This window comes from Sardina pilchardus, chromosome 14 (genome assembly GCF_963854185.1).
Source record: "Sardina pilchardus chromosome 14, fSarPil1.1, whole genome shotgun sequence".
NCBI classification, from domain to species: domain Eukaryota; kingdom Metazoa; phylum Chordata; class Actinopteri; order Clupeiformes; family Clupeidae; genus Sardina; species Sardina pilchardus.
The window spans coordinates 15,458,719-15,601,218 of NC_085007.1; the positions used below are offsets into that span (position 1 = coordinate 15,458,719).

A 142,500-nucleotide genomic window follows, 5' to 3' on the forward strand; every position below is an offset into this window, starting at 1 on the left:
AGCCCGCACCGTCGCCCGTCGCTTTCCGCAGAGCCTCGAAGTAGTCGGAGATGGTCCCAAACTGGGCCTGTGGGGGCAGACAGAGAGGGTCAGATGGATTATTGGAATGACAGGATTATTTTATGAATTGTACTAATGCTATTGTACTACTTTCAGTTCTGACTGCTTTGCAATATGAATACCCTTTGTCATGCCAATAAAGCACCTTGAATTTGAATCTGAATCTGGATGGAAAATGGCAGCCCTTCAGTGGAATAAAATAATAATTTAAAAAAGAGTTGCTTCCACCAAAATGTGGGGCGAAAAAACCCTTCTCATGATTCAGTGAATAAATGGGAGTATGTTTTGTTGTTTGTTTGTTAACTTTTGGCTCTAAAAAGTGTGACAAATTGAGAGATTACCTGACAGGGGGATGGAATGGCAGGAGAAATGATTCAGTTAATTAAGAATAAATGAAACTCCAGAAGGAAAAGGTAAAATGACAACTGAATTTCACATGGCAGACTTTCTTCTGCTGCGAGACGTGTTTAGCAGCCAACAGTACACTGCCATGAAGTGCTTTTGTGTTGGCTTTACTTTTATCAGCAAAAAAATGCTGCGCACCTAAAATGAAAGCTTTAAGTCTGAAAAGGTAATACACATTGAAAATGGATTTCTCACACCCAGTGTCCATTTTTTTAATGGGCTTAAGAGTCTTAACATGAAAATCCTGTCTCAAAGAAATAGAAGCAACCCTAAGAAGTGAGACATAGAAGCTAAGATAATCACAAACAATCTGTCTGATTCACAATGTCGCAATGATGAATTTGCAGACTTGAAAAGTGGTACAGTGATGTCTTAAATGTGATCATCTAGCAATTAAAAACACACAGAAAACTAAAGTGAATTTCTTCTCTGGCATGTCATGGGTCTTGTGAGTGACCCTTGACCTCTGGGAGAGAGTCATCCTCTGTGCTCATAATACTCCTGATCACAGACAGGGTTTTCATTGGCTGGCCCCAAAAATAGCTGGGCATATGGTCTCATGTGGCCTCATCAAAAGCCTGACCTCAAGTTTGTGAGGAATCTGTGGTCAGGCTTGGAAACTAGTGTGTCCATGCAGACGGCCAAACAAATACAGTGAATACCAGCACGGAACTGCTATTAAAAAATATAAACATCTCAATAAACAAGTCTGGTAGAAAATGCCACAGGAGGTTAATTAAAGAGGTTGAAAGTTGAAACACATGGTTGAGGTCAATGAAGTTAATTAAATAATGGATGCAGTCCTGACAATAATACACAATGTTGCTTCACAGCTGATTTTCAGGAGAGCCATTCTGTATTCATATCCCAATCATCAACAAATGTATGTTTTATATGTGTTCTAATATACAGTATGTGTTCTGAGTGATAAGTCACACAGATGTATGGAGAAGCGTGTCAGACCTTGACGTTAAGTTCAGGGTGAGAGTTCATGTAGTCAAAGAGCTTCTGGTAGTTCTGGAACTGCTGGTCCCACTCCAGAGCCTCTGTATAACGGAAGTCATCACCCAAAGGAGCCAGAACCACCTTGGACCGGAACAGCTTGGACTTCTTTCGGTACTGATCCAGCAACATTCGGGCTCTATGACACACACACACACACAGAAGGACATTTTACTTCCCGTTTAAATTCACTTAATTACACTCTCTCATTCATTCTCTCTTTCTCTCTCTCATTCATTCTCTCTCTCTCTCTCTCTCTATATATATATAGATCTATTGCCCATGTACATGTATGTGTGTGGGATTATATGTACACTGCATATTGAAAAATTCCAATAAGTCTTCAGCTCAGCGATTTAGTAGAAGACTCTAAAATAGCAATCCTATCTTTCTCATGATGCATATTTAATGTCTTTTAAACCTACAGAGGGAGGCCAAATCTATACAACCACAGAATCATTTTGAGAGTTACACAAGCATTTCACAGCGTTCTACAACAGGACAAGACGTAGCAGAATATAATGTTTCATGACCTAGATGTCAAACAACACTTACAAAAGCCTAAACAAAACTAAAGTACCAGTGGGACTGTAAGGGTACACGGTGGATTGTCCCTTTAGCCTTAAGTGCCTCGTTGCAGTCACACGATACAATTTATTGTGACTCTATCTGACCACCTCAGGCTCCACCTCTAGGCATCTCAGAGCAGAACTGCAGCTTCGTAACGCCGTTTTATCATGAGCTTTGATGATAGAAAAGTTGAAAAAAAAGAAAGACAAGTCTGCCTTTTTTTCTCTTTTTTTTCGCCGCTAGAGTCATTCAAATCCATTCTTCTTGTGCTGTTGTTCACTTCATCGGGTATTTCTTTTTATAACCGCTTGTGATGACGACGAGTCATTATCATCCTTTTCAAAATGCTTTGTTATGGAAACAACAGCACAGGGAAGACATAGGCAGTTATCAGACGAAAATTATACAAAGAGACAGTTCATCGTTACCTTCCACCCCCCACCCACCTAGCACCCACCCACCCTCCCCTTTCCCCACCATCTTAAAGTGCTGAATCTTCTTTCTCTGAAAAGAACTCTAAATGATATCTCCCATCAGCGTGAACTCTCTCTTGAGTTGTTATCTCCCTGCACAAACAATCCCATAAGTGGGAGCAATCATTATGTCTGCAATACACAATACAGTACACAGGCAATAAAACAGACTGCACTTCTGCAATGCTCTGGAGCAGAAAGAATCGATGACGATGAAGATGAGGACGATGAAGTTTTCATCAAAACTGTCCTCCGTAGAGGAAGATTGGGGCGGTGAGGGGCAGAGAGAAAAGGAAAGAAAATGAGACTGTGGAAAGCAAGAGAAAGAGATAAAGACGAGGGACAAAGAGGCACCAGTGTACCTCATGTTTTTAACACACATTCTGTCTGGTGTATTAAGAACGCACACACACACATTTGCATGGGCACCTGAGCATACGGGCATATGCAAATGTGTGTGTGTGAGTGTTTTTGCATGAATCTGCAGGCGTTAATGTGACTGCATGTCTGAGTGTATATGGACGTGTGCAAGGCAAGCGTACAGTACGTGTCTGCTTTCCTCCTTTATACTGCATACATTACACAATATACTTCTGATCCTTACCCAACACACAGCATACAAGGACGCCCCTGTATATCCACTATACTGTATACTGTATGTACAGATATGTATTAATGTATAAGTTATTATATGTATATATAGAACATATGCATATGTACATACACACACACACACGCCATACTATACACACATTGGCCGGGTTTCCCAGATTCGTTAAGAAGCTCTTAAAGGGATAGTTCGGGTTTTAAGACACGAAGTTATATGGGTTCCCTGTCAGCAACGTTGTGCATCAGCACTGACTTACCCCCCGACAGCGTCCTGTGAGCCGAGATCCAGCCGGTTTTTGATCGTTTTTGATGCTGAAGAAAGTAGTCCGGCAAGTTTCTGGGGTCACGAAAGTAAAGTGTTTTTCTTCTCAAAACCATATGCGTTGAAAAGAGTGATATATTTGCACCACAAAAACGTTGTCCAGCTGTCAGTAGCGCGCAGTGATAGGAATCGAGAAAAATAGTGCCAAGATAACGAGGTTTGAATTTTTCCTGGACAACGTTTTTGTGGTGCAAATATATCACTCTTTTGAACACGTATGGTTTTGAGAAGAAAAACACTATACTTTCGTGACCCCAGAAACTTGCCGGACTAGTTTCTTCAGCATCAAAAACCGGCTGGATCTCGGCTCACAGGACGCTGTCGGGGGGTAAGTCATTGCTGATGCACAACGTTGCTGACAGGGAACCCATATAACTTTGTGTCTTAAAACCCGAACTATCCCTTTAAGTGCTAACGTTCTTAGAACGTTCTTAGAGCGCTCCCAAGAAGTTCTTAGCACTTAAGGGCTTCTGAACGAATCTGGAAAACCCCGCCATTAACGGTATGCACTGTATATCTATCGGACATGATCACCTGTCGTGGACGTTGCTGTCAGTGATGGCCTGGGGAGGGACTCTCCAGGGGCAGCTGACGCGGCCGCCCGGGAGCCTCTTGAAGTCGAACTGGCAGCAGGTCTTGGGGTCGGGGCCGCAGGTGTGGGGCACGTCGTAGCTGTAGAAGGGCATCATGTGGCACAGGATATCCGTGCTGGCATCGTGGTCTACAAACAGACGGACACCCAGACGGTCATTTTAGTGACGCTCGCTAGCTAGCATCGGAAGCAGAAAAAAAAGGATTTAGAAGTGGAGTTCATCAATTCTGGCAGAATGTTAAGAGTCGGGAGTCGGGAGTCAAGAGTCAGGAGTCAGGAGAGAGGTAATAGCATGTACCTACAGTGAATGATTTCAATGAAATCTCAAATTTGGTGGTCGCTAGCTCATTGCCTGAAAAAAAAAAAAATACCCTAATGTGGGCCAACGTAATGTTCCCAATTAACTTTTGAAATGACCAGGAACCTAGCGAAGTTCACTTGCAAGGTTAATTTTGACTCATTTTCACAAACCAAGAGAGCAGATCGGATAAAGAGGCTTTCCTTTAGCGCCTGAAGGTCAGCCAGAAGAGAGTTGGAGGGGGGGGGGGGGTAAGAAAAAAAGAGAAGCAGGCGGGGGAAAAAAAAGACGCCCAAACCCGAGTGAAAGCGGTCCAATTTGATCGACGACAAATCATTTCAACTCAAGGTCACCTTCCCTGCTCTTGCAAACGAATATCGACACATGCGAGACGTGGCGTCGCCGACACCGGCTGGCCCAACAAACTAAACGAGAAAGAGAGAGAGAGAGAGAGAGAGAGAGAGAGAGAGAGAGCGAACACACAGAAGAACAGCAGCAGTAGCAGCAGTGACAGCAGCAGCAGCAGCAGCAGCAGCCGCAGCAGCCTCCCTCCTGAGTTAGTGTTTGTGCATTCCCAATGGCTCACGCCGGCACAATGGACAGCAGCGGCGCTAGTTTGTCACCTTAAGTGTCTCGGAGCACTCAGGGGGGACTAGCTCAAGAGCCGAGTTTGGAAACAGAGGTACAGGCCAGGCAGTCGGCCGCTCAGCCTATTTTCGGGGGGCTGATGTATGTGCCCGCATCCCGGCGGGACCATAATTAGGTCTGGAACTGGCCAGAGCGCGAGCCGGCCCAAGGCAAGCCAAATGAGCGGTAATCACTTTTTTAACGGAGCGATGGAAAAGGGGTCCACGTCCGGTGTCCAGGGTGCATTTTTGTCATTTTTTTTTTCCGGGGTGTTTGTCAGCGAGACAGACACACTGGGCGCAAGGCTATACCGGCGTGCTTCATTACGGCCGACTCGGGGGAACGGGGGAACGGGGGGGTGGGGGAACGGGGTGGGGGGCACAGGCAAGGCGAAGCGGACGTTTCCCGCTGCTTTGTTTGTTGCCTTAAGATAAGCTGGCTGGCTTCCCAAGCCGAGAGGAATGCTTGTGTTTTTTCCCACCAAATAGTCCATTTGTTAAACCACTTCTTCTCAGTCTTTCTAGCTCCACATCCTCCTCTTCCACAGACACATGGGAGAGGAAATACATTCATCTTCAGCTTCATTACGCACACACATACACGCACAGACACACACAGACACACACACACACACACAGACAGACACACAGACACACACACAGAGAGGCAGGCTGGCACATGAATGCATAGATTTGGAAGAAGGATCTGGATTATACCATTCAAAACCAAATAGAATGGAACAGTTCTTACAAAACGGACAAATCAGCTCTGATGAGGCCTGATGGAACGGCACGGCACTCAAACGGCAAATCCATCCAAATCACCAAACAAGCTCGATGCTCACACACTGGCACCGCACCGCAGCTGAATGGACCAAAAAAGGGTGCTATTTTCCCCCCAACATCAAATCAGTATTACACTGCCATAAATTAGCCATGCTGAGCACATTGCGAACAACTGGCCGCTGATTGAGAAAATTGCCGAAACAGAGAGAGAAACGGAGGTCTGGCCAGCGCTCATCTGTCCGCGTGCGAGTTTCACCTTTTGTCCGAGGCAGCAGCAGGTTCTCTCGGCTGTCTCGTTAGCGAGACCAATCCCTGTGGCCTCGGTGAAGAATGGGCCCCGGTGGCAAAGGCCCAAATACATATCTGCCGTGCCCACTGCCCAGGGCCAGGGCTCCGCTTGTGCTCTTCGTGCCAGAGACAGAGAAGATGGAGAGAGAAAAAAAAGAAAAAAAAAGCCAGACAGAGACCAGGCTGTGGCACTGCCATCCGCATTTGTGCCATCCGCTGGTTCACCGACTGGGGCAAAAGTTCTGCCCACAATCGTCTACCAGCGAACAAGGACAAGTGAGCAACAACCCCTCAAGCTGCTGGCAGCGGCAGAAGGGCACGGGGCCATTAACTAATGACAATCTATCCGATTACGAGACGCTAAAAAATTATCCAGCCACACATGGGTCACTGTGGTGCCTGGCGTGGAAATCAATGAGCGCTGTGCCAGTTTGGGGAGTCGGTATGACAGTGGGGGATGGGGGGGGGTTGCACATCTGTGGGGGGATGGGGATGAGGGTGGGGGATTCACGAACCAGAGGGACCATGGATGAGAAAAGACCTCTACCCCCCCCCCCCACACACACACACTTCTTCCCTTCTGTACCGATCCTCGTGACAGACCTTGGTCTGTTGGCTGAAAAAGAAATTCAGAGCTTTATCACAAACACACATGCACGCTCACACTCACACCACAGATGGGATGGAGACGGGACGGGGGGAGGGGGGTGGGGAGCGGACAGAGGGGTTATCCTCGCCTGACCCCTAAACTCAGTTTTCCCTTCGCCTCAGTGCGGCCGCGTGTTTGGAAATCGATTGCTATAAAAGAAGAAGGGGGGAGAAAACTGGACGGGGCCAGTCAGTGGTGACTGAGCACAGGCGGTGGAGGGCCAGCAGAATAGAGCAGGCATGGAGCAGCCCTTTGAAGTCTCGCCGCAGTGGAAGAGACATTTCGGTGTTTTTCAGGAACGCTGTTGTGCAATGCCCCGAGGCACTGAGATAGTGTTTGCATTTGAGTCTAGACGGAATATACATATGTTTTTTTTTCACCAAACGAAGTAGACATTTACAAAAGGAATCCCTTTCAACAGCTAATTGCTAATGCTTGTCAAATACAAAGCTGTAAAAAGGCAAATAAATCTAACAAATCTGGATTTTCAGTGTACTACAAAGAAATAAAGAGATATCAGAGACGAAGGAATAGAAAAGAGAGAGAAAGAAAGAGAGGGAAAGAGAAAAAGAAAAAAGAAAGAAAGAAAGAAAGAAAGAAAGAAAGAAAGTCCTCAGAGGTCAGCCTCACCCCAATTTTGCCTCCAGAAGAACTCCAGGGTCTTGTGGCTGGCGAAGTGCTTCTTGACCGAGTAGTGGACCCTCTGGATGAGCATGTTGGAGAACCCTGCCTGCTTCAGCAGGTAGGCCTGGGTGGGAGAGTGGCCGAACGGGTCTATGGCCCAGCCCGTCTTGGGCTTCACACCTGTTGGTTCCAAAGAGAAGGCAGACAATGAATCAATCGTTTATACGTCTGCATTTTAAAGATGCAAATTACTCCCAAACAGTTTATTGCAAATTGAAAATTGACGGCATACAAAATGAGCATTCATTTATGCTATACAGATAAACAAAAACTCCTATAAAGTTGAACTGAAATAGCACTCTAGCCTAAGATACGAGGTTTTGCCCAACGTTGACTTGTTTTCGAGATTTTTGTGGGTTTTGACACTCTTGAAGTTGCAGTGTCACCTCTGTCATTCAGTCCTGTCAAACTCCGGCAATGTATTATTCAGATACGGCCAGAGACAGAAACCAGAAAAGGTCTGGCTCCTCACACCACACCGTCTTCTCGTACCTCATACTGGAGAGGTTGACATTCAGCCGGGCCTCAGCATTAGACACAATCTGCATTCCGCATCCACTGACATATAGACACGCATGTCCTTGGGCTGTCCTTTGGGGCGTCCGCGACACTGACACACGGCTACACAGCAGAATGCCACGGCGCCCAAAAGGCTTCGCTGAAGTAAAGCACTCGCAGGGACAAAAGACTGCCGGGCGCCAAGTCCCTTTTCATCCACCACGCTCCCCAATTTATTACTGGCAAATACTCGCAGTCCTCCCTCCTGGAACTGGTCCAGGGTCAGCGTCGCCAAAACCACCGGGACCTCGGGGAGGAGAAAACTGAGCCGGCGCTGCATGGTGCACGAGGAGTCTCTCCTCTTCATTCGCTCATTTTGCCTCATCCACCCCCCAGTGGACTCCAAGAGGTCGTTAGAGCTTTAACGGACCAGTCAGTCAGGTCACACGACTCTTGAGGAGAGCCAGACAGGGAGATAGACAAGTGAGATCGAGAGAAAGAAGGGAGAGAGAAACAGAGAGATAGAGAGAAACAGAGAGAGAGAGAGCGCAAGAGAGAGGAAGAGGAAGAAGAAGAAGAAGAGAGACAAGTCAGGTCAATCAAATGGATAGTCTGGTTACGGAGAGGGTCAAATGAATGAGAAGAGAGAGAGAGAGAGAGAGAGAGAGAGAGAGAGAGAGGTGGAGACAGAAGCCCTTTGCATCTGTACCTCGTGGCCTCATTATTACCACTGTATCCCAGCTCTATTAATAACACAAGAGCAGGAAGCTCCACAGCCCAACAGCCTCAGGTGTAACTAAAGAATCCCCATTTACAGACATTACACCGATGAGCTCTAATCCTATTGTGGATTCAGTTTTATTACACTGTGAAATGAACCTGGGATTTGAACTTGGCAATGGGCTCTTCCGCATTATATTAGCCATCGGGCAGTTGAGTTGGAGATGCACACAAAATGGCCCCCGGTAATGGCTCTCCGGGCCAAAACGATGCAGGCTAACCCATTGGGGGGGGGGGGGGGGGGGGGAGAGAAATTGCTTAACCATATTGCCTCTACAAAACACTAATGTGGAGCTATGCAATATTAATTCAGTTCCATGCTGATGGATGATGGCGCAGGTGGAATCTGTGCCTACAGTACAGGCTCCGATGGCCTCCGATGGGGTTCACCGTGTGGTTAAGACTGGAGTCGAGTGCAACTGCAGAGGGGGAATACGCAGTCTCCTCCGAGGCACTATTCCATGCATCTTACTGAAGTCATGGAAGCAGGCAGAGGTACGTGTGCCTTAAGAGTAACTTAAAGGGACACTTCACCGATTAACATTAAGCTTTGTATCTTTAGAAAACCAGTCATGTTTTTGAATGGTCGTGCATCATTCCCTCAGTTTGCCTGGAGATGGGAGAAATACGGATTTCAATGTTGGACTTCCTGCTTTCAATGATGTAAAAATCATCATTTTACATCATTGAAAGCAGGAAGTCCTATTCATGGGTTTCATTGAAATCCGTATTTCTCCCATCTCAAGGCAAACTGAGGGAATGATGCACGACCATTCAAAAACATGACTGGTTTTCTAAAGATACAAAGCTTAATGCTACTCAGTAAAGTGTCCCTTTAACAACATCTGTTATTGGTTTAGAGAGAGAGAGAGAGAGAGAAGGGTCAGGGAATAGTTCACCATTTCACCCAAGCCGATTGATTATTGCCACAATAAAGTCCAGTCGTGCTGTGCTGTAGAAGATAAACCTGTTTGTTCACGGTGCGTTTCCTGAAGACTGGTTGCGGCACAACAGTTTTCACCATTTCATTACGATTCACATGATCTGTCCATCTCTAGAATCTTTCAACAGGCAACGCCATTTTTTTTCTTCACTATTATCATGCAAACAACGGTGCCAGGCACCTGCGATTAGAAACCAGTGCCCATGTTTATGAGTCATTCCACAACTTCCACTTCTTTTGCCAGGGTTAGCTGGCACGCCACAGGCTGAGGGAGGGCAGCAAAATCTGCTGTTGGCTCAGCTGTCGGGAAATCGAACTCCATTTGGCTTCGGTCTGGGGGGGGGGGGAGGGAGGGGGGGTTAGGGTGGGGGGGGGTTAGGGTGGGGGTGGGGTAGAGGATGGAGGGGAGATATTTGCCTACCCAAATGCCTCTCCAGCCACTGATGTCCCTCCAGGAGCTGGTCGATCAGGGCGAAGTAGTGCGTGTTGGCCTCGTCGGGCATCACCCAGCCCCCGCTGGCAATCTCCAGTTGGCCGCGCTCAATCAACCTGTGAACAGCAAGCGCCCACACACACACACACACACACACACAGACAAATTTGTAAGCACACACTTACACAAGCACAAATTTATAAACACACACACATGCACACACACACACAAACACACACACACACACACACACACATTTATAAACACACACACACACACACACACAGACACACACGAACAGATGCTCAATCACAAACCAACAATACATACACAGAAAGCCACAAACACACACAGAAACAGACACACAAACATATACAAACATCCTGAATGTTTGCATCAAGTTATTGACATTTTGGTTGCAATTGTTATGTAAACAATCCACATCTCCCACAATTTGCCACTGACCCTCATATATACGGTCACATACAAACATGCATTACTTGGGTCTGGAAGAGGAAAAAAGGAACCAAAAATAGGCACTGGCATGAAAAGTACAGACCGAAAAAGCATGTGCTTTCACTGAAACAGACAAAGAATGTGCCATCTTTGAAGCCTGAGGCAATAATATGCTCACCCGATCCACTTCAACTGTCCCAATTAAAAACACATAACTATTTTGTCAAACACTGATCGACTGGAGAACTGTTTTTCTCCTCCAATCCTCCAACACATTCAAACCAGTTTCCGAAAGACACTTAACCGGAAGGTATGAGTTAATTTAACAGCGGACGGAAGGCCTGTCGGTTTCCGCTGCGAGGCCCACTAAACACATTACCGTCCAGCAGGGTCTAAATCAAACACCTGTGGTCGGAGGAAGGCCCATCTCTTATTAGGACAGGAAAGCTGCTGGTGCTGCTGCTGCTGTTGCTGTGGGCGATGACTCAGCAGTTTTCCTTTCCGACATCGGGGCATTTTTCAATGGAGGCCTTCCAGGATGAAAACCTCTGGAGGACTTGTGATTGGAGAGGTGGGGTGAGGTGGGAAAAGGTAGAGCCAGCGCGCAGGAAACGGAGCGCGTCGACGCAGCAGTTTCTCCTCGATCGAGACACGGAATCGCTCTTTTATTTCCCGGCTGGGGAACGTAACATTTACCCCCCCACCCAATAAAAATCAATCAGGGAGTTAGCTCATAATTCGATTAGAGGAGTAGTGTCCACCACTGCTCTCCAGAGTATGCGCATATTAAAATGTGATGTTCGCTTATCCTCTCAATATAACAATTAAACCTTGAACTGTTCTAAAAGGAATTGCTTGAAGTATATTGCATATTGTAGGCCATTAGCGTTTTGCTTGTTGAACCTTGAAAGACTCCACAAGAAGCACCCATACAGGAGTCATGCCATACATTTCAGTAATGTTATAACATCCCCAGGTACTTTTGTAAAGTCTGCAAAGTTTTTAAGTGGAAAACACTTAGCTTTAGCTAATTTTTCTAGCGTTCTCTGATAACCCTACAAGAATTGCTATTGGCGGCCCAATGGGTTTTTTTTTTTAACACACACACACACACACACACACACACACACACACACACACACACACACACACACACACACACACACACACACACACACACATATATATATTAGGGGAGGAGGGGGGCTTTTAATGTCTTTAATCAGATAGAATTCAGGAAAAAGAGTGACAGAAAACAAGCGGGAGAGAGAGATGGGACTGGGAAATGATACTGGATGGATTCGACCCCGTGATCATGTGGACCCAAATATGGAATGGGTGCTGTAACCAGTTGTGCCCCAGTGCCCCACTGGGCGGCCCAATGTTAACAGAGGAAGGATCCTAATAAATAAGAGCAGATACCATGCACTTTTCTACTGCCCACGGTGCCTTTACACGGAAGGAATGGAACAGTCCTGGTAGTCCCACAACTGGCATATCCTATTTCAAAACCAGCCAGAAAAACTGGCTTATGACTGTAGACTGTTGACTTCATAGAGTGAAGAAAAAACCTGTCACATCATCTCTTGACTCATTTATGATCCTCACTTCACTTTCAGTGTTATCCATGCATTCACTAATCAGCGGCTCACAATTCATTAGTTGACTCACGATAGTATATTGTTAGGTATTATACAAGGGTCAGTAATAATTCAACAGGCCTACTTGAGGACTCTGCCAACACACAGTATAGCATATTCATGTTGCTGGGTTCCTGACTATTGCTGTTTGGACATCTTCCCTTTGATATTGAGCAAAAATCCTGTGGTTGTCCCACAACATTGTTTAAAACACTGTCACCTGTATCATTGCGCAACAATTTTTCTTGAGAGCTTCGATGACCATCTATCTATCCATCTATCATCACACACACACACACACACACACACACACACACACACACACACACACACACACACACACACACACACACACACACACACACACACACACACACACACACACACACACACACACACACACACACACACACACACACACACACACACACACACACACACACACACACACACACTGTTCTGCAACAGTTCAGGTAGGGCGGGCGGGGTGGCAAATCTCCAATTCTCTCAACAGAGTACGCAGGGAGATGTTATCGCACCAGTCGGACTGAGTCACATACAGTATTGTTAAGAGACGAGACAAAACAGGCCCGAGAGAAGGATAGATCAGGAGAGAACGAGAGAAATCAAGCACAAGCACATCGATATTGGCAATCAAATGAAATAGCCGCATCTTCGGCACATTTGCATGTTTACCCCCTTTACAAATCCATCACTTGAAAGCCTCATCTGATTCTGAGGAGAAGAGAGAGTTCCGTCTAATTTTCAACTGGCACTATCTGCGATACAGATGCATAAAAAGGATGGCATAAGGTGGCGAGGTGACTGTGCAAATTTCAATTTTCCCCGAGATGTGCCGCGTGGATATTCAAGCATAAACAATTTAATTTATTTCCAAGCTTCAGCACCATAGATGGCAGTGAGAAATTGAATCATTATCCTAGACCTTGGATTTGCTGATATAAAATAAAACTGCTTATAAAAAAAAAAACTCTTAGAAGATTGGGGGGTGGGGGGGGAGAGAATATTCAATTCAAGCCACCTTGGCAAATACAACACAGAGAATAGCCTGAGAAAGAATGGAACCAGAGCTGGCTTTGAACTCTCTTTACCCATCAAATCAATAGTGACTAAATATTGTTCTCACATCTTGTGCTCCCCCCCCCCCCCCCCCCCACACACACACACACACACTCCCATGGCTGCTTAGCAGAGCTCCTAATTGAAATTCTAACCTGCAGCAGAAATGTTTATTGCATTTCATATGCTGTGTGTGTGTGTGTGTGTGTGTGTGTGTGTGTGTGTGTGTGTGTGTGTGTGTGTGTGTGTTTTCCCAAGGCTGGCACAGTGGCTCATCCAAGCAAACATAGCCAAAGCGGAACATTTGTGACACTCCCTCCACACACATACACACACACACACAGGCAAATGCCCTGCACCATCCTCTCTTCCTTGCTTTAACGCCTCAGCCCCAATTCAAAAGCAAATAAAACCGCTCAGAGGTCCAAGCAGTGAGCAAGCCCCAGGCCGGGGAGGGGGGGGCTACATCACTGATGATATGAATCTCGTGACCCCTTCCATATGGGTCACATATAACTTGCTAAAGCAGTCTGAATCAATTAACTCCCTCTCAGGACAAGGAATCAATGTTTGTTTTCTGCTGCAAAGCCTCACACCATGACGGAGGCATTCCTTTTCAGGCTACAGTTAGCATTCAGTGGCGTAATGTTGGGTTAATTAAACCCAAGAAGGACTCCACTTCTAATTTCGCTGCATTCTAATTTTTTTGGGATAATCCTACATAAACTGGTCCCCTGGAGCAGTATGGGAGGAGTGTGCGTTGGCTGGGGGGATTGGGGTTGCCTAGTTATTTGGGGGGGTTTGGGGAGGTCTTGGGCTTTAATTAAACTGGGAATGAACGTGCTGTGGAGATCTTTAGCACATCCACGCCGTAGCAGCATACTCATCCTGCTTTACTCCAAAAAAAAGGCCCACGTCAACAACGGCATTAATGAATCCATAAATTATGGTGATTAATTTGGCTACCAATGAAATACCACTGAACACAACCCCCCCAGCCCACCCCCCAAAAGCCCCCCTGCTGGCTCCTGAAGCAAAGATAAAAAATAAAACAAACAAACAAAAGAAAAAAGAAAAAAAGAAGACACACTTTTTCACGGCATCCCGTTTCTGGTCGTCGATGTTGTCCCACCACTTGGAGAAGTAGGAGATCTCGGACCAGAAGAACTTCCTGCGGGCGTCCTCATAGAGCTTCACCACCATGTTGTTGAGGATGTGCTGTGTCTGGTCGCGATAGTAATCATCAAAGGTCTTCAGCCAGCCTGAAATAAATATACACAACAACAACAACATCAGAAGTGCGCTTGGGGATTTCACCGTATTAATTAACGTGTATGTGTGCGTGTGCGTGTGTGTGTGCGCGTGCGTGTCTGTATGTGTGTACATGTGTGTGTTTGTGTTTCTGTATGTGTGTGTGTGTGTGTGTGTGTGTGTGTGTGTGTGTACCAAATGAATGGAATGGAAAGTGAGTGAATGGAGCTTTTCTGTATAGCAGCACATTCATACATCGTTTCATTTTTTTTATCCAAACAGTGATGGCTTTGCTCTGGACTTATTTCAGATATGTCACTCTCAGATGTAGTCCAATTTCAACTTGTAAGTCAGACCATTACAAACATAAAGGATTGCATTAGCATAATTGCTAAGACCAGTTTGAATGAATGAATGAATGAATGAATAAGCCACCCAGTGAGTGAGTCAGTGAAGATACTGGTTTCATTGTAACTCCGACCAATGGCTCTTCAAGGCCAGTGTCTCATCAGTAAAGTGATGGAGATCACTGGGGACAATAGTCTGGCTATCACCATACTAAGCCCAATCTTTTATGATTGAACATTAGTCTGGGGAGTCTGTGCTTCATTTCTACTGCATAAGAAGCATGATCAATGGGCATAGTTCAAATGACTCTGTACGCTTTTGGATAGTCCTTCAACAAATCAGACCAACGATCCGGGTGTGCCTTTTGGATAAGCTAGTTTGTGATTGGACCCAGAAGATGTAGACAAGAAGCAGGAGAGATTGATGCGCAGGTTTCCAGCCTGAGCTGCAGGGCGAAATCGGAATCGCCGGCAGATCAGGCAGTGTTTACCCAGCCTATGGGGACAGCATAGTGAGGGTCTGTTCCGTGGTTCTCTGTAAAGGGTTTTTCAAACCATCGTCTAGGGGAAAGTGTCACACAACACTGCCTCTTTTACAACCAAACTTGGGTAATTTTGTTTTCGTCATTTATCTGTTTGTCTTACGAAACACAGGAAAGACACAAACCACAAAGTCTAAAACTACCTTTCCTTTATACGTCAGACAAAACCTGTTAAATCCTGGGTTTCTCACAGTGTCCACGCCAAACACTATCAATGTACTACCAAGTGCTCAAGCCTGTAAATGAATGCCTCCATTGTGGTGTGAGGAACAGATGCCCCAAACCACTCCTGGATAGCTGAATCAACGTGGACGAGTCGACAAACCCAGTTCTACACAAAGCACCTACAGCAGTGCAGTGTTACAACAACTTAAATCCTCGAGATTTAAAACAAACACAGACTCGGAGTCCCTACATTTCCTTCCAACCCCTGAGAAACAGCGTGTCCCACTACCTCTTCTTCAAAGCAAAACAGCAATAGACAGAACACTGTGTGACAGCACATTCTGGGCCCTAATTTAAAAAGGCTGGTAGAGTGCAAAGTCTGTCAACAAGCAAAGAGCACGAACTAAAATGATCCGTTTTGCATGTGGGGGCCTTGAGCCGACTCAACCGTGTTTGCTCTTAAGGTCTTGCCAATGGTGTTCAATTAGAAATGTAATTTTGCCTAGTTATTAAAATAGCTTAAGTTGGACATTCCATTTTGCTCATCAATTAAACCGGCGGCGCCCATGTAAAATGTACATTCACTTAGGGACATTATGAGGAAGTCTCCATGGGTGGTTCTCTCTGAAGACCTTAACAAGAGTGCAGAAGGGGTTATAAATAGCATAAGAGGGTGTGGCGGGTGAAGACGAGCTAACGGCACAAAATAAATCTGTCTTGACGATCTAGAACACGAACCTCCCGAGGCAGCGAGGCAGGGGGGCTGTGGCTGGGGCCTTTATCCATATCTGAAAGGGTAGATTGACCTCGCCTTCACAGAATGAGCGATCGAGTGTCAACTCTACACAGACAGACAGACAGACAGACCCACGCCCAGACAATGAAGTCACTGAGCCACGTACGCTACGAGGTGGAGGACAGTGTGATGTGAGGTGGCGTCATTTCGGGTGGTTTACCATGACTGCACTGCAATCGCAAAAGGCGAGTGCATCAACTCAAAATTGAATTAAGAGGAAATTCAAAAAGGAACTTTGGCTACAAATGAGTCAAGCCACATGCTTTGGCAGCGGGCAGGGATAGCTTAATGCATCCCCTGTTCAGCCACACAGAAACCGTTTTAGATGTATGACCTGGACTTGATACCGAATGTGTACACACAGGGTATATTTAATGCTCGTTTATGCCCTTATATTGCCACTGAAATTCAATCTCCTGCAGCTAATGGCTTTGCTTTCTAGGAGGCAGTTAGCGGCAGGATGCTCAGGTTACAGCAGGCCTGTCCAGTGGCCTCTCCAACCTCCAGAACAATAGGGGACGGGTCGTGTCTGTCTGTGTCTGTGTGTGTGTCTATCAGCGTGTGAGTATCTGTCTGTGTCTATCAGTGATGTGTGTCTATCAGTGTGTGTGTGTATCTGTGTCCATCAGTGTGTGTGTATTTTGTGTGTGTACATTGTGCATTTACATAGGCCGATAAGAGCATTTACATTGATGACAGGTCTACCGGTAAGAGGCCACACTGACCGTTTAGGGTTGACCGCCCACCTGTTTCGGCTCTTTTTTTTTTTTTCGGGAAAGATGACGCTCAAATGCTGCTCATTTGCTAAGGGAAGGACAGACACAACTGACCACGACAGAGAAAAGAACAATAGCGAAGGAAAACAGGCCTAGCCTGCCAGCTTACTTCATCAAAATTTTAGCGCTGCTGATAAAATTCAATGAACTGGAAAATACTGTAGGCTTTCAGTGCCAGCATGTAAACACAAAGTGCTGCTCTGTGACAGAGCACAGATGATGGGATGAGCAGGAAAACCAGCAACGGGCTTGTTAATACTTTATTAATCCTTGTTTAATATTGCATAACTATTAAACTAATACCCGGGCGACAGATTAGTGCAACATTAATAGAGCTTCATTATAATTCCGCAACACAAAAGCAGCATTTAGTCGCATGGCAAAGACTATCAATATTGCCAGACGTAAAAAGTCTTCTGGGATTCATCTACAAAGAAATAGGGTGCGCTTGTCGTAACAAAGCAGTTGTCGAGCAAAAATAAATGCAATACTGGTCAGGAAAATGGCTCAAAAGAAACCCCCTCCACCCCCCCCCCCCCCTCCATTTCGGAGCCGCGGTTTGCTTAGCCAACTACCTCTTTGTTGGATGGTAGGGGGAATGAACACACGCATCCACCACCAGCACTGTGGGAGGTTAATAAAGAGCAATGACCTAAAAGGTCTGTGAACAGCTTTCCTGTGTGTGTGTGTGTGTGTGTGTGTGTGTGTGTGTGTGTGTGTGTGTGAAAATGTGTGTGTTGTTTTTCCAGCCTCCACCAGCTCACTGTTTGAGCTAAAGAGTTTTACAGCGAAGGGATAATGCGCGCTTGCGCTTTAATCATCCCATTTTCTAGAAATGCAACTAAGAAAGGACTGTCGCTCAGCAAAGCCAATCTCATCCAAAACACACACACACACACACACACACACACACACACACACACACACACACACACACACACACACACACACACACACACACACACACACAGACACACACACACACTTGGTGGATGAACAATAAGAGGGACAGGAAGTCTACTGGAAAATGTTGAAAACATCCACTATGCTGCCGATGCAGAAATTTGAAGCATCGCCCAACAAACTGCCCGTTCCTAAGAGTGTCTAGGAAATGACCACCTCTCCCCTTCAGCCCCCCCCCCCCCACACACACACACACACAGCGGCCCCCAGCAGAACCAAACTGGGCTAATTGTGTTTGTGCTGACACTCTGATGCACATTAGCGGTGGGCCAGGGAGAGTGGAGCGTGTCCACTGTTTATCCTAAAATTCTCCACTGTATTAGAGAGAGCTCAATTAGGTCTCCTACCAGGCAGCCCGGTCGTCCAGGGACTGGCCACGGTAGAGTGCTGACACGACAGAATGGGTGCAGGTCCTTTTCTTTCTTTCTCTCTCTCTCTCTCTCTCTCTCTCTCTCTCTCTCTCTCTCTCTCTCTCTCTCTCTCTCTCTCTCTCTCTCTCTCTCTCTCTCTCTCTCTCTCTCTCTCTCTCTCTCTCTCTCTCTCTCTCTCTCTCTCTCTCTCTCTCTCTCTCTCTCTCTCTCTCTCTCTCTCTCTCTCTCTCTCTCTCTCGCCAGGGCCGCAGAGGAGCACAGTTGATTGACTGTAATATATTTAGCTAATGGGTGCTGGAGACAAATCTTGTCAGTGTATTTGCATAGGGTTGGAGCAACGCAGGCTGAGAGGCAGCTGGTGGTAAATCTTGAATTTAAGTGAGGGGAGATCTACTATGTGTGTGTGTGTGTGTGTGTGTGTGTGTGTAGATGCCCCTCAAAAAACAACACACACAAACACTCCCAAATGCCATTACTGTCAGACACACCTCAAATAATGTTGTCACTACACGGAGCCAGGCAGCCACTCGTCGGAAACCTTTTCAAACTGAACCGAAACTAATGTGTGTTGCCTAGTCAAGAGCGGACACCCAGAAAAGCTCTCGAGAGTGAAACACAGCATGGCCATCTTGACCAAAAATGACTCTGATTTGTTTACTTGTCAAGAATCTCACTCTCATGAGGAAGTTGAATCTCACAAAAACACTCTCAAACACAAAATAAACTCACAGCTGGCGAAAAATGAGGAGTAAACCAGACTCACTTTAGCTGTATAACAAAATAGCCCACTCAAATTTTATCATGTTGAATTCACTGCCACATTTCCTCTTTTTGGAAAGTGGAAAAAAACTAAATACTACTGAAAGTCAAATGTATATTCATGCTGAAGGTCAAAAGTAGGCCATGTACTGCGTTTTCCTGACTATTAACCGAGGTTCATATATTGATTTTGCAAAATATCTTCTGCTGTGAGGTTAATTATACGCGGGGACGGGTTATAGGCTACATGGGAATGCATTTATTCTCTAAATTCTTCTTTCTCATTAAAACATGATCTGATTAAGATTCATTGCGCTATTGTGCACTGCAGTTAATATATGTGTTTTTTTTCAATTTGTGTAAAACACTGTCCTGTGGTTTACACACAATGCAGCAAATACTGTACTGTACGTTACTCACTCACCAGGGTCATTGTGCGAGTGGGGCACCACAAACACCTGCAGAGGTTCCTTGTCCCACTCGTGCTCGTCGTAGGTGATGTCAAAGCCTTGTTTCCACACGCCCCCGTCAGGGTTATCGAAGGCCAGTAGATCGTACACATCCAACATCTAAGGGGAGGGGAGGGAAAAGGCATGTTACTGATCCACTTATACTCACGTGGAATGCTGCATGACAGTGACATATCCTTGTTCAGATAGCATTACGGGAACAAGGGTTGAACTCTTGTGTGTGTGTTTGGTCAGATGTGGGCAGGTGACCAATAAACAAATACTGTGTTTTGTATCCTCTAAGTCCAAGGTCAAGTTTGTCCACAGTATTTGGGCAAACCTTTACTTTAAACAAAAATGATGAATGACTACCTGATTGTTGGCAAATACTCTGAATCTTACATCTATAACCCTCAAGTTAACAAAAAGTGTCACTGCAAGTAGCATGTCAATAAACATTTTCTTTCAAGAAAAAAAAGCAATCATCTCCTCACGACTGCTAGCTGCCTATTCTGTGATTACACTGTAATAAAAGACGCAGTCTCTGTAGACAGCCCAGGCTATACGACAAAACTGGAAGTACACCAAGTGGGGGCTGCCAGTCCCCCATACAAAAATGAAACCCTACATGGAATTTCTCTGGGAATACTGAAGGTAGGGATGAACGTCTCTGGTGTGTTTCGTTTGATCCTTGGTTAAAATATATGTACTTTTTTATTTTTTTTTTTACAAAATGTCTGCTAATAAATCTAAATATCAACATAAACACATAAAAACACAACTTCCAGCAATATCCCTGGCTGCACCCTTATAACACAAAACACTAATATATCTGTTCATAAACCATACAGAGCAGTTCTGGGTTGGACACTGTTTGACTTTGAGCAAGTTTTGTCCTTTCAATAGAAATGCAAACACTAAGACTGCACTCTGTGAGGTTCAAGGGACAGCAGCAAAACAAACAAAACAAAAAGAAAGAATGTCACAGGGAAAGGCACAAATATATATTTTCAAATGGGAGGTGATAGGGTTTCTATTGCTCTGCCTTTGTACTTAAGGTGACGCGTCTCCAATGTATCTATGGGCAGAATAAACAATTCTATAAGCAATTGTTCTCCTTGCCCGCTGCTCTAAAAGGGCTGTCCTTTGTTTACCCCCATGGATAGAAAGTGGCTGAACTGGTAGTCAAGTTGCTAAACTAGCCACTCAGTTTCCTCTTTCGGCTCTGCAGGTAGTCAAGTGTTAGCCTCGCGAGCCATCCACGTTGTAGCGACTAGGCCCTAAGCAGTCGCTGAGAGGCTAAGGTATGGGATAGCTGCTTGTATGACGCGCCGTGCAAAAGAATATCCGCTGAGTTCCAGGATGCGTTTGACCGGTTTATTGAAAAAGGTAATCCAACTTATAACGTGCTCAAAGCAAAATATGTTCTCAGCAGTCCAACGTAAAGAGCAAAACAGTGGTAAAAGCAAAAACAGCGATAAGCGGCGGTCAACAAAAAATACGGCCTGCCAGTAGCTCACCCTCTCACTGTGTCTAGCTACTTCCTCCCGTGCACCTGTTGATAAACTAATTAGATGTCACCGCCCCCAATTACCGTGTCATGAAAATAAACCACAAAAGACTAACAAAATACAAAACCCAGTTAACCCAAATATAAACCATGAAATTATATTACTAATATTCACCAATAATCAAAATGTATATAATTATAACAATAAACATAATCCTGGCTCCTACACACGTACTTCCGGCCAAGGATTGCCTCCACTACGAGTCTGGCCGTGCTCCTCTGTGGAGCATTCTGCTCGGTAGAATTGTAACAGAACGCCCCCCCTCCAGAAAGCAGCCAATAAACGAAGAGACGGGTTGGTGGGGGCGAAAGGGGGAGGGCGCTCGTGACGATGACGTTAAACGCCTGCGCTATGTTGTTATGAGTAACTATCGCCGATTGGGTGAGAGCTGTCCAATCAATTCAAACCAGAACTGGGCGTTACTTCCCGCTTCCTGCAAGCGCTTCAGAGCAAAGAAATGCCAGACCATAATACGAAATTAAATGGTAGTATTATGGGATGGTTAGGACCAGGCTAGTCAAGTGTGACATGCGGTGACTTTCAGCCACCAGTACAAGCATGGTGTACAACAAAAACCATTAATTTGTGGCTTTTGGTTTCAACTATCAACATTTCAGAAAAGGAATATTTAGAAATTTCACCTGAGCACATACTGTATGGGAACACTATCCTTGTCCTCATATTGAATTTAATTTGTGCTTCTTTGCCATATCCCCATGCCTTCATTCTGGTGACATCCATAAGGAGTTTAACCACAACTGTGCACGGATCAAACAGATTTTTTCCACTAACACTGAAAGTATTCAGATACCTTGAATCCTATCCACATACAGAATAGTTTGCAGCATGTGTTTAAAGGTTATGTTAACTATTGTGAGAACACAAAGAGGACTTGATTGATCATCGAGCTGTGATCTGACTGGCAAGATAGTGGACGAGGCTCTTTGCTTTAAGTGATGGCTGTGCTTTCACAGACCCAACATCTGGACTGCTGTTACACCTGCCTGTTTTATAGGCAACATGCAAGCACACAGGCTTGAGCACATCTGGCATTTACCGTCTGACGATGACAACAGATAGATGAAAGACAAAAAGAACGTGGAGAGCACAAATTGAAATAACATTTAGGAGCCTGCGTCGGTAAATCCTTCCTATAGCCCCCTTGTACATTAGGCATTGCAAAGCCTTTTCTTTCCTCCCGCTGTCACGATTGTCGTACGCATCCATTTCCCCGAGTGTGATTGCAAGTGAATATTATTACAGATTAATGGGACATTTTGAAATGGCTGCCATAACACTCATGTTATCCAAAGTTGCAACCTCAGGCCATTACAAGTCACCGCGCTACCACACTAATGATGGACAATTCCTGCTTTGTGCAGAATGTGCTGCCGCACGCAGTACCATTATGGCAGTGTAATGGTGTAATATACTGCTTAAGCACAACTCATTGAGGTGGAAGATGCACTAAAAATGATGGATTATGGGAAAACAAACAAATAATTCCACTACTCGCAAGAGGGACTGTGAAATGCGGGTGGAGGATGTTAATATAGGCTGCTATATAATGTATGAGTGATAATCAATTTTTACTCAGTTGCCTGATGTGAGGCATTGATTTGATTTCTTTCTGTGTAGAGGAAGTGTATGTCTCCTGTCCCGTTGTATAATAGAGGATTTGACATAAATGAACACGTGTGCAGGCTTGGCTGCATTCCAATGGCCATTTCATTGCTTAAATCACAGGCGTAAGAGGGTATCCATGACATATAATGAAGAGATCGGAATTAACCTCTCAGTGAACTCCTGCATTATGCCATCAGTGACAAAGATTATTTTTTTTGAACATTCCCCTCCAGCTGTCCAGAACAATGGCACCCTGTGTACAACACACACACACACACACACACACACTCACACACTCACACACTCAAACACACACACACACACACACACACACACACACACACACACACAGTCCAGAAAAGAAACCAACCTGCACTCCATCCGTAGATTTGGAGTAAGGCCTTGTTGAGAACTGACAGTCTTCAGGGTCGATGGGAATGACCAGTGGAGGTGACGGCAGCATCTCTGCAGGACCCTGGCTGAAGTTGCCCGAGTCCACTGCCCTTCGCCCATCCTTCACTGAGTCTGTGATTTTGATAATAGAGTCCCTGATGTTGGTGATAATCTCGTTGTTCTCAGCGAGCAGTCTTTCCAGGTGATCGATTTTGTCCTGCAGGACAGACAGCTGCCCCTGGAAAGGATGGAAATTTGGGTTGGTTGTATAATTGGATCAATTCACTCTCATTAAAGAAGTAAACGACACACAGAGTGGGGTGGTGATGTGGGGTGGGACAGAGGATGCTGATTCATCTGCAGTGCTGTTCACTTGATGTGCGTCTATATCTACTTTGACATGATAATGCAGGCTATCATTTGACCTGAAATAGTCGTCACATGGATCTTTTGTTGTTGTCACCCAAACCCCCATCCCCCCCCCCCCCCCACACACACACACACACTCAAATCATATAATAATTATAACATTACCGTCTTTAATACGATTTCCGATTAGCTTACTACTTTGTCATTATTGTGTTACAGTAGCCTATCATTTACATTATAAGAGCCTGAAAGAGATGTTGCAAAAGGCAGGTGAAAGGTCATGACCGAGCTAGCCTACTTTATAAAAATGAACGTTTTTCTCTGTGGAGAAATCCAGTAGGCCTAACATACAACGTGAGCTACTGTACTACCAACATTTTTGACAGCTTTACACTTGGCTGTGTCATGTCAATTGTGAAGGAAATGACGACAAGAAAGGCTGGACGCAAGGAAAGCTAAGTGAAAACTACAAAGTATCTTTCCATCCCAAGACGCAGGATATCGCCCAGGGTTGAGTTTAGAAAATGAGTTGCATCGGAGTATTGTCTAATATTTTACAGACAAGCACACGAATACAACGTGCTAAATAAGTTGCTTTGTGATTGCTCCGCGCATGTATCCACGCTTTATTTGCCACATTGCCTTGTCAGAGATCTGACAGGAAGAATGCAACAAGTCGTGTTCTTTGTCCTGTCTAGATAAGCAAATGTCGCTACACGTCACCATAGCCTACTATGTTTACCCATATGATTATGTTCCCTAAAGACTTTTATAAAGTTTGGTAGGTTATTAACCAGCACTTACATTTTGAGACCGGTCCATTCCATTGCTTGGATTTTTGGTATGATCTAATTGTAGATGATCCAGCATTAAATATAGTGAGATAATAACGACAAAAAATATGGCACTGCCAAAAACAGTGAATTGTCTGCTCAGCCGCATCTTCCTGCTCAATGGAAGTTGGATATCCTTCGTGAGCTCACAAAGTCACCATACGTTCAAGATCCTAAAGTCATGGGCTACACACAGCATATGGTCCCGGCGATAACAGAAATATAATGGGCAGCAATAGCCCACTTCACTGAACTCCGTCAAAAGGCAGAGAGAAAGAGGTGAAAATTGAACATCTGGGTGTTTTATTTTCTCTCTCTCTGCGCAGTCCTGTACAATTGAGAGCTGTTCATATTCGTCGCTCCTCCATAAACCGCTGCAGTGCCCATCTGAACATTACAAATCAACGGCAAAGGAACCTCCGTCCTCAAAGTTTTGTCGATGCGGAAGAGTTTGTGTGATTCAGCAAGCCGTCGGGTATTATGTCCACCGCACTCACAACTAATGACCCTGCCCCCTCCGGTATTAGTTTTGTTTTACACAGACTGAGGAAGTGCAGCAAGGTAAGCATGTGCGCCGCCTACCGATTAACAACTTCTATGTAGGCAACCAGGTAAAAACTCTTTTGCTCCTTTTAAATCCGCCACACAGTCGTGTCCAGTGGTCTTTTCCGCAAGCATGTGAGATGTCAAGTGGTGCATATTTTCTCATTTGACAGACTATAGATTGGATTATATTAGATCGCTGCCAACCGAGTTTGTGGTATCCAGTTTGATCCGCGCATGTTGTGTCCGACGAATAGGCTATGTGGCACTTAGAAAAACTCATCCGTCTCTCTCTCGTGCACACAACGACCTAACAATCACCAGATGTTCAAGTTGCAATCTCCACCGGCTTACACTTGACTAGCCTGCTTCAGAGCATACCAGCACAACAGCATGCGACTGCCCCTCTCCAGACTTATCGACAAAAAGCTTTCTTAGTTTTTACATCCTCTTCTTTTGCGCGTTCTAGTTCGTTAATCGACCCATGCTGTGGCATTGAAAATAGCCTTGAAAAACTCGAGTGATGCTGTACTTGTGCAGAACGTAACTGAGAGTCTCGTTTCAACTGTTTCAGTTAATAATTGTCCGTTGCAAATGCACACTACCATACAATTCCAGATGCAGCGTAAGCTACATAAGGTTCTCCAATACTGAGTGCGAGTACGCAATAATAAAATAGATGGGTGAATGTTTACGCCTCCTCTCTTGACATCACTTCGTGACGTAAAGTTAGGGTCTATTTCCAAGTAGTGGGCTACTCCAAACGTCTGAAAGCTCCCTGATTTGCGACGAATTCAAAGCTGTGCAAGTAGAAAGACCACCAGCGACAACTGCGTTTTATCGTGCGTAATAGCCTACTAAATGAGTCAAATCTCTTATTGGACTAGATGTGGTATCGGCATAGGCCTACCAAATGGATTTTAGTAGTTGCATGTCAACCATACAGTCTTGCATGCTTGTCAACTTGCTTGATCCTCATATTAATAAAAACAGATGCGGAACGTTTTGATATCAGATTATGTTTGTTCTAATAGTCTATAGGCATTAAACAAAACAAATATACAGTATACGTGTGTATATATATAGCCTATAGTTTCGGTAGTCTAATAAACTATCCTGAAGTCATGCTGACTGTGCAAAAGATAAATACAGTTATTTTTTTCTTTATGTTTCTGTTACAAATAGGTGTCTGCTATGGGCACGCCAAGAAGAAACCTACCACAGGGGGAAGGTCAAAAGGTCAAAAAGAAAATTACTCACCTCCTTAATTAGATGGCAATATAACCATCTATCCATTCTTGTGACTTACTAAAATGATAATGTGATAGATTAAGTTCTACAATAGATTACGTTCAACATAAGCGAAATGAAAGGGTAAGGGAAAATGTGCTGACATTAGAATATGATCTCTCAAGCCTTGCATCAATTTAAAGCATATGAAATGTAAAGCCCAAAAGGGTGAAGCAGTAGAATAATAAATGCAAACTTACAGATCTTATTGTCCTCCATATAATACAGATTTGTCTCCTTTGCATCTAACCTGTAGACTACTTGCATCAAATTGCAGGTACACTTGGGATTTAATCTAGCGCACGAAAGTAATTTCTTTAAATAGATCATAATTCTACATAAAACTTATTCTTCCACCATACAAAGGCCTGTCTTTCTTCAGACAGGTAATTAGGGCTGAAATACTCTTCAGAGCTTAACGTAGCCGTAACTGATAACTTAATAAAAGGTTCCAAGAGGGTCTAAACTCATTATGTAATGGCTTTACTTGTTAACAGTTCTGTAGGAGTTTTCAACCAGTGGCCCACTGCTCCAGAAATCATAGTGGTGGATATAGCTCCATGTCCTGGTGACAGTTTGCAGTAGAATTGGGACCAGATGCAGCTGCACTGTCCTCACTGCACTGGAATGCCAGCCCCCTTCTGGGACAGTCAATGTAGCGGGCTGGAAATCGTGTCCGTTTCTGATGAGATGTTGGGAGTATAGGACACCGGCCCTAGGAAATTCAGCAGCTCTCCGACATTACCAGGAGGGCGACTGTCTCCCACAGCTGATACTTTGGCTGGATCAGTGGACACACTTCAACAACATGGCCCAAGAACGCTGTCTCTTGCCAGAGCAGATGTTTTTCTTTTCTTTTCAGGTGCAGATGCAAAGCAGCTCCAGAGGTTGGCTTGAATAGGTGATCGAATAGGTGGTTATGCTTCCACCCGCCGGTATACCCACTGTGGAGATCAAGAGAGCTAAACTGGTGGAAACTTTTGTAGGCCAGGGAATGTCCTTCAGGTGACAGTAATTCCGTGAACTTGATCCAGTCGGCGGAATCGCAGCTGTTCAGGATGGGGGTAGTAGGAGATGGTATCTGAGGGCAACATGCCTCCCCCAGTGTCACCCTTGAATTTCCCCTTGGGGATCAATAAAGTATCTATCTATCTATCTATCTATCTATCTATCTATCTATCTACCCGCTTCAGTTTGATGCCAGCTAAGATGCTGGGTCACACAACACTCCTCAGGCCGCTCTGCTGCCTTGGTTGCTGAAGAGCTGACATCGCAACTTGACAAGTTGCCTCTCCTCTCTTCGCTCTCCTCCAGGTCAGCTTGGCACACACTGTGCTTGAAGTGGCACGGCAGGATGTGATGTCACATTGTCTTTTCCAGGGCTGCCACCAGGGAACTGCAAGTTGCAACCACTGAGGTAACTGTGCCTCTGCTCTGGCTTCACTTCCGGATGAAAGCCAAGAGTGCAAGCCCTTCTTACTGACTGTCATTGAAGGTGGGGTATCCGTGGTGCAGCATACAGGTGGCAAGTCAGCAGTGTTGTTACCCAGGCTATCTCTTTCAATCCAGTGGTTGGTGATGAGCCTGTTGTCATCAAACACTTCTTGGCCAAACTGATGCTGGAGTGCCCTCTCAATTACCTGACCATCCAGTCAGCTGTCCTGGCATAGCAGATGATTCACTCCCCCCTTGTCTCCCAGGGCAGAGATGGCAGATCAATCGTCCACATGAACATTCCCACTGACACATACGTACGGCATGAGGCGAAGCCACATCACACACAGACACAGCGGAGTGAGTGGACCATCTCCCTTGCATGCTATATGTTGCTAGTCGGGTTAGGTGTGTGAATTACATTGATACTTAAAATGTAAACAGTCACCTTAGGTAAGTAGGATTTCACACAGGACAGGTGCTGTTAACTGGTGAGGTTAGTGTAGTCCAAAAAATGACCAACTATACAACAAAATGGAGACAATCCAAACCGAGTGATGGCAAAGACGAAACTCGAGTTTATTGCAACGGATCCGGGAGTTGATACAATGTATACACCAGCATCGCCACCATTAAATGCATTTCTTGAGATCCTCCTATCGTTGTCTCACGTGAGGCCCATCTCCGGCCATGTCCTGTTAAGTGAGGCACCAGTATTGCATCAGATGAAACTAGCTCTGATCGGTGATTGTGTCAAGAGACGACCTTGTCAATCATGAGTACTCACAGTGACAAAAGGCTGCACGTGCTCATGATTGATGAAAGGTCTTTTGGGGTTGGCTTGATCAAAGACTTTAGGTGGCAATGAGTGAAACACATGATTGAAACATACATTATGGAATTTCTCACTACATTAGGTCTCAGCATTCTCCACCAGTAAGGTGCAGGGATCTCAACTTTCATGCATTGGCTATGAGACACACAAATGGCTTTATGGCTTAGTTAGTTGCCTTAGTTTCATACCCTATATAGAGAAAAAAACAGACAGACTGGAACAAAAGTGAGGTAGAAACTAAAGTATGATTGCGATGGAGATTTAAATATGGAGATTTCCATTATTGAAATGTGCACATAGCCTATGCATAAAAAACAATGATGGATGGATTACCTTTGTCATAAACATAACTTTTGTTTCACATTTCAAGTCAAGTTAAATATTGCAAAACTACTGCAAGGGAATGAAAAAGCTTTAAATATTAATATTCTCCTCTAAAAAAATAATTTCCATCATGTCCCTTCAGAAGCTTGGTAGCCTACAATTAGGCTAGGCCTAACATTTTTTTTGTCCCAAAATTGGCTATAAGATTCCTATTATGTTTGTAGTCCATACACTTCCCAGTAGGCTAGCCTACTCAGGCACAGGTAACTATTTACTTAAACATGTCTATTCATAAGTGTGGTTTTTTTTAGAAAGTGCTAACATTTTATTTTTCACAGGCACAGTTCGGTGAACCACTGCTGAAGTAACTAAAGAATTGTAAGGTGAAGGTCTGGATATGGGTTTTATTCTATGCAGACAGTCTTGTAGCCTATGTCAGTCTTGTATGTTGTGTGTGTGTGTGTGTGTGTGTGTGTGTGTGTGTGTGTGTGTGTGTGTGTGTGTGTGTGTGTGTGTGTGTGTGTGTGTGTGTGTGTGTCTGTGTGTCTGTGTCTCTCTCGCTCTCTCTCTCTGTATATATATATATATAGCCAGACAGTATGAATATGCATATATATATATATATGCATATTCATACTGTCTGGCTATATATATATATATATTCTCATACTGTCTGGCTGTCTAGCCTGGTGTGTGAACTGTACACGTGGTATTACCATTTTATCCCCATAACTGATTATTTTGCTGCGGCCTGATTGGTCAAATTCTGTCATATGACCCTGATGTTTGACTGTGACGCTGACAGCTCTGTACATCCTTAGCTTGCTAGCTGAATCCCCGGACGCAGGTAAAAAGGTTCTGGATAGATTACAACAGCTTAAAGTTGGCTAATATAAATGGTAGCTAAATAAACAGGTTATTTGCGAAACACATCCATGATTGCATGGAGAAGTCTGCTGTAATGTCTTCCTGTCGGCTCGCCTAGGTAATGTATTTTTGTTGTTGTATGCCAGCCTTCCTTGTTTGGTAACAAATGCTAGCTAAGCACTTAGCTATCAACATTGAACAAGCTAACTGGCTACCATAGTTTGCTAGGCCCTTTTGCCAAGTTTGACTTTGTCTGCCGTGAGCTATGTTCCATTTAACACTTCTTGAATCCAGTCGATGGGATTGCATTGAAATGTTTGCTAAATTGGCATTTGCCAGCATTTTCTGTCTATCCTTCGAGTGCACAATAGTAAAATGAGGAACAATGGCTCCTGTGTGTTTGTAGTCAGCCATGTCATGACAGACAGACTCGGCCAGTGTTTGCATGCTAGCTAACCAAAGCGGCTATGCATGAAGTTTTAAAGTATTGACGTTCATTTCTATCGCTGTAGTAGATCACCGCGTTCTCCAGAGATTGTGCGATAGAATAAGTCATGTTGACATAGACCATTAACGGTTTGCATACAGAAGAACTGCAGAATTAATCAGCGTTAATACGATCTGTCAGGGAGTGCCTGGTTGACACATTTAGCTGGCGTAACTTCGTTAGGTGTTAAGCTAACATAAGCTTTGTGCTGATTAACACATCGTATTTTTCATTGAACAAGGATTGTCTTTTAATAGCTAACGCTGCCTTCAGCGCTTGTGGCTCGATGTCTTTGCCATGTATCGCTGCATTTTTTGGTGCATAATGGCGTAGCGTTAAAAACATGACTCACTGACTGCAGGCATTTGGAGGTTCATTAGCCTAACCTCAGCCAGTTTATACATTTGCAGACGAAATTGTGAAAATGACCTGATGTGTGGTAGCATGACATCGTAGTGAATGAGTTTGTTCTAAGTAAAGAAGATTAGTTAGAAAGGTAGAAAGTTATCTTCAAACATGACACAACTCTACTTTATAGGCTATACTAGTTTTTGGAAAACTTTGCACTTGGCAAAGTTATTACCCTTTAGTCATTTGCACTTTGTTGTCTCCAATGTAGAACCTGCATGTCATGAGTTTTAGTCTGTGGGGTTAAAACTTTGCTTGTTTTTCCCTGCTGCCCTCACCTTCTTCACCCCACCCTCGCCTTCCTAAGTTATGGGTCAGGAAGCTGGCAAGTCTGCCTGGCCCAAACCAGCTGGTGGCTATCAGACCATCACAGGAAGGAGGTACGGCAGGAGACACGCCTACGTCACTTTCCGGCCCACCTCCAAATGCAGAATCTCGTCTACTGAGGACAGACAGGAAATGGAGATGAACAGTGTCGAAGGCGAACGCTCCATAAGTGTGTATAGTGCATTTACTCCCAAAGTTAAACATAGAAGCTAGACAAATCAGCAGTGCACAGCAGGGACTTGACTACATCACCTTTCATACACCTGCTGTGGAATTCCGTTATGTTCACTGATACAAATATTCACTCTCTTGTCAGCTCAGAAAAGAAATGGCACACCAGTTGTTAGATACAAGCAAAGATTCCTTCTGAAAACTAGAAACTCCACAATGTAACCATTAGACAATCTGTCGATGCATCTGTTAGCAAAGAATGGACATGGGATCAGAGTTGGAGTTCTATTTACTGTAACATCTACTTGGGGTTACTTGACAGACCGCTAAGCTTGCGTAGCATTCAAGTTTGGTTTTTTTTACGCTTTGTTTAGTATTTTAGTGTTAGCCGATAATTTTGTCTGCAATGGACGTTTCAAATTCAGTGGTGCCTCTTGGTTAGTTTGGCATACGAGGCTGGCTTCTATAAATGCAGGCTGTAATCTTACTCTAGGATTGCAGCAGACTTGAAGAAAGACTTTTGTGTGGGCCATCACTCTCTGTGAGGTTCATTCATCTTCGTTTGTGGGTGTTGACAGACGACAGCCTGTAGGAGATACCCCTGATCTAGCCTCATTATACAAATTATTGGTGGAGGATTGCGGAGCGAGGGGCAAATGGTTTTGATGTGCATTGTGGTGTTTTCACACATTTAAAAGACCTCCATAAATAACACATATTAGATACTCACTGATGCACAAAAAAACATTATTATACGTCTTTGAGATTAACGAATGATGGAAAAATCCCTGAAATCAAGGCTGAAGGATCTTTTAAAAAGTTAGACAGGCAATAAATCACAGCCATCATAAAATCACTCCTTTGATGGAAAGATAAAATCCTTGAATTTTTACATTTACTGGAGAAGCTTGGGTCTTGTGCACTCATCTGCTTGAATGGTGATGTGGTGCAAACGGCACCTCTTCACCTTCATTTCTGATGCTAAAAGGAAGGCTGATTGATGGAGGCTTAAAATCCTCTAGACATATTTTTTTCTCTTCTACATAGACTGGCATCAACGTGACTCTGCCAGCTGTTAACGCGTTTGCATTTCTGACTGGAGGTATGTGAGTCTACAGTTTTAAGTTGGCGTCTTCCTTATTCTTGTTCTTTCTGTTCAGCCACAAAAGGGAACATCTCCTCGATGCTGCAGGCCATCTTCCCCGTCAACACTGTCCACCCGGAGCTGCCCTCAAAGTCCAGCAAGGAGGCGGCCCCCACTAGGAAGCAGTCGTCCGGTCGGGGCGGCGTGGAGGTGTCCTCCGGCATCCACCGCAAGAAGCTCAGGAGTGACCACGCGGTGGCCCCGGAGCCGATGCCCAGAGAGCGGGGCGCGGAGGCCAGCGCCTGGCCCTTAATGGAGGACGAGAAGGCGGACGAGAGGAGCGCGGCCTCTCCCAACCCGAGCACCCTCAGCTTCGTCAACATCGACTCCTACGAGCCGGACAGCAGCGACGCCGAGGAGGAGGAGGAGGACGACGACGGTGATCGCGAGCTGGACGACTCGGGCGCCGACTCCGACCCGTCGGCCGGCCTGCAGCGGCGTCTGGACAGCATGATTAACGACCTGGGCAAGGACTTTGACTACCTGAACGGGCTGCACTCGTACCTGCGCAACAGGCTGGGTGCCAGCGGCGGGGAGGGCGACGTGGCCTCGTCCTCCTCGCAGGATGCCAGCGGCGGCGGCGGCGGCAGGGACTCCGCAAAAGTTGCCCCGGAGGAGCTGCTGACCACGGCTCACGGAAGGACGCGCCGCGACTCGAACTGTGAAACCGTGTGCGCGTCCTCGGCGGACGCCGGCATGGACAGACGTGGGGCGGGAGCGCAGGACGCAAGCGGGTCGGAGGTCACGGCCTCGTTTAAGGACGTTGAGAACGCCATGAACGCTCAGGGGTCGTCTGCCGCCGTTGCCCCCGCCGGCGGCGGCGCTGCTGCTGCAGCAGCTTCCTCCACGGAGATGGTGGTCCGGCCCAAAATCCGCAAACAGACCAGCGAGACGCACCTGGAGAAAAAGAGACCTTCGTCCAGCACCTCTTCCTCCGCCCAGGCCGAGGAGGCGTCGCCGTTTTGTGGCAGCGGGGGCGCCGCGGGGCGAAGCGCCGGGAAGGTCAAGTGTGGCTCGGCGCCGCCGTTCTTCCTGACGCAGACGGAGAGGCCCGGCGCGGCGTTCCTCTTCGACCTCCCGAAGCCGGAGCGCTGCCGCGGCGGGAACGCCGTCTCGCAGGCGCCGATGAGGAGCCAGGAGAGCGGCGTCGCGTCGAGGAAGAGCCAGACGTCGAGGGCTGACGACGACGATGACGAGGAGGACGACTTCTGGGAAGACCTGGAGGAGTTCAGTGAGAAGTGCGCTGCGGCCCGCAAGGGGGACGACAGGTAGGTCACTCACAGGCTAATATTCCCTCATCTCTGCACGCGTGTTCCGCACTCTCAAGTAATCACTCTTTCAACTTGTATTTTTAGATGTTAACTAGGCCTACTCACTGGCTCATTGATATTAAATAAGCACTGTAGCTACGGAGCTGCCTTGGTTTGAGTCTCCTGTTTACATGCACACCCTCGACTGAACCATACAAGGCCTCCATTGATCAGTTTTTCTCCTCCTGTGTAATTATGCCCATGACCTTGGTGTGGATGATACCCCGTGCATTACTATGCTTGGTTCAGAAGGTAGTTTGTATGTGCACCACTCATACTCCATTCTTTCACACAAACATACGGGCATTTGTGGGCGTTTTTGAGCGGTAGTCTATGGGTAACCAGGTACCGGCAGGTACGCCATGGTTTTTGGAGGTGCAAGCAAACGCATCACCATGGAAATTACATAGGAAATTATATTTTAATATATATATTTAAAGCCAATCCATGTGTATGGTCATGTAAGCCGAGTTCAATGCAGCGCGAAACATCACAGCCGAGTTCAATGCCTTAAGAAACACACAATTAAAATGGGAAATTAAAATTTCACAGCACAAAGCTCCATGTCTCCACCAGTTCCCTATGTGATTTCCATGGTTATGCATTTGTTTGCACCTCCAAAAACATGGCATACCTGGTCTGTGACATAAGTCTGTGTGAAAGAATAGTTCAGTGGCTGACTCCATACTCCTTGAGTAATTATGCACTACTACAACCAAGCCTATAACTACCATGAGCCTAGCATACTGCGACTAGTACTACTGCTGCTGTTTTTGCCCTTTTTATTTGCTCGATATGTGTGTTTATAAAGGAAGCTGTTTGCCTGTAGAGGAGTGTGCCCGGGCGTTGAGGGGGTGATGAATATGGCCCATTGATGTGGCGGAGGGGAGGTGGGGTGTGTTGAGTGACTGAGGGAGTGAGTGGAGTGAGGGCTGAGGGCTGAGGGCGTGCAGTCAGCCCTGTGCCTCGTGTTTGTGCTTACTCAGGCCCCCGGCGCACATGGCTGGAGGTGGCAGAGGTGTCTCTCTCTCGCTCTCGCTCTCTCTCTCTCTCTCTCTCTCTCTCTCTCTCTCTCTCTCTCTCTCTCTCTCTCTCTCTCTCTCTCTCTCTCTCTCTCTCTCTCTCTCTCTCTCTCTCTCGCTCTCTCTCTCAGCCGCTCACAGCCGCACTCCCAGCCACTTGGCCACTTAAGGCTCCCTCACTAAGCAGATTAGACGCTCTCCTGCGAACTGCAACTCACGTGTGTGTGTGCTTGTGTCCCGTGTGTGTGTGTGTGTGTGTGTGAGTTAGAAGGGTGTTAATGTAGGGAGGGGTTGTTCACTGCACAACATGTAGGTGTGTTTATTTGCATCATGGTGTGGGGAAAACACTGGGTTGTCTTGTGTGCGTGTGTTTACAACCCCAAATCAGAAAAAGTTGGGACATTGTGTAAAATGTTGAAAATGACAAATTTGTCAGAATTTCATGGTAAATATATGTTCATTTTGAATTGTATACCAGCAACAACAAGTTTTTTTTAAAAAACAGGGACAGGGTAACAAAATGCTGTAAAAAATAGTGTAATGAAAACAAAAGGGGGAATGCTTCAGAACTTATTAGGTTAACTGGCAAAATGATAAGGTATGAAAAAGAGCATTACAGAGAGGCTCTTAGAATTAAAGATGTAGGGGTATTAATTACTAGTGTAAACCTGTGTGGATAAATGATGAAACAATGTGATTATTTTTTACATTTTAATTGGAGAGTTAATCACTTACAGTACATAATATGATTCCAATATCCAAAGAATCCAAAGAAAGCTTTGCAACAAAGGATAGAGCTGAAAAACAATATTGGATAGCTGTGGTCCTTTGGACCATTTGGGCACTGCATTAAAACCAAGCCTGTTTTTGTAAAGAAAATCATTGTATGCGCTCAGAAAATCAGTGATAACCATTGTCCATTAGCACTGTCTGATACTCAATTCAGAAATGCTAGTGTAAACTTTACCATGCAACAGCCAAAACTGCATTTAGACATGGTACACAAATGCCACTGTCTTATCTGGGCCTGAGCTTGTGTAAAATGGACTTAGGTAGAAAAAGGTCCTGTGGTTAGCCCAATCAAAATGTGCCATTCTTTTAAGAAATCAGGGGCCTATCCAAGTATCCAACGTATTTCAGTGCTTAGTTCCTCAGTTCCTAAACATTTACAGAATTTTGCTAAATTATGTCCCAACTTTAAAAAAAAAAAAAACCATGTTGCTGGCATCAAAATTCAAAATGAACATGTATTTCCCATGAAGTATTTTCCTTTTTCAACATTTTATGTTGTCTATGTCCTTTTTGTGGGGGTTATGGCTTTACGTGACTTGCATATTATCACATTTTAACACATTGTAAAATTGTGGTTGAATGCTTCTTGCATGCTCATGTCCTCTGTGTGTGTGTGTGCGCGTGTGTGCGTGTGTGCGTGCGTGTGTGTGTGTGTGTGTGTGTGTCCGTTTGTGTGTGTGTGTTTCAGTTCGGAGTGCAGCGAGGGCGAGTGGTCGGCGTCGTGGGCATCGGACTCGGGCGTGGAGCCGGAGAGGCGCTCGAGCGAGGAGAGCTGGGAGACGCTGCCCTGGCTGGACGAGCTGCCGACCGGGGAGCAGGAGCCCGGGGCCCAGACCTCCACACAGGCCCCCTCCACTGACCAGTGAGCACCGCACCGCACACAGCATTATACAATACAATACAATACACAACACAGCAGGAGCCCGGGGCCCAGACCTCCACACAGGCCCCCGCCACTGACCAGTGAGCACCGCACCGCACACAGCACTATACTATACAATACTATACAATACACAACACAAGATATGATACACAATGCAGTATAAAAACGACACAAAACGGTACAATACAACACAACAGACAACACACAACAATACAAGACAACACAAGACAACACAGAACAATACAAAACACAACACAACACAACACAGAACAATACAACACAAAACACACGGCACAAGACAACACACAACAATACAACACACAGCACAAGTCAACACACAACAATACACAACACACACGACGCACAACAAAACAGGTAACACAACACACATAAGAATACAATACACAGAATGATATTTTTTATCACATTATACTGTATTACCACCAGCATTATATAACATACAAAACATTAACTAGCTACACACACACACACACACCAATATGATTCTTATTACAGCATTGCTGTCTTTACATTTAGAATACTGAAAGGGGACAGCTCTGTATTGACCACCTCTCTAAACTAACCTTTAATTCCCTTTACAGCACACCAGACACTTCTAATGGCCACTTGGGCAGCACAGTATTGCCTAACCCCATTGAGACACGTATACTGTACACACACACACGCATTAACACATCCACACACACATACGCGCACACGCTCATGCATGCCAGCCACTAATCTGATTCATTACACAACATTATTGCACATCACCGTCTCGCATCGCTATACTTTACCACCACACAGACATGTGATTGCAGTGGCTGTTTTAGGGAACTTCCTGTTCCTCATTGCAGACACTGCTGCACACATACATCACTTCCTCCAGCACCGCAGACACAGTGCCGCTTGGCGCTACGCTACATTTGATTTGTTGTTACATAAACTACCTCCGAGTGTTGAGAGAAGTAGCCTTGTCTTCTAATTTGAATAAAATGAACAAGATTAGTTTTCCGGAATCCGTGATTGCCTCTCTATTCCCTTTCGTTTACTGTTCTAAAAAGTGTTATGGCATTTATAGTTTATCGTTTAGGTTATATAGTGCTAGTTTGTTTTCAGATGGAGGTAGGCTATTCCACTTGTTTTTTACTGTGCTATTCACAACAGTGATATTTGTTATTCAGACACCTCCTAAAGACAGTCATTTTTCAGTTCAACAAATGGGGGAATCGTACATTACCCTGTAGTTGGATTAGATGTAAGATTTTACATCTATATCTTGCAAGCACACGAAACCTCTAAAAACATGTGCTCCCTAGGAGATACAGATAACATGCTCAGGGCTGCTCGAGTATAGCAACAGATTACATGTCGGCGACTTAGTTGCTGTCCACTACTGATTAGATTACTGGCACGGCATTTGGTGGTGTTCAGCGCTGTGGTCAGGATGCACAGGACATCCTATAGTCCTAGAGGAGACACGAGCCAACACCAACACCAACCCCCCTTCCTCCACACACACACACACACACACACACACACACACACACACACACACACACGGTCCCTAGCACAGGCCTCCTCACATTAGCAGTGCTACAGTCAGCGGGTACAGCTGGAGAGTTTGCCATGGGTTGGTCATCCTACAGCTCTTCGAGTTCCTCGCATAGGCCTCATTATCAGTGCTAACGGGGTGGCTGTTTTCCCATACGTGGATAAAGCCTAGTCCTAGTCCGAGCCCTAGACTAAAGCCATTTTTCAGTGTAAATCTCAGTTGAAGCTGTCTTTTAGTCCAGGACTAGATTTAATCTGTGTATAGCACTATGGCCCAAAAAGAATATAAAAAGTTCTCACTCGTTAAACATCATACTTTAGAGTATAGCAAAATGGGGCTACATGGAATAGTGTTATTAAATTACAACAAGCTAAACCCTACACTACCCACACCACAACTCTTATTAGATTACAGTGTATTGTATTAGATTACTTGACGTACTGTAGCATTACAGTCAGCGTGGCATTCCACTGTCTGTGGTGCTTTACAATACACTGCATTATATTTTGTCGCACATTAGTTTTAAATTTGTTGCTAGACCAGCAGAAACAGCCATTTCATCAGTAGGAAATGCAAATAATCGTCGTTAAAGTACTGCGACCGTGAGGACGCTTTGTCCCAGCCATCGTGACAAATGAATATGTGATAAAAACAGGACGGCACTGTTCCTTTTTGCGTCAGTGCTTTGTTATGACTTTGTCATTGAAATGTTTTTTTTTTTCGGCATATCTACTTTTGGCTCATGGGTTTTATCCAAATCAGCCTGTCATATAGAGAATGGTTTTGTGTCATCTCTAAATACACAGTGGCAGTGTATTTGATAATGTGTTTATTTTAAGGTTCTCGCTGAATAATGCTGTTTTAAGTATGATGTTAGCTAATGCAAATGTAAGTGTCGGCTAGCTTTTCATGTCATGTTTTTTTGTCATTACATTCCTGAAGATCACTTTAAGGAATAATTGAATGAATTGATTAATGAATTCATTTAATCATGATTTAATGAATTAATGAATTAATGAATGAATGATTGTAGACAGAAAAACGCTTATGTTTATGTTTGCTTTATGTTTGGTCTTGAACGAATGAAAGAACTGACCGGTGGGCTTGTTCCGGTGCGTTCCGCAGGGACCAGGCTCCGCTGGAGGAGGGCGAGATCCCGTGGCTGATGGACAACGAGGAGACGGGCAGCAGCAGCGACGAGGAGCCCGACGGCCTCAGCCACTTTGTGCACCCTGGACTCTTCATCCTGGACGGCAACAACAACCTCGAGGACGACTCCAGCGTCAGCGAGGACCTGGACACAGAGTGGAGGTCGGTGCCGGGGATGTGCGAGAGAAACCGTGGGAATGTTGCTTTTGAGTTTTTGAGTTTGTGTTGACTTATCACCTTTCGGTTTGAGTTTGTGTTGAATGTAGTTTCCCAGTTTTGGTTTGTGTTTGTGTTGAATGTTTCTTTTGAATTCGTGTCATGTTTTAGCCTGAGTCGGAGTTGGGGTTTGAGCTGACGGCTACAGAATTCATTGGTGTTCATGAACTACCTGAAGAAGGATTAACTTTGGCTAACGGATTAGAAGTCCATTATTGTTTAATAATGCACTGGATATACACACACACACACACACACCCACACCTGCATGTATGTGAATTGAGGACTGCTGGGTGAGTGAGTAATACTGAAAATGTCCCCTGGTTCTCAGGTTGCTGAATGACTTTGGCGAGGGCTTCGGCATGGCCCAGGCCATGTCCTATGTAGATCCCCAGCTGCTGACCTATATGGCGTTGGAGGAGAGGCTGGCCCAAGCCATGGAGGTAGGACTTTACTCGACTGCTTGGGTGACTCATAGGGTGCCTCTCATTTAGTCTTTTATACATCCTCCCTTCCTTCCTCGGACCTACTCCTCGTCCTCACTGATTTACATGAAGAATGATGGGGCGGCAACAATGGGATAGTCTATCCAGTGTTAGTTATAGATCAGTGGGAACGAGCCTGGAGGATCGAGCATCGAGGAGAGAAGTTCAGAGGCCCCCCATAGTAATGCAGAGCATTTATTCAGCAGTTGAACCACTTCCCAAGGGGAAAAAACTGTGTTCTGGATGTTTACATTGTCACAGAGTCAGACTTCATTCATAATTCCTTGTATGTTTTCCACTCTGAGTGTTATAAACAGAACTCAAGGAAAATTACATTTACATGTATATTCTTGCGTTGTGAGCACAGACTTAACTGACTTGTAACAATTTAAAAAAAAAAAAAAGAAAAGAAAAAAGAAACCTCATACAGTACAAAATGTTCAGTCCAAGAACACACCAGTTTGCGACTGAGTACTGCAGTATGTCCTGGAGGAGGGAGGTGGGGGGGGGGGGCAGACTGTCTTAGCATCTGTGCTCCCTTGCTCTTCTCTGTAAATTAGATTTGATCAATACTGTGAGTTCCTTGTTCCAAACTTAGATAAATAAAAAAGGAAAAACCCCGTTCCGCCTCCACCTCGCCTGCTGCGGCGTCTTGAATAAAAAATGACCGCGTCTGTGCTGATCTAAGTGGCCGATTAAACACGGGGCTCCACGTGACCGGATCCGAGCACTCAGGCCCAGCCCGTCATAAAGACACAAGTGCCACAACCAGACAGTGGCCATTTCATTTCATTCCCATCCACAACAACAGTATAGTCTGTCCTTATTGTTACTAATTCGTCTGTTGCGAACAGATTTAGTTTGGTCTCAATTGCAGTCTAAGGTGGGTGTGGGTGTTTTATTGCAGAGGGCAAGAGCTGACTTGCGAAATAAGTGGTTGTACAAAAGAAGTTCATCTCAACAAAAAAGTCTTGCCACTGGAAAAAACATTGTATTGTGTTGGGTTGTGTGTTGTTGTATATTGGGTTGGGTTGGGTTGTTTATAATGTGTTGTGTTGTGTTGTGTTGTGTTGTGTTGTGTTGGGTTGTATATTGTGTTGGTTTGTGTGTGGGATGTGACGGTGGTCTACTCTGTGTGGTGATTTCAGGCAGCGCTGGCCCACCTGGAGTCTCTGGCTATTGAGGTGGAGCAGGCCCACCCGCCTGCCACCGAGCAAATCATCGAGTGCCTGCCGCAGATCACCGTCGAGGATGACCACAGTGGTAGGTGCCGCCTTTTCAGACTTTCAGACTTTTTTGCGCCCTCTCTCGCCCCCATTTCTCTCTTTTTCTCTTTCTCTGCCCCCTCTCTTGTTTTTTCTCTCGCTCTCTTTCAAAAGCCAAGTCGGAGGTATTGTCTACCCAAACGTGATCGGTAATTGGAAGCATGTGAAGCTGAAATATGATTATTACCTTAGCTTATTCGCCTAATGGCATCCTGCTAGCCTAGGGCCAGCATTTCAAAAGTAAAGCTTTAGCTTTGGAAAACTACTCCGGAAAAGCACCAGTCCACAGTAGGGAATATAAGGAGCTCTCAATTCATCAGTTTGACTCATGAGGGACCATGCAAAGAAAAACGTAATAAATCCGTAAAAAAAAAAAGGATCTGCGGTATATTAGGTGATGTATGAAATCGAATTCCAATTGGAAATTTCAAGTTAATATTTGCATTTTCTTCTTCATCTTCGTCCTCTTCTTCTTCTTCTACCACAAAAAGGATATGATGTCATGATGAGGAAGAACTTATGCAAGCCGCATCTGCATGTGCACAGCAGGAGTGCTTTATAAATCTCGGAGGGAAATGTATTTTCAGACACTAAGGTTTATAGTGCACGGTGCACAGTCTGTTTGCCTCTATAAATCAGACTGCTGGCTAAATTGCCTCCATTTCGCCTCCAAAGGACTCAAATGAATGATTCAAGGTGAACGATTCTATGCTTTTGGATGAAAGAGTTTGGTTGGGTGCTGAGTGGTGTTTTTGGATTTTGGTCATTTTTATTACGTTCCGTTTCTAAGCTGAGCCATTTTGAAAATGAAGATGACTTGACTGTAGATGACTTTGGAGGACTGGGGAATCTTGAAGACCTTTATCGATTAAAAAAGAAACCAATCTATACACAGAAAAACTATGAAAGTATGATGGATCCGTTTCAAAGTCCCTGAGAATCTTCAGGTGTAGATATGGGTCGAAGAGTCTCTTTGTCCTTCATGAGGTGTTCTTGAGGTGACTCGCAGTGAATACCTAAGGAGAAGTCTACAATTAAATCACTCAAGAGCTTGCACACAGTAGTGACATTTGGGAGCAACATGTCCCCCCCCACTCATCACCCCTCTCCCTCATCCAGTCTGTTAAATGTAAATTTGGTATTTCCAGTAGTTTCCTGCATACTTTTTTCTCCCCTTTCTTGCCCTCTGGTCATGTCTCTCTTTTCCCCTGTGTCTCTCCCTGTCTGTCTGTCTGCCTGTCTGCCTTTTGTCTGTTTCTGACATTTTTTTCTCTCTCTGTCTCTGTCTGGGTTGTGATTTTTCAGGCCAGGAGCAGTGCTGTGCCATCTGCTGCTGCGAGTACGTCAACGGCGAGATCGCAACCCAGCTGCCGTGCCACCACATGTTCCACAAGCTCTGCGTCACCCTCTGGCTCAGGAAGGTCAGTGCTCCTTTGTGTGTGCTACGTGTGTGTGTGAGTGTGTGTGTGAGAGAGAGTGTGTATGTGCGCGTGCGTGATTGAGAGTGACAGAGACAGAGCCAGGGAAAGGGCCAGAAGGCCAAGGCCTGTAATGCAGCTAAACCGCATCTGATGATGGTAATGATGCGAGCGTAATCAGTGTAATCATAGTGTGGATGGATTCAATTACGGTTAGCCTCCTACTATTGCTGGCAAATGAGAGCCTTGCAGCGCCACTCCAAATGCCTGCAGACACAGTCCGTCTGTGAGGTTGTGGCCTGTAATAGATTTTTTTTCCCTCCTGATTTGTAGTTTGATGTTATTCATTTACCATAAAGGTCATGTATAGGAAATGTAATGCATGATTAGTTGCTTGAGGGGCATGTTTTGCATTTCAATTTAGGCATTTAGCTGGCGTTTCATTATCCAAAGCGCCAAAAAGGGAAACAACCAAGTGTAACGGTGTAACAAGGACATGTTAGGGCAGCAGTAAGTACTACTCGCATAGAAGTCCAGGCAGCAGTTCACCTCACTGTGTGGTCACTGTGTGGTCACTGTGTACTGTGTGTGTTCACTAATTCACGGATGGCAGAAATGCAGAGACCAGATTCCTTGTATACGCAAGTATACATGGCCAATAAGCCTGATTTTGATTTGATTTGATAAGTACTACTTGCATAGTATCAAGTGACCGTTCTAGAAGGGGGAATTCATGGTGGACGTTTTGGTCATGTCTAATCAATGGTGTCGTTGCGCTCTGTGTTCTCCAGTCGGGGACCTGCCCAGTGTGCCGTCACGTTCTGACCCCTGCTCAGGCGGAGCACCCTGTCCACACGTCCTTCACATCCGAGCAGGACGGCCCCCCGTCCAACCACAGCGCGGGCGGAACGCGATGAACCCCCAGGAAAAGGAAAAGAAAACGAAAACAAACAAACACAAACAAACAAACGATGCACTTGCTCTAGCACACACTGAAACCGCTTCTTTGTGAATGTTGGGAGAAGTTTCATCACATGTTATCAACGAATGCCCCAGAGGGCAGTTATGGCTCCCTGAGTCAACCGATCAGTTATGATCACTCTTCTTTTTTTCCCCTTTTCCTTTCTTGTAGATTATTTTTCCATGTTCCAGTTTAAAAAAAAAAAAAAGAAAGCATGGGTGAGCAATCTGCAGTTGTTCCGTGAGGGAAAACGACAACCACATGTATTCATAGCACCCTTAAAATGAAGCTTTTGTTCATTGAAATGTAAAAAAAAAAATATGGAAAAGATATTGTCATTCCAGCTTTTGATTAACATCTGATTTTTACACGTGTTTAGAGGGGAAAAAAGAAAAACAATGCAAGACACAGCAAAGCAGTGCTTATTATGTTACCGTAATGTATGTTGCAATTCCTGTATCATTTCAGAAATCCAGCACGAAATAAACATGGTAGTGGGAATCAGTTGACTGTCTTTATAAAAGTGTTTTTTTTTTTTTTTTTAAACATTCCCCTTTTCTCGTGTTGATCTCAAAGAGAAAAACAACCACGCACTATATAATCAGTCTGTGTATTAAGTGAAAATCCCATTATCGCATGGCATTGTGTACTGAAAACTCTTTTCTCTCTGGAAGGTGGTCTCATGACCCTCACTGATGGATTTCTAGTGGTCATGGCAATTGTGAGAAATTCAATGATAGATTTTTCCCCCCCACACACAATACAGTACGTGTGCCTTCAATCATAGAGCAAAAGTAAATCCACCGGCTTTCTACATAGGGGCCACCCATTCCCGCCACCACACAATACCTCAGGTGAAGTGTTCATAGGCAGCGGAAGGTAATGTGGACGAGAGGAGAGCCCCTCAGTGGTTTTATGGTCCTCATTACAGAATCAATCAGTATGGTATTGAATTCCACCTCTCCGACTGGAGTTCATAGCAAGGTTGAGGTGGAGCATTCGCAGGAATGCAAACACTCCAATAACCCCCCCTGGATTAGGGGCCTCTGTATGTGCTCCCTGCTTTCCATCTTAGCAAGATGGACTGAATGGTAAATATTCACATCATCATGCCTGTGGACCACTTAATCTCAGACTGGCATTAGATGGTTTAGCCACATTCATGCAGAAGTGAGTGATTGCCATGATGTACACGTGAGAAACATAACTTAAAAGGAGCCCATTGACATTTGTGTGAGGAAACCTCGTCATATACTGGAATTATAGGGCCCTTGCCTTTAGAGTGACCTAATGTACGACAGAGAAGAAAGCAAGACACAACAGTATCAGAACATGAGAACATTGTCCGGCACAGCAGACAAAGCTGTGGTCTTGTCTATTATCCAGCTTTTGTGTAATATCACCTTAATGTTTTTTTTTATGTGTTTCTGGAGCTTCTTGTAGAGCAGGGCACTAACTACACCCCCAAGACCATGAACTCAATACTCCTACTGTAAACCTTTGCTTTTGATTAGCCAAATACTTGCTATTTAGCAAACGGTTTTATCTAAATCCTTAGGTTCTGGCAAACCTGTCAGGGCATATTCCTTTAAAAATAATAATAATAATAATACTACAATTAAAAATAACCACAAACAGATTCTGAGAGAGCCAAGAAAAACATTTATTGCAAGTGTACAACATAAACATGAACAAATATGGTCACCATGGTAGAAGTGACCATTTTCAGAGCTGTAACAGGAAAAGTCAAGAGTTAAAGAAAACAGAAATCAATAAAATTTTAGATCAAAAGGAAATCACTGATTCGAATGGGAGCTAATTTGACAAGTTTGGTTCACTTTGAACAAAGAATTGCCAGTTATACATTTTTCATATGTCAATTCTTTTCAGTCTTTTAAGTCCAGTGTATTCTCTTTATAAGGAATGATTTGAAGTAATTGGGCTTCAATATTAATTGAGCAACAGTATTTTGACTTGTGTGTTATTTCGTTTGCCGTTTTGTTTTTGTCTGTTTTTCGGCCAAAAGTGCAATCAAATATAAAAGGTCTCTTCTGTGGACATAAATATTCCAGCTCTTTAAATTAATCTTTTAAATTTCTGCATCAAATAGAAATGATAGACAAGAGGAATCTCAGAAATACACATACTTAAGATATGCCTAGGAGTATATATTTGAATAATTCAGAACAATAAGACACTCGTACTGAATTGGACATGATATGAACAAGGCCTGGGAACGATCAGTAATTCACAAAACTACTATGATTTGATCTGTGCACCAATAGTTGGCCAGTGCTTAATATATTTATTCATTTTTTTTTCTATTTTTTCCAATAGGAATTGGGGTAATAAACAAATGAAACAAACGTTTGTGTATGTTTACAGTCAGAAATACAAAAAAGACAAAGAGATACAACCACTGTGATGCCTTTAAATCTATATGGTGTACAACAAATACTGGCAAATACTTTTATACACTGACAGCAGGAGTTATGGCAAATAATACAAAAGCAATGATAAAAATGCGAAGAATACTATTATAGTATCTCAAATAAATAAAATGAAAACAAAACAACAAACTACAGGCAGAATTCTATTTTGTGTTAAGATGAGCCGAGTCACCCAGTAGTTATAATGCAAGCTCACACGCCTAATTTTGATTATGATTTTTTGATCATTATTTTTTTCATTTTATTTTATGGAATCTGTTGACGAAATCGAATCAAGACTGCACTCTACAGTAGTTACAATAATGTTCTGGAAGTCTCAAATGTGATATGCAATGTCTCTGCATAAATGTAGAGAAATGCAATGTCTCCACATAGATACCTAGTTTAACCTTGATGAACCATGAATGCAACAGGGAAACATTTTCATGATGCCATGGTCTGAGCTGCTGTCACTACATCCGACATGTAAATATTCACACTACTGTCAGTTTGCCAGAGGAGTTTTTCCGTTCTCTTTTTGTGAACCACATTATCGGAGAAACATGTTTTTTTTTAACGTATAAATGTGTAGAAAAAAAGTTATAACAACATTCTTTTCTGCTTAGTATTAGAAAAAAACTGAACTAATAAAACAGTAAGGAATCTACAAGGTATTTACAAAATACAGAGGAAATTAAGTTTCGAGTAAACCTTTTAAGGAGAGAAAGAGGGAGAGAGAGGAGAAAGTCAGTCCACTAACCTCATATTCTGAATGACACGTTTATGTGACTTGGAAATTCAAGGAAGTCTCTTAAAAAGATGCACTTGAGGAGCGTGCACAGATGGCCTGTCAAACTTTGGCTAATAAAAGACAAGGACAAAATGGCACCTGGGTAGTTCTTGGAACGATATCACCATCATCGTGATATATTTGACAAAAAAAAGCCATTTTTATGATTCACTAACAGATGGTCATATAATACTTGTAAATGAACAGGATGCTTGTGATGGAAAAACGTTCTTCCTCAAACAAAACCAAAAATAAATTTTACATTTACATTTCACAAAATATCAAATACGGTTTTAAAATTTTGGTTTTGTGCATCAAAGACAAACAATCCTTGGTGGAAATAGCACATGTACATTAACATGTAGAAACACAGGCTGTCATGAAGCCAGGTAGTGGCTTTGGTCACATGTGACAGACGTTAGACTCTGAGCAGTTGAAACAAACCAGGTATATTTTTAAAGACGGCACACTGCAAACTCTGATAACCTAATTTGCAGAATTCATGTAGTTTAAATAAAATGAAGAAAGGTGGAGGTTCAATATGAGGCTTGATCAACAACTACAGGACTAGGATTAGAATTCTGGGGGGGGGGGGGGCACAAACAATCTGCTCATACTTAAATACTTAGTATTTTCACATGAAGACCTGCAACGTATGACTATCTGAAAGTGTAACAAGCTATGTGTTAAAGGCGCCTATAGCTGCAGTTTGAAAGTGAGGATCGTTCGGAGAAAAAAAAATTGCACTTAGAACCTACAGTGAGCTTTGCTCAGCTCACACCTTTGGAGTGCTACACTCCCGGGAACAGAAACTCTGGAATAACTCATGTTAACGCACACAAAACAAAAGCAATGCTGGCCAGACCCAGCTCCGTCACACACTCTAGTACAGATTGATTTTTCTATACTGCCTGTGTTTTCCTGACCGAGGAGGCCAACAAGCACTTAAAAGTACAGAAGCTCTCGCAGTCTGTTCTTTGAACAGCCTTTCATTTGAGAGGCCTGCTAAGATCATCAGCACATGCTGCTAATGCAGTGTGACATTCACCCATTAGCACAACTAATACTGGAAGATGAGTCTATGGAAGGGATTTTAAAAGGGGATGGGGCAGATTTAAGGAAGCCTAACAGGCCGATGATGAAGGGCTATTATGATCGCCGTGATTAATTTCAATCCACATGTTCCTATTTTGCCTCCTCTTTCACATGGTTCTCAGGGAATGTGAGTCTCCCTGAAACAGACTATGTCATCTTATGTGGACTTGTTGCATCTGTGAGCTTAGTTACCTCTGCTGGTGTACATGTAGCATGGACATTCAGAGAATGTGGTGCTGAGGTGATGGGATGCTAAAATGTTGAGGTGTTTCCAACAGTGTTCAGTGTTGCATGTGGTAGAGAATGTGTATCAATGAAGAGCTGGATTTCAAAAGGGAAACCTGAATTCAAGGCTCCTTTTCTATTCAAACACCTCCTTGAAATACTAAATTCAAAGAGGATCAATAGCTTTTTTTTCTTTTATCGGCGTTAATACAAAAAGACCTAACCACAAAATAGTCAGTTATCAAACCTTACATTCATTAGGCTTTTTGTTGCATCTATTTCCTCCATGTTTGTCAAGACAAATTGGAGTCGCGTTGTTTGAGGTCAGAAAATTGAGAACTGTTGTCTAACAGTAAGAGGCTGGGAGGACTGGAGAACACAATCCTACTTGAGGGGAAAACCTGAAAGTTGTCCTGACTTTTTATACACACGTCACGCACATTGGCAAACATCCTGTGATCAACCATGGTTTTAAAAAAAAGAAGGCAAATGACCTTATCAGATAGCAAAACACATTATCAAAAATACTGTAATTCTGGCTAAGAATAGGGCTATATTGGTGACACAAGAGACCTCCTTGAAAATGGCTCAAGACAGCTGTTGCATAGGAAAATTTCACACAGTGATTATGTAACAAACAAACAAAACAAACAGAACAAAACAAAACAAAAACAAAAAGAGTAATAGTGTTGTTGAGGCTGAAACATTCTAGATGTTTCACAAGCTGGAGAGGGCTGGAGAACACCTGGGCGTCACCCCTAGGCTACATCCTACCCCCTTATACCCCCACCCTTCATCTCCCCCCCCCATCCCCAATACCCCGCCCCACCCGTCCCCACCCCCCACCCCTGGGCTACTTTTTCTTAATTGAGGCCAGCTCCTTCTGAATGTCGGCAAACTTGGGCCGGTTCTCAGGCTTGTACTCCCAGCAGCGCTGCATGATCTTGTAAACCTCCTCTGGGCACTTCTGGGGACACGACATTCTGTAGCCTGCATCAGGGAAGGCAACAGGGACGAGGAAGATGAAGATGGAGACAGAGAGAGAGTGAGAGAGAGAGAGAGAGAGAGAGTGAGAGTGAGAGTGAGAGTGAGCGAGAGCGAGAGCGAGTGAGAGAGAGAGTGAGAGAGAGAGAGAGTGAGAGAGAGCGAGTGAGAGAGAGCGAGAGTGTGAGAGAGAGAGAGAGAGAGAGAGAGAGGGAAGGGGAACAGGAGAGTGTGTGAGAGAGAAGGGTACAAATTTAGTGTGAATATGATGAGTTGCATTTGGACCTGCAGATAAAAATAGCTTTAATACAGTTGAACACAGCTGCTTCCTGGGTAAAAATGACCCTGTTTTGCGTGTGTGTGAGTGTGAGAGAGAGATAGAGAGAGAGAGAGAGTGTGAGAGAGAGACAGAGGGTGTGATTACAGGTAGCAGATTATAAATGTGTTTGTCTGGACCCCCTCCCCCTTTTCCACTCTAAAAACATAACTGCGCCAAATTAACCGCACAGAAAGGCTAATCGGTGCCTACAACCCTTTCATCACCTTCCAATTTCCCTCTTTCTGTCTCACAGCCACCTGCTTTTTAAAAGAGTCTACAATGCACCATCTCATATTCGCCTCACTCTGTGGCAGTTAAAGCATGACCAGTTAAAATGCCTTTAGCTCATCATCAATTACATATCTGCCATTGTCATCCATTAGCAAAACTCATACTGATAAATGACACTGGCCTGAGACATAATTGAATGATGGATGGATGTACTAAAGCACTCTCTCAAGTTCTGAGAGGACTGTCTATATTCTATAACCTAAAAATTGATACGTGTCCTTTTTGAGAAGTCTTCAAGTATTCCACGTATTGTTTTGTCTAGGTCGGAGGCATTGAATGAAATATGAAAAATAAAAAGATATTATTTCTGGTCTCAAGTTGGTGTTGCGTGGTTACCGGCAAACAAACAAAGAAAACAAGCTGCAAAGGTGACCAGACGGTGAAGGAGAGCATAACCGTCTAGGGCAGGACGTAAAGCTGTTTTGTCTCCGACGGAGGTAATAAAGTCTGTGACACTGAGACACATTCATAAAATTTAATTGACCTGGGCCTCGTTTCCCCAAAACATCATAAGACTGCAATCAGTGTAAACTGACGACAGGAGACGACGGGACGTTCGGGACCGTTTCTCCAACTTGTTTACGATCTTGACACTGCAAGGCCTTATTGTTGAACTTGAAACAACTGATTAGCAATCACAGCAGTCAGGCCAGGGAGTAGCAGACCGACCATTGCTTACCTTTTTCAACTTGTTCTCGAGCTTGCTGATTGGTCATCCCAGGGTAAGGACACACCCCAAGGCTAAATGTCTCCCACAGAAGGATCCCGTAGCTCCATATGTCACTCTCTGAGCTGTATCTCCCTGGAGGAGGAGAGAGAGAGAGGGACAGGTGGACAATACATTTGTGTTATGTCACCACACATATTGGATTGCCGTTACACAGCTCACTCAGTACATCACCATCATCGCCACATTACAGATTACATCAATATTCCATACGATAAATTACTTTTACATGTAATCATACATACACTTAGCAGAGTAATGTCAAATATGCGTTGCAAAGCCATTTGCGACACAGCGAATGTACCAAGGGGGGGGGGGGGGGGGGGGGGGTATGCATGTGGATTTAGCCGTTTTAGCTTGAAATGTTGCTGGTAGGTTTATACTGGTCCTTTAATGATCCATTCATATCACTGCCATAAAAAAACCCTGTTCTATACTGGCTGAATAACATTAACACACACCAGCACATTATGCTTCCTCATAACCTATAGGAGATCCCCAACCCATTAGGCAACGTGTGTTAATGTGGCCCATCATGCAAGGCCGCCAACGAGTGCAGAAAATAAGGGAAGTTATGAGGGCACAGAGAGATAAAGAGGAGAATGTGGGCAACCCAATTAAGGTGTCCGCCATCGATTCTGACCATGGTCGTAAATAAACTCATAATCCATCTCATCTGGTTTTAATGAGTCTCTGTGTGTGTGTGTGTGTGTGTGTGTGTGTGTGTGTGTGTGTGTGTGTGTGTGTGTGTGTGTCTCACCATAATTCAGAGCCTCTGGGGCGGTCCACTTAATGGGGATCTGTTTGAGGCCTGATGACGAGTAGATGCCGTCGTCCTCTTGCCTGGACATCCCAAAGTCGCTGATCTTCAGCACGTTGCCGTCCCCCACCAGGCAGTTACGAGCCGCCAGGTCCCTGGGAGAGATGGAAGAAGTAGATAGAGCGAGAGAGAGCGAGAGTGAGAGAGAGAGAGAGAGAGAGAGAGAGAGCAAGAGAGAGAGTGAGAGAGAGAGAAAAAAGAAAGAAATAAAGAAAAGGAAAGAAAGAGAAAGAAAGAGAAAAAGAGAGAGAAAGAAGAAAAGAAAGGAAGAGAGGTGGAAAAGAAAGAAAAAGAAAGAAGACAGCAGTGAGGTGAGGGAAGAAAAAGAGTCCGGCAGTTGGATAGATAGTAATGAAAAAAAAGGAGGAGAAAAGAAAGGAGAGCAGAAGGGAAGGAGAGACAGAAAGAGCGAGGGAGGAAGAAAGATTTATGAACACCGTCACAATGTGTTCCCTCCCTCACCCCTCTCTGTCCCTCATCAGGGCGGTGGGTAACAGTTGAGATCACACTGTGATTGGAGTCAAAGGTCGGCTGAATAGCGCAGACCCGGCTTCGCTGTGCGCCCGCCCCACCTCCAGGGAAGGTTTCTGCAGCTGACACAGAAATCACACTCGCGCCTCTTGCTGAGAGAGAGAGAGTGTGTTGTCAAAAACAACCCAGTGTTTGCAAGCCAGCCTCACCCAAACTAGTGCCAGAGTCTGCTTCAAAACTGACCCAGACTCTCTCACTGCTGAAATAGATAGACCATCATAGTCAATGGGTCAGAGGCAACAAGAAAATAATCGATTTCCATTTGTAAATAAAAGTGATCTTTGGTGAGAGCCAAGTCTTCACAGATTTTTGAGATGATACCAAAACAGCCTGGAGCTATGCTGCTGGTAGGCTGAGTGCATTGGAGAAGCTGTTGCCCACCATGCCTCCAGTCTATGCTTCCATCCACATTGCAAACCTCTGGTGGATTAGCAGTTTCAACAGCATGGGTCCGATGCAAAACTCTGAGCAGAATCTCAACAGAATCTCAACCACACACAAAAAAAACACACTTGTGCCATGTGGTTTGTTTGCATAGATTATTTTTTCACTACAAGCACTGTAATGTATTCATTTGACGGTGAATTATGTTTCAATTTTGCATGAGAATGGAGAATCAATGTCATGTGCGGGTGGGCACATTCCTTCTCAGAAAACGGATTTGAAATAAATCCCCCCTGGGGTCCATTACACTGGTGACTAAATTGGACCCATGCTATTTTGGAGGCCGTCCAGTTCAGTTTTGAGCCACAATGTACAAATTGCCAGAGAGAGGGACTGAAAGCACCCATTTAGGCAGAGGGCATGTTGGAGTGTGGAGGTGATGGTGTGTATGTGTGTCTCTGTGTGTGTGTGTGTGTGTGTGTATGTGTCACCAACTGGTAGGGTTGGCCTGGCAACAGAGGGGTGAGCGGACTGGCTGCCTGGCTGGCTGACTTGCCCACTGATGATGGGGGGGGGGCTGGGGGGAGGGCGGCCGGCCAGAGAGGGCACAAAGTCTGGAGCAGCTTCAGTTGACAGATGCTGACCAGACTGGCAGTCGGGACGAATATTGAGAGGGGGTTTAGGGTATTAAAGAGAGGCATGTTGGGTGGGATGGGGTGGGGTTGTGGGTGGGGGGGGGGGGGGGTCGAGCTGGCCGGTAGATGGGTCACGCGAAGGACAGAGGATGTGCCTCCCCAAAGGGTTCGCGGAAATTAATTTTCACAGCGACACAGCAAGCCACGGCTGCCAAGAGATATTTGGCTGGCCTCAATTTTAATAAAACACTGTCCTTGTGCCTATTTACATCTTCATAGAATGAAGAGAAAACAAGCAACATTAATAACGAGCATCCTTCCCTCTTGCGCACATTACATCACAACAGCTTATGTTCGGAATGACACAATGACAGCACACTGCTCTCTCTCTGAGCTTGTACATTTGTTGTCATTTTATCCACTAATGCAAACTAGCGAACATTAATGGCCTGGTTGGACATTTCCATACATGTGGATTTCAAGTGCCTTCTACCCTGCAGCCACATCTATGCACATCATCAACAACAACACCTGAGAATTGGAATTGCAGAGATGGGGTGAGATGATGCAGAAAAGTGTCTCGTCTCATCTGTGATTGTTACCGTCCAAGCCCTTGTGAATATGACCGAGCATTGAGTCACCGGGGCCAGCGACTCCCATCGCTTTCTCACAGCCGCAGCCGCCAGCGCTGCCGATTCTGCTGACTGGGTGCTCTGAGAGGCATCTCACTCTCCTTCACTCTCCAGACAGACAGAGAGAGAGAGAGAGAGAGAGAGAGCAAAGAGAGAGAGAGAGAGAGAGAGAGCAAAGAGACACAGAGAGAGAGCAAAGTGAGAGAGAGAGAGAGAGCAGAGAGAGACATTCCTCCATCCCATTCACCATCTCAGTGGCGACCGAGGTCACTTGCCTAAATCCCCGTCTCGGGGCGGCTCATTCCATGTGTGTAGTGTGGCGAGCGACGCTGAGGAGGACCGCTGCAGGAGGGCTCTGTCTCCCGGGAGACGGGCGAGATTGTAAACACGGGAGGAGCGCAGGAGACGTCCGCACCGCCTCGCCGGAGAGATCTCAGCGGGTGGGACAGGAGCTCGTTTCACGGCTCCTAACTCGGTTATGGTTAATGGACGGAAAGGAGCTTGGTGGAGCTATTTATAGGGTTTTTTTCCCCCTTTCTGTGCACAGAAATAGTCCTTTTCCTGTTCTACATGTTCCGTGATCAGGTGTTCCTTCCCAAACATACTTAAAGAGGGTCCTGCCTTTGTAACGTCTCACTCCAAATCTGTGTTTGTTGTGGGCGGAGATATCGAACAAGAGAACAGCGCAGTGGGCAGAGATGTCCAACAAGATAAGTTTTGTCACGTGTCTCCATCAGAACAGCTGTGCGACTCATGAGGGGAAACTCCCAGAAGTCTCAAGAGTGGAGTGTCTCGACCAAAACAGCTTGGTATGTCTTCCGAAAGAAACTTCCCGGCCCTTCCCAGGGGGGTAGAAATCTAGCTGGGAGACATGAATCTGTCCCGTAACCAGAGATGTTCGGTCTTACCTGTGGATGCAGTTCTTGAGCTCGAGGTACGCCATGCCACCAGCAGCATCTAAAGCAAACTTCACCAGTTGCTTCGTCTTCAGGTCTTCCTTCTTCTTCCGTAAGAAAGACAAGAAGTCCCCACCTTTCAGGAAAAAAGAAAATAAAAACACCACACAGTGAGTGAAAAAAATACAAAACACAACGTTGAGGGACCTGCTGTGGAAGAAGAGTGCTTCCATCATCAGAGGAAAAATAAGGAAGACTCACCAGGCACAAGTTCCATCACAATGTAAATAGGCTGTCGTTGTGTGCAGACACCTATTAACTTCACAATGTTTGGGTGATCATACTGTTTAAGGATCCTGTAAAGACAACGGAACATTTTATCAAATCAAACACATTTATCAAACAGGTCCAACAAACCACAGAACTAACTAAATCTCTTCTCCAATGCCAGAGCAAATATAATGCAACATATCAGAGCAGATATTTATGCTCCTGTCAGAGCTCTTTGGTAGCGATCAATTTTTAGAGCCGACAGTTTAAAAATAACTGGGTGTATGCGATTCTCAGTGGACAGGTTGCCACACCTTGCTTCTGACAGGAATTTGATCTTCAGGTCCTGAGGCAAATCTTCTTTACAGGTCTTCACAGCTACCGGGGTTTTGTCTCGGAGCGTGCCTTTGAACACCTCGCCAAAGTTGCCCTAGAGATGGATAGACAAGACTCCATCAGATTTCAAGGACAGTTAAGATGATGATGTTTTTTTTAATACTGAACAAACTGAGCATCTGTCAACAACACGTCGTTTGAGCCGCAAACACATATTAATCTTACTTTCCCCAGGAGCTCTCCGAGAATGACGTCCTCGTGGTTTAAAATCCATTTCTTGTCCTGCGGAGCAGAAAGTGACATAGATTTTCAGACATCATCACAAGGACATTAACCCATCTGTTAAGCACAGCAAGGCCTGGAGGGCATGCTTATTGACTTCTTCAGGGACTCATTCAATAAACAACATGCCCAAAGCAAGAAACCTACTCATAGATTTCATCTAATGGGGGAAGGGTATCATGTCTCTGTAATCAACACCCAAATCTCAAGGGAAGAAACAAACATAACAGTCTCACATATTCGTGTGCAAACACATCGTGGCTCATGAGCAACTCAAAATGGAGTCAGCTAACATGAACACAAAGCAGTCAGTGAATGAGGATGGGTACTGTAGGCATGGCTGTGTGATAGGTAAGGCTTAAGGAGTAAAGCCATTTGTACTATTTGATTTCTGTATGATCTGTTGTACATCATTTACATCTCTGCTATCAAAATAAAAGTTAATAATTAAATACAAAACAATCGATATAGCTTAACACATCACAGCACATCCTCATGTTCCTCATACTAAGCTTGCCGTGACACTAAAATGAATAGTCCTTACGTAAACACCAACATTTCAGATCTTCGACACCACTGAAACAGCTCGCTGCTGTCAAAATCTGCACCCCCCCCCCCAAAAAAAGTGTGTGGCGTTGGGAGGCGAAGGCGTAAAGCCGCACCCAGCTGGACAGATGGCCGGCGGGGCGCGTGTCAAATCAATGTGCGAGCTCCCGGCGCCGGAGATCAAGCCTGAGCTGCTGGCTTCGGTCACAGACACGCAACACAGAGGACGCGGAGAGAGAGGGGGGATGAAGAGGTGGGCCGGGCGTGGGCCAGTGGTGGTAGGGGCAGTGGCACGGAGCGACTAAGTGACAGAGGACTAGAACTCTCCAGAAAACAAACTCCTCCAACTCGTGATGCCCCAGCATCTGATGTGGGGCTTTTCCAGATGATTTCCACAATGGGGAAAAATGATCATTTCCTCGTCACAGAGAGTGGAGATGGGTCCTTTGTCAATGGCACCTTCACTAGAATAATAACCACACTAACCACTTGGGTCAGCTCAGATAAGAGAGGAGATAAATGACCAAATAATGTCATTAAAAAAAACACCCCGGTCGCTCTGGTCGCCCCAAATGGTCAGATTACAGTGTTACCATAATGTAGCCCGGCACCTCTTCAAGAACCATTAAAAAGCACTTAACTTTTTGAGGCATCAGCAACTTTTGCACATTTAGTAATGGGAACAACCATTAACAACATGGTGATAATGACTTCAATTAAAAGACCATTACATTCAAGCTCACTCCAAGCGAAGATGAGCTTTCAGATGGCATCTCAGAGTAAAGGAGACATGTTCCCCTTACAAGTGAGAAAAGGATGTGAGAAGGTTAATGTTTATGCTAGATGTGAAATGAAAGTTAACATTAGTTTTTCGTGTTTGTTTTTCACCCATGTAGTAGCCAGGGCACTTCTTGCTGTAAGTACAAAATAAGCATTTGCCCCGGGGGGGCAACACTCAGGGATGAAAAGTTGGAGGTGGAGGGTATTTGATGGAGGGGATAGAGGCAAATCTTTCTTAAAGGAGCTCCAAGAGATGTTGGATAATGTCACTTCTGTTGACATTCAAACAAAACAGGGAGCTGGCAGAGAGCTCCGTCCTCCCTTTCACACAACTGAAACTCTCCTGAATGTGCATCTTAGTCAGTGAACGGCTGGAAAAGTTTTCTATGTTATGTTTCATCATTTTTAATGTGTATTCAGGGGACATGCAGCGAGAGGATGGTGAGGGGATGTTTGCTGTACGTAACTAAAATGTTTTAGCTTAGAAACTGCGTAACATCGCTTAGAGACACCCATCAACTCCCACCTAAACCTCAAAACTAGATTTACTAGAAAAGAAAAACCATCAAATTTAAACTAGAGTGATGTCTCTATCTCTATCTCTCTCTCCCTCTATCTCTCTCTCATCCTAAATCAATCTGGGAGAAGACAGGAGAAAGAGATAGACGCAATGCAAGGCTATAATTTCAGCTAGCGAATGAAAGAGCACCATTGGGCAGGGCTGAGGGTCAGGAAGAAAGTGAAAATGGGGAGAGAGAGAGAGAGAGAGGGAGAGAGGGAGAGAGAGAGAGAGAGAGAGAAAGGGAGGAGGGAGAGAGCAAATGAATGTGCAACAAAATATATTGAGGGAGAGAGTAGGCAAAATCTAAGTACAGTTTCCACTGCAAGGACAAGATGGTGAGAAAGAGGAGAGTGAAAATGAGAGTGAGGAAATGGGAATCGCTGAGAATCTAAAGCCCCTTCAACCACAATCTGCTCGTCGATCCCATAGAGAAGGCCTGCCTTCCCTGAGCTCCAAATAGGAGGATGCTGGTCTGGCATCATCCCAGCAGGGCATATGGGCTATACAGGCCAACTGGGTAAGAATCCGAGCCTTTTTTTACAGCTCCTGCTCAAGCAGCACTTCACTCGGCCTATGGATCAGTACATCTTCTAGTGTTGTGTGATTAACTGCTAATATGCTAATATGGCCGCTATAGACCTGGCAGCTAGAGTGAGAGACTCACGCAATATACAATCCAAATGTGCAAGAAAATACTGCAAAAATATTAACTTCCAAGTTACTAAAATATAAGTCACCTTCGGCGAGGCTAATGCTTAAATTGGATTAAGTAAGGCATGTAATTAATGCAATCTCAAAGTTGCGGAGGAAGTTCAACAGCTGTGCGTTCTATCAGATTTGATTGTTTTCAGTGTTCCGTGAACCACATTAAAACAACAAAAAGATGAGCTGTATGGGAAACACAACCTTTTCGATCATGACTGTTGACTCTCAGTCCACAAGTCCAGATGCATTTCGATAATTTCTAAAACCATAAAACCGTTCTGCGCTTTTATAGGACCATCAACAAAACCCTGTACCACACAAACCTGTGGCTAGAATCCTCATCCTCAAGAATGCTCACTGCTTGAATTATGGATACTATTTTCCAATAGTTTGGTAGAGGTTGCGTGCACATCCAACCATTCTGCAGTCCAGGTACTGGAGAGAGTGTATGAATGTAGAACAACAGAGGGAATCTTTTAAATCAAATCCAACAACGTTTCAAACTGTCTGGGTACTTTTTCTCCCCAATACTCAAGTTGAAGTTGCATTCTTTCAACCTGTGCCAACTGGTAATGCAATACAAATCAATTATTAATTTCCTGATGTTTTTCAGGCAGCAAGTTAAATGAGCAAACATTTAACTTGCCAACTATGAGTGCTTTCCATTTCATTCAGTTGGACATCCCCTCTATCCCATTTCACTGGAATAATAGCTTTTGGAGACCACAAGGGGGCACCACAAAACGCAGGCTTTCTATACCGTAATTAATCTTGCTCACCTCTCTCACCCCCGGCATTAATGCTGCTGGTTAGCATTTTCATTTCTGCAGGTAAAATAGGATAATGCTATGGTGGAAAAACATACAGGACAGTTTTGGACGGATGCCGAAAGAGGCAACGTTTAGAGTCTTTCGGTAATGTCTGACAGAGACGTGGCTACTTAACACGGTGTCCCTTTTTTTCACCGGAACATACTAGAACAAAAGAACCAGGAGCAACACCAGGAACCAGGAACGACTGTTCTGTTATTTCAACACGAACGATGTTACCAGCAGTGTGTGGTTACTGAAAATCACTGGCAAATTGCCTTTACATGCCAGGAAGGCCCTTTAGCCAGCTCATATATTTCCGGTGGAACGTCAGCCATGTCGTAGCAGCTATTGTTCTAGTTTTGTATCTGTTTATACGGACCCGGGTGGATGTTGCACCAAGTGCATGAGCATGAATGAGCATGTATCAAGTGAAATAAGAGTTGCCCTGTTGGGCATAACCAAGATATTCAGTGTCTGAGTGAACACAAAAGCAGCATAATAAAACAGAAAACGCTGTAAGAACACAGCCAAAGCTCCACTGGTAAAACACAGCGTACCAGTATACAGTACACCTAGTGCACAGACAGTGCCGTGCCTTTCCAGATGGAACCACCATCACCGAGGGCCCATTTACACTAGACCGTTTGGTCCGAACCCGAGTTTGTTTGGACTGATGGTTCGGTGATTTTTGCTAATGTGAACGCAATCTACTGAACCCAAGTCCGCTATAAAACAGGGGTCTGGGGTACGGTTTGTTGGAACTCCAGTGCAGTTTGAACGCTAACTGTTCCAAAACCAGGAAATAAACTGACTGTTTTTTTTGTGATATTGGTGAAAAGAAGCCAGTGTTTTTGACAACAATGGACACAGCTCCACAAACAAAAATGTAATGTGAACAGCTGGGTCAGAGCTGGGTGGAGGGGTTAATTGCACTCAGGTAGAAACTACGGTCCAGTTAGTGGGTTGTGTGAGTCCTTACCTTGACTACGGGGTTGAGGAGCACCACTCCGGACTTCTTGGTGATGACCTGCTTGGTGGTGTAATGGTGCTCGATCAGCTGCGGGATGGTGGGGAAGCCAGTGCCTTCAAACCGATATTGATTCTGAGAGAGAGAGAGTCGGAGCAGGAGAACAAGAGCAGCCAGCGGTGAAGGAATAACATCATTAGCAATCAATGCTGCTCTCACACACACACACACACACACACACACACACACACACACACACACACACACACACACACACACACACACACACACACACACACACACACACACACACACACACACACACACACACACACACACACACACACACACACACACACACACACACACACACACACACACACACACACACACACACACACACACACACTCGACTGGAAGATCAACTCATTACATGTGCCTTGCGTGCCTACAGCTTATTGTTATGGGAATCGGATAATCAACGACACACGGCCGTAAAGCCCTGAGGCATCTTTGATCTGACAGCACAAAGTAAACAAACTCTTGCTGCATGTCTTCCTTTGTGTGTTTCATGTTCAATTTGTCCAGAAACTCTATGGGCAAAGCTTTTTGCTCCTTGAGGTGTAAAGGTCTCTATGTCTTCACATAATATGAAATGCTTGTTACACTATTTTGTAACTGATATTAATCAGACTTAAGTAAAAAGTGCCCTCTTGAGAATGTATTGAACTTAAACTAAAGTACCTGCTAATACTATGAAGAAAACCCAACAGGCCTGATTCCCAAAATAAAATTGTTTATAGTAGTTAGAATCACCTGCTTGTCACAAATTAGAAGTTAGGGTTCTTGGCCAGTAATCTAATGACTAATCACATAAATGTAATCTTTTAATCCAAGGACTAATAAATCACATAAACTGACTCTTTAACTATCGTCACTGGTCCCTTATGATCTAAATATCCAATCAAAATTCCATCTCTATTTGAATGTGCTTTCTAGCGTTACATCCTCTGAGCAGCTGTCGATAGACACTCACGTCGGCAAACTGGATGATGAAGTGGCGCCGCTGGCTGTCGGAGAAGACCGAGAGCACGTACTCGCCGGGCTTGCCGTGGCTCTCGCGCACCAGGAAGTCCCCCTGCTGCTTGAGCAGCTCCTGGGCCTCGGTCCGGGGGATGGCGCCATGGTACCACTCCTGCTCCCCCAGCGGCTTCTCACTGGTCGGGATCACGTCAAAAAACTGGCCACGGAGGAGGAGGAGAGGAGAGGAGCGGAGAAGAGAAGAGAAGAGAAGGAAGGAGAGGAGTAGGGGAAGAGAGGAGAGGAGTGAAAAGATCAGGAATTATCTATAATCCCTTTCAACAAGAAAAAGAAAAACAATGCTCGAAAGTTCTACTTGTTACGAAACTACTTCCACTCATGGAGTGTTAAAACGGAAACCTTGTGGGAACCACTATAATGCTGATAATGGAACTCGTGAAACGATTAACTATGTATTAGGTTAGTATCGATTCTATTATTGATTATTAATTATTTAAGGTGTCAATTCATCCTTTGAAATTTTATCTGTCTTCTACAGTTTCACACAATGTTTGTACTTAGTAGTATAGTTAGTAGTTATTCCTACTGAGCATTATAAACAGCTGCTTATAACACAATTCAAAATATAAATAAATTTCATTCTCTTCTACAGTATGTGCTTACTAGGGGAGAGATACCACATACCACAACTATTACCTGTCTGTCCTCAGAGGCCAATGAATCAATCAACACCCATAACTCTTCAACAACACCCTAACACCTATCACCACAACTACTGAACCAACGAGTCCAGTTGTGTGATGACTTCATTGCAATGTGACAGTGAAACTCACCGAGGACGAGCCCAGCACAGACTTGGGGGAGCGAATGATGCCCGCGATGGAGTGGCGCAGGGTGTCAAACTTTGATATCCTGTCCTTGCCCTTGTCCTGAACAAAACAGGCAGACAAGTTAGGAAAAAAAGAACATCGTTTAAAGCTTCAGTGTAATAACAAATGCTGTACAAAGCCAATAATTAATTCATTATTCATTGTAATGACCTGCGAGATCAAATTACACAAAGCTTGATCCTCTTTTTTGTGTGACATACATGGAGGTGCAAAAAAACGGACATTCAGCTAAAACGCATTCAGTTAATTTCTTCTTTGGTCAGAACAGAAGTTGCCGATTTCAAAATAGAATGAAATAAATCCTGTTTATTTCATTTTATTTGGTGTGTAGCAAAGCCAAGCAGCGGGGACGCTAGAGCAGCACGGACAGGTTCACATCCTGTGAGTGACAACACGAGGAGGTGGGAAAAGTGAGCTCACACTGCCCTCCACAGTCCTGCTTCACACCCACACCTCAGATCAGCTCCTCTCACTCCAGGATACACACACACACTAGGATACACACACACACAGTCACTCTAGGATACACATACACACACACACACACACACACACACAAGGATACACACTCGTGTTCACACTCACATTCAGACTCACAATCACTCTGTGGAGGACTGCTGCAGTTCACTGAAGAGGAACAAACATACACATGCACGCACACACATACGCACACACACACAACCAAATTATCGCACTCGGAAATAGACATGGCACACATGCACAAATAAATATGCGCATGCATGCTTTCACTCTCACTCTCACTCGGTCTCTCTCTCTCTTACACACAAACACACACACACACACACACACACACACACACACACACACAGACACACAGACGGCAGAACAAAGCCAGCCATCAGTGGGCCCTTGTGGAGCTACACTGGTAAAAACACCGGTGTCCGTAAAAAAAACAAAAAAACAAATCAGTTGTGAACGAGGGAGCGGAGTCTTGGCGTTGTTTTGGTGAGCGTTGGGAGTGGTGCTGGGTGTCGTGCTCTACTACCACACAACAACAACATAGTCAGGGTTTATTCAGGGTGGCGTGACTGCGGAGGACACTTGGAACTGGATCTTGGCTGATCTCTGAGGCGCAGTATGTAGAGCTATTGTCTTTTAGACAGCAATGATGTAGCGGAGGTTCTGAAGAATGACATGAGAACGCTTCTCACTGCTGCGGCCGAGGGCCTCACAGAACACAATTGTTTACATTGGTCTGTCACTCGCAAAAACAAAATAGTTTGACACAAAATGAAAAACATTCAAATAAAATACAAAAAGTTATTGGACATTTAAAAGAAAAAAAAATTTTTTAGCCTTCAGCGTTACATCATTATAGCTCTATCATTTCTATTCTGTGATATTATGTAGTGCGTTCTAACAAAACGACAAACTTTCCACTAAACCACTGACTATTACAGTGACTTCACATGGGTGCCACAACAAGCAAGGGGAGAGTGCATGTGGAAAGGAGGTGTGTGTGTGTGTGCAGGGGTGGGATATTCTCTACATCCCTCATGGGATATAACACACATCCTTACCCTGAGACAAGGCAGCTTTGAGGTCTGAAAAAAGAATCAATCACAAAAGGGTGAATTTGATCTCCAGAAATACAGGGAGGAACAGCTGGTATGAATCATCCCTGATAATCCCTGATGCCGCACAATACCAAAGTGCGCATCTTGTGATATTAACACAATAGGCCCAGCGTGCACGACAACTGGAATAATTTCACACAATATTGCCGAAGTGAAAATTACTCCGAGGTTTGTTTTGATAACAATGCAAGGATGATGAGACTTGAGGTGTGACAATCCTGTTAATTGTTCTAAAAGTGTACTCGCCGATGGCGTCACAAGGTTTTCCTGTTTTTTTTTTTTTGTTTTGTTTTTTGTTTGAGATTCCGCAAAACTTTTCAGCTTAGGCTGCTAAATTCTCCAACACGGCAATTCCCCAAAGTTGAGAAAATAAGTCGAAAAATTGAGAACTAAAGCTGATCAAATAAGTCCATTTGCATGGTTAGCACGACGGTTTGACGGCTGTAACACACGGCTGTCCCACTTTTCTGAGGCTTTTGACAGCCGAGCTGTAGATGACACCCACGTCACATTGACGTACGGCCACGACAATCAAGAGTTGCTCTACTTGTGAAAACTAATCAGATTGAGTGACCTGCCTTCTGGACGGAAGGACGGAACTGATTAATCGGCACTTTGCACGACAAATTTATGAATGAAGTGAGTGACGAGAATATGGCTAAGGCTAAAACCACTAGGCATGGAACATGATATTCCCTTTCGCAACAATAAAAAGTTGTCAAGCAAGGAAATAAATACATTTAAGCGCATCACTGACCGTTTGGGTCAAGTCTTCTCAGTGAAGCAATGCTTGTTGGACAAAGTCAAATGGCCTTCTTTTCAGCAAACTGAAAACAGCTATGTCACGCCCAATGACCAGAAGAAATACAAACGATTTGGTATTTCCACAGGGTTTCTCATGGATGTTTTTTTTCCCCGGTGACTTTTGAATGAGGTCATGGAAAATGGCTACAGAGCTGTCAAGTAATTCACAAAACACAATCCTCCAACACGCCTCACTGGGAACAGTCGTGTAACGACACCCCTTCTGTTGCCACTGAATGAAAAGACATGACAAGGGGGCACTGAACTGGTTGGGGGAGGTACAGCTTCTGGTACAAAGGTTCAAACAGAGGCGTTAAAAGCTTGACTGACCATGGAGTTGACGGAGCGGGCGTCCTCCTCGTAGTTGACGACGGGCGGCGGCTCCTTGCCCTCACTCTCCTGCATCTTGTGCTCGAGCATTTCCTTCTGGGCCGTGAGCTTGGCCTCGGTGCAGCGCAGCAACTGCACCGTCTGCCGGAGCTCCTCCAGAGCCTGCTTCTGACTGAGCAGCAGCACCACGCTGAGGGAGGAACGGAGAGAGGCACAGTGAGATGAGAGAGAGAGATGGAGATGGAGGGAGGGAGAGAGAGTGGGAGAGAGAGAGAGAGATGGAGGGAGAGAGAGAGAGAGGGGAGATGGAGGGAGGGAGAGAGAGAGGGGGGGAAAGAGAGAGAGAGATGGAGGGAGAGAGAGAGGGGGAAAGAGAGAGAGAGATGGAGGGAGAGGGGGGGAGAGATGGAGGGAGGGAGAGGGGGAGAGAGAGGGATGGGTATGGGAGGGGACAGGGAAAGACAAGAAAAAGACAGTGAGTGAGTGAGTTTGTGTGTGTGCGTGTGTGTATGTGTGTGTGCGTGGGTGGTGTTGTTGGTGGTGGGGGGGGGGTGAGATGAGATGCAAGTTTGACAGAAAAACAGAGACAGAGGGAGTGGGAGGGGAGAATGAGAGCGAGTGAGAGAGAGAGAGAGAGACCAGAAAGAGGGAGAGAGTGAGATCGTAAGGTCACATAAGAACCATCAGTGAATTTTAAATTAATGCTTCCTAATCCCTTTGTGGCTTGTGGAAGATTTGTTTTGTCAGAACTTTTATGACAACTGCTGTGTGTGCTGAAATGATCTCACTCCCACAATAACCACTCACTCCCTCCCTCCTTCTGTCCTCTCCCTGTCTCCCTTCATCCACAAAAACACACCAACTAAAACGCACACATTGTAGAAACGCTAGCAGTTCTAACCACAACCTACACACACACACACACACACACACACACACACACACATACAACTCTATCCAGCTCCAGACCCGACATGCTCTCCCAATAAGGTCCTGCTGGGTTTTTTTTGCGCCGCTTCCTTAATCAAACATGCTCGGTGAGGAGTGACAATCCCTGGCACTCCAAACGCCCGCGGCATGCGATCCCACACAAAGCCGCCACACACTGGCCGGCTGCGGCTGCTCTGGTGGTGGTGGCGGCGGCGGGGTGCTCTGGCCTGTGTTGGTGTTGACAGAGGACGAGCGCGGGGGAGCCCGGGCGAGCCCGACAGTGCTGAGCCGAGCTGCGCTGGGATGCGCTGGGCTGCGCGGAGCTGAGCGTGTGGGCTCTGATTAGCTTGCCGCCGCCTCTTCTTTCTTTTCTCCATTCCTCCCTCTCTCCCTCCCTCCCACCGTCTCGTCTCTCCCTCCATCTCTCCCTCCATCTCTCCCTCCTCCCAAGGGATTAGGCAGCAGACCTTAAAGAATGTTCTGGAAATCCCAGCGTTCCACAGCACCCCCTCCCACCCCATCTCCCCCCCAACCCCCTCCCGCCACCCTGCCCCCAAGTTCACTGACACTGTGAGCAGCTTCACTGCGACGCTCACACAGAGTGTGGAACCGCTGGCGACCATCGGGATGGAAAAAGCCCAGAATGGACTCATCAGAAAGGCTCTGAAGCCCATCTCCTGTTGCACAGTTTATTGATATAGTGGTTTAGCAACAACACAGAACCGATGAATACAAATTCATCAGCGCACGCTCTTACTGGGCATTGAACCCATAGCCTTGGTGTTGTTTGCCGCACCTTCTATTGAGCTAGAGAAATTAAACAAATAAGTGTGTTGTGTGATTCACCTTGTCGCTGTACATTTCTAAAGAAATGGATGTTTTTCTTTAATCCGCGAGAAGTCAGCCGAGAGCGTAAAGATCCCATGAACGCCAAGAGGCACCTGACCTACTGGTGCCTTTCTCTCCTTCCCTTGTTTACAGACTGTTTCATACACAACATCCAACGCCAGGCCCCGAAAACCCTCTCGGCCGCAAAATGAAATGAATGTTGGCTACATTGACATTTGGCGTCTTGTATTACAGCCGTGGACTTTCGCACACTGCCATTTAAGCTGAGCGGTTCTGCAATTTTCCTGTCCTCAGACGCTTGGAAGACGAGGCCCGGCACTTATGTGGTCCTCTCGGCTCGGGCCCGCGGAGCGGCCGCGATTATGTCAGCGGAACAGGTGGCTGATGTGTTTGTGGAGGACGCCGACCGCAAACGCCAAGAGAGTACGGCCAGAGCCACACACACACATCGGAGTGGCCACAGTTGTGTGTGTGTGAAGTGGACTGAGAAAGGACCGTGTTGACCAAGAGCTGCCTTGGACCGTTTGACCAAAGGAAGACTGAAACTGTGTGTGAGAGAGAGAGTGGGAAAGGATGAAAAGAGCAGAGACAAGCTGACAGACAGGGTGACAGAGGGGAAAATGAGAGAAAGAGAGAAAAAGAGAGAGAGAAAATAAATAATGTGTGTGTGTGTGTGTGTGGGGGGGTATGGGAGAGAGAAACAGCCTCTTGAGGCAGCACAGACAGAGGCCGTGGCAGTTCAAAGTGAAAAAAGGCGACATACTCAGACTTCTTCTCGCAGGTTTTGGTGGACTCCTCAACCTTGTTCTCGAGCTCGACCATGAGGTCCTCTTTGCTGCGGAGGGTCTGCTGGGTGAGCGTGAGCTCATCGGAGGTGGACCTGAGCCTGCGCAGACCAAGCACAACCAGAGGCACAACTCTTAAGTCTCAGAGCACAGGGGTCAAGTCAACTCAAAATCACTTTCTATGGTCATGTTCTCGAATACATGAACCAAACATACTGGGAAGCAAAGTTCTATTCATAGAGAGAGAGAGAGAGAGAGAGAGAGACAGAGAGACAGAGAGAGAGAAATTGAGAGATTTAGTTATTTTAGAACAAACATGGAGTGTTAATGTTTACACCAAACAAACATATTGAAGCAAATGTTAAGCTATTGCAAGTTAAAACTGGCAACAAAGGGCTGTGTAGAAGGGGATGTGTCTACTCCATTGTTTTCATAAGAGCATGTGTGTCGTTTGTCTAAAACCCCCAAAAGGGTCTGTAGGTTTATTGTGTGTTGGCTTAAAAATCACCACCATCAACAGCTTCTTTTCCCTGTCCACAAACAGACCACTTCACAGCATTTCGCATTACACTCGCTGTGTTTATTTAGAGGCTTAAAGCCATTTCTTGGAAAAAAATAAACACATCCCCAAGGGAAGGAGCCAATTAGCTCCAAATGGATTTATTTGCGTTAGTGAGGCTGGCGTTAGTGAGAGAGGCCTCTGCTTGGACCGCTAAGCGGGATCAGTCTCATAAATATGTGTGCATTACTGCTGTTTGTTTTTTTACTGACAGGCTCAAGGTGCTAACCACAGAGGTGCTACGAGCCAGAAAAACTGAACGTTTAGTGACAGTGGCAGGGTTTCCTGTGAGGACCGGACGTGTGTACTCACACTGCTTGTAAACTGTCAGCCGTCAAATTGTTCCAGAGTATCTCGTTGGCCTGAAGATTCTCCGTTTCTTCTAATAACGTCACATCAAACTCTACATTGGGTTCTTTGGTAACAGGAGTCCTGGAAAATATATTCATGATTCATGAAAATCAACAGTGAGATAGAACATAATGTGACACATAATGTGACACATAACACATCATATACTATTGACAACAAGGGACATAACAAAACAGCTTATGTGCCTAAAACATGATTCTTTGATGAGATGAACTTGATCTCCGACACTTACTTATAGACTTCGATGAACGGTTCATATTCAGACACTGGGTCGATTTGGTCGATAGACGTGTTGATCTCTTTGTGCGCCTTCACAATCTCGTCCGTTAAAAGACTGGTGATTTCACTGTACTCCTCCAAAATCCCCTTCCTAGAAAAACAATCAATCATAAACTTTGACCTACCATATATAATTACAAGTTTAACGCATCTCTGGAAAGGGTACCATAGGTGACTAATGGCTAAAGGTGATTTCCCTGATTTAAACTGCTTGTTGGAATATCAAATATGTGACCCTGTAAAGCGGAACCAGTCGTTTCGGTAAAATTTACTAGATTAAGTTATTGTGCTCAACTGAACGGCCATAAACTAAGCTTTCCAACGATATGTATATCGAGGGTATTACACAAACTATCGCTAAGATAATCACCTCCAAAGTTGACATGGTTCTCCTGTCACGATATGCCAGAAGAGGAGAAATCACCTTTTTAAGCGGCGCGTGCACAACGGGAATGACAGCAAATGTGTTGAATGTTCGCCGGGTTTAACAGTCAAAACACATGTTTTTCCGTGAAATGCGTTCACGATATTAAACTGTAGACTGTATACAGTAGAATTATGCGAAAACGTGAAATTCAACATTTTAACCCGGAAGTTTGTTATTGTTGATTTTCTCAAAATAACGTTGTGCGCAAAACAACTGATTTCGCTTTGAATGGTCACATATAGTGAAGCATCTGCAGAGAATATAATGAAATTAATTCTCCCGAATTCTGCTGAATTTTGCAAAGACACATCTTTGGGGTATCGTTTCCCATCCGTGAGACCCTCTCAATTGTCCTCTCTGTCTCTCTGTCTCCCACCATGGGCTTTCTGTCCCTCGTTCCCTCTGTCTCTCAGGATTAACCTCCACATCAAGATGAATAAACCCCCCAGTGATTAAAAAAACAGCTTAGGGAAGAAAATACCACACAAGAGGCTGCGATGTCCATCTAATCCCACCCACCCACCACCACTACAGTAGTACACTGGATTTGTCTTAGAGAACGCCGCATTTCCAAGCAGAGGACCAAGAACAGGGGTATGTACTGTGTGTGTGTGTGTGTGTGTGTGTGTGTGTGCTGTGCACATTGTTAATGCTGTTCTTGGATTAAAAGAGGCATGGTCACACACCAGGCATGTGTTTTGACACCCGACTCACGGGTTGCGCTTGCTTTACGTGAAGATGATGACCGTGTGTGTCGGCGAGTTTGCACGCGTTTGCCTATGAGCAATGAGAACAGTGAAGGCTTTAACACTCATCAGCTGAGTGTTATGCAACACTTGGGACAATTTCACTCCATGAAAGCATAACATTCATGTGGACTCCATAGATGCACATTTGCCACTCTTGTGTGGCATGTGAGTTTATTCTAATACACTTTTGTCAACACAAAGATCCACGTGACTAAGACAATAAGTTAGAAAATCCTCTTTGCTTTTGGATGGATGGATGGATGGATGGGTGGATGGGGCAATTTTTAAAACCGATAGTTCCGGTCCTTGATTATGATTGGCTGAATCGCGTTCGATGCCGGTGTAAATTCCAGCATAACCACACACCTTGACCGCATTTCATTCTATAATAATGCGCTACCACTACTTGCACAAAAGTTAGAGTAACTGCGTCTCGTTGTTGCATGGCCACCATTCATATGGAGGGAATATACATTTGAGGCCAAAATGATTAGCCCCCCCCCTGAAATCAGATATAATCCTTTGAAAATGAAAATGACCATTCCAAAAAATTGCATAGTTTATATGATTACAAAAGAGCAAAGACAGAATGCCCACAAAGTTTGATGATCATTTTTTACTCATGCTCTGATTTGTGAAAAGAAAAGGAAGAATTGACATTGACAAAATTATTAACCCCCAGACCATTAATAGTCAATAGTGTAGCCTTTCTTTACTTCAACTGACAACTTCTTTGAATAGTCTTTTACTAGGTTGGCACCTATCTCTTTAGACACTCTTTAACTCCAGCTTGTCCGAACTGCATGGTTTTCTTGCATGGACTCTTGCTTTATGCACATGCCACAGGCTCTCAATGGGGTTACGGTCGGCTCTCTGTGTAGGCCACTCCAAGACCTTGATTTTGGCATCCTTTAGGACGTTTTAGACCACTTTTCACATATGCTTTGGGTTATTATCAGGCTGAAAGACCTGGTGGGGACCTACACCTAGACTAAGAGCAGACTTCTTGATGTTATCCCTCAAAATGTCAACATAATCTTGGAGGCCTCCACAATGAAAAGCCATCGCTACTGTTTTCCTCAAGACTTCAACCCAAGGTCAGCAACTATCATTTTGGGCAGATGTGCGGGGATGCTTGCTAAAATCCCTGATGATTTTTCTCTCTATAGATTGAGATGTTTAGCATTTTCATCCACACCTAGGTTTGTTATGCACAAACTTGGAACTCTTTGTACTTTGTAATGATGCCTCGCATAGCTGTTCTAGAGACTGTGAAACATTTAGAAATTACAGTATAGCCTTTCTCCATGGGCTTCAATGCTTTTCTTTCTGACGTCCAGACAGATTTCCTTCATCTTCAGCATGCCTGTAAAGGCAGTCCCTTCCCAGACAGGTGTTCAAGTGCCTATAGGCCTGTTCCTTGGAGTCTTTAGGAGAACAATCAAGGCTGATTGGATGTTCAGGTGTTGTCTGGACACTAACTGACAGCAAATGTGCGGCTTGAAAGGTGATAGGTTGGTCGTGTGTTTAAAAGTAAAAAAAGCATTCCTAATAATAATATTAACACTCCAACTACTCCAAATACTACATAACACTGGTGAATGTTTGATTTCTTAAATTTTATCAGGGATGAAAGTTTTAGGGAGAATTTTAGAGTAATGTTCTAAAATTTGGGGGACTAATAATTTTGGCCTCAACTGTATTTCTAGGCGGAAGAATGATTATCTATTAATACATTGCTACATTTTTCGTTGCTGTGCCTTTGTTTCATGAAATCTAATCGACGTAGTAACAGTTTTAGAAAAGCAATAAGCCACTCGAGTCCGTGGTTTATACTGAATTTAGAACTGCTAAGGGGGGTTTTGCGTCATGCCTAACAACACCCCTTAGCTGTTCTAAATTCAGTGTAAACCACGGCCTCTCGGGGCTTATTGCTTAAAGATCACTGATCATCATCTGCAGCTTTAGCAAACCTCTGGGAGCAGGAGTCAATAAGAGTAACCAAGTGTGTCTGTGTCTGTGTCTGTGTCTGTGTCTGTGTCTGTGTCTGTGTCTGTGTCTGTGTCTGTGTCTGTGTCTGTTGACTTACAGTGCGACGATCATCTCCTCCTGCATCTTCTGCAGTGAGTCGAGCAGCAGGGGCAGCGTGGTGTCGTGGTAGTGCTCCTGGTGCAGCTGGGCGCTGCGCACCGCCAGCACGTACTGGTTGTGCAGGTTGTGCAGCTTCATGGTGGCCTTGTCGTAGCGCTCGCGCGCCTTCTCCGGCTCCTTACCTAAGGACAGGGAGAGGGAGATAGACAGAGAGAGAGAGAGAGAGAGAGAGAGAGAGAGAGGGAGGGAGGGAGCAGGTAAAAGGAGGAGGGCAGCGAGAGGAGAGGGAGAGAGAGGGAGCAGGTAAAAGGAGGAGATGAGGGTAGAGAGAGAGAGGAGAGAGAGGGAAAGAGAGAGAGCGGTAAAAGGAGGAAACAGAGAGGGAGAAAATAGATGAAATTACTTATTCATTCCAACACAATTGGGAAAAAAAGAGTATTATTCGATTTCCGTAACAACGAGAGAAAAAAAAATTGAGACACAAACAGGAGATTTTGAAAGAGATCCAACACAATAGGAAGCGATGGAGAGTCCAGAGGAATTCTGGGATGCTTCCAAAGTTCTGAGATCTACACTAGAGAGAGACTTTAGAAACATCAGTTCCATTAACTTTGCTGAAAGGAGTCAACGATTTGATTTGCTACTGAAAAACATTTGCATGCTTCAATGCTAAAAGGGTTAGGGGATTTATATGTTTCACAGGCAGACAAAAAAAGATTAAACTTCCTTATCAGGAGGGAATTTGTTTATTCTGTGATTATTACCAGAGAAAGAGTGCACGACCCCTTGACTACTTTTGTGTTAACAACACGTCCCTTTCCTGGAAAAATAATCACAAGGTCCTGGGTTCAGATCCCTGGGAAAGGCTCCTCGATACACACATGTTTTCATTGTATAAAGTCAGCAGAGTGTATATTAAATATATGATCTTCCAAGTGATTTCACAGAATCCAGTGGCATCCAGTGGTCCTCATCTATGGGACTCCAGCAGACAGTACATACGGAACTGAGGCCAAAGGGAAATCCTCTGTAGTCGTCCCTGCTTCCGCCCTAATTCCGTTATCTGGTTTTGTAATTCGTCCGAGTCCGTCCAGATAGCCCGCATAAACACATTGGAGGCTCATGCTGATGGCATTGGCAGAGACGCGTGCCAGACGCTCTGGCTACGCTCAGACAACACGACTGTACCTGACGGCAGGCTGCTTGGGTCTCTTCTAGAAACTTCTGCGGGCTATAAATTCTGTCACAGTACTTTAATAGCTCTAGGTTCAACCACATGTTTTGAATGTGATTTACTGTATACATAATTCAAAATGTGACCGAGTCTACATGTCTACAATAAGCAATTAACTAATGTGCTTGTATCTCACAAAAACACAACATATTATCGATTATGAGACATGGTGAAGTTCAACTTTAAAGTTGCAAAAGTTGAAATCAAGTTCAAGTTCCTTTGTGAAGGTTGTCAAGCAGACTAAAACGCATGTTCACTAACTTTGAAATGGAGTCCAGCTGCTCCAGGGGAAACTGATAGCATCTCTCTGAACATCTGTTTTGCTGGCGCTCTCTCTCCCTCTCTACCAGACTAGCGTAAGATAGTCAACCTGTCCTTCAGGTATCTATTCTCGCTTCGTGAGCATGACAAAAGATAAGTAGAAAAATGTCTTGAAGCCTGAGGTAAACAGTGCCATGACAAATTCCATTACACTCTGCTGAGCCCTTTTTTTCCTTAGAGAAACAAGCAACAACATGAAAGTAACTGTGCAAAGTTCCAGTTATCCTCCCAGGAGCCAAACACATACAGGTGAGTAGTGGTCAGAAGTTACCTTTTGCTACCGCTTCCCGGTACTTCTCTTTGGCACAGTGAGCATCCTTGGTTAATTGCCTGTAGGTGCCTTTCAACTTTTCCAGGTCATTTTTAGTAACCTGAAAGAGATTACAAAAAGACGGCACATTGTATTACAACTGCCTGTGCACACACAGATCAAATGTTTGATTAACTTTTCAGTTAGACACCAATGACAGAACAAGATGTTTATCAAACGGCCATAATCATCTGAAGCTATGTTTACAGCATCATTTTTATATTCTAATGCAGAGTTAAAGAAATTGCTTCAAGTGATGCTGTTGTAAAAATATGCTACCACCCGTTTGAAAAAAAATGAAATATGACCTACAATAGCCTTTCACATAATTTCCACAAATGTGACACCAATATATAGACAGGAAAACCAGGCCTGCTGAGAAACAAGACACTGCGTGTGAACCTTTCACAAGGAACTAAAAAAAAAAATGTTTTCCACCGAACAGGAAGTTTTCTGCTCTTAAGTGTGATCACCTTTTCACACAACTCATACAAGTGTGACCTTCAGCTGTGCAGAGCTGCTCTCTTCCTTCAGAACAGGTTTGTGAGGTGGGTGCATGGTTGTGTGTGTGCATGCGTCTCCTGCAAGGTGCCCGTTACCTTGTAGAGCTCGGTCTCGATCTGCTGGTGGACCGTCTGGTAGCTCTTCTTCACCTGCTGCTTGTCCTTGATCATCATGGTGAGGCGGTGCAGAGGGCCCGAGTTGAGCTCCTCGGCGTGGGACTTCATGATCTTACTCAGGTGCTCCGTCTGCTGCACCATGTTAGCCCAAGACTGATGGAGGGAGGGAGGGAGGGAGGGGGGGAGAGAGGAGAAAGAAAGAAAGAAAGAAAGAAAGAAAGAAAGAAAGAAAGAGAGACAGACAGAGAACAGTAGTGGAAAGAGATGGAGTCGAGAAAGAGACTTTTTAAAACCCCTTCACATCATCACATTGCTAACACCCAAAATGTCTAGCCATACAGCAGCTATGGCAATTCTATGGAAAAGGATCATAGATCATCAATAAAAGATGACCATAATCAGTAACTCAAAACAAACACTTATCTAAACATCATTTGAGTGAAAACAAGGCAGACATTGCTGGATAACTGGAGGGAAAACGTACAAACAGAGAGAAAGAGCAACAGACTCACACAAAGAGAAGACGGGCAGACAGACGACATAGAATAGTTACAACAACTTATGCTCACTCCCAAAACAGTCAAAATGTATCTCAAGTATAGCCAAACTTTAATAAAGCCCCCCCCCCCCCCCCCCCCCTTTTATGAAGAGTGCTCAGGTCTGACCTGAGGTCAGACTCAAACTCAGGTTCCCGGCGGGCACTGAGCCCGTTTGTGGCACTGGATGCCGACACTTCGGCTACAATCCGGCCCGCCTCCTTTCTTCACTTTCTGACACCCAGGCCCCAGTATGATTGACGGGCGCGGGGAGACAGAAAGAGGAAGGCGGCAGGGCCACAGAGGGAATGAGAGACACGTTTAGGAGAGGAGACGAGAGATCAAAACATTCTTTAGCTGTGTCGAGCACAAACACCAATAAATTCCTCTGGACAGGAGAATCCAGGACAGTGCACTGTGTTCAATCCACATTTCACACTAAACATGCCAGCCAGTCCCCAGACAGACAACCAACCAACTCAAGCTCCCCCTCCTTTGCACACACCCGGGGCCAATCCCAGAGAAGCACCACTGTCCACTGCCTACATTTACATGTAGCAGAAACGGCCAGAGACTTACCGTTGCCAATGCATTTTATTATTTTGCAACCATTTCTGATTACTGACAGACAGTCACAAGAGGCGAGCTGTCCTCAGGAGAACACATTTCCTTCAGCAGGCTGATATCCTAATGTGACATGGTTCTGCATTAGTGCTAGTCTAACATTACATTACATTACATTACATTTCATTTGGCTGACGCTTTTTAACCGAAGCGACTTACAACATGGAAAAAAACAATTTGTAAATAAAAAGCCACAATAAGTGCATCAGTGGGTGTAATAAGTGCATAAATGGGTGTAATAAGTGCATGAATGAGTGCGATTGTCTGAAGTAGTGCTAACGGATCAAGACAGGTTAATACAACCACAAACCACGACAAACTCAAAAAACACAATAACATTTTTTTTTTTTTTTTGTTCTGGTGACTTCCTTTCAAAACATAGAAAACCTCTAATTCAACCATGGTCAACAGAGACGCACTACACTTCCTGTAGGCTTATTTCTGCTGGTCACACTTATTATTTCAGAAGCGAAAGGCCTTGAGCAGAGCCACAGATCAAGCTCATCTGGGGCACTATACTACATGGATATTGGCCTAACACAGAGTATATCACTAAATCCATCAGAATAAGGGCCTAGAGCATTCAAATTGTGCTTATTGCACTCCTAATTAAAAAAAGGAGGCTAACTCTTATACAGATAAATAGTTTGCAATAACTTTTAACTGGTCAGGTCTCCCAAAGACATCAACACCTTGACAGACAAAACAAAAAGATGAAAACAATTTTAAAAACGATTAAATGGAGAAAAAAAAAAATGAAGACCATAACCCAGCGTTGTGCTGCGAGCGTTACCTTGGAGACCGTGCTGATGTAGTGCACCTGCGAGGAGTTGTCATGCTTGTCCACCTGCTGGCTGATGTTGAACAGGAGCGAGGCGTACTCCTTGTCGCTCTTGACGCGCAGCGTCATGAACCGCTTGACCGTCTCCAGCAGCTTGAGCTCCCAGTCCTGCAGCTTGATCAGGCCCTCGTGGGAGTTGCGCAGGTCCCGGCCGAACCCCATGGTCGTGGTCGCAAGGCACGCGGAAGGCTCGCTCACGTTCCAACGCAAGGCAAGGGGGCTCTCAGGTCTGCATCCTTTCTGAGCGAGCAGAGAGAGGAAGGAGACCTTGGTTAGGAGTTTAGTTACTTATTTAACTAACACACCCACACACATACATACACGCGCACACACACACACACACACTGTTTTGCATGAAGTCACTTACCAAATAAAACACAGACTCAAAGGATCAGGTGACTTTGGATTTCAAGGGTAGTACTTTGTAGTTTTTTTTTATGAACTTTGGCAACCAGAGTTCTTGCGAGAGCACAATTTGAATTGTGTCTGCAAGACAGTCTGGCAACGAGCAATGATGCACGTTACGTTTACCTCAACCATCTGGGGTAACCAATGAAATCGGTGTATCTGATATTGGCGGGCCAGGGGTGAGCTAAACTGATGACAACAGCGCTACAACTTTTGAAAATCAGTAAAGATTGGTCATAGTGTTATCCAATTGCGTGCAGTGAGATTTTCAAATGCATGTTTGGTGCCGCCCCTTGAGTTGGGCCATTCCATTATTCGTGGCCAGACCCTTAACCCAGCGTACTGGCGGTCTTCTTAATCTGAAAGATTACCAGGCGTCTGGATATTCCAGGCTAATAAAATACTGTAAAATACTGCAAAACACAAAAGGAGTGATGACCCAGAAGGAAAGACCAAATGATCAAGGCCTCAAAATTAGACTCAAGGCCTGAAAGATAATCAAGGCAACTTGCAAACGTACCATAGGCGCAGTGATATCTTACGCAGCATCTGAAAATAGTCCCCATAGACAACAAGCAGTAGTAGTGCCAGTAGCTGCAAGTTGCCTTGATTATTACGCCAGATGAGAGTGTAGTTCCATGTCAAATCAGCCTAGAAAAACGCCAGGTTTCATTTTCAGTTGGTCTTATTGCACTTTCTAACTTGAGAGGAGACACGTTTTAAATGGGAAAATTACCAGAAATCTTAGTCACTTTTAAACATGAAGCTAGCAGGCGAGAAGCTAATGGTCTAATCCGATTCAATGATCTATGCTAGGCTGAAGCTAAAAGTTGTATCGCCAGACTCACAGAATGGCTGGATGAACGGGAACAAGGTAAATATCGATTGTTTTGCTCGAGGGAAGGTGGAAAATGAGCGTATTTCCAAAAATGGCGGAATATCCCTTTAAAGTAAATCAGAGTGTCTGTGAACTTTCAGAAGTAGTTCATGACGTTCTTTTTCACTATGGTATGAAAATGAAGTCACTCAGAGGCTAAATCCTCTAGTCATTTTTCAACATTGGAGAGACAAGAGAATACACTAAATTGAAACAAAAAGAAATTGTGTTGACATTTGTAAGTAAGAGAATGTCTATGGAAACTAGGTATTTTGTTGAAAATGCCTATATTTCCAGTTAAAATGATGACTAAAAGGTTCTAATCATCTGGAAATGTGGCAAACATGCTTGGACAAAGACCCATGGCTATTTTGCTCCCACGCACAGTATGGAGGATGGTATGATAGGCAAAAAAATCCATAAGAACCACTGTTGAGAGTTACAGACAAAGCTATCATCTTGGGGTCACCAAGTCCCCCCCAAAAATCTTCAAAAGTGACCTCACTGCTAATAGATTATTTAGACAGCATGTCAGGTTAAAGCCAGTAGAGTCATTTAATGAACAATGTAAATGGCAGGAGTTACTGAATGGTACCATGACATGTCTGGGAGTGTGGTCTATTGTCAGATGAAAATAAAATTATGCTCTTTTGCTAAAAACACTTAAGGTGTCTTTGGCGTACATAGAAGAATGACTATACTAAAAAGAACCCCATGCCTAATGAGAATTATGGTGGAGGGGCTGTGCTATTGTGGGGCTGTTTTAATTCCCAAAGGCCTTGGGAACCTAATTAAGGTGCATGGCATCATGAACACCAAGAAAAACCTGAACATTTTCAAAGGAAATCAAACAATCTCTGCCAAGGCCCTAAAAGTTGGTCATGATTGGATCATTCATCAGGTCAATGAACCAAAACAAATGCACAGATCAAAACAAATATGGTTTACTGAACACAAAATCAAGCTTCAGAGATTGCCATAGCAGTCCCCTGATCTAAACTCCATAGAAAAACAATGGGATGAGTCAACGAGAAGAATGCACAAGTGTGGACCTAGCAATCTGGATGATCTGGGGAGGTTTTGTAAAGATGAATGGTCTTAAATCCCTTACTTTGTATTCTCAATCTTTATGGGGTGTCAGAGAAGAATATTACATGCTGTTTTATTGACAAAGGGAGGTTTAAGAAGGTATTACAAGTAGGGGTGCCAATAATTGTGAGTGACGTGTTTTTATTAAAAACATTTATTTCTTTATGAGATTTTCCTTTTTCTCAGAATAAATTTGCTTCCCTTGCAGGGTGTATTTTTCCTCATTGTTTTCATTGTGGGAGTACAATAAGTCACCTAAAGATTATTTTTTAGACCTATTTTTAGTCAACTTTTACCAAGGGTGCCAATAATTCTGGAGGGTACTGTAACTCATTACCTGAAAAGATACCATATTTTTAAATTAAAGGTATGCTCCGGAATAAGAACAACCTAGGGTCTATTTTCAGAAGCGAACAGGTTCAAACTGTTGTTTGAGAGCATACAGTACTTGTATCGATGACCCACCTTCATTGACTGGTTTGCACTGCATTATTTTAGCGACTTGTTCCAGGTAAGCCTTTCCTTCAACATGGCCACAACAGGAAGACAGCTAAAACTAAAGACACCCTTCATAAAATAACTTCAATAATTTTAGAACCTTTCGAAACACTTACGCTTCTAATACTTTGAATTGTTTGTAGACAACCTCACCACACTACCACAGAAGTGTCATTCTATTTTGAACATTGTAAGTGATGTAAAGTAGTTCATTTTCAGTGTACACCCACTTCGCTTTCACGAAAAGACAACTTGGTGTTAATGCAAACAGCGTTCTTGCTCAGAACCACCCATTTCTGTAATTATACTCACAGTATACTCAAGCTATTATACAACAGTTTGAACCTGTTAGCTTCTGAAAATAGACCCCAAGACCCCATTTCTTAAAAACAACTTATCTCACTATTACAATAGAGTCTACGAAATGTGGGCCAATCACCCCACAAAATACATCAGCTATCAGGCCCCATCACATCTAACATAAGCTAAAGTCAGTTTCTCTGATGACGTTCATGAGAAAATCTAACAACAATTGACAAAGAAAGCATTTTTCACCATTATGTGACAAAATACGTATACTTGTGCTTGATGGATTCTTTGTGTTCCACAGACTGTGTGTGTTATTTGCGCACTGCCCTACGGTTCTTTTATTGACTGACTATCGCCAGCGGAAAAACCTGTCACCCGATGCTCAGCGCAGTAGACCTTTTGCAGACACACTGCTTAGACAAGTGACAAATAGCCCTGTGCTCAGGATGTGGCCTATCTGAAACAATGCTCGAAAACATGATCTGTCTCACAACATATGTACCCACACACACATACACACACACACACACACCCTTAAGCCCACCCAAAGCCACAGGCCCAGACACTGCTCTGTCAACCACTAATCTTACCCACCCTCACGTCTCCTTCAGCTCACCACAGCTGCAACTGGGGAACAAGGCACTCAAACGCAAAACAACAACCGGAGATAAGACATCTGAGAAGTCCTAGTGCTACGCTATTCTGTTCGAACCCCAAGTTTTAAATTTTGGAGGTAACGTTAACCTAGTTTTAAACTTTGCATTAAATGCTATAGCTTTTTCTAACTTGCATACAAGTTAGAAAAACATACACTCTATGCAGACAGGCATTCATCTCTAAACATAAATAGAAGCCCCTCAGTTTACCCATTGGGGTGTAATAGGACCAAACATGGCCGAAACCCCCAACAACGAGCAGACTGTTTGGGCTAATCGCTGGCCGTCCCTAGAGGTGGGTTTTAATTTGCCAAAGAGCTCAGATAAAAGCCCATTATCGGCATTATCAGATGCCTTCTGTCTACCACCTTCAAGCTGAGTGTGTGTGCGTGTGTGTGTGTGTGTGTCTACATAGCATCTCACTCCAATGCTCTACAGTTATAATTCCCCTTCCTCTCTTGTGAGAGAATCTGCCTGTATGGTACAAAGTATACTACACATATATGAGCCCTGAAGGGCAATGAAAACTGCAGCACAGGGGAGGCTATATGGACAGACTTGCTTCCCTCTGGAGATCACACAGGCTGTCTGTTCAGTGTAACTGTCAGGAATGTAACATCTAAAAGCACTGCTCCATTATGTCAACGAGGTGTTCCAACCAGCAAACACTAGCCATGTATTCAGGCCACAAGCAAGACAAAGTGTGGGCGTCATCTCATTTCCATTGGATGCAAAATAGTTAACTGTCCTCAGCCTCACAGACACGACTGTCTTTCTTGTGATATGCTAATTAAGTAAATAATTAACCTTCTGACTTGCACTGTAAACATTCGCATGAAGTCCTTGCTCCAAAAATATGCAAGAACCCTCAACCCCTTGTAAGTTTTTTTAGCCAGTGGTCGTTGGTGCAAGCAGGGCAGTGGGTTTGTGGTCACCCAAAGTCTTACTCATTACAAATTCTTAGCGTGATGATGGGTGCACCGCCAGTGGAATTCATGTTGCCACCCCCAAGCCTCACCACTCTAAACATCAAGGTCCTCAGGGCACGCAATGCCCTCAGTTGGCATGTCTCTGTGTGTGTGTGTGTGTGTGTGTGTGTGTGTGTGTGTGTGTGTGTGTGTGTGTACATGATACATTCCCAATATCTATCTAAAAACCCACTAATGAAATCATCTGCATTTTAATATGCATTTGGGGGAATGTTGAAACTAGACAGAGAGAGTGCAACATGTTGAACATAAGCCACCCCTCTTTCAAAAATACACAAACATGCAGATTTGTAATTAAAGGCTTGACTAAATTTAACTACTTCAACGGAACCACTTGAAAATCAAGTACAAGGACTAGATAATTTAAGGTTTTATATGTTCTCAGTTTCAAAATGCACATGCATATCAGTACTCTGCTACAACAAGAGTGCCTTAGCCTGTCAAACACTGAAGAACCCCCATATTCACAACATACTCACAGAAGTACACCAATTCCGACCATGAAAAGAATAGTCAATTAAGTTCAGAAAAGTTTACTCAATTTGACCCCTCTTTACCTCACTACAAATGCCAATGAAATAATACAAAACAAGAAAAAAAGTAATCTTACCTTTTCTCCAAAACAAAACATATTAATATCATATGTCCATTGCCCCTTACAGCAGCAGTCAAACTGAGAAACCCACAGGTGTTTCCATCTCTTGTCTAGCTACACAGGGCCAGAGAGGTGGGATATGACACATATTTCTCATCGAAGACGAGCTAACAACTTACAGTGTATGCAGCTCTAACTACAAGCAGATCTGTAAGCCTGAGCTCTAATGTTAATGATGGACAATGTGCAAAGTTTTAAAGTTTAACTAAAGCTAATTCAAAAACTAACAAAATCAATTTAATACCATGGGCAACACCTTAAATGCAAACAATAATGAGTCAGCTCAATGCCAAATAAATGCAATAACATTGCTTTCTGCCAGATTTCTGATAGGCATTTAAATGAGGGCCCTAACAGTAAAATCATCATAGGTGCTTTCAAGACTTTAGGAGTGCAAATCCTTTTAGTTCTGCACTCAGGCTATAGGTCACATTGAAAAGCTACACATAAATAACTCTGATTAGGAAAATATAAACCAAACAACAACCTATTTCTGTATGGACCAGAAGCTTATTACTTCATCTCTAAAACCAGCGTGCACCTACAGAAATAGCCTCAAACTAACACAGCACACAAAACACAACTCATCTTTCTAATTCAATCTGCACACAGACACCACACAGAGTGTGAAATCTCTTCATTTGGATCAAATTTTGGTTTTTGCAGTGGTCAACAACATCTCAATGACATCATGTTGACGATGATAAAAAGCTGACACCCCCTCTGACATCTCAGAAAAGGAAGGACAAGGAAATGGCTATAACCACCAGCTGCTCCACAACCATCTAGAGACCAAACATGGACTGGTCCCTTATCTGAACATATCACAGCCACAACTAGAGATTCAGATTCTGATTCTGATTCTAGAAGTATAATGTAATCTAGCAAATGTGCCCGGTGTCAAAAGGCAACATATCCTCCTTAGTTAGATAGTTCTCCTCCAAAGATACTGGCTTGGCCACAGGAGACAACATTACCCATGTTAACAGTAGTCATTTGAAAAAGTCACTGTATGATGATCAAAGATAACACAGTAATGGAAAGATGGCCATATGAATTTTCTCAAAGACTGAAAAAAAAAAAAAAAAACAGTATTGGGTCTCATACGGCAATTCAGAGTTGAATTCCATGTTCCCCTTTGGTTTATTTGACGGAGATACGTTAAACATTTATGGTAGCACAGCTTCGTGGTACACAGACATTTCCTGCACATTTTTCCCTGTCTTTAGAAGGCACTGGTCTCGAAAACGGTTCAAAACCAAAAAAGAAGTGTATACTCTGATTTAAGAAATACCTTCATCGAGTATGAAGTATGGTCATAGGCTCAAAGAAACATCTTGGAGAACAAGAAGTTATAGCAACACTCAAAGCCTTTGCAGCAAATGTCAACAGTCTGTGAAATTGCAGGTGGCTGTTTGAATGTGTGTGAGGCCCCTGCCTGCAATTTGGGCTGAACATAGGAGCCTCGTGCAAAGTTCTCTGAAGTGCAGCTTTTATAACCGTCTCTTACCAGTAACACAATTAGGCCAATCGGAGGAGGAGTGCTTCAAGTGGGAGTTTAGCTCAACAAGGATTTGCTGTGTGCTACAAAACAACACAGTGGGGGGAAGGCCGCCTGAATGGCACAACTGAACAGACTTGCAGAGGAATTTCCTTACGCCGACTTAACCCCTGTGGCATGGGAGGTCACGGGCAACCAAACAGGACACATGTAAACATAGGCCCGCATACACATAACTGAGTCAGAGAGGGGTTGGTTTCTGACTGTTGGTCGTTGATGTAAAAAAGAATAATAATCATAACATTACTAATGATGTTGTGTCTACAGTAGATGTGAAAGTTTGTAACCTACGTTTCTGATGTCCTTTCACAACTAAACAGTGCAAATAGGCTACTTTCTCGACTAAGAGAATGGACTATAATGCTGCATTCCATTGGTCTCAGTCAAGTTCTATAAAGCGTGCCCTCTGTAAATGAAAAACTTATTCCACGTGAGAGAAGCGGTGGGAAAAGCATTTTTAATGCAAATAACCAGAGGCTTATTCAGTTGTAAGACAGAATGCGATTATGTTAGACAAGATGGGCCACTGTCTAGACACCCTGCTGAGGCACCGATGCATACTCGCTGGTTTAGCTTAAGTGCCATAACTGGACAGAATATAACTTGATCACAATTAACACGAGACCGCACCTCCTCCATCTCTTTCATTGCAATAAGAGTTCGAATTCACACTCATGTAACAAATTGCGCTTGACGCGAGAACGTCAATACACACTGACAGCAGCAGAACTTGATAAGTAGCGGACAACTAACTGGTTGGTGAAACAATTTCGTCCGACAACGTCACTTTTACGAAGCAATCTAACCTAACGTTACAGCGGTCTCTTTAGAAGTCTTCCCTGTACACACTCAAGTGGGCCAGCAAAGTTCGCTACCTGATTGATGACGGGACGTTTACGGCAAAGCATAACTTTCATCTGCAAGAATTTTCATTATTTCAAACAACGTCAGTGTTTAAAATTCTGGCAAACAGTAAGTTATTCTAACAAATGCATCAGCGAGTTTATCAATATAAAATATTGTTAACAATATGATCCATATTCATATTCATATTCAAGTCCATATCCGAATGACTTTTGTCTTTTGTCTTGGCTGTCTTGGGCAAAAACTCGTTAACGTTACATGTGGCCATCAAAACAACTTAACATCTGATACATAACTTGTTCTGTTACATCAAAAGTATTTTTGAAAGGGTGGCAATTGTTTCAGGAATCCTATTTTGGTGTTAGCCTATCCCGTCTTGAATGTTAAGGAGAAGTTAAGTCGCTAACATCTCGCCTACCTTGAGAGAAAACAATCAAGTTAATGTTAACGATTGCTAGCTAGCTGCAGGTACACTAGCCTTCCATACACACTGATGGCAAACAATTGATTTTTTTAGAAGGAGTAGAGGACAAATCTCTACAGACGTTCATGCAAAATACCAGTTTTCGTTTCGTTTGCGTATTGCCATTAGCTTGTAATGCAAGGCGACGCGAGCTTCTAAACCCAGAAAGATACAAATTAACACCGAACCATTTAATTAGCCAGCTACCGACATGCTAGGTCACTTCAGTTAGCAACCCTGCTAATGTCGGATAGCCGTTTTCCGAAGAAAAAACAACCCAACAGTTGATTTTAAATAATGTTACACCGTCTAAAAGCATGTATACATAAACAATATACGTGAAACAAGAGTTGGTAAACTTCACCATGAAATGCACTCACTTTAATTGACTGTTGTGTTATTTCTCCGTGTTTCCTGATTCCTTGCTTGGTATTCCTCTTTTCTTTGCTCGGCAGCCGGAGTTGGGATTCGGGAGGGGTTTCCGTTCAGGATTGCTGCGCTCCCAAACCATAGGGCTATGACGTTTACAATACAACCTAGATGTGTGTGCATAACTGAAGGGGCTCTTGAGAACGAGTTGGTCTGGGATGTTTGGCATTAGACTTCGGCAAATATCCATATCTAAATATTCAATTAACGAATTGGGATGATTAACTTAAATTATGGAATTCTGACATTGGAAAGTCATTTATTTGTGGCCTTGGCTGCTCATCCCTAATTCCACGTTGTGAAGACACATGAAAAATGCTTTAATGCTGAACAAAAAAAAAACAGAATAGCCTACTTCATGTTAACGGGCTGCTATATGGCTAATAGAAATTAATGTGCAGTGTAAAATATTCTGCAGTGTTGAATTCCAGAAAATAGCCTTTGCAGGTTAAATATGAGGCTAATTTTATTTCGAATGTGTGAACAACTGAGAAAGATGCTCGATACAATTCAGGCAAAACGTAATGTGAAAACAAATGAAGAAGGGGGGAAAGACATAGGCTACGTTATTTTAAGTTTAAATGGCAATTGTTTGATATATCCTACCCTACACCTGATGATGACAATTGCATTCCCCCTGATAATTCTGTGAGCAAGAGGTCACTTTAAATCAATGCTGGCATAAGTTTTTTTTTTTTTTTTTTTTTTTAACTAGTTTATGACAAGGAACGACAGGTCTGTTATGTCTTTCACATGATCGTCATAATTTGGCGATTGTTTTATTGCTTTAACTCTTGAATTGTCTGGCTCTGTGGAGAACAGGTAGATCCTGAAGAGCTTACCTGAAATTACAAATTCTGCAAATGAGGTTGTGTTTTGTGAGCCTACATCCATTGGCTATTCAATTATATAAAATAAAAATGCCTTTAAAAAATGCCTACTCTGCCTTTATGAATATCAACAAACATAACAATTTCCGTTTGTCACTGCCATCAAGTTTCATCCTAAATTCATGACTGAGGAAGAGGAGGATTTTTCAGGTTCCCTGTTTGAGTTGTTAACACTGCATTAAGCTACTGCAAAGGTTTCATTGAAAGAAGTTTAAACTGTTGTTCATTTTGTAACAGTCTGTGACTGTAGACTTTGTAGGCTAGTATTTATTGTTTACCTAAGGTCTCTTTTGCAGCTTGAATGTTAATTCTCATTTTGTAAGTCACTTTGAATAAAAGTGTCTGCAAAATACATAAATAAAGTAGCCTAAATGTAAATGTGAATGTGATTCCCCAGGCAGAGCGCAGTAGAATCATTTCGCCACTAGAGGGCGTCAAACGCTCGTGTAGGATTTTGTATTTTATTTTTAAAGACCCTCGTTTAGGACCATTACTAACCCAACTCAGAGTAGTAAAACATTTTACATCAAAATGTCGATATTTTAACCCATACGATCTGCTACATAAAGATGTCTTCTTATTTGTATTCGAAACGATGAACCGAACATAAACTCATATACACTCCATAGGTTTTGTCACGTGACTTTACCCAGGCTGCATCAACAGTCCGCTTGACGAATAGTCAGCTGACTCTCAGCAGTCATTTCAGTGTTCTTCGCCGACCTTCGCTGCAGTGTTCACGGGGATCTAAGACCATCGTCTCTGCTTTTATTCATCCGACCAGCTTGTCAAATAATGGCTAGTCAATCACAGGGCATTCAGCAGCTGTTGCAGGCTGAGAAACGAGCAGCAGAGAAGGTTGCAGAGGCCAGGAAACGTAAGTTAATTCGACTGTCATGATTAGCTACCTAGCCTGGTTGGCTAGGTCAGTATTATCGACGAGTCTAGGTGATGTATGACGTTAGTTTAAATATATTTCCTTTAAAATTATGCATAGCCTTGGTCAGTTTTGCCGCCTTATTAATCATATTAGTGCTACCGTTTTGTCGTGTGGCATGTCATTATACTCACAGTATGTCCGTATGTGTTAGTGCTACTTAGCTTGTTGTCGTTAGCTGTAACGCTGATGAAGAGACACATACGGACTTTCTGATATTGATTTAGCACAAGTCGTCCTTCGACAAACAAACAGGTTATTTATGAATCAGGGAGTATTGATACTTCAAATTCTGAAAGGTCTGTGAATATTAACACTTCGAGATTATTCCCTGTGATGAAGCTTCAGTGGGAAAACAACGCAGTGTCATCTACCCTCCTCATTAACGTAATGCTGAGGAATTTGCCATCTGTATGTCCACAGATGATCTAGTTGGCCATAGACGTTTCCGTCAGTTGTAAAGCTCCTTATTACCCAAGTCAAAACCTTTGAGAAGTTATTCCACTGTTTCCTCTTATCTCTTGCCAGCGTGATCCACTGATTCACAAGTCACTGTTCCTTGCCTTCCTCTTTCTTCATGTTCTCTTTCTAGATCATTTAAGAGTTCTCGTTTCCCCATATGCAATGGTGGGGTTTCCATACAGATCCACTAGATCAGGAGGGGTATGTCAGAATTTAACCATCTTCATTTTAATTCCTGATCGAATAGGCAAGAATCGTCGTCTGAAGCAGGCTAAAGAGGAAGCCCAGGCTGAGATTGAACAGTACCGCATGCAGAGGGAGAAGGAGTTCAAGACCAAGGAGGCAGCGGTAAGAGCCAAAGAAGAGTAGCCTACTCGGCAGTTACAGATTAAAAGAAGCCTGTGGAGTAGTGAATATGCACTGAATTTAACTGCTTACCATCTATGTCAAATAGCATGGCAGTAGACTGTAATGCAGTTAGATATGGGAATATAGTTCTAGTCACAATAACTATTGAGATTCTCAATTTGCTCTTTCCCTCTTTAAGGCCTTGGGTTCCCATGGCAACTCTGCTGTGGAGGTGGACAAAGAGACGCTGGATAAGATGAGCCGCATCCAGAATAGCTACCAGCAAAACCGCGAAGCTGTGCTGGGCAGCCTGCTGAAGATGGTGTGCGATATCAAGCCCGAGATTCATGCCAACTACCGCGTGGCTGGATAAAAAGCCTCCCCACACTCCCTTCCTCCTGCCGGCCCCCCCCCCATCCCCCATCCCACATCCCATATCCCATTCAACACATGAACCTAGGAGGCACTGAGACGAGACCTGCCACTGTGTGGCCACCACACCTTCACTACATAGTATTGCTGTACACTCACCTAGTTAACACTGTTCCCGGTTATCCACCTTTTGTGTATTGCGAGCACCATGCTTACTTCTAATGGGCTTTATTCATTAAAGTACACTGTTGTTTAGGCAAAATATTTTGTGGGGGGTTTTAAGTGGTGTTTCCTCGCAGTGTCTTACTTTACCATCTGTAGAACATACTTGGGGAATATTTCAGGGTGAGTTGCTTGTGTAGTTACAGATCAGAAGTGTCAAGTCAGCATCAGCTTGTGTTTGGCAGACACAGTGCAGTGTTCTCGTGCCTCCGTGGTGCTCCCTTGCTTGTAGGGTCTCAAAGATCAGTAGACTGACTTTTTTTTTGTGTTGATGGACACTTGTGAGTTTGTATGTGTGTGTGTGTGTGTACGTCTTGCTATGCAATGTGATGTTTATTTATGAGTAACACTTAACTGTCTTATCAGAACAGCATGTGGAGATATAAAAAGGGATTGAGTTTGTCCTCTTTCCTAATACCATGGGATGATCAAAATGATTAAAAAATGATGACTATTCCAGTTGCTGTACCTCTGTGTGATTTCACCATCCTTCCCCTTTTCTTTTCTCAACCCTGTACTCTCAGTGGCTTTCTGAATCTTTATGTATAGATGACATTCCTCTGTTTACAGTTGATGCTGCAGCACAGCAAAACAGTAATAAATGGTTCTGATGGTGTATTCCAAGGCTCTGCCTCCTATGATTGTCCATTTCTCTGAAGTTGTCACAAACTTTGACACAGTATTTATGATAACAAGAAAACGCCAAGATAAGATATTTGTGGTTTCTGCTTGATATGTGGAACAAGCTGCAAAACGATGCATATTTATACAGGTCGTGACAGTCATATTCAACCAATAGTCGAAATGCCCACCAGATGTCACTATTGTCTCGTATGATGGCTAGTATGAATTTTCATCTTTCCTGCACACGGAGGTTAGATCTTTGTCAGAAATGGTCTTAATTGGATGCAGACTACTATCTAAAACTATTTAAGCCCATCGCAGAGGGGCGTATGTTGATTTTGAACACATTTTTAGCAGAGAAAACGGACTCTGTTTTTACTCTACTTATCTACGGTCGTGTGACATTGCGTCATACGACAGACTGCCATGTGGCGGCGGAAGCGGGTCCTCAAGTTGTCTTTTCATTGGCTCAGAGGTAAACGTCATCACTGGTCGCTGTGTGACACATGTAACATTGCAAAAAGCATTCGTCTCATATCTGTTGCCGACGACTAATGCTGCAACCCTGGAAATTTTGATAACAAAGTCCATGACTTACCTCTGAGATCGAGAAAGAGAAGGAAATCAGAGAGGGATCTTGTGTACGAAGCGTGGTAAGTGCCCTGGACTGTCCATAAACGACTATTATTTTTATTTTGTATAAAAGACGGTCCTGTGACCTCTGTTGCTAGCGAGCTAACGATAACTGATCTACGGTTAAGCCATCTAAAGTTATTATAACTAGCAAGAATGCACTTAAAACGTTTTACGTTAGATAGGTACCGTCCTCTGTTTATTGTGCACTGACATATGTGTGTAGAGTATCATTTAAAGTTAGACAGGGGTCTATCAACTGATTCTCGGTATCCTATATTTTGTTCATCTGGAAAGCAAATAAATAATAATTAGGACATGGTTCGGTGCACGGTAATGATCAGTTGGTCCTGTTACGCTTTATGTTGATAGGTGTTTAGTAGATTGTAACCTATATTATATTGAAGTGGACTTGGTTTCACTATCGAGGTGAAAGAAGATTTTGGCGAAGCAAATTGAGCATTGGAATTCTGTAAACCCAGGCGATTATAGCTGATTAAGATGATCTGTTTAAATCCCCTGAAATCATCACCTGTATCACAGTAGGTTGGGGTTATAAAGCAGCAGCTGGGATTACTTCAGGTCGACTTTATGATTGAGCAAGTGAAGGATGAAATAGGTCAAACGTTAAAGTTTGCCTTTGCTGGGCATGTCAGTGTAAACAAAAACACTAGCAAACGGTACAGGACAACAGCTGACCGAAATCACCGAGAAATGGATTTGTGCGATTTTCTAAAATGCATACTGTTGATACAAAATGTTATGAAGTCAGTTATGAAAATGTAAGACCTCTAGCAATTTAAAGTAGCCTACCCTGCATTCCTGTTCAAATTACACGACTGGTCTCTTTGTTTTGCAAGAAGAATTCAGGTATAGTTCAACCTTTCTTTTAACTCAGCATGGGTCACAAAATACAGGAAGGAATGTGAAAGATCTTGAGGCCTAGACGACATGCTTATTTTTGGCCCATTGTCTCTTTGCAGACAAAAGGTTGAAGGTGTTTTAAGCAGCATGCCAAAATCTCCAGTCGTACTGTCTTGATCTGCATTGTCAGGGCTAGATCAAACAGATTAAGGTCATTGAGTTGATTCTTCCTATGATTCGAATCAGTTGAGGAGATATCTGTTTTTGCCTCGTAAACTGCATTTTTTAAATGACTTATCAGCTGAGTTGATCTAAGTTTTTTACTTTATTTTGCTCTTACATGTTTGTCCATTGCTCCAGTGAAATAGGACTATTCGGAGGGACCTTGCACTTTTCCGTGGGTGTGAGTCTGTTTAGAGTTGAGGCTAGTAACAGGTCAGGGGAACAGTGCTCCTTTTGTGTTTACTGTTTGGGGGCTGTGTCACTGGAAAGAGGGTCAGACGGTCTTTAGTGCTCAGTTAGTTGTAGCACTTTTCCCATTGAGAAAATGTCCTCTGGGTAAACAATGTTAGGTTGCGTACAAACCATTTATTATAGTGTTAGTCACTGTTTGATTTATTTTGTGAGTGAATGTGTGATTTAATGTGACAGCAACTGGTGCTGCTGAACGTAACAATGTTGTTCTTGGCTGTTACTGTTGGGCTCTGAGGAAAACAGGTCTTCAAACACAGCCACCACAAAGTGTGTGTGTGTGTGTGTGTGTGTGTGTGTGTGTGTGTGTGTGTGTGTGTGTGTGTGTGTGTGTGTGTGTGTGTGTGTGTGTGTGTGTGTGTGTGTGTGTGTGTGTGTGTGTGTGTGTGTGTGTGTACACACACAAACACACACACACACACACACACACACACACACACACACACACACACACACACACATCTTTATCTCTCTTTTTTTAAACTCAAGACAATGAGATCGGCTTCAGGTAGGCTAAACCTGTCCTGAACTTTATTTTCGGTTTTCCAGATACTGAGCTTTGCCTTGGTATGGCGTTTTCAAACACACAGTTGACCATTCTGTTCAGGCTGTAGTCCAATAGTTCATTTTTAGTTTTTATTGTCACTTCAAATAAGGCATTTGAAACAGAGGTTATCCGTGAAGCGACATGTCCATCTGAAGTCCTAAGGGCTACCATGGGTCAGAAAGATGCCGCAATGATAGATAAGCGTAAGCATACATAAACCAAAGACTTCTTAAATAACAGATAGACAGGTGTATGTGATGGAAGTGGTTGCAGGAAAATCTATCTGATCTAGCCAACATCTTCTTTCGTAAGGCTAGGCCTATATCATACCATATTAAATTCATATTCAACCAACAATTAGAGTAAGGACCTGTGTCCACCAATCATGCAAATCCAATGAAGTTTAGCATTCACAACGCTTGGCGTACTGGGCAGGGAAAAAAAGCCCTCAGTGCTGGTCCTTTTCTTTTTTTTTTTATCTGTTCAACTTTTAGAACAGTGCTGGGATCATCAATGTCACTTCTCTCTACGACCAATCAAAACTTCTTAACCTAGCAACAATAAACACCTGACTGAAGCACTGAAGAAAATAAGGCTTAGGGAGCTGTCAGTGCTAAAACATGATCGGACACAGGCCCTAAGAAAGGTGCCCACTTGCAGCATGGGTGTTCCCATCCTGCCTTGCGCAGTGATTTCATTCACGCTGCTAAGGCAGTCTGGAAACTAACACCCAAATTTTCGCCTGATGTTGGTGACGAATCACAGAACAGGGGAGAAAGCAAGACCATGATGGGCTATGCACAGACGCATTTGATCCGTGGCGCCCAATGAACGGATCTGGGCATTTTTTCAAATACGAGAAAATGAACGTCTGGTTGCCAGACCTCGTCTCATTTGAGATGTGGTAGGCGCTAGCCAGGCTAGCCCATTTGACAATTCCTATGAAGTGTGAAAGACGTAAACACCTGGATAGACTAGTTGTGTTCTATCCTGATATCATAGTAGATTATTAAGGTATGGCTTACTTTTGTTTGTTGTGTATGATCATTCAAACTTTGTATGATTTCTGTAACCATTGTGTAAGGTCCCTAACTACTAGCTGGGGAAATTAATGTGTAGGTAGGTAATGTGTAATGGTGTGTAGGTTAAATTTTAAGTCCACATTAAGCGTCAGTCTTGCGTTATTCTTTCAGGAAACTTTACATTATGGCCTATGGCTCAGACCAGGGCTCAAAGTCTCCCTGGAAGTTGTAGTTATATTGTAACATGAGTGCCAGTGCCTTGACCAGAGTTGTCTTTGACCAGGGAGGGATGCATTAGCTACCTCTGACTGAACTGTTGAGCTAAAACTGATCAAATATTGGGTAGGCTACTTTGGTAGAGCAGTGTACACAGGGGTTGCATTAAAAATGTTTGGTCAGTGATAACCAGTGACAAATGTTTCATGCATTGTTTAAGGGTATATTTTAGGCCTTTTATTATAGTTTTGTGTTGCCTACTAAATTTACGTTTTGTCAAACTATTTAGCCTTTTTTCTTTTCTGATTGGAAGAGAGGTGTCCCAGAGTGGGGATATCCCAGGACATCTCCACTCTGATTCCTCACCCTGTAATCACTTCAACTTGAACGTTTCATTAATTCATAATGAGGGTGTTTTTATAATGTCACATTTGACAGTAATTGAGTTATGAAATATCGAGTAAATAGAGTTTATCATGTGACATATAGACTAGCAAGTAGACTATTCAAATGATTGTGTGCACAAGCATATAAAGCCTTTCTCACTGAACTTTTGAGCGATATGCTGCTTGACAACAGGACACGGCACTCAGAGACTAAGATTGGAATCCTTTTGGGGGAGCGGAGAATGAATGAACAAATATCTAAATAAGCAAAAGTTTTAAACACAATTTGATGTTTCTAAATTTGATTAGTTGATAGTAGTAGAAATGCTCATGGTTGTGGGGTTAGTAAAGGACATACCTATGTCTGTGGTTACCTGCCTGCGTCACTCAGCCTTTTGCCTTGTGCCTATGGCCAAACCCACTCAATTGCCATATTATTTAAGTATCAGGTTACCTGGAACAAACTTGTAATGAACAGCTAAGGAGAACACATTGGTTACAACACGAATGTCACATATATGGTGACACCATTGCTGTAATGCCTGAGAAATATTCCTTTAGTTTAGACACTAACTTCGTATGAAGTCCCCCTCCTTAATGGTTGTTTGAGTTATTATGAAATGTGGAGCCTGTTGGATGTCTGTTTGTTCATCCCATCAGTGATTGATGATGGTGCAAAAGCTTAGTCAATGTTGAAAACAGAGATGACCAAATAAGCTGATCGTCAAGGACATAAGCCAGAAGTCATGGCCGATCCCTCCTACAGTACACTACGGGAAACGTTCGTAACAGACCCTAAAGAGTATTGATTTCTAAAGTCAATGAATTAACCAAATATGTAACTGTCATGAATCTTCCTACACCTGCCAAAATGCCATTGCATGGTTACAAGCATACAGTAATACTGTTCACTGGCCAAGTAGTAAACTATTAAAGTCACTAGTCGGTGTAGTAAGCAGCAGTCATCTTGTGGTGGACGAAATGGCTAAAGGCTAAATGGGACTTTCCCATGTATGGAAGTACTTCACCTGAAAATTAGACTTGTTCCTTAGTAGCACATGTACTGCTGTATTAAAGTTCAATAAGAACATGTCTACTAAAAAACAGTAGTCCTGAAACCTCTTGTTCATGTAGCAGAAAAACACAATGTTGGGATAAATAAACTCTGCTAATCGACCATGATCAGTAGGGAGGTGGAGGGGATGGCAATGATATTTTTGTTTGTTCCTTGATCATGACAGAACTTTGATAGTGTGATGTAAGTAAAACTTTCCTTTACAACAGTGTTTCTTAACTGATGGGCCCGGACCCAAAAATGAATCGTAAAATTTTAATTGTAAGATCTATCCTACTATTTGCATTTGATTAGTTTGGAATTATAGGAGACTGCCATCGCACGTTCCAAAGTGTGTCCCAAGGGTCACGTTTTATTATTGAGTCTTTTATGACTCCAGCTTAAAGTTATCTTTATGTAGAAATCATAAAGATAATGGTAATGCTATGAACCTCTGAAGCAACATAGGCTAATCTTTGTAAAAGGACCAGTGTGTTCTGTGCCCAATGGAATGAAATGACATCACACAGTAAGTGGTTTCTTGTATCGTATTTGAATGGATTGTACCTCTGCTGCCTCGGATTGGTATCCTCAGTTCTTCTCGAATGTCTTTGGAAAACACACAGACAAAATGATCAACCAAGCTTCTGCTAGTCAGCGAATCAGTGACCGAGTTCATCATCCAGTCTCCATGGATAGGCCCCTGAAGCAGAGCATAGGGAGCCTCCACAATCGTTTGAGCACATGAGTTCTGAGAAGTGCCAGCTGAGACATGTGACGACGAATGAGGGAAATTCTCCCCAGATGCAACACAAGATTGGTCTTGGTCATCAGACATGGACAATATAAATAAGGGAATGTAGGCTAAATCACATTGGAGGACAAGGCTAATAATCTCTTAAGGCTACATGTCTCTTTTTTCCCTTCATGCTGTAGTCTAGGAGATACAAGTACAGCTAAATCAAAGAGTATTCGATAGATTGATTTATGTAAAAAAGACTGCAATAATGTTTTCTTTGAGGGAAGTGAATCCTTTGAGGTTAGATCAAATAAGGGAAGGAAACCACTGGAGACTCCATCTCGCTGGCTGGGCTCTGGCTCCATTTAGCCCCTGCTGAGGGGTGGCGGATAAGGACTGTGAGGGCCTCCCTCTCTCTGTCCCATCCTTGGTGGGAGTGAACAAAACCTTGTGATTGGCTTTTGTAGCAGCGGCAGGAAATCAGGGGCAGGAGCAAGATCACATGAGCAGAGTCAGTCATGGGAGGGGATCTTAGTTCACACACACACACACACACACACACACACACACGTACGCACGCAAACACACTCTCAGCATCCCACACACATCTTGGACGGTCTCGCCATAAGGCGGGTCAAGGAGCTGCCCTGATATCGTTGACTGTGCCCTGTGACCTACCTGTGCACTCTCTGAACTGATGCACTTATCGCCGACGTGCTGACGATCAGAAGGATACGCGGCAGCTGCTACGTGATCACTGCTGAGTTCCCTTCCTTCCTTGGCAAGCTTCTCTTGACAAAGACACAGTAGGGTGAGTGAGTTGACCTCGCAGTGCGGAATTCCTTACTCGAGAGCTGCTAACTGTGCTCTGGGACTATCTGAAAAACTCTGTGCCGGAAGGTTTGTGCAACTCTGGTTTGGAATTTGATGCTGTCTGCAGCCAGAGTAATCTCGTGAATTTGACATTCAATAGTAAAGTTAGATTCAAATGAGACAGTTGATCGTAACTGCACTGTGGCATGTTCGTATATTGACTTGGGTGGGTGAAGTTGTGTCTTTAATCCTTCTAATGTGGTTTCAAAACAGTCACTGATGTGAAAAAATATCTCTCTATGATTATCCCTGTGGGAGAGAATTTGATTGTAGCCAGAAAGACTAGGTCAGATTATGATCCAGACGTTTTCTCAGAAACTCTCTTTTTCTTAACAGAATAAGTTTGGAAAGAATGTTTTAATTTAGTGTTAGTGTTTGGTTTGATATGTTAGTGTTTGGTTTGATATGTCAGACTTAAGTTGACCCAGTTGTAATACTAATTTGTAGAATTAAAGAATGGGAGATTCACAACACAAAGTCAATCATTTTGAATTGAAGAGTTCCTTTCTGACTTTCCCCCAAGATGCTATGAATGACTACCATTATATTCAGAGACAGAAGAAAATATTAGGCTGGTCTGGGTGAAGTTGCTCAGTCATGTTTATTTTGTATTTTCACATTTAGGCTATTTTTTTTGTATGTGGTATTGTATGGAAACTGGCAGAAAGTCATGCAGCTTTTATGCAGGATCCATTTTAAATCTGCTGGGCATGGCATCAAGCATCTCTGACATGGATGACGCTGACCACAGATATTGATCTCTCACAGGCTCCTGTGTCATTTCATTAACTTACAATTTCATTACCTTCCTAGTCTGTCAGTTTCAGTCTTACTCGGACACAGCTAACAAAGCCCACGGGCTATCTGAGACCTTTGGCAAAGCATATTTGGTCTCCTGTTGTTCAAACTAATGATGTTTTACATCGGCCACCATTAGATTACAAGGGCCAATTCAATCTGAATTGTAGCCTGAGGTTGCCAGGGCATCAGATTAGAGTGGGTACTTATGGGACTCTCAAGTGGCTGTGTGCTGCTTCTCCCTGATGCCTCCAAATCAGGGAACTCAGGCCCTAGACGGTAATTGTAAAAGGGCATGATGTGTGTGTCTTCTGTGCTGAAGATGTAGGCGTGGATGGATGCTCCCTTTGTCAGAACAACCTTTTAGCAAACAAATAGTGTTGAATATACTCTAAACACCATTAAGCTACGATGAAACTGGATTTTCCACACTCACAACTAAATTAACCACATTCGATTAGATTAACTTTTTGTATAATATGATATTGTTATAATTCTAATGACATTAAGTATTCACTTTTTTTGTATTCAGTATAACTCCGACAGTTTTGGTGTATTCTGTTCACGTTTGTAAAGTAGTAGATAACATTAGGCCTACACCTAAGTGAGTGGCTAAGGCATAGCGGATTTTGTAGGGCTCCACACCTAAGTCTTTAAAGCATTGCATCGCTGTGGATTCTGTAATCAGAGATGGACCAGAGAGCGACGGGTTAAGCAAGGTGGCTTATCTCAGCTCTCTCCAAGCAATAGAGCATTAGGGTCACTGTCACCGGGATCACCCAGCTATGCTCACAGACAGATGGCACAGGTGGTCATTGCGCAGCTTTGAAAAAACCCCAGGTTGGCCAAGTTCACAGGGCTCAGAGTTCAGAGTCTGCATTTGTGTATAAAAATGTTTTTCATTTTGACCCCGGGCTTAAATATTGTTGTGCATGTTGAACTAGATCTGACATGCTGGACATGGTAAGCCATAGAGAGTGCACAGGCACACTGAATGCCAGGCATTCTTCAGCGGATTTGCTTTGGCGGAGTGTGGTGTCAAAAACGATGTGTGGCACTCTGGCTCAGATACTCACAAATGCTTAGTGAAGTACGCAAATACAGTAATTTCCCGTATATAAGCCACATTGTGTATAAGCCGCAGGACAGTGTTTTATGCAAGTTAAAAGAAACAAAACCATATTAACACCATATTAACTGCCCCCCTGTATTAACCTCATAGCTAAAGAAATTTAGCAAAATCAATGTATAAGCCACAGCTAATAGTCGGGAAATTACGGTACATTTCTGACTGTACCTGATTCTCTTTCTCTCTCTGTCTCTCTCTCCCTCTCTGTCTCTCTCTCTCTCTCTCTCTCTCTCTCACATGTCTGTATTACTGGAGCAGGGAGATGGACCATAGTATGCACCATGGACACGTGCATGGCACTACGCCGCCTGCCATAACTGGAGGTCACGGGGGCCACACCATGGACCACACCATGGATCACGGTGACCACGGTGACCACGGAGGCGATATGGGCCACATGATGGTGAGTGGGCTTCACCAACGCTCAGTCAGAGGTGCCCCCGAACAGCATGCCCAGAGATGCCCCCCTACAGCCTAACTACATGCGAGCGTCCGACTGTTGCATAGCATTGTCCACCCTGAATCCGTTACGTATGCTGTTCTGCCGAGTCATGTTTCTTGCTCAATATAGCAGAACAACGTAAGTTCTGCGTTGCACCACATTATGCTGCCTAGCACTGGCACTTAGAGTGTCCAGATAGGACATTCTAAATAGAAAAGTTAGGGATATCTGGCTTTCGGGTGCAATTTATGGAAAATGTAAAAAGTTCAACCTACAGTGGTATTATATCATGAAAGTAGGGCATTTGAGTAGAAGCATGCAGTAGTGATTTCCTCATCTCAAACTATTTATTGAAACAAAAGCCAACAAATTTCACACAAAAGCCGATTATCCCTGGCTTTTTGTGAGTAGTGTATGTACATAAAGTCCAATTGGATCAGACCTCAAAGTAAGTGATATTTTATAAGGTACATTATCACTCTAGGGCCGCAGGTTTGCGAGCGATAAATCACTACAGACAGGTAACTTTTCCACCGGGTGGGTAAGCTGGTGCCTGGGCAATAAATTAAATGTTTCGCCATGGCATACATCTGTCACACCTGTGGCATAGTCTCCTATCACAAACTGCCGTTATTGGTGTTGAACGTTGATGTCTCTTGCACCATTCTCTAAAGAGTATGATACACGAGGCAAGGTTTTGAACACTTTGTGTAATTCCCTATGTACCTCACATGCTGAAATACAACATTGATGTGAAATTCTCCCTCTACCGTTACAGCAAATGACATTCTACTTTGGCTACACAAATGTGGAGCTCCTGTTTGCTGGACTGGTTATCAACACACCCGGGGGTTAGTGATTTCATTTCTTTTTGCCATAAAAGGTGTAGAAATCATATAATGAGCACAGTCACACTAGGAAAAAATCAGTTCATCTGTCAGAATGGTGGGACAACACTGAACGAGAACATGTTTAGATGGATAGAGGCTGTTATTTGTTTAAAACGGATGAATTTAAATGGATTAATTCACATGCCACTTACTTCCAATAGAGTTATTGGCGATTATTTCCTGTTTCTATATTATCAGAGGGTTTGTTTTTGACAGTTATTGATGAAAGCTAAACCTAAACTGTCTTTGTTTTGTCCTCAGCGATGGCAGGTGCATGCATTGGCGTCTTCCTGTTAGCCGTGTTCTATGAAGGACTGAAGATTGGCAGGGAGTTCCTGCTCAGACGTAACCAAGTGAACGTTCGCTACAACTCTATGCCTGTCCCTGGCGCTGATGGAACTGTGTTAATGGAGACCCACAAAACGGTTGGGTAAGTGAGAATGTAGACCATCTTGTTTTTGTGCTGAAAACTTGTGAATGGTTTCTGAACAAAGTTTTACCCTTTTATTGTGTTAGTGTATATCTTTAAACTAAACTGTATGTGTATTTACAAAACAAAACAAAAACCTATTGGCATCTCATCTGATTCATTCTTGTGAACAATGTTTTACCCAAAGCCATCGATATCTCAAAGTTGCGTCAGCCGTTGACTTCGCTGCTAGAGCGGTCACGTGGTTAGTGGTAGTCTCAATAGTTCCAAACAAACCCGCGCTCTGCTGCTGCGGTCCCTGGTTTACTACGGGACTGACAACAGCGATCGCATTTCTATTTACGGTAAATACTCAATGAAAATTACTATAAACTGCATTGCCACATATATTACTCATTGAAAATGCATTATTATGCACACGACCATAAGTCATGTAGAAAAGTCTTATGATAACACCTGAGATATTCATTCATTCCCCCGATGTGTGGAACTATTGAACGACCCATGACATACCGGATGTGCCGCCATTTTTTGTACACGAGAGTGAATGGTTGTGACGGAACTTTGGTTTTACCCTTCTAGAATCAGTTTGCCAATCTTTAGCACACAAAAGGAATTTGGTTTAGAAATGTAGTTATGTCAATTTCAAGGAACTTTAGAGCATCAATGTATCCATGTATGTGTATCCAAAAAGCAATGGCTTTGCATAACATTTGATTCAGTTTTACAACACAAACTGAACTGACCTGCACCCTTTCACTCTCCATGTGCCAAAGGTAGTCTTATCCTACCATTACAGGTAGTCCCTTTCCCGGAATGTAAACTGTAGTCCCTTTCCCCGAATGTGAACTCCTGACAGGGTCTTTAAGTTTACCGTGGTGACTGCTATCAGTAGTACTGATAAAGATGGTCAGTCTGTTATAGTAGTAACACGTACGCTTCCAGCTGATTTGAGATATGATGTTATGGCCTTGAGAAGTATATTTGATGATGTTATTATGGCCTTGAGAAGTATATTTCTTTCTCCTTCTGACCATCATATCCAGTTGAGACTGCGCTGCGAGCCCTTAGGCGTCTCTCTTAAACAGATGATTTCGATACAGTTCCAGGCTAAGGAAGTGTTGAGGTGGAGTAGATGTCTGACCCTCAGATGTGTTTTAAAGTGTAATTCCAGTGTAATTTGAAACATTGCACAACAACAACAGTGTTCTCAAAAGCTTCAAAGTTTTATATTCAGCCAGTGTATATATAGCAGAAATGTATCAATATAACATACTTGACATTTGGGTGTATCACCATGGAGAAGCTCATCCGATGAAGAGAGCAATCAACATTTGGACATATTAGACTAATTGTATTACACATAAATGAAGCAACACATTTTGCAAGTAAATCTTGCTTAACTGAAGAGTTCCCATTCAGACAGAACCTGTTCTCAGGAACCTAATAGTACACAATATATTGTCCCATGTACATCTAACAATAACACCAAGATCAGGACACATATTTTTAGACAATGATTTTCATAGTAGAGTTTGTGCATCAGCAACAGCTGAAAAATAGTGATAGAAGGAATGTGTGTGTGCTTGTGTGAGAGCAAGATATGGAAGGTCTCTGCCATAAACTGTGAATTTCCCGCTTCAATTAGTGGTTAAAAAATTGTGGTTTTGACATGTTTAGTTATTGGCCCTTAGTACTTGCATTGGTAGCCATTTGAGCTGTAAGCACTAAAGCCAGTCAAAGTCAGTACTCAACGTAATCTAGCTCTGGAGGTCGTGTACGACTCGTCAGGGTGAAAAAGACCCTGAGTTCAAATTACTCCAGAATTACACTTTGAATAGCTAGAAGCAGCTTCGTGACAACACAACACAACAATCATGGTGGCGGAATATGTTCTAGAATAGATGAAAGGGTAGAACTTAAAATAAGGGATTCAGACTCTTAGAACTTTAAAATACCGAGAGACTAATGATGAATTATATTTAAATGGTATTATGTCTCACATTAAAGGTCTATTTAATGTGCTACGGCAACTTTAAAAGAATCTTTAGAAAAAAATGTCTATGGAGATAATGAATGGGCCGTGGCCCTCCGGAGCCTGCACTCTATTTAGCTTCATTTCACTTGAACAAAGGATAAAATGCCCCTCCACCGTCCTCTCACCCTGGCATTGGCCTACTTGTTTTTCCTGGTTAACTGTTCCTCAAACATGGAAAACAGATAGGCCTGGTCTGCTTGTAGATCTCTTAACAGATGCAGAGATAAACACCTTATTGTGTGCAGTTCAATAACTAATATAGGAGAAACAGAGAATGATTATTGCATATTACTGCAGCTTTTTTGTATGCCCAATGTACTGTAAATCTTAGTCATGCCAGTTGACTTTAACCATTTGCTTTATTTCATCTTTGCACGTTCCTGTGTCGAAAGGGCATTGTGTTCATTTTTGTCTCGTCAATATCCTTCCCCTGTCTTAAATCAGGGTCTTAAAATGGGTAATATGTGATTGGGCAAAAGTGTCAGCTTTGTTTCTGGCTAGTATAGTCATTTCTTCATGATGTTGCTCTCCACGTACAGTATATGGAGGACTACCGCGCTAACTTATGACGTCATGTAAGGTGATGGCTAGGCTTTAGGATCGTCTAGCCTTTATACTACACTGTATTTAGTGTCTTAGGAAGCATTACATATGTGTATTATGTTTCTAGACATTTGTCTAATTGGCAGCTTCTTTGGCATGAGAAGACATTAGCACTGTGTACAGTGTTTTCATTGCAGTTTAAACATGGCTTTGACTTTGACTGTTTTGTTTGTCCCTTCAGGCAGCGGATGCTCAGTCTCCCGCACACGCTTCAGACGGTGTTGCACATCATCCAGGTGGTTGTCAGCTACTTCCTCATGCTGGTGTTCATGACCTACAATGGCTACCTCTGTATCGCCGTGGCAGCAGGTGCAGGGGTGGGCTACTTTCTGTTCAGCTGGAAGAAGGCAGTGGTGGTAGACATCACGGAACATTGCCATTAGCCCCCAAATGACATCCCCCCCCCCACTCCTCCTTTAGCCTCTCCTTCACCCCCTACCCCCAACACTCTCACATACACAGACATATGCATATTTTGGTCATGTGAAGACACTTCACTGGTGAGCCTTCAGGTGGGCCTTACACATACACAGACATAATGATACATAGTTTCTGGTTATTATATTTTAAGTTAGGCCCCTTTATTCAGGGTTTTGGATGGGTGGTTCCAAGTTCATTGGAAACGAGCACCCCCAACCCTTACCCAGGCTACTGTTACCAAATGCAGTCTGCCTTAATGAGTTGGTCACTATGGGTGAGGAAAAAAAAAACACTTTATGATCTTTTACTCATCACTATCAGGGGAGTTACTGATACTGTATCCAGTCCCCGGTTCGTGCCAGTTTCTCAGTAATTTCTGTTCTTCAGTGTCCGTTGGTGGACTACTTGTCTCAGTCCTATCGCCGTACTATTAGTGACATTCCTTTGAGGTCCACTGCTTCAGCCATCCAGATCTGTAGCCTGGATGGCCTTTAAAATCTACCCTCTGCCGATTGGCCCACACTAACTCATCAATAGTGAACACATCTATGTCCAGCCATATATATATATATTAAGGCTGTGTTCACACTGGTATTTGTTAACTATAGTATTATCGCTGGATCACTCTGGAATCCTTGATGTTCTGTGTAGTTTCAGTTTAGCCATATCCACCACACCTCTGTGTACACCAAGGGATAACTCATCCATATGAGGCTGAGGGTGCTGTCCGGGGCTGTATGACCGAGCCTTATCTAACCTTTTTGCCTTAAAATGAGGGAAACACACACATCCTGCGCTGGGCCAGCTGTAGACTGTCGGGACTTGTCTCTCAGTCTACATGGAAGTGCCATCCTGTAACTCACATTAATGAACCTAATAGGAACCTGCTATGTTAGATCTCAAGGAACACTTGTGGCAAAATGTGTATGTGTCTCCCTCTTGAGCAGCTGTTTTCTGTTTTGTGTTGTGTGTTGATAGCAGGTAACTGATGATGTAAGGTTAATGGCTAGCTGAATCTATATGAAGATATATAATATATATTGTGATGGGGTGGGGAGGGCGAGAAGCGATGCCCAATTATGTTGAAACAAGGTCCCATGCATTGTGGTATCTGAAGACTACTCGGAATACCCGGAAGTGGTTTGTCTGTAATGGGTACACTGAAGGGTCCACTCTGTAGGCATGTAACTGTTGGGACTCGGTTAGATGGACCTCAGTGAGGTATGAAACGGCATCTGTATTTTGAGAGAACATGTAAATTCTATAACATAAAAATTTAGATGTTGCCAGTAACACACACGTCATTTAGATATTTGTTTTCAGTTAATTATGTCACACACAAGCACTGTGCTGTAAGTGTAGACTGATCCTCCCACCCCTTGACAATCCGCAACCCACAAACCAATTTCTTTACGTACTGTTTTATAAAGCAGATCATCATTTCATTGCTAAAGATGTGTTGATCATATGTAATGTGCCCAAAAGATTCTGGCTATTAATAAGAAATCCACAAGCGAGGGGCTTTTGCTGTGCTGCCTACAATCGGGAGTTTTGGTAGGTCATTCCAACAAAGGGGAAAATTCCGTAGTAACATCAGGGATAAAAGGGAGAGCAGCTCATCCATAGCTGTTCTACGCACCTAGAATTTCTCTCTGTTTATTCTGTTGGTTCATGGATCCTATTACAGCAAGGAATTCTGGGAAAGCAGAAGGCTGGAACCAATGCTTTCCATAGAGACTAGACACTACCTGACTTCAAGTTAGCCCTTTCAGAGTGGGTTTATAATTGTTGGCAGACTGATTATCAGATAGAATCTGCCAGTGTAATATTTTTAAATAACTGTTTTAGTTTGAGCGAATGCAGTTTTATAATTTCTGATGTAAAATGTAGTGACGTTTGTACAACTTGCCAGATAGACATTGTGTAATGCAGGGTTAGTGGTCAAATCTCTTATTCTCTGAAATGCCTTATATATGACAAGAAATATGACCATGTTAAAAACTAGGATATCCATTCAGAAAGAAAAGTCGTTTTGCTTTAGCTGATTATGAAGTAAACGTTGAGATTAAGATCAAGGGCCCAACTGTTAAAGGGATTTGCCTGCTACTCCTGTCCAACACTATTGTGAACTTTTTCTGGACTGTTTACAGTTCGCTGTGACATATGTATAGTTGGCATTTACTTTGTAATTGTCTAGTGAGCATCAATAAATGATATGTGATTGAAGAGCACATAAACCTCTTTTTCTCGTGCCTTTTCATTTCAATATCAGAATTTGTCGGCTCTTCCTGCCATTGTGAAGCGGAATTCACTGGGCATTGGACTGTTCACCCACTAATGGGAATATGACCTGGGATTAGACTATCGTGAGACTGGTTACTTTAACCCTATTGATGATTGTTTTTTTTTAGTACACTTGTCATCTGTATTTCCCTTTACGGGACACATAAATCCATGCTTAAACACCAAGTTAAAATGATTGATGGCTTTCATAGAATAACAATCACAAGAAAAGCAATGCCACTTGCAATTAATCTCTAATAACCAGCACTATAAATTACACAGCTGATAACTGAATCTCTGGTGTAGATGTTGTATTGTAGTCAAAATTTAGATTGAAATTAATTTATTTCAATTAAAAAAAAACTATTCCCCAGTCAGACAGACAGACACACACACACACAAACAAGCACACATAAATAACCACAGACCCTAATGTTCAATGTTGCTTTGAAACAAACCTCCTCTCACAAAATGAGTTGCAGTTATCCAAATCAGTAATTATTCCTTAAATGCTTCTCGCCACCATAACAAAAAAAAAAAAAAAACACATTTACATTGTATATAAAAAATACATTTGTGGTAGAAATTTTGCACTTACGAGTACATACATGCTCATTTTGAGATGTAGCAGGGGACCATTGTGCCCCAGTAGAACAGTAACACTGTTGTTACTAACATTGCTGTTACAATCTTAAGTCCTTGAAGCGCAAAACACTCAAAAGGAGAGATTTCCAAACAAGGATGGTAACGTGTTGGGCTTGGGATGGGGTTTATAGCCTATGCGGTCGTGGATCATTTGCTCTCTGGTCTTCCCCTCGGCGCCTCCAGCTGCACCGCCAATCTCACTTGATGTTGCCACGCCAACTACATCTGCTTCTTCCCGCTGTTTCTTACGGCTCTGGAAGTTAAAAACATAGGAGCGACTCAACATGGAGAAACTGCACATGTGTATGTTGTTTTGCAAGTGGAGGATTTCTGCTCTCATGCTCTGTGATAACCAACTTTTGACAGTTGTATGGAATTGTAGCCTATCTGAGTGTATTACTGTAGCTTCACTCTGTATCAAAGATCATAGAGCGCTATGATCTTTGCTCTGTATGCTGCTCATGTGAATTGTCTTTGTGTCATTTTCCTTCTCACTCATAATCTACTCACACAGCCTTGAATGTACAATGCATGACTGTTCTCTTCATTGGATGTTGTCCTCCATTTTGATACACTCAAATGTCAAGCATGAGTTTGATACATGCAAAGAAGAATCATTGATATTCATAAACTGGGGGATTCCTGTAATAAACTTTGCACCTGAAGTTTTTGAGAACATACACCTGAATGATGTCATTGCATCTTTACCTCTCCAGGACCTTAGGTCAAGCTGACATTAGACTGCAAGAGCATTTTCACAAACCATCTGGATCTGATCTCTCTACACAAAAGTCGGTGTGTTGAAACATGCTTTGTCGTGATGCTTGCTGTGAAATTACCTCAAGTTCCTTTTTGACACTCTCAAACTCCTCTGTGTCATCCAATTTCAGCTCCAGACGTGTTGGCTTTCTTCGTAGCATCCTTAACTGGTTTTGGGTAGCTCCTTGGTAACTTTGCAAGAAATAAACATTTTCGTAAAACATTAGAAAGAACGGCTACTGTAATCTTCAATACTCCATCACTAACATTACGTTTCCATTGTAGTAAAATCATCGTTGTCTCCAATGTCACCACAGTAGGCTATCACAGACACCAGTCACTTTACACTAACGTGTTTACATTTGACATAGACATCTGCGTTTACATTTCAAGTCATGTACACGTCGTGATTATAATTACGGCCCATTTAAAATCATGTATAAATTGGGTCATTGGCTTACTGGCAAGCTAACGTTTAACGTTATAGCTAACTTCGTTAATCAACAACACCAGTTTTCCAAGACCAATAATAACAGCGAACAAACTTAAAGCCAATTTAGCCATATCTTACAAATGACAGTAACATGGCATTATAGTTACTATAGAGGCTGTTGTAACGTTTAGTAAAATAGTTTGTGAACGTTACATACTTACTACTGCACGATTTGTTCTTGCTACATACTCTGAGTCGCCATCATATGATATCATCAATTGTGTAAAGGTTTGTGGGAAATGTATTTTTCCTACTGCAGACTATCACGCAACCCTAGGAGGACGACGACGACGATAGTGTGAAAAACAATACACAAAATGAGGACGGTATAAAGAAAATCGCATAGTACATCTTATTAATGTTTAGTTGTTCCAACTTTAAACTGATCAGCCATTATTTAACGTGTAACTGACAACTATTCGATGGGCCTCCTATGCACCAGATGTCGCTATGAATCCTGATGACATGACTTTGGGAAAAATCATCATCCGTCTTTGAAAGAGCTCAGCGCTTACGTATATTGTGTGCGACCAGCAAAACGCGGCTGTTTCGTTGTTTCTTCATTGAAAAAGGTAATTGTGAATAGGCATAAACATTTTGCTATACAGCAGTTTTATTTCATGTTCAGCACTGCCTTTTATGTAGTTTCTATCGTTTGCAAACACATCATGGCGCTGTATATCATATCATAATTTTGTCTAAATGCTAAAGGTAGCTGTTGGGTAATGCATGGTCGGAAGTTTAGCTGCTACTGTCCTGCCTGACTGGTGATACTGTCCAAACTTGTGTTCAAAGGAGATATTATATTTTAGTAAAAGTCAATTCAGTAGGCTATATCAACTCTCACATAATTTAACAACAGAAGGTGGAGACATTGACATTGTCTAAACGTTACGGTGGAATAACACTTATCATAACGTTACTGTTTTTGGGTTGTGTCGTGTGTGTTTCTGTGCGTTGTCATAACTTTGAGCGTTTAACTTTAATTCCGTTTCGCAGAGCACTGGGACCTTGACAAGAGGTTTCACAGGGAAATAATTTTATGTCCAGAAGTGTAATCCAATTAAACGTTAACCCTGGTTCAACAGGCTCCAGATCTGTCTATATACCTTTGACAAGACCACTTATAAAGATGTCGGACGACGAAGACGCACCCATGGTGAAGAGGTCCCGCATCTTCTATGGGAGTCTAGAGGAGAAGGAGCGAGAACGGTTGGGCAGGGAAGGTGCCGGTGGGTCAGGGAAAGATGGGGTCAAAGCTGGAATCGACGCTGGCAACATCAACATCTCCAGTGGTCAGTAGAACGCGAATGAATCTCAATTTTGTGAATGAAGCATGATTGCATTGAAGGGCTAAAGACAAATGAAAACTTTTGCATAACTGGGCATACTAATTTACCTGTAATTTCATGGACCCTGGAAAAGCAGGTATCTCACAAGAAGTTTAATGTGCACACTTTCTGCTAGGTGAGGTGATGGACATGGAGGAGCGTGTGAGCGAGAGACAGTCAGAGGTGCTGGCTGAGTTTGAGAGGCGTAAGAGAGCGAGACAGATCACTGTATCCACTGATGATGCAGAGGTCAAAGCTTGCTTACGAGCTCTCGGCGAGCCAATCACACTCTTCGGGGAGGGGCCAGCAGATAGAAGAGAGAGGTAAATTAGTATTTAATTGTCATACTACCTCACAAGGAGTTTAATTACATTAATTTTATGATAAAAACTGAAACAGATTAGAACTGAAAGTCTTGGTTATCTGATTCAGATTAAGAAACGTCCTGTCTGTGGTGGGGCCTGATGTACTGAAGAAGTCCAAGAAGGATGAGGAAAAAGCCAAACGGACCCAGGAAGAGGTGATCATCTGACTGACCCTTGCTTTCCTGAACAATGTACCTTTTTTTCTGTATGTTATGCTGAAACTGTAATGTATACGTAATGTATACGTCTTTTAGTGTCAGCAGACGTGGTATCACGAGGGCCCTACTACTCTGAAAGACGCTCGACTGTGGATCGCCCATTACTCTCTGCCCAGGTAAGCATCCCCTGTCATCACATTCAAATATTTTTACAGGGAAAGGTTGTGTTGTGTGAGAGTATTTTGTTCAGAGTTCATCAAGATAAGGCAGGAATCATAAGGCATGATCCCTCCAATACACAATACCATGGAGCAGCAAACATATTTGTGGTCTGTGAACAGTAGTAGTAGAACGTATCCTGCGTGCGTGTCCCAGGATGTTTTAACATGTTACAGTTTGTTACGCAGCCTAAATAAGATTATTTTGTACATTTTTAAAAAATATTCCTCTGGTGTCGTGTGTGTGCGTGTGTGTGCGTGCGCGCGTGTCTGTGCGTGTCTCTGCGTGTCTGCGTGTGTGTGTGTGTGTGTGTGTGTTTTTTCCTCTTGTTCAGGGCAATGAAACGGCTGGAAGAGGCCAGAGCTCATAAGGAAATCCCAGAGTCCACACGCACAGTCAAGCAACAGGAGCTCCACAAAAATCTCAGGGTATGCAGCCACAGTTCCTAGGGTTCACCAAAGACATTAATTTAATATCAGTCAGAATGAGAGCACAAAACAGTGAAACAAATTTAAAAGTGCCTTTAAAAATCTGTATGATGTAAAAAGTAGTATAACCATCCAGCCACTTCATTCAGTATCTGCATCTTGATTGTCTCTCTTTTTCTCACTCTCTAGAATCTAAATAACTTCTGCAGTCAGATTGGAGATGACAGACCTATTTCATACTGTCAGTTCAGTCCCAACTCTAAACTACTTGTAACAGCCTCATGGTATGTATTCGTTAGATAGAGTTTGTTTTGAAATCGTATGGATGTATGTATGTTGTCAAATAGTAGCGTATCCTGATGCATACCTATGTATGGTGTATGTAAACAGAATGTACTTTCTTTTACCAATGTATCAATTCATTGGTCCTCTGTGACTGCAGGAGTGGCTTATGTAAACTCTGGAATATCCCAGACTGCAGCTTGGTTCGCACACTAAGGGGTAAGTGCACAAGCTCTTTGTGTCCTAGTTGTTGGGCTATGGGGACATTGCTATGTCCGACTGCTGTGTGGTGATGTGCAGTACCATTCATTGCTTGCATGACATGTTATTATTCAATACTGTCAAAAATTTAGTCATGATACAGTATCAATAGCCTGAATAATGACTGCTATCAGCAGCAGTATTGTAAGTTACAGCACAACTGATTGATGTGTACGACAGCAGTTTCACAAACAAGTTTGTTATCGAATGGATATATTTAAATGTTATTATCAGCAGAAGACTCCATGGCCTAATTGACTGATGTCTCATTACGGTATATGGAGATTGAGTTGTGTTGAGCTGTTCCCTTTGTAATCATTAATCACAAATATTGACAACCCTTTTTCAGGTCATGACACCAACGTGGGGGCAATCTGTTTCCACCCAAAGGCCACGATATCCTTGGAGGAGTCGGACATCAACATGGCCTCCTGTGCCGCGGATGGATCAGTCAAATTGTGGAGTCTGGACAGGTCGGAATCTTGTGCTGGCACTACATTTGGTTTAATACATGAATTGCTGACAAAGACAAACAAAGACATGTCATCCAAGGCATAATGGTTTCCTTTCTGGCAACAGGCTAAATTAATGACAGAGTAAATGTTTACAAGGCCTTGTGTGAATTAATTAAGTAACAAATACTTTGCTACTAGGATCAATTAATCCTAGCAAATCTAATCTAATCACCTTTCAACAGTGACGAGCCCGTTGCTGACATAGAAGGCCACTCCGTTAGGGTGGCACGAGTAGCCTGGCATCCATCCGGGCGTTTCCTGGGTACCACCTGGTGAGTACAATCATTGCAGTTGTGTTCCACCAAACAAAAATTGCATCAAACTCAAACCGCTACAAACATATTTTCTTGTGCTTTCTAAATTCCTAATTGCTAATTCCAATTCATTCAACACCCATCCTTTCCTCAACCATCCCAGTTATGATAACTCCTGGCGGCTGTGGGACTTGGATGCACAAGAAGAAATTCTTCACCAGGAGGGCCACAGCAAGGGTGTCCATGACCTGCACTTCCACCCCGATGGTTCTTTGGCAGGGACTGGGTAAGGACCTTAGATTGACCCCTGATGTACCTCATATACTCTACTCTGTGGCTCAGTTTTTAGCACTCAGAAAACAATGTGGTGTCAACTGATAAGACCCCCATCAATCTCAGTTATCATGAATTCATATGAGATGAACGGTCTCTCTCGGTCATTAGATAACAGAACTGGAGTCTTTCCTACATATAGATGTGAAAAATTGTCTGATTAAAAGGCAGTATTAATTTCTCCTTCAAGTCTTTACAGGACAAGTCGTCAGTGTGTCTGAGTCACGACAACTTGACAACCTTTAGACTTATTCCGCCCCTCCTTGGCTTAATAATATTTGAATGGCTCTGCAATTTAATTTAAGCAAGTCATGGTTATTTTAACAGCAGACTCTGTTGAACAAAGAACCATTCACATGAGTCAACTCATGTATGTGACCCTTGACCTTAATGTTGTGTGCATGCATACTACATATTGTTGTGGTCTCAAACATGAAGAAGCCTCTCTGGTATCAGTTGGTGTGCAATAGAAAGTCCGCTAATGTAGCCAATACCAAACTTAAAGCACTTTTAGTTCACATCCACTTTCAGTTGAACATTTTGCTCTCTCTCTCTCTCTCTCTCTCTCTCTCTCTCTCTCTCTCTCCCTCTCTCTCACTCTGCAGTGGTTTGGATGCGTTTGGTCGTATTTGGGACCTGCGGACTGGTCGCTGTGTCATGTTCCTGGAAGGTCATTTGAAGGAGATCTACAGTATCAACTTTTCTCCCAATGGGTGAGTTGACACAACAGGACATTGGTGACATCGTCAAAATGCCATATGTATTGTATTGCATCGTTAGAGCAAAGCTGCTGACTTTGAAATATAAGCCTTTTCAGTCATCTTTACTTTGTAAGGAACTTTTGAATGAAATCTGCAGGAACATTTTAAGATTGGTACTGTATGTTACTGCAGCTGCTGAAATGCTGATTTTTTTTCTCTCTGCAGCTTTAACGTTGCAACAGGAAGTGGGGATAACACCTGTAAGGTGTGGGACCTGCGTCACAGGAAGTGTATTTACACCATCCCTTCCCATCAGAACCTTGTGTCTTCAGTCAAATTCCAACGTGAGTCTCCTGCTTTTCTTCCTCTCGATCAGACAGGCAATTAATCATTTTTACAACAGCCTGAGCGTTGAAGGACGATTTAAAGGGATTATTTTTGGAAATAAGCTCATTTTCCACCTCCCCTCGAGCAAAACAATTGATATTTACCTTTCCCGTTCATCCAGCCATTCTGTGAGTCTGGCGATACAACTTTTAGCTTCAGCCTAGCATAGATCATTGAATCGGATTAGACCAGTAGCATCTCGCCTGCTAGCATCATGTTTTAAAGTGACTAAGATTTCCGGTAATTTTCCCATTTAAAACGTGTCTCTTCTCAACTTAGAAAGTGCAATAAGACCTACTGAAAATGAAACCTGCCGTTTTTCTAGGCTGATTTGACATGGAACTACACTCTCATCTGGCGTAATAATCAAGGCAAGTTGCAAACGTACCATGGGCGCAGTGATATCACGCAGCATCTGAAAATAGTCCCCATAGACAACAAGCAGTAGTGCGTGATATCACTGCGCCCATGGTACGTTTGCAACTTGCCTTGATTATTACACCAGATGAGAGTGTAGTTCCAGTTGGCTGTATGAACGGGAAAAATTTACATATCGCTTGTTTTGCTCGATGGGAGGTGGAAAATGAGCTTTTTTCCAAAAATGGCGGAATATCCCTTTGAGAGTTGCATTCATAGAACTTGGAGTAAATGTGTGGACTGAGAAGTTAAGAGCGTTGAAACTAAGATGCTTTGAATAGAACTAGTGGGTTCAAATTGGGTGAATATTTCATTCACACTAAGTGTGGAGTGCCAATACTTTGACTCTGTTTGTGCTATAGTTTGGCCTGCCTTGGTGAATTTACACCCTGTTCAGTTGGAACGTTATCAAACTCTGTTCCCTCTTTGTCTCTCAGCCACTGACGGTCACTACCTGTTGACTGGCGCGTACGACAACATGGCGAAGGTGTGGACCCACCCTGGCTGGTCTCCGCTAAAGACCTTGGCGGGTCACGAGGGCAAGGTGATGGGTGTGGATCTGTCTCCAGATGGCCAGTTCATAGCAACCTGCTCCTACGACCGTACCTTCAAACTCTGGATGTCCGAGTAACAAAGGGTTCGAGGGACTATGTATTTGTGTGTGCACTTGGGAAAGTGTGTGTGAGTGCGTGCGTGCGTGCGTGCGTGCGTGTTCGTGTGAGAGTGTGTGTGAGAGAGAAAGGAGCGTGACCCAAAGACCACTGGGTTTTTACATAGTAAAACCAGTCTTTATTATCATCTTGTTAAGACTATTTGCCTGTAAGATTCCATGGTAACAATCCGGATATGAGCTGACCATATTTCCCAAATCTGTGTGGTCTAATTTTACCGTTTTTTTTGTGATCACCTCAGAGCGAGATTCAAACATTCTCTTGCTGACAACCAGTTGCCCATCTGGCAAATCACACTGTAAAAAATCCTATGTTTGTGGGTTTTATGAATGAAAATTGAGTATATGGAGAATTTGAGTGGATTATTGCCTCACGTTTGTAAATTTTTTAGAAAGACAAAAAAAAGACATGCAAGACCTGATTTTTTTTTTTAGTGCAAAGCATGTCAGATGCCTCCTTTTTCAATTCTTTTGTTTTTATTAAAAAAACAAAAACAATGTTAGAGGTCTTTGTCATTATTTCAGCATTAATTGGTGAGTGAAAGAAATACAAATACAAACTGTGAGTACTGTATTCAGCTGAGACAACAGGAAATTTAGACAACCTAATTTTGTTTCTAAATTAAGAGTCCTCTAGATTAGAGATACAAGTCCTCACGCTCATTCTCTTCAGATCTCTGAGATGTAAACAGAAGAGGTAAAAATGCACATCTCTCTATTACTGGCGTTGTGAGGACGTGTCTCCTTTGTGAGGACCTTTGCTTAGCAGCAGTCCCGAGAAGGATGGTAGTGTCCCAGAATTGTAGGAAGCAGAGAGCATTAAACTTTGAATGTCATCCATGTAAGTACAGCGCGCCAAGAGCAGGCAGGAGAAAGTGCAAACACCATGAAAGTCCATCAGCTGATCATCGTGAAGCTCATCAATTTCACACTCAAGCACATCGAAGTTTCGAGCTCACAGACATCTTTGTCCTCAATCCTGCTTGACATTAACTCCTTGCTTCCTGCTCAGTAATTCAGTAGAGTCCCCTGTAGTGGCTTTTGTTTGTTCTATAGCAATACCACCAGTTGGTCATCGTCCTATGCAGTCTCCGTCTATGGAGCTGCACTGTCCTGAGGACGACCGATGCAGGACCGTACTTGGGACTCCCAGTTCCAGGGGGAACCTGAGTTCCGCACACTTGATGGGCCAGTGAAGTACTTCATCTGTGGTCTGTAGTTAGATGAACGTTGTCTCCTCAAAAACACATTTATAAAACTAAACAGTAGATTCATAGGCGTGTTAGAGAGCTATGACGGACAGCGGCTCAAATTCAGCAATGCAGAAACGTTTCTGGTGGCAGTGGCAAAGACCTGCCCGGATGCCTGTGAAAATTAGAGGATTGTTCACTAAGTCGCCAGCCCCATTGTTTTTGAGTCTTGTAGCACAAGTACAGCAGTGTAGATTCTCCTTGTATGTGTGATGCAACCTAATTTCAGAATCTGGACTTTAAATCTTTCGTAGTGTGTCAGTCTGGCTTTAGTTGCTTTTCTTAGGTCCTCCCTGGGAACGGTCAGTTCCCTGTGTGGTGCCTTCACACATGCAGCCTACAGTCTCCGCCAAGCCATGTGCTCGTCCCTTTCCTTTGGCGGCGGCGGCGGCGGCGGCGGCGGGATCGCTCAGCAACACCAGCAGCAGAGCACGCAGTGGCGGCAGCACGGGCTCCGCTGGAAGCGCGGCTCGGCCAGCGCCCCCTGCACCCAGGCCGACGGCGGCTGCTCCATGATGGGCGGCGACGGCTGCTTGCTGAAGGACGGCTTGGGCTCCAGGTGGTGGCCAAGGCCACCGGGCCCGCCGTGCCAGGCCCCCACGCCTCCGCCCCGCGCACCGTCCGCCTCGGCCTTCACGCCCAGGAAGGCGGCCAGGTCCAGGTCGAGCCCGCTGGCGCCCCCACGTGGCAGAGGGGTGTTCTGCCTGCACTGGGGGCAGGGGATCCACATCTGAGTCAGACACAGGAGACGGCAGACATGGGGAAAGGTCAGTCGTGTGTAAATGTGTGCTAATTCCATCAACATCAAGGCTCCCATGGGTTTAATCCAATAGAAGAAAACATAAAGATGCAGCTGCATCTACCCTGTGTTTGGAGAAGGTGTTAAGATAATGTGTGACTCGTGTGTTACATTGTTGTGTGATGTCAGTCTCTGCATAGATTTGATGTACTGATTAGAAAAAATAGCCTGCGTCACTTTAGATAAAGTGTAGGTAAAGAGCTCTATCTATGAACTATCTATCTATGCAGATGAATGCAATCTGTCATCTGATGGATGACTAAACTTTGTGATCGGGCAGAAAATCCTAAATTTGTTCTTGAGTGTCTTGACCCCAGTGGTTCTGGGTCAACAGGACTAAGTTGTTTAAAAGTTTTAGGACTGCCAGGATAAAGCTTCTACTGTCCAGTCCCAAGACATCAAAGACCAACTCTGCTGGTATCTACAAAGATGAATGGGGGCCTCTCCCTACCCAGACAGCCCATGATTAAAGGCAAACGCTCACACGATGGATATTTACACAAAAGTTAATCCCTAGCAGATAACAATGTTTTTTGTTTTTTTTAATGATAACTTTCCAAAAAAAATACACTTTTAAACTCAGCTGTAAAGAGGAAAATTGCTATTTAATGTTTACATGCAAACTTTCAAATTATTATATTGGACTCACTGTGTGTGTGTGTGTGTGTGTGTGTGTGTGTGTGTGTGTGTGTGTGTGTGTGTGTGTGTGTGTGTGTGTGTGTGTGTGTGTGTGTGTGTGTGTGTGTGTGTGTGTGTGTGTGTGAGAGAGAGAGAGAGAGTGTGTGTGTGTGTGTGTGTGCGTGTGCCACCTGCTCATTGATAATGGTGTCCAGGCGTCGCAGGCACGCTTGGCAGAAGGTGTGCCCACAGTACAGCTTGCGGGGCAGCCGGTCGGTCAGGTTGTAGGCGCTGTAGCAGATGATGCAGTCCAACTTGCGGCTGTCTCTGGAGGGAGTCAAAACTGCCGGCTCCACACCACCCTCTACTGGAGCCTCCGGGACTGGTGCGTCTTCCTCAGACATCTCACCCTGTCATTTCAAGAAACGGTTTAGCCGTCGGATGTTGCACATTTGCTGTATATGACCCCTTCTCCAATATCTGTCCAGTCCAATCCAAATATGGCCCTGTGTACACTCAGAAAAAACTTTCCCAAGAAAAAAGGGTCAAAAAGAGTACAATTTACTCTCTGCTGTTTTAGTTTGGTCTTATTGTCTTTGGTCATACTTGGCTCAGACAATGTTTCCCTACATAGGTCTTCATCAGGTTCTACTGTAGCATGGCATACTCTTCCAGGTCATCCTGTCCTGTGCATGGGATATGTGCAATGACCTCTTCCCCTCCTTATACACCCCCTCTGGCTCTGCCCAATGTTCCCTCATTAACTTGTTTTCTGTCACAAAATTGGCTTACTGCTTCAGATAGGTTGGTGATTGGCTTAGTTAGATTGCTCAGTCTAAGAAGTCACTTTGTTGGTTTTCCATAGTTAGGATTGTGTATACACTTCAGTTTATTTAGAGAAGACACATAGAATGGATAGCCCGAAGACCATAATGATGAAATTCTGAGAATTATACTAAAAGGGGTTGGGTTAGAAAGAGGAATGCCTTTCTGCCTTTTTCACTTAAGCTTATATAGTATACACCAGTGGTTCTCAAAGTGGGGTCCGGGGACCCCTTGGGGTCCGTGACCCATAGGCAAGGGGTCCGCTAAATAATTTGCTTGAAATTATAAAGTTAACATTTTAAAAAGATGATACTCTTTTCACCCATAAAACAAGCAAATTGTGTCTATTTGGTCCTACCCACATTAACTTGGGATAGTGGACCCAGCCACAACTTCAGAGAATACGATTGGTTAACTGTTACGGTTATAAGGGGGTCCTCGGAAAATGTTATCCCCTAAAAGGGGTCCTTGGAACCAAAAACATTGAGAACCCCTGGTATACACCCAATACAGGCTCATGTCTTCATTTCTGATTTGCGTATGTTTCTAAATTGTTGTTTCATTATGGTCTGGAATACACAGAGAGCATTTTGATATCAGGAATATGGTAGCAATGAAGAGGGAAAGACACTGAAAAAACCTTTGCAACACATACTTCCCCCAAACCATATAGTGTGATAAAGATATGCCACATGCAGGGTAACTCGGTAGATAACCACTGACAAATACTGAGACATAGGGAAAATATAGCAAAATCTAGTGGTGTGTGTAATCACATTGAGATGACTTGCTGGTAACAGGGAACAGGAAATGATTATTCATCATGGTGTACAGCATAAGTATGGCTGCCCCACACGCCTCTCTGTTCCTGTCTGTTCTGTAACTCAATTATTTCCAGTGGATCATTCATGAACTGGACAATGCATCATAGCACAATCACAGCATCACTGAATTTGAATAGAAGGGTTTTCTACTTTCAGGTTTCAGGTTTCAGGTCCCTAACATCTGTCATTAAGGACAAACTCAGAGGACAAGTAAACCCAGAGCCATATAGTGAGACATTGAAACAAAGATGCAAGATGCTTGAAAATAGATCACTTTTGGCAGAGTTTCCTCTTGGCAATACATTTCTTGAATTTTCCCTTGGGGATCAATAAAGTATCTATCTATCTATCTATCTATCTATTTATCTATCTACAGTATCTATCTACAGGAGACATCTAATTTTTGTGATCGGTTCAAAGCTAAACATGTTTAAAATGCCAATAAAGGCTATAATCGTAAAAGTATAAAAGTAGGCTACTTTCCTGTTAATATCCAGTACAATGTATTTTGTGCATTGTATTTGTATTTCAGTCAATCATCCAATGTATGACCTTTTAGGCTACTTTATCAAAGTAATTATCCTCTGACATCTGGGGAACTGATTGCCTGTCACTGTCATAATGTAGCCTATGAGTAGGTAATGTTCTCACTTTAATCTATATCTAAACTAATTGTTTGAGCAGTCAATATATAAGCCTAACCTAACCTTACAGTGAAACATCAGTGTCTTTTAGTGAACCCACTTCACCTGTAAACAATCCAGACTTGGCATCAAAATATCTAGGCAATATGCTTTTATTCATATTAAGTTTAGAAATCTTGCTTTCTATGCGCTGTCCCTGTAAACACAGTATAGCTTGTCATCTGAGTTTGTTCTTGGCGAAGGTTGTCGAAGGTTAGGCCTGTACAGTATATAACAGGGACCTAAAACTGGTGTTGCAAAAAGCTGCATTAGTTTAGCCTTTACCTCTCTCTCTCTCTCTCTCTCTCTCTCTCTCTCTCTCTCTCTCTCTCTCTCTCTCTCTCTCTCCGTCTCTCTCATTATCTCTCTTTCTAGTGCATTTTGTTTAAGTCACTGAGGAGAATTCAGTTTTGCAAGCATCATTCAATCTGATTTTTTTTACTAAGGAAAGGACTGCACAAATCCAGTGCTTCCTTGGAAACCATACCGTATACTTGATGTCCAATACAATACTCTGGTTCAAAAATGAATCTACAAAGTATTGAGAAATGATTCAGGTTTGTCTGCCAAGTGTATCAATATGCTCCCATTCTCTGCAGATGCTGGAACACAATTAACAGTGAATCCCAAGGCTGATTAGAATGATTTGTCTGTCTGTGACATTAGTTAGTTGTTTAATGGCTATATATAATAGTTGAATAAGTTCAGCAGCGTAGAGAAAAAGGTTCATGATTTGAGTTTCCTTCATTTGAGTTATTTTAGTATACTTTTAGTTGTTTCAATCAATTTACAATTTACAACTTCATGTCTGTGGTAATGACCAAAGTACTGTTCCAATGAAGTTCCTTTATGCAAATACAGTGTATATTATAACGGTCAGACGATTTACACAAAAGTTAAAGCCGTATCAGAGTCAAGCATCAGCGTCAAGAGAGAGTAAGGAGTATTGTGCCAAAAAGATTTAACCAGACAGCAACAGACTTGTCTTGCATACACCAACAAGAGCAAAGCTATTACTGATAAAACATCTAGCCAAACTGCTATTTGATGATGTCCTGTCTGGACCACAAGACAACATTTGGTCGGTCTGAACTCAACCAGTGGAAATTATAGATATGTTTAGGTTTGTTCCATTACAAATTAATGTGAGGATTCTACATGGCCCTTGCAATCAAGTGGTAAGTGGAATTATGCATTCAGCAAGTAGCAAGTGTTATTTGTTCAATTGTTTAGATTAATGCAATTTGTTCTGTAATGGCACGTCATCTCAACCTTCAAAAGAAACATTTTCAATTGCAGACAGACAGATAGATCAACTGTAAGTGATATCCCAGTGAAGATACAGTTGAATCTTCAGTGAAGATACAGTTGATACAAGCCGATATTGTTTACATTTTTGGGGGAGTTTAGAGATTGCCAGAAACCTCATTATTTCTTCACTTTGAACCAGTGACGGCTCAGGTCAATCAGCCCGAAACATGATGAATAATTTACATAGAGGAACTATACAGGATCAAATGCATGAGAAACATGACCAAACAAAATGGAAACTGGTCAAGTAACCTAATACAAGATCATTATAGACTGAGACAATGCACAATTTGTTTTCCAAGACCATGGCACTACCCGACATAAAGGCTCTCCGAGGCCAAGAGGACCACCTCAGTAAGACAAACACTGCAAATGACAGTTATGTATAGATACAAAATATTTTTCAAGTAATTTAACAGTTGCGTGGGTTGGATAGCCAAAATCACATCATTAAATGAAACTGGCATATAAATTGGCATGTCTAACAGGTGGTATAGATTTTGTCGTCTCACCTGTGTGGCTCAGTCTCCCAAGCTACTGCAAGCTGGTGTCCCAGTGCTGATCCTTGTGAGGATTTCCCACCGCAGACTTCATCTCAAACCACACTCGCTCTGGTCCTGGGAGGCTCCTGTTTGTTTCCACGCTACAGTCAAACAGGTGTGTGTGTGTGTGTGTGTGTGTGTGTGTGTATGTGTCTGTCTGTCCGTGTGTATATGGTCTGTGTGTGTGTGTGTAGAATGTAGGGTAACTAAGCACATACACACACAGATATTCTCACACACGGACACAGGCAGGCAGACAGACAGGTAACACACACACACACACACACACACACACACACACACACACACATGCACACATACGCCCACACAGATATTGAGAGGGCTGTCCCTGATATGTCCTGTAGTACAGGTCTAGCCTTTGTTTGCCTACTCCGTTACCACAGCTCCTTTCAAGTGGAGGGCAAACAGTATGAGCCAGCACGGTGCCTCACTTCCCAGGGCCTCTTTAATATTTAAGACCTGCTCGCTCCCATGCGTCTCCACAACCCGCACACACACTTTACACAGCAGGCGTGGACTCGTCTCGTGATGGAACGGACTTGGCGTGTGAGAAGCAGCGCATGCACTGTTTACAAAGGATGTAGACTTGTCTCGCAACAGAAAGCACTTACTGATGTAAGAATTGAACGATAAGGATGGAGGCGGCTGAGAACGGGGTGAATGAGTGCAGAACACACACACTCTCTCTCTCTCTCTCTCTCTCTCTCTCTCACACACACACACACACACATAGGTGTACACAAACATACTGTACACTCACACAGACAGACAGGCACACTCACAGTACTCACATACTTAGTAGTGTGTGCGTGTGTGTGTGTGTGTGTGTGTGTGTGTGTATGTGTGTGTGTGTCTGTGTGTGTCTGTGTGTGTGAGTGTGTGTCTGTGTGTCTGTGTGTCTTTGTGCGTCTCTGTGTGTGTGTGGTCGCCCTGGCTGTCTGAAAGGGTGAAAGGGGAGAGCGGCTCTTCCATCCCTGTTGGGAGTATTGCGAGTGCTGTGGGCCGATCGCCTTACAAACAGGCAACAAAGGACACACTGCAATCTGATCTCTTTCACCCATAACCCGCCTGTCATCAGCATGAGCTAGCCAACCTGGCCGGGAGAACAAGCGTTCATCCTCCCCCTCCTACTGTTGAGCTGGTTTAGTCCAGACCCCTGGAGCCCAGCACCAGGTCCATACCACAGCAGGTCAAATTGGGGGTTTCTATGGATATCATGTTTGATGTCAATCAGTGAGGACAAGGATGGTCAGTGGGAGGCATTAGACTGTTAGTGTCACTGATGATGCTAATCTAGCTCCTGTAGTCCCTCGGACGCAAACTGGTTACCTTGGACACAAACTCAGCATAGAGGTCTTGCTTCAAATCCGATGAATAGCATATTATGTTACACTTTTCTGTGTAAAAAGCATATTACAAATGACATCTTCTTATGGATGCATACTTTCAGTTGCACATCCTGTTCCCTATGTTTTTTTCTCCCAAAATTTGCTGTGATGTTGAGCAGCATAATGCTGCAGTTGATCCTTAAAGCCACAGGATGGCAGCACACATCAAAGATACCCTTGACAATACAGCAGGGATGATTCCACTGTAAACACAGCATATTCATATGTGCATGATACATCTAAAATTACACTTCAACAATAGAGTGGCACAATGTTCCAGTAAGACCGATTGAAAGCTTTCCAAGTCTGGCTTTCCAGTATCTGAAAACTCTCTGTAGAGCCCTGCCTTCAGAATGCTTTCCTTTATCGTGGAGATTAAGGCTATTGTTGGCAAAAAGCTCTTCTGAACAATGCGGTGTTGTCTCATATTTCATCTCCCTCCCAGTGATAGACCTGCTCCTTCTCGGTGGTGTGATGCATGCGAGGGCCAAAAGTCCACACCCAGCACTTGAGTGTTCAATAAACAGTGTTCCAGGGCTCTAGGCATGACCAGAGGCTGACGTGACCCTCTCACCTCTCACCCTGTTACCTGGAGGTGGTGAACTGAGGGGAAGGTTATGCTCAAGTTGAACCACCTCCATTTGTTCTGGTTTTTAAGGAAGCAAGGAACAGAACACAGTGTGACGTCCGGGCTATTTTGCTGCCTTTCTGCTTTCTTACTTTGCCTAGCCGGCAAACTAGGCCTGCAGGGTTTTTTTTTTTTTTTCTGCTGACAGAACCGAAATAGTCCTCCAGGACAAGCACACAGAGATGATGATAAATATATAAATCATAAATAAGATATAAATGACCATTGTGATGTAGCGTTTCTCCTCAGGGATCTCAGAGCTGGCAGAGCTGTTCTGTCCTAATACTCCCAGCTGACTGCAGCGCGCTCCGGTCCACTGTGAGAAAACCAGCAGTGCATCTGCCTTCTATAAGGGCTAAAAATAGTGAGAGGTTTTTATGTAACTTTCCATCAGTTGATAAACTGGTTCCCACTTGGAGGCACGCGATTCTGCATCATCTCGCTGCTGGATTCATGGGGAATATCTGCAGAGTTATTTCAAAGAAATATACTGATTATGTCCTGAGATGGGAATCCATGCAAGTCTGTCTGTTGTATGATGAAGACGGGAGATGCCAGGAGTCACATGGCAACTTTTTCAGCTGTTGTTGACATATTCAGGCCATGGCCATTTCATTAGACAAAGACACTTCCAATCACATTGTAATGAGGCTATTTACTGCTTACTGTAAGGAAAAACGATAGCAATGTGCATGAGTGAGAACATGTATCTTCAATTTTCCCATGTACCCTCATCTCTCTGTATCTCTCCCTCCCTCCCTCTCTCTCTCTCTCTCTCTCTCTCTCTCTCTCTCACACACACACACACACACACACACGCACACACACACACACACGTGCACACACACACACACACACACACACACACACACGCACACACGCACACGCTCTCACACACACACACACACACACACACACACACACACACACACACACACACACACATCCTCACATGCTCATTCTGTCTGTTTGTGTGTGTTCAAGTTAGGAATGCCGCTAATCTGCATAGTTATACTGTTCTGACGACAGCACTATCAACTCTTCTCCAAGAGACTCATAACTATTCTCTGTCTCTGTATGGGACACACTAGATGCCATCAGATTGCAATCAAATTCTTCTAGTTACATTTCATTTTTATTTAATTAATTCATAATGATGCTGGATTTGCAGTGACGTCTATGACATATTTGAAAGAGTCCTTATTCTCTATTTTTGGTCATGACCTAATGTTTACACTGTCAGCAAAGCTGTGGGTGGAAATGCTATCCTCCCTTCACACACATAGACCCACACACACACACACACACACACACACACACACACACACACACAGAGACAGACAGACAGACAGACAGACAGACAGAGACACACATACACACACACACGCGCACACACACACACACATACACACACACACACACACACACAAACACACGCACACATTCACACTGACACAAACACATACTGTACACGCAGGGCAAAAACATTTTCATTGCCTTTGTGTGCTTAACCTCCGTTTGTCCTTTGCCTTTCCTCTGTGGCTGAGCTGTTCTGTTCCCATGGATACTCCCCCGCTCTCCAAAAATCACTCGAGCCACCTCTGAAGGTCTGAGCCAGCATCATATCAGGCCACTGGACAAAGACACGGCAAACAACACAGAGGCCATTACATTTACATTAGCAAGAAACGTGAGGCAAACAATAGAGATGGTGTATATTTAGACTGTGCATGGAAATGACAGAATGGAGTGGTGCTGGTGGTGGTGTGTGTGTGTGTGTGTGTGTGTGTGCGTGTGTGTGTGTGTGTGTGTGTGTGTGTGTGTGTGTGTGTGTGTGTGTGTGTGTGTGTGTGTGTGAGTGTGAGTGTGAGTGTGAGTGTGAGTGTGAGTGTGAGTGTGAGTGTGAGTGTGAGTGTGAGTGTGTGTGTGTGTGTGTGTGTGTGTGTGTGTGTGTGTGTGTGTGTGTGTGTGTGTGTGTGTGTGTGAGTGTGAGTGTGAGTGTGAGTGTGTGTGTGTGTGTGTGTGGGGGGGGGGGGGGGGTGAAGTAAAACAAGGCCAGTTTTACCTGTCGGTCTTTTTCAGGTGAGCAGTTTTGTCCACCAAAACAAAACAAAAGCGGTGCCATGCACTCCAGGTGGCTCCTCTGTGACCATTCAGTATGTCGTAGATTAAATAAATATGTTGAACTAAAACTGTACAAGAATGGACCATTGTTTTGTTTGCTTTTGTGCTCAGTTGCACAACAGTGATGTCAATGGCATGTCCTTGTTGGCAAGACACACCCAAATGAACACAGTATGATAACAATCAATTTTAAGTGTCTATGCTATGAATCACAAATATATTTGTGACGATATGGGCATGTACATTTACGTACTGTGTAACTCAGTAAATAGATTTGTATGTTAATACACACCCTCGGGTCTGCTAGACTGTATATTAGCTATAAACTGGTCTTTGACGTAGTTGACAACTATGCTATTTTACCCTTTATTTTAACAAACGGATGTGCCACTTGAGTTGAACGTTGATTCATGATTGAGTCATTTCTGAAAACAAAGAAACTATCAAGATTCCCAATCAAATGCAAGTGAAACTCAACTCCTTCACTGTCCTGACTCGCCAAACTAGAAAGAACACGAATGCAGGGCAGCAATTTGTCTTTGGGAACCTGTTCTGCAGCCCTGTGACTGCTCTTGCCAGCCTGTCACAGACCATCATCATCACATAGACTCCCTCATAGCAAACATACCAGAACCTAGAAGGACCCATGGCCATGTGTGGAAGAGTAGCTTTGACTTGAATTATGATCAATTAATCAATGTTAGACAGCCTGAAATCCTAGTGTGTAACAAATATCATTTTTATTATAACAATTGATATTGTGATGAACAATCGCTCGAGCTGCTGTGAATGGCCTTGACAGTACGCATCTCCAATCACTTTGGCCCCTCGTTTTGAATTTTATTCCAGGTATGTGAACAGTCTTAGATTTCACTGATGGAGCAGCTCAGCTCTTTTAGATTAGATTAGATTCAACTTTATTGTCCTTGTGCAGAGTGCAAGTCCAAGTCCTTTTAAGGAAGCTTGTCATCCTTTTAAGGACAGGTGAATGCATCTCTGAAGTGGGCGGATGGGACGGTTTCAATGGTTGGGGTGTGGTTAACGAGAGGAACTCATCTGACAAGACACCCAGAAACCACGAGGAGGCCGAATTCCTTCATTCTTCGGCCTTAACCCCAAAAGTGTTGTGAAAAGTCCATGTGCACTTTTTTGGAAAAGAGACTTTCGTTGAAACCAGAGAACACTGTACTCTCTTTCTTTTGCGTTCTAACAATAATACAGGAACTGTGACAACATGTTATGTACCTATGGCAATGATCAAAGGCTGGACTCAACAGTCCAAGACGTGTATTTGTCCATTAAGGTGTAAAGTACCGCAGTTCTCCAGCCACACCCTAATAAATAAACACTTTTACCAATGCAAAAATGATCAGGGTCTTGGCTCGAGTGTGGCAACAAAGGTAATTCTACAAGGCACTTTGAAGATAATAAATAAATACCCTACCCAAGTACATTACAGAAGTACTGTTATAATGGCAACTGAAAAGGACAACAGGAACATGGCTTTGAGACATTGGCGATAACATACTCATCATATTCTCACTGGAGTCCAAAAAATAAGTAGGCTAGTCTTTGTTAGGATCCTGCCTTTGGGGATGTCTCTTAAACTCTTGGCCTTCTCTTCCTGGAGATGACGGTGGCACTGTCCAAGCTCCCCCCTCCCGCAGGTCTTCTGTAGTGTCCCAAAGGGCTTGAGGCCCCTAATGGTGCCGTTGGCATCTCACTTCCGTCGGCAGCGGTAGCAGCAAGCATTGCAGCGGCCTACCTGCTCCTCGTCCTCCTTGACGGTGTAGCTGGCATCCCCTCCGTAGGGCGGCGGGTTCTGGGTGCCATTCTTGACCTCTGTGCCGTAGACGGGCGCGCCGTCGTAAGGGTTGGCGCCGTTGTTGTGCTCCAGGGCCATGGGGTTGATGATGACCGTGCTGTTTTCGTCGCTGGCGCGCAGATGGGCGCGTGGAATGGTCACGCTGCCGTACGGGTTCTCCAGGGAAATATTCATGATGACCTTGTGTGTGGTGTGGGTCTGTGGTCAGATTACAGCAGAATGTTCCGGACTCTCACACTTTCCCCAGTACTTTGCTTTCAAGCCCAAAGGAAATCAATCTGGTGTTGGTGAGTACTGTATATATTTGGTGATTCTGTGGGCACAAAAAACACATGAAGTTAAGACACATAGTTGGAGAGACATTTAAGATTTCGTCACTGATCCACAAAGGGAAATGAAAGGTAAATCAGTGAGAATATTGGTTGTTGGTGATGAACTCCACCAGCTGTGTATTTTCTTTTTTAACATCAAAACTGAAGGCCAGAAATGTTGATCAAATGAAACAAATGAGATTGGGGATTACAAAGGGGATTACAAAGAGGAAATGCAACAAATCAATGAGGGCGAGTACAACTCACACCAAACACTATGACAGCATTGACTGTATCTTTTTCCATTTCCTCTGTTTTGACAAAGCAGATTGGAAATGTTGAGCTGTATTTGGTGCTGTTCTGTTACACATCAGGACCAGATTCATCTGAGTCAGGGCACAGGCACTCATTTCACAGATATTCCAATCTCTTTATATTCACAACAAGATCGACCTCTCCCGTACTGACTATTGTTTTGCATGTAACATCTTAAAATTGTTTACATATGTTGGAATTAAGTTAAATACATTTAAAACACAATCCAAACACGATTCAATGTATCATGTGTACATAAAGTAGGAAAATAAATAAATAATGTCTTTAAAAGCTTTACACCTATTGTCATTTAAAACTCACCTCTAAGGTTGTGGCTGAGTGAAACTGTAGCAGGCAGCTCCTGTCATGTCTCCTCCGTACGGGGCTGCTCTGTGTGGTTCCTCTGTGCCTCGGTCGTGGGTCTTTTCTACAGGGCACCTACGGGACAAGGGCACCACACCTGTTCTCCTCCCTACCTGGACTGAGGTGACCACCGCGAGGAGTTTGTGTTCCTGAGAGAGAGAGAGAGAGAAAGGGAGTGTTTGGCCCCTCCCTGTCCCCGCGGCATTGCTCATGCTGCCGAAACCCTTGGGGAGGTGTGGCGGGAGTCGCCTGAGTCACTTCAGGAATGTCACTCATTCACTCTCTCTCTCCCTCTCTCTCTCTCTCTCTCACTTCATTTCTGTCCCACTCTCTCTGCCAAACTCCTCTGCATGCCATTCCCAACTCAGGTGCAAGTGTGCTTGCCATGGTAATGACCTCTCTACCCTCACCTACAGTCACTTCCTTTCAAACACACATACTGTGTACACACTTGCACACTACACCCACACATGCACACACACACACACACACACACACACACACACACACACACACACACACACACACACACACACACACACACACACACGCGCGCACACACAGCCCCCCCCCCCCTCTCTATCACATACACACATGCATACACACACCTTACTTTGTCCTGTCGTTTCTACATGACACTGTGAGATTGTTCTCCCTTATAAAGACTCAAAGGGCCATTCAACCCAAGTCTGTATCGAGCACCCAGATTAATCTGTTACAAAACCACCTAACAGCCTCGGGTCAGGGAAACATGTTTCAGTCCTGATTGGCACTTCTATCCAAAGGAACTGGATTGCCTGCATAGTCTCCATGGCGTCACTGTGTTTGGCAGTATCGCCGTGGTAATGTGTTCCTAGCTAAAGATTAAGCCTGCTCCAAAAGCCTCCCCTTGAGTGCACTTGAGACGGCCGGACCTGCTGCCCATTGTTTAGAGAGCACATATGTGCTTTACAAATATTTACATTCTACCAAGGTTACTTAACCAAAGAAAGCAGGTGGAGAGTGACTCAGTGTCCAGGCCATGAGCTTCACATTAGTTCTGAGATCTTGAATCTCAAACTCAAGAATTTCAGACATAAGGCCACAGTATGTCACAGTAAGGCCTAACCAAGTCCAAGTACTTTACATTACTTCTGTAATGTACTTGGGTAGGGTATTTATTTATCATCTTCAAAGTGCCTTGTAGAACACCTTTGTTGCCACTCAAGACCAAGGCCAAGACCCTGACCATTTTTGCATTGGTAAAAGTGTCTCTCTCTCTGGAGAAGTTTTTTGAGTTACAGAGGTTTAGAGGAGGCTTAAATTGCAGCTTCCCCAATCTTTCTTATTGTTCTAAAGGTATTAACTGCTATTGTGAAAAATAAAGGAAGGTATGTTGCCATTTCCCTAACCTGGTTTCCACTGGTAGCCTATATCTCCTTAAGGTGTAGGTTTTTTGTCATAATATAAAATCCTCTCAATTGGGCCTTTAAGAAGATCTCCTGCTATTGCAATCACTATTGCTTCTTTATGCTAACAACAAATCTTAAGCCTTTAAGTCACTGAACATACATCAATCAGGTTAATTGGTGGTTCTGTGGAACTTGCCTTTTGATTATGCAGACAAAGAATTGTCAGACATGTCTGACATGCCATGATGTACCAGCTACAATATGGTGCACTGATGCAAAAACAACCCAACATGACAGCATATCCAGGGCAAATACACTGATCTTGTCGGTGCAGTATGAACAGCCACCAGCAGAGGGCGAATGTGGTACCAACACTGGTCTGTCCAGGCGGCCTATCCTCCCGTCCTGGCCTTGCTATTGGTAATACCAAAGCTCTTACATTAATAACAATTTGACCCAAATTCCTTGTTATGCATGTCGATTCTGGGGTCAGTTGTTTGCTCACATACAATGTCAGTCTTGAATAAAATGATGTCATCTGGATGGTTGGTTGTCAGGGCATCATCATTTCCCCTCTTCTTCCAGATGAGGAAATTGCAGTAAGTGCGTGTTGTTGCCTGTGAATTTCCACTGCCAGCAGGGAGAGCCGGGGTGATGTTTGTGCTCTGATGGAGCTTTTCTTATGACTATACAGACCCACTCAATCTCTCTGGTTCTCTCTCTCTCTCTCTCTCTCACACACACACACACACACAAACACACATCTTAAAGGAAAAGCTAAAACATACACATAAGAAGAAGTACATGCATGCACACATACATACACACACGCCATACATGGACAAACAGACAGCTTGTGAACAACGTTTTTATTAAGAATACGCAAAAAAATTATTATTAATGACATTTCTTGCATTTAGCACTACTTTGCCGTTAAAATCTAAGCAGTGTTAAATGAGTCAAATGATTCAAGTATCTTACAATTTACATATAAAAACAGTTGCGTGCCGCAGGCTGGACCCAGAGCTTATAGGGCCCGGCGTTTGGTTTGCGACACTTCTATAGAACATAGCGTTCGGAACTCTGCATTCCGCCCAATCACATTCCTCAATACCACCGCGCCCCCCCACCTCACCACCCGCCGTCCCCCCCTGGGCCGCTACCGACCCACTGAGATCAGCGAGGGCCTGGGTCAGTCAGGAGGTCTACTAACGATAATGTCCGAGACAGACGGGAGTCTGTTCCCTTCCGCTCGGCCTGCCCCCCTCGCACTGCCACCGCTGTGGGTGAAGTCGTTACTACAAAAGTGAGCTCCAATGTGTTCAAAACAGAAAAGAACAGTAAGTAACAAACAAACAAACAAACCAACAAACAGTAAGAAAAGAAGAACAAAAAAAAAAATCCCTGGCATTTTTTGGCACCACACACAAAAAAAGAGAACCAGTGAAATATGACAGGTAAAAGATAAGCCTTTTGAACATTGAAGCCCTCAATCTAGGTGAACAATCATTATGCAGATAAGCCATTCCCAAAAACGTCATATGGTTCTGGAAAAATAGATTCTTTTAAATCTCTCAATCATTCATAGTGATAAATAATGTAAACCACGTTTTACATCAATTTCTTTTCCTTCGCACCAAACCATACTTTTGGTATTTTTGTCGCGTCAACTTTGTCATATGTCTAGATTGTTGCAAAAATTGCCGATACATCCAATCTTTTCCCATCCATTTCAGAGCCATCGTTTGCAACTAGTTCTGCTTAGTACCATCCACAGAGCTACACCTTCACCCATATAGGCCTACACGTGTAAACTGTTCATGTATAAATGTTTCATGTTTTACAGGCCTATTTCACATATGTGTTTTGGATAACAGAAACAAAACAAAAGAGTCCTGCACGTCTATTGCTAGAGATCGAATACATTTGGCAGTGGTGGTTGCTAAAACACGGAGGTTGGTTTTAATGGTCTTCTCAGTTGACGCAGAGAACTGCGGTCTGGGAAAGTAAATAATAAAAAAAATGGAGGCCAACAACATGAAGAGGAGGGGGAAAAAAAGGAGGCTGATTTCCTATGGGTCCGCTAGCTGGTCTCTCCGTGTTGTGGACGGAGGGAGGGTGAAAGGGTGATGGGCAGAACACGGGAGCGAGGGAGGAAGGGGAACGGAAAAACAGATGGTAAGAACAGAATGAAACAAGGCTGGTTGTCTCGGCATGGTACATTCCACCAATCGGTTTTCTACCACGTAACTTGTATGTGTGTTAGAGTGTTAGTGCTAGAGCCCTACTCACATGCAAGTAACTGTGAAGAGGTCTATTCTTTTTTTTTTTTTTTTGCTTTCATCATTTCGTCTGATAAACTCAGACAATCATCCTTCAACACATAAGATAGATAACCCTTCCTCCCCAGACAAAAAGGCAATATGGGTGGAAAAAAGAAAATAGAAAAATAGGTTAACCAAACAGCTGGATGGCATTTGTATGTTAACCAGACAGCCAAAACACCTTGATGGTCTTTCCTCTTCCTTTAAACATGTAATTCACAAACAACAACAACAAAAAAAGCTTTCAGCAGATTACAGAAAACCTCCAGAAATGGATGGGGAGTTCCAGTGGTTATAATGCAACCATGGTGGCTTGAGTGTGTGTGTGTGTGTGTGTGTGTATGTATCTGTGTGAATGTGTGAGTGTGTAAGTGTGTGTGTGTGTGTGTGTGTGTGTGTGTGTGTGTCAGCATCTGTGAACGGCATGTGTAGTTAAAGTGTAATTCAAAACACCTCTCTGTGCAAATTTGTGTTAATCTCAGTGTCCTGTTAGACTTTGTTTTTTGTTTGACACATCACTTTGCCCTCTTCTCTCATCTGCTCACACACACACACACATTTCCAGTGTCCCGATCCATATTCCTCAGGCAGTCCCCTGCGGACTCGACGCGGTGCCCCGGAACGTACAGCAGGCCTCACATTGTCCCCAGGGGCTCTCCGTAGCGGATCTTCTGGCCTGCCTTCAGGTTAAAGGTGAAGTCTTTTGGCGCCTCGAACAGGAGGACGATAGTGGAGCCCAGGTTGAACTCGCCCAGGTGCTCGCCCTTGCGCATGCTGATGCCCTCCTGGTTGTTGTTGGACACGTAGCTGAAATCGTTGAAGGAGCCTTTGCTGTAGCGGGGGAGGTTAGTGCGCAGCTCCTGCACCGAGAGAGAGAGAGAGAGAGAGAGAGAGAGAGAGAGAGAGAGAAAGAGAAAGAGAGAGAAAGAGACAGAGACCGAGAGAGATGGTGGTGAGCTTAGAATGTGTTTATCCCCATGGAAACTAATGCTCAGACTTTACCGTGGCTCCAACGGAACATTCGATATCAAATCAGTTAAGTGCACTCTTGAAGACAAATGTTATCGTAAAGGAGAATTACGGCAATCCCAGTCTACTGAGTGCCAAACAGTGCTTTTGCGGCTGTTTCTGTGATTCACTAAAACCTCTATCCACTCTTAGACCTTAACACGCTGGGACGAGGGGGATTTGAGGAAAAAACACCGAAAGGCACAACACCCCTAAGGCCATCCATGCCACCACACCTCACTGAACGAGGTCATGGACTTGTCTATCCTTTAAGTATGAACAAATAGGTGAGACATGTGCTGGCAGCAGCGACGGTGGCTCGGTCAGTCAGGCACACGTAAACAAAGAGAAGGTGATGCCCGGCAATTAACCCTGCCGCACCATGTCACCTAATGACCTACATCTTCACATAACGATCGGGACCAGGGCCTGACTCAACTCGATAGATTAAACAGTCTGCGGTGAAAACAAGGTCAGTAGTTCAACTTCTGTGCTCGTACAACGCTCTCTCGTATCCAACATGTATTACATAAAGTTTACAAACGGTATTAAAATTGCATTAGAACAAGGAGAGCTAAAATGCTACAAGACTAAAAGACAAGTGCAACATCCCTGTTGCTCTTGGTGGAGAGACTAGAGGGATTCGGCTCGCTTGACTGGCGTAAGCTTAACACGGCGGATGCTCGCTCGGCTGTCGAGATCTTATTAACCCCGGCCGGGCCGATGATAATGTTGTGTGCGGTAAGAAGGTGGGTTGGCGCAGGTCAGTCAGGCTTTTGGATCAGCGTTGTGTCAATGGAGCCACGTTACCTCACCCAGGAAGTGTGAGGTGAAAACCCCTGACACAGTTCCTCAGGAACTAGAGTGAAAGCACTATTGTTACTTGTAAGGCTAATAAGTGGAGTGCTAAAAGTGTATCTGACAGACCCAATCAGTCACATCCAAAACAGGAAGAGAAAGATAAAGTAGCTTGATAAGCATAAAGAATGGATATATATGATCACTGGAGATGCCACATATAATTTTTTCGAAAGTCCATAAATTTAAGCAATGCATATGAAATGGCGTGTACAGTACCGTCATTTCACGACTATTAGCCACGGCTTATACATTGATTTTGCTCAATTTCGTCTGCTATGAGGTTAATACAGGGGGGCAGTTAATATGGTGGTAATATGGTATTGTTTCTTTTATCTTGCATAAAACACTGTTTTGCTTATACACGGCGGCTTATACACAATGCTGCTTATATGCGGGAAATGACTGTAAGTAGTCTGTTTTCAATTATAAGGATTCCTTCAACTTTCTTAACATTTATTAAGTATTATTATATATAATAGATTTTGTTTTCCAAAAAGCTGCTGTAATAAATGACCCTTCCTCCATTTTTGGCCATTGGGTGGATTTGTTTTGGCTTTGACAAATGTCAACAAATACATAAAAACATCCCAAACCTAAATTGAGATGCATACAGTAGATACACATCAATATCTCTATCGTTCCTTTGTGGTAGTTCAAGAAGGATGGACAAACAGTGACTACTACTTCCTGAACACCAATTAACTTCCTGCACACTATTGACCTGATTACTGATTGGTAACTGAACTTGTCTGTCAGTCTCAAAATAACTTGGACGGCTAATAAGTGCAGTGCTAAAAGTGTATCTGACAGATCCAATCAGTCACATCCAAAACAGGAACAGAAAGATAAAGTAGCTTGATGAGCATAAAGAATGGATAGGTATAATATACAGTATATGATCACTGGAGATGCCACATATAATTTTTTCGAAAGTCCATAAATTCAAGCAATGCATATGAAATGGCGTGTACAGTACCGTAATTTCCCGACTATTAGCCGCGGCTTATACATTGATTTTGCAAAATTTCTTCTGCTATGAGGTTAATACAGGGGGGCAGTTAATAGGGTGGTAATATGGTATATACTGCGGCTTATACACAATGCGGTTTATATGACTGTAAGTAGTCTGTTGTCAATTATAAGGATTCCTTGAACTCTCTTAACATTTATTAAGCATTATCATATATAATATATTTTTAATATATTTTATCTTCCAAAAAGCTGCTGTAATAAATGACCCTTTCTCCATTTTTGGCCATTGGGTGGATTTGTTTACTTCTTTTGGCTCTGACAAATGTCAACAAATACATAAAAACATCCCAGACCTAAATTGAGATGCATACAGTAGATACACATTAATATCTCTATCGTTCCCTTGTGGTAGTTCAAGAAGGACTGACAAACAGTGACTACTACTTCCTGAACACCAATTAACTTACTGCACACTATTAACCTGAGTACTGATTGGTAACTGAACTTGTCTGTCAGTCTCAAAATAACTCGGAAGCATTTTTAAAAGTGCTCTGGCCAGCCAGGACTGCTGGGGGAAATACTCTGGACTAGGGACAATACTGACAGAAGGGATTTGTGTCTGTTTAGCTGTTGAGTTTCAAAACAATTGACCTCTGCCAGTATCACAAACTCCACCATCAATTATTGAGCAACCACTGATGGCAAGAACAGCTGAGCCGAGACCAACATGTTTCAACACCTCTATTGTGACTGTCAAGCCCCTTTATTGCCCTACCCTGTTTGAGAAACAAAATGGCCCCAGTGCTTGTTTGCACAAGATGGGAATGGATGGAGAGACAATATAATTTGGTTAGACAATAATATTATCAGACTTCAGACACTCTAGTCTGGTCCATGTTATATCTTCAAGAAATATTACACCGCTTTTCTGCAGTTCTATTATGTGCCTGTAAGCGACTCATTTATTTCATCCCATCCTCAAATTCACTCAATAATTCATTCTGATGGATATTTGAAGGCCAAACTATTAGCTGCCATGGCAATAAACTATGCGGTTCAGTAATGTGAACCTGAAACCCCACAAAAAAATGTAAGACGAGACAACCTTATAAGGCATGGCATCTCCAAATACATGGCCAAAATACATGAAAGCACCTCACTGTTCCTTCACCTTATCTAAAGACTACCTACATGCAATGGAGAAGACTTGTCGACCAACATGTACCAAACAGCCAACCAAAGACTGCCCAAAACATTGCTGCTATTTGTAGAGTAACATGCTACCTGCTGACTGGCTGCAGTAAACAAAAGCAAAAATTCTGTTTCCTGATGCACCGACAGAAATCTATTTCCTGATACACCGACAAGGAGTTTCTCATCCAATTTCTTTCACCACCCTGACACCGAAGCTGCAGCCATCTTGAATTTCCCCTTGGGGATCAATAAAGTATCTATCTATCTATCTAACTATCTATCTATCTATCTATCTAATGGCACCTGACCCATTCCCACAGACCTACCAGCAACAGCGATCAGCTGGTCTGTGCTGCTATGAAGGTCGCCTATTTCAAGCCGAGACCGGTTCTAACGCGGGCACTACTGACCTTGTCGAAGTAGATCCGGATGGACCCGACGTTGGTGGCGCCCACGGCGGTGAGGGAGAAGAAGCCGTGAGCCCACTCCCCGCTGAGCACCACCCGCTCGTTGTGGCAGAAGAGTTCCTTGATCCAGCGGGCCACGCCGGGGTTTACAGACATCAGGGACCCTACCGGGCACACAAGCACACACACCAGATCACCAATGGAGCCAGCACATATTAAAAATATTAAATATTAAATATTAAACATATTAAAAATCCAAAACGCTTTAAATCCATTTATGAAAATATTAAAAAATCATGTTATTTAATTGTGTATTTCAGGTAATATCAATAAAAATGCAACTAAACATAACCCAATACAGTTTCACTGAGATTACTTGAAAAACAAAATAAAAAAAAAATGATTTATGAAAATTGATTAAAATGGTGGATATAGCGTTTTGGAAAAGAACTCTTCATTTAAACACAGAAAAACCAAGCATGGTATCCAGCACATGGTGTCCAAAACTGGAACTGGAAGAATATGTTATTGAAGGTCTGCTGGCTTCACACCAGCAGTACCTAGGTTCATCTAAAGGGCCATTCACACCAAGAACAATAACGGCAAAAAAGTATCGCTCTAGCTAATAGGAATGACAAAGTCCACACAAAAAAACAACAACTGTCGGGGTCACTTTCAGTTATCGTTATAGCTTTTCATTCTTGGTGTGAACAGCCCTTGGCGTGAACTAATCAACTACTAGGTGTGAAAGTGTTGATGACAATTGTCCCCCCCTCCTCTGGGAAGGGAGGAGGTGACTAAAATGACTAACAGTTTATGGTACCACCTAGGGAAACCAAACATTAGTGGCGCCAGAATTTGAACATTTGGTCAACATGAAAACATTAATATAGGACAACCTGTCCAGCCTTGTAGCTCACTGACTTTCTCCTCTCCATAGTCTTAGGGGTAATACTGAAATGTTCACAAACTGCTACCACTCAAAGTGGCGAATCAGTTTTGGATATTTATAATCCTATATACAGTACTTCTGGTTTTGGTACGATAACCCATTATATGGTATGATATTTGGTATGATAACTGTCAAACTTCCTAAATAAAAACCTCAACGTCGGATCTAGGTGCAAAATTACTATTTTTTCTGTTGACATAATAGAGACGAAGGCCTTTTTACAGAGGGTTCTGGTATGAACAACAGAAGAACGACAAGGGAGATCCTCACCAGGGAAGTGTCTTCTGTGGGCCACCCTCCAGTCTGTTGGTGAGTGGAAGCAGTGGTAGTCCCCGGGAGCCAGGTACACCACACAGTGGAAGAGTGCATTGCCCTCCTTTGTCACCAGGAGGTCCTGAAAAGACGATGGATCGTCTTCATCTGTGGAGAGAAGTACACATGGAGATTTCCATTTCTGTTATCTATCTATACTTTATTTAACCAGGTGAGCCAAATTGATGTCAAAATCTCTTTTCTGTCAGAGATGAATACATTTAGGCGGAGGATTGAAAGGAAGAAATGGAACAAAGGAGGAACAAGTATATCTGAGGGGCGTGGAACAATCCGGACTGTTCTGGCTCAATGGCCTAATCATAGCTTGTTGTACGAAGATGATCTCTTAATCTCTTTACAAGTTTTTTAGGCCAACTTTAAAGCCAAGTGATCCTTCAAGAGGACATTCTTGAAGACCACCCACCACAACTGGCCAGATAAGAAAGGAAAAGAAGAGGCCGAGAAGGAAAGGAAAAAAGTGAGATAAGAAGATGTGAAGCAGGGGGAGAAGAGAGAGATAGATGGAGAGAGAGAAAGAGAGAGAGAGAGAGAGAGACAGACTGGGAGAGCAGAAGGGTAAATGGGTAGAAGAGTAAATGAGAGAATGAAAGGATGAGAGAGAAGGATAAAGAGAGAGAAAGAGAGGGAGAGAGAGCGGTACTCACTTCTGTTCAGAGCTATGCTCTCAGCGAACGTCTGGGGCCCAAGGAATGTCTCTAGAGAGTATGTGACCCCTTTCACCTGCTCCACCTCACAGTTCTTCACACGCCCAAAGTGCAGGATCTTCCCATCGGCTGGGCTGATCTGGGGACAGATGCCAAACATACAACCATTCAGTCAAACCTCCATGACTCACAGGGATGGGAACATTTTGTGTGACGCTGGAGAGATCTTCATTCCAAACACAATAATCTGCACAAGCTAGAAACACACAACTTTTTGTTCCCCGAAAATCCACATACAGTACATGGTACGTCACTCGAGAGCTCTAATAGGAATGGCTCTTATTTTTAGACTTAGAACATAAAATCATCCTTTGTTCACAACATTGGCAATACAAATTAGGAACATTAGTAAGGATTTGATTCTCAGAGCTATTCCCTTCTTCTCAATCCTTACACAGTCCCAGATCTCAAACACAGTGGCCCTCATTTGTGAAACGTGCATACGACCAAAAACAGGCGTAAAACAGGCGTATGCTTGTTTCCACGCAAAGTATGGCATTTATCAATGTGAACGTGATCGGTGCTATACGCTCAAATCTCACGTCTAGTCTCGCGTACGCAAGTTTTTCAGGCGGCATAGCACTGTGCAGCAGTAAATCGCAGGTGGATTACAAAGTTGATGAGTTGAATTTATGGACTATCTTGGACATAACACCTTTCCTGTACATGCGCAGCCTATTTGCTGTAATGTAGCATATTGACACATTTGATGGCTTAGAATAGCCATAGGAGATGATTATACTTTCTCTTTGGCAAACGCAACATTTATGAATTATATATTTTCAATTATTTTCAAAGGGCAAATTTCAGTGTCGTATGGTTTTGTAATGAATGTATTCATAGTAAGAAGCGTTCTCTCTGCGAAAATAAAGCCTATTGCGCTTAAATTGCTCTAGTTTCCCGCCTTCCTTGATGACAGCTTCTAGCTGTCAAAATTAACCTGGTTCAGCTGGACGTCTATGTGGCTCGAGATCACTAATGATCTCTTTTGGACGTATAATGCACCTTCATGTCGTAAATTCTAGGGGCGAGGCCATTAAAACGAGCATATATAGGGGCGTGATATTTAAATTACGCTTGTTTCCAGCCGCCACATTTATCAACACACGTTTATTCTTACGCTAGAATTGGAGTGATACGAAAGTTTGATGAATCACACGTGAGCCTCGTCGTAAGATGGTTTCTGCACTCAGATATACGCTGGTTTCTACGCTCGGTTGCTAAATGAGGGCCAATGTCTCTCTCACACTCATACTCTCTCTATCACACACACACACACACACTCACTCACTCACCACACAGTGGGAGTCGCACACCGGCCGCGCCTGTGGCTTGAGCTTGCGTCGGAAGAACTCGCCCAGGTTGCGGTACTGGTGCAGGTCCTCCACGGCCGCTTCCTTCATGTTGACCCCAAACGTCCAGATGTAGAGGTTGTAGATGGGCTTCCGGAGCCAGGTGGGCAGGTCTACCTGGTTCAGCCGACCCCAGGCCCTGGACAAGAGCCGCGTGGGGATGGTCTTGTAAAGGGCGACCTACAGTACAACAGAGGAAACGCACACGGTCATTTAAGAAAAAGATGTACAAGGAGCAAAGAATCTTCAATGTGTTGTGGAAGGCAGTGTCTCCGTACAAGAATCCAAAGTTCCAACACCTCCCTTGTATAAGTATTATGAGGACTATAAGGTAACACCAAAAATGGAAAATGTTAAAAACATAGATCTATAATTTCATGGAGTGAGTGTCTATTCTGAGAAGATTCCTAATAGAACCCTGGTGAAAATGTCTTGTTCTTTAGACAAGTGAATGTTGATAACAGCACAGCTCTGGAGAACTCAAAAGAACCATAATAAGTATTCTGTGGCTAACTGAACCTTTAATTATTTTAAAACCCTTTTGTGAAAAAATACATTTTCCTTTACCAAAGAGTGTTGCAGAATGGCTTCAGAAAACCTCATACACAATTGCGAGTATTAAGAGTCAATAGCTACAGTATAATGAATGCTTTGTCCTTGCTCCTATACCCAGCATCAGTTTTGTTTTAGAAACAAGCACAAACAAGCATAACATTACAATCCATCATATTATTCAACATTTGTTGGCATCGGTCAGCCCACTATTTGAGTTTTGCAGCCAACTGTTTTTCAAAAATAGGCCATTTAATAAATGCGTCTAGCTACTATAATTAAATGTCAGTGTGAAATTGAATATTTTTAAACTGTTTGTATTTGTATGCAATGCAAAGCAAACTTATTCTATTCAATAGGAGCTAAATCAAGCTGTAAGGGCTGAACAGCTCTTGCTTAATTTTCAAAAATATTTTCCTGATTGCATCAGCATAGTTGTAACACCCATGTGGTTCCACAATTCCAGACACAGACTGTGATGATTGAGAGAGAATATCTTTTTTTATTGTATTTTCTTTAATTGTATCCTTTATTGCTAACCTGGGGGTTATATTTTGACTGAGCAGAAAGAAAATTCTGTCCTTATTTGAAACCACACAAGCACCACAAGCAGGGGCTCCATTTTGTTTTTTCGTAGGCCATTTCTTTTGTCCAATCACAGACCAATAGCACACTCTCAGGTGCACTCTGATGCTGCCGGGTAATATGAAGTGATAGACCATCTGCCACCTGTACTGTACAGCGCGCCCAATATGAAAACCATCTGGTGCTCCAGTTTGCGGGCGGGCTAGTATCTGTGATACAACAGCGTGTGTCTGTCAGGACCACTGGTGGGGCTTCACACAGGTTCACAATAAGGAGCGAACATGTGCCTGCGAACTGCAAGGCAAATTTTGCACGTAGGCTTTTAATGGAAGCACTTCATTATAATAATACAGTACTTCATTAGAATTTCAAGTGATCATTCTCAACTCCTCAAACAGGCAGATCACAATTCTGGCCATTCAAGTTTGCTGATACTTGAGCTCAACAGCCAATGAAATTACTCTCTTCGACATGCTCCAGAGGCATGCCGATTGGCTGGAGTACGTGTGTGGTTTGGTCCAGGCTTGCTTCCCAGAGCCAAAACAAATCTGTGTACCAGATTGTTTCATTTTGAGAGAACACACTAAACAGACAGCTCGATTAACAATCTGCTGAATTTGACCAAAAAAAAAAAAAATGTAATCGAATTAGGATCTCAGCCCTTTATTAAAGCTTGTTGAAAAACGTTTACAAATGTGGAGGTACTGTAACTCCACCCTTGGGGTACTCTTGCCAATAACCACTCCACCTAAGTGCATGAGATGGGGTCCTGCATTAGCCCCGCCATCCCCTAATACTGCATACAGTATTGCTTAATATCCGTCGCATCTTGCTGATAGCATTAACACGGCTGTGTGTGTTTAGTCAAAGTGGATTAATCAGGCTTCGGCACCAGCTGACAGAGGAACTCTTCTCAGAGGGCTTAGGCTTGTCAGGGTTTTTGCGGCCCTCCGACTGCCCACATCCAATTTTCTGCCCTTCCTGTTCGGTCCGAAGGAACATCTCACGTGCTCCAGACGATTAGGCTAGTTCTGTGTCCAAAAGCCTATAAATATCTGTTTAGTTGGGACTTTTAATGCACTCCTCTCCTATTTTTGGGGTCCTTTCAAAGGAATGAGTTATCACCCAAAAGGAGTGGTGTAACTCTGTGTTTCCTCAGAAGATGTTCTGAGGCGAAAACATCCAGCAGTAGCTATATATAGCTGGAACACAACAGAGAAAGAGAGCGAGGAAGCGAGAAAGAGAAAGAGAAAGAGAAAGAGAGAGAAACAGAAAGGAATGGAGGAGAGAGTGGGGGCGTTCGAGCTCGATAAGAGAGATAACTGGACGCCAATCTCATGCTGAAGCGCTGAAGGGATTATCGCCAGATTAACACTTCTCTGAACTGGCACTTCATAACAGCTGTACATTGTTGCCCCGCTGCAAATGACACAACGCGGGTGACAGAAGTTATCCCTGGCACCCGGGGAGGGTTGTAGCGGTCTGGTAGTGTAACCAAACAACATACCGCGAGCGGTCAACTGAACAAACACTGACATGGAAAAACGACAAGACCTGCTGTCTTTCCAGAATCATCGTGGTAGTAGTATGATGATCATGGTAACCTATTGGCAATGCGAGAAACAAAATGGACATCATCGGGAGGCGGCCGCTGTCGATATTGAGAAATCGCCTAAACTTTAGTTATTCAGAGGTGTTACGTAACCTAACAATGAGGCTCTGGGCATTAGCATTCAGGGCACAGACGGAGAGTGCCAAGTCAGGGCATTCCACAGCTGGCTGGACTGGAAAACAAGGGGATCATGGGAGCTGCTACTGATGGAGGCGACGAGATGCATATCAAGCGAAGTGGGGGGGTGGGGGGTGGGGGGGGGTGGTGTAGACCATGGAGGTACAGCCGTTAAGCACCCGGGCGCCGAATGCCGACGTCCAATCACCCCCTTGCCATACCCCCAACCCCCAGCCCCTTCCACAGTTCTGTCAGAGAAGAAAGGAGGTTAACAATCCGGAGAGGAAGCGGCATTTGTTGAAATGCCACTGTACGGTACCGCACCGGCCTCTCTCTCTCTCCCTCTCTCTCTCTCTCTCCCTCTCCCTCCCTCCCTCTCTTTTTCTCTCTGTCCTGAACTCCGGAACGAGGCCGCAAACAAAAGCATTCCACAGTAGTGTGTTTGTGTCCGTGGAAACAAAGGGGCCCTTTTCAGCGAGGCGCCAACCCTGCCCGGCATGGGCAAGGGGCTGAGCTCAGGGCTCTGTGGCGCGGTGGGCGCGAGGCGAGAGCCGCCATCTGTGCCCGCCGGTCCGCGTCGCCCGCTGCACAACATTGCACAAACACGTCCCGCCATACTGCCCGCTCACACGACGCCCCAAAGCGGGAGGACGACTTGGAGAGGAGAGGGCAGATGGGTCATCCGTATGGCACCACCAGCGAGAGGTTTACAGGGGTCAAAGTGGGATTCCTCAAGACGCCAAGATGCTCTCAGTGCGCGCAGTGTCCTGCATTTCTACAGTACATGAAGCCCTAACGATAATTACAACAATAACGACGCTTTCACTTTAGCTCGGAAAAACTTTCATTGTTTTTTTTACAACCTCTTTTACACATCTCTGTGTCCAGATAGGAGAACATCATTTATGTTGTTCCTTTATTCAGTTGTTACACAATATGCATTGAAAATTACACAACTTGCGTTGTTTTTTAACACGTCTGTGTCCAGATAGGGACAACACATTTGTTTCAAGAGTGCAGATATGACCACACTGTACTGCACGACTACATGACGACGTGATGAACAACATTGTTTGTCATCACTTTCAGAGTGATTGTGTGAACGCTATAAACCCATCAGCCAATCAGAACCCATCCTATTTTAAAGGCATCGCTTTGAAACGTGACTGACGGCTTTCCTTGCCATTGGTCAGTGTGAATGCTCACATCATTACAGCTGTCATTATAGTTATTTTTAGCAGTCTGGATGGGCATTAAATCTTTAGATTATGACACATTAAGCCTCCCCACTAAGTCATTCTTAATGTAAATTAAATGAAAACACATCAATTGATTTATCCACTGTGTGGCTTTTTACTGTAAGTGTGTGGGGCTTCTGTGCATGATGTATGAAAACAAGTCTGCAATCCCAACCGTGATCCTCAAACACTGATGTTGATACCCTCCTGAATCAAAGCTGAGGGATGTTTCAATGTCATTTCAAAGCCAGTCAAGCGCAGTCAAAACAACAAAAAGCTGCACCAACATTCACTTAAACATCAACATCAACACGTATGATCTGCATTGCACTTCGTTATGAAAGGGCTTCCTAACATGTGTTTAGCTATGGGGGTACCTCTGGATGCTGAGATGCTGCTCACCAAATCACACACAAACACACACACACACACACACACACACACAAACACACACTTGATGTGTGCCCACGGGGGGAGGGGAGGCGGTGGGGGGGGGGGCCCAACCACAGCGGGTTGTGCCCCCCCAGGACTGAGGGTTCGTTGCCCGGAGACACTTACCCTGCTGGTAGGGCGCCAGCCCACCTTGGCCAGGGGCTTGAGCGCGGCGAAGGGCAGGATGTAGTAGAGGAAGGAGAGCGGCCATGAGCGCAGGCGGGCGGTGGGCCGGGACATGCAGCTCAGCTGGCCCAGGCGCCGCCGTAAGGCCAACTGGGGGAACTGCAACCTGCGCAGCAACATGGGCACAAGAGGGACCGTCAGCCCAGGCGGCCCGGTGCCACGGAAGGGCTCCCAAACACATATGCACACACAGGAACACCCACGAACACACACACACACACACACACACACACACACACACACAC

At 43.6% G+C, this 142,500-nt stretch overlaps 10 protein-coding genes across 21 annotated transcripts in view; 4 read left to right on the forward strand and 6 right to left on the reverse strand.

Moving 5' to 3' along the window:
• man2a1 (mannosidase, alpha, class 2A, member 1) overlaps window positions 1-24,917 on the reverse strand; it is a 55,216-nt gene extending 30,299 nt beyond the window's left edge. Inside the window, exons 1-9 of one of the 2 annotated variants that reach the window (XM_062554431.1) lie at window positions 24,377-24,917; window positions 23,181-23,441; window positions 19,589-19,733; window positions 14,285-14,456; window positions 10,007-10,134; window positions 7,311-7,484; window positions 3,976-4,162; window positions 1,429-1,606; window positions 1-67 (exon numbers count right to left, since the gene is read on the reverse strand). The exon at window positions 1-67 is cut by the window's left edge and continues 130 nt beyond it. In XM_062554431.1, coding sequence (XP_062410415.1) covers window positions 1-67; window positions 1,429-1,606; window positions 3,976-4,162; window positions 7,311-7,484; window positions 10,007-10,134; window positions 14,285-14,456; window positions 19,589-19,733; window positions 23,181-23,441; window positions 24,377-24,514 — 1,450 coding nt within the window. In that variant the 5' untranslated portion in view covers window positions 24,515-24,917. The remainder of the gene's footprint in view (window positions 68-1,428; window positions 1,607-3,975; window positions 4,163-7,310; window positions 7,485-10,006; window positions 10,135-14,284; window positions 14,457-19,588; window positions 19,734-23,180; window positions 23,442-24,376) is intronic. The other variant, XM_062554430.1, reaches the window with a different exon arrangement.
• Window positions 24,918-29,191: 4,274 nt separating this feature from the next.
• On the forward strand, window positions 29,192-43,792 carry pja2 (praja ring finger ubiquitin ligase 2). 4 transcript variants are annotated; one of them, XM_062554436.1, is made up of 9 exons: window positions 29,192-29,214; window positions 30,901-31,089; window positions 32,252-33,503; window positions 36,048-36,221; window positions 38,923-39,108; window positions 39,494-39,605; window positions 40,796-40,910; window positions 42,218-42,333; window positions 43,122-43,792. In XM_062554436.1, the coding sequence occupies exons 2-9, from the start codon at window positions 30,903-30,905 to the stop codon at window positions 43,245-43,247; spliced, it is 2,268 nt and encodes a 755-aa protein (XP_062410420.1). In that variant the 5' UTR covers window positions 29,192-29,214; window positions 30,901-30,902; the 3' UTR covers window positions 43,248-43,792. The 4 variants fall into 4 exon arrangements, with proteins under 4 accessions (XP_062410420.1, XP_062410419.1, XP_062410422.1 ...); XM_062554435.1 differs by lacking the exon at window positions 29,192-29,214 and adding an exon at window positions 29,650-29,816; XM_062554438.1 differs by lacking the exon at window positions 29,192-29,214 and adding an exon at window positions 29,650-29,816 and having other exon boundaries at window positions 30,901-30,973.
• A 4,891-nt stretch (window positions 43,793-48,683) lies between these two features.
• Window positions 48,684-84,372, reverse strand: fer (fer (fps/fes related) tyrosine kinase). Of its 2 annotated transcripts, none has more exons than XM_062554434.1 (19): window positions 84,249-84,372; window positions 75,452-75,739; window positions 73,478-73,651; window positions 72,840-72,939; window positions 71,012-71,195; window positions 67,700-67,837; window positions 67,408-67,527; window positions 66,515-66,637; window positions 63,973-64,162; window positions 61,184-61,279; window positions 60,346-60,549; window positions 59,322-59,444; window positions 54,881-54,937; window positions 54,634-54,749; window positions 54,311-54,405; window positions 54,062-54,185; window positions 50,912-51,066; window positions 50,104-50,226; window positions 48,684-48,820 (listed from the first exon to the last, which is right to left on the reverse strand). In XM_062554434.1, exons 2-19 carry the CDS (start codon window positions 75,659-75,661, stop codon window positions 48,684-48,686), a joined length of 2,469 nt encoding a protein of 822 aa, XP_062410418.1. In that variant the 5' UTR covers window positions 75,662-75,739; window positions 84,249-84,372. The 2 variants fall into 2 exon arrangements, with proteins under 2 accessions (XP_062410418.1, XP_062410417.1); XM_062554433.1 differs by lacking the exon at window positions 84,249-84,372 and adding an exon at window positions 80,936-81,072.
• A 1,500-nt stretch (window positions 84,373-85,872) lies between these two features.
• Window positions 85,873-88,146, forward strand: atp6v1g1 (ATPase H+ transporting V1 subunit G1). Its single transcript, XM_062554444.1, has 3 exons — window positions 85,873-86,064; window positions 86,834-86,934; window positions 87,134-88,146. The coding sequence occupies exons 1-3, from the start codon at window positions 85,983-85,985 to the stop codon at window positions 87,305-87,307; spliced, it is 357 nt and encodes a 118-aa protein (XP_062410428.1). The 5' UTR covers window positions 85,873-85,982; the 3' UTR covers window positions 87,308-88,146.
• Window positions 88,147-88,687: 541 nt separating this feature from the next.
• On the forward strand, window positions 88,688-103,948 carry slc31a1 (solute carrier family 31 member 1). Its single transcript, XM_062554443.1, has 5 exons — window positions 88,688-88,805; window positions 97,140-97,287; window positions 98,105-98,177; window positions 98,478-98,646; window positions 101,469-103,948. The coding sequence occupies exons 2-5, from the start codon at window positions 97,147-97,149 to the stop codon at window positions 101,668-101,670; spliced, it is 585 nt and encodes a 194-aa protein (XP_062410427.1). The 5' UTR covers window positions 88,688-88,805; window positions 97,140-97,146; the 3' UTR covers window positions 101,671-103,948.
• On the reverse strand, window positions 102,672-106,261 carry cdc26 (cell division cycle 26 homolog). Of its 2 annotated transcripts, none has more exons than XM_062554446.1 (3): window positions 106,049-106,261; window positions 105,475-105,586; window positions 102,672-104,888 (listed from the first exon to the last, which is right to left on the reverse strand). In XM_062554446.1, the coding sequence occupies exons 2-3, from the start codon at window positions 105,553-105,555 to the stop codon at window positions 104,706-104,708; spliced, it is 264 nt and encodes an 87-aa protein (XP_062410430.1). In that variant the 5' UTR covers window positions 105,556-105,586; window positions 106,049-106,261; the 3' UTR covers window positions 102,672-104,705. The 2 variants fall into 2 exon arrangements, with proteins under 2 accessions (XP_062410430.1, XP_062410429.1); XM_062554445.1 differs by having other exon boundaries at window positions 106,045-106,109.
• Window positions 106,262-106,335: 74 nt separating this feature from the next.
• On the forward strand, window positions 106,336-112,723 carry prpf4 (pre-mRNA splicing tri-snRNP complex factor PRPF4). Its single transcript, XM_062553969.1, has 14 exons — window positions 106,336-106,459; window positions 106,976-107,182; window positions 107,355-107,541; window positions 107,651-107,738; window positions 107,838-107,917; window positions 108,295-108,388; window positions 108,578-108,672; window positions 108,831-108,889; window positions 109,281-109,404; window positions 109,629-109,718; window positions 109,864-109,986; window positions 110,639-110,746; window positions 110,960-111,078; window positions 111,976-112,723. The coding sequence occupies exons 2-14, from the start codon at window positions 107,020-107,022 to the stop codon at window positions 112,167-112,169; spliced, it is 1,524 nt and encodes a 507-aa protein (XP_062409953.1). The 5' UTR covers window positions 106,336-106,459; window positions 106,976-107,019; the 3' UTR covers window positions 112,170-112,723.
• A 206-nt stretch (window positions 112,724-112,929) lies between these two features.
• Window positions 112,930-119,096, reverse strand: rnf224 (ring finger protein 224). The gene is made up of 3 exons (XM_062554911.1): window positions 119,031-119,096; window positions 115,067-115,285; window positions 112,930-114,188 (listed from the first exon to the last, which is right to left on the reverse strand). The coding sequence occupies exons 2-3, from the start codon at window positions 115,277-115,279 to the stop codon at window positions 113,868-113,870; spliced, it is 534 nt and encodes a 177-aa protein (XP_062410895.1). The 5' UTR covers window positions 115,280-115,285; window positions 119,031-119,096; the 3' UTR covers window positions 112,930-113,867.
• A 4,843-nt stretch (window positions 119,097-123,939) lies between these two features.
• Window positions 123,940-126,171, reverse strand: si:ch211-202f5.3 (uncharacterized). Its single transcript, XM_062554968.1, has 2 exons — window positions 125,994-126,171; window positions 123,940-125,359 (listed from the first exon to the last, which is right to left on the reverse strand). The coding sequence occupies exon 2, from the start codon at window positions 125,218-125,220 to the stop codon at window positions 124,942-124,944; it is 279 nt and encodes a 92-aa protein (XP_062410952.1). The 5' UTR covers window positions 125,221-125,359; window positions 125,994-126,171; the 3' UTR covers window positions 123,940-124,941.
• A 2,109-nt stretch (window positions 126,172-128,280) lies between these two features.
• The window catches only part of pisd (phosphatidylserine decarboxylase), a 32,199-nt gene continuing 17,979 nt past the window's right edge, over window positions 128,281-142,500 (reverse strand). For 5 of the 6 annotated variants that reach the window (XM_062554972.1, XM_062554975.1, XM_062554969.1 and 2 more), the window contains 6 exons: window positions 142,196-142,361; window positions 137,477-137,713; window positions 136,122-136,260; window positions 135,415-135,564; window positions 134,196-134,356; window positions 128,281-130,610 (listed from right to left, as the gene is read on the reverse strand). In XM_062554972.1, coding sequence (XP_062410956.1) covers window positions 130,386-130,610; window positions 134,196-134,356; window positions 135,415-135,564; window positions 136,122-136,260; window positions 137,477-137,713; window positions 142,196-142,361 — 1,078 coding nt within the window. In that variant the 3' untranslated portion in view covers window positions 128,281-130,385. The remainder of the gene's footprint in view (window positions 130,611-134,195; window positions 134,357-135,414; window positions 135,565-136,121; window positions 136,261-137,476; window positions 137,714-142,195; window positions 142,362-142,500) is intronic. The other variant, XM_062554971.1, reaches the window with a different exon arrangement.

Excerpts from the sequence above, each read along its gene's own strand:
- si:ch211-202f5.3 (XM_062554968.1), bottom strand. The coding sequence starts at position 125,220 with ATGAATATTTCCCTGGAGAACCCGTACGGCAGCGTGACCATTCCACGC.
- atp6v1g1 (XM_062554444.1), top strand. The coding sequence starts at position 85,983 with ATGGCTAGTCAATCACAGGGCATTCAGCAGCTGTTGCAGGCTGAGAAA. Across the intron at positions 86,065-86,833 it reads GGTTGCAGAGGCCAGGAAAC|GCAAGAATCGTCGTCTGAAG; the intron begins GTAAGTTAATTC and ends CTGATCGAATAG. Across the intron at positions 86,935-87,133 it reads TCAAGACCAAGGAGGCAGCG|GCCTTGGGTTCCCATGGCAA; the intron begins GTAAGAGCCAAA and ends TCCCTCTTTAAG.
- pja2 (XM_062554436.1), top strand. The coding sequence starts at position 30,903 with ATGGGTCAGGAAGCTGGCAAGTCTGCCTGGCCCAAACCAGCTGGTGGC. Across the intron at positions 36,222-38,922 it reads CAGGCCCCCTCCACTGACCA|GGACCAGGCTCCGCTGGAGG; the intron begins GTGAGCACCGCA and ends TGCGTTCCGCAG. Across the intron at positions 39,606-40,795 it reads GGCTGGCCCAAGCCATGGAG|GCAGCGCTGGCCCACCTGGA; the intron begins GTAGGACTTTAC and ends TGGTGATTTCAG.
- cdc26 (XM_062554446.1), bottom strand. The coding sequence starts at position 105,555 with ATGCTACGAAGAAAGCCAACACGTCTGGAGCTGAAATTGGATGACACA. Across the intron at positions 104,889-105,474 it reads GTGTCAAAAAGGAACTTGAG|AGCCGTAAGAAACAGCGGGA; the intron begins GTAATTTCACAG and ends TTTAACTTCCAG.
- prpf4 (XM_062553969.1), top strand. The coding sequence starts at position 107,020 with ATGTCGGACGACGAAGACGCACCCATGGTGAAGAGGTCCCGCATCTTC. Across the intron at positions 107,739-107,837 it reads CCAAACGGACCCAGGAAGAG|TGTCAGCAGACGTGGTATCA; the intron begins GTGATCATCTGA and ends TACGTCTTTTAG. Across the intron at positions 109,405-109,628 it reads AAATTGTGGAGTCTGGACAG|TGACGAGCCCGTTGCTGACA; the intron begins GTCGGAATCTTG and ends ACCTTTCAACAG.
- rnf224 (XM_062554911.1), bottom strand. The coding sequence starts at position 115,279 with ATGTCTGAGGAAGACGCACCAGTCCCGGAGGCTCCAGTAGAGGGTGGT. Across the intron at positions 114,189-115,066 it reads ACACCATTATCAATGAGCAG|ATGTGGATCCCCTGCCCCCA; the intron begins GTGGCACACGCA and ends TGTCTGACTCAG.
- slc31a1 (XM_062554443.1), top strand. The coding sequence starts at position 97,147 with ATGGACCATAGTATGCACCATGGACACGTGCATGGCACTACGCCGCCT. Across the intron at positions 98,178-98,477 it reads GGTTATCAACACACCCGGGG|CGATGGCAGGTGCATGCATT; the intron begins GTTAGTGATTTC and ends TTTTGTCCTCAG. Across the intron at positions 98,647-101,468 it reads GAGACCCACAAAACGGTTGG|GCAGCGGATGCTCAGTCTCC; the intron begins GTAAGTGAGAAT and ends TTGTCCCTTCAG.
- fer (XM_062554433.1), bottom strand. The coding sequence starts at position 80,956 with ATGTTTTGTTTTGGAGAAAAG. Across the intron at positions 72,940-73,477 it reads TCGAGACCGAGCTCTACAAG|GTTACTAAAAATGACCTGGA; the intron begins GTAACGGGCACC and ends AATCTCTTTCAG. Across the intron at positions 67,528-67,699 it reads CCGTTCATCGAAGTCTATAA|GACTCCTGTTACCAAAGAAC; the intron begins GTAAGTGTCGGA and ends TATATTTTCCAG.